At 35.7% G+C, this 137,659-nt stretch overlaps 4 protein-coding genes across 7 annotated transcripts; all 4 read right to left on the bottom strand.

Moving 5' to 3' along the window:
• Positions 1–4,154: 4,154 nt before the first annotated feature.
• LOC138693434 (zinc finger protein ZFP2-like) lies at positions 4,155–29,340 on the bottom strand. Of its 2 annotated transcripts, none has more exons than XM_069817383.1 (6): positions 29,222–29,340; positions 26,973–27,070; positions 19,641–19,766; positions 11,760–11,897; positions 8,210–8,289; positions 4,155–7,395 (listed from the first exon to the last, which is right to left on the bottom strand). In XM_069817383.1, the coding sequence occupies exons 2-6, from the start codon at positions 27,063–27,065 to the stop codon at positions 6,249–6,251; spliced, it is 1,584 nt and encodes a 527-aa protein (XP_069673484.1). In that variant the 5' UTR covers positions 27,066–27,070; positions 29,222–29,340; the 3' UTR covers positions 4,155–6,248. The 2 variants fall into 2 exon arrangements, with proteins under 2 accessions (XP_069673484.1, XP_069673485.1); XM_069817384.1 differs by having other exon boundaries at positions 7,251–7,387.
• A 5,902-nt stretch (positions 29,341–35,242) lies between these two features.
• Positions 35,243–68,624, bottom strand: LOC138693368 (zinc finger protein 665-like). Its single transcript, XM_069817288.1, has 10 exons — positions 68,526–68,624; positions 63,681–63,781; positions 59,833–59,973; positions 57,292–57,374; positions 54,995–55,675; positions 46,942–47,048; positions 45,282–45,382; positions 41,948–42,088; positions 40,772–40,854; positions 35,243–38,013 (listed from the first exon to the last, which is right to left on the bottom strand). Exons 2-10 carry the CDS (start codon positions 63,774–63,776, stop codon positions 36,735–36,737), a joined length of 2,712 nt encoding a protein of 903 aa, XP_069673389.1. The 5' UTR covers positions 63,777–63,781; positions 68,526–68,624; the 3' UTR covers positions 35,243–36,734.
• A 10,227-nt stretch (positions 68,625–78,851) lies between these two features.
• Positions 78,852–107,067, bottom strand: LOC138692663 (zinc finger protein 345-like). 3 transcript variants are annotated; one of them, XM_069815778.1, is made up of 5 exons: positions 106,976–107,067; positions 95,042–95,142; positions 86,504–86,644; positions 83,838–83,920; positions 78,852–82,119 (listed from the first exon to the last, which is right to left on the bottom strand). In XM_069815778.1, the coding sequence occupies exons 2-5, from the start codon at positions 95,135–95,137 to the stop codon at positions 80,700–80,702; spliced, it is 1,740 nt and encodes a 579-aa protein (XP_069671879.1). In that variant the 5' UTR covers positions 95,138–95,142; positions 106,976–107,067; the 3' UTR covers positions 78,852–80,699. The 3 variants fall into 3 exon arrangements, with proteins under 3 accessions (XP_069671879.1, XP_069671877.1, XP_069671878.1); XM_069815776.1 differs by having other exon boundaries at positions 106,641–107,034; XM_069815777.1 differs by having other exon boundaries at positions 106,688–107,034.
• Positions 107,068–112,700: 5,633 nt separating this feature from the next.
• Positions 112,701–136,970, bottom strand: LOC138693385 (zinc finger protein 420-like). The gene is made up of 5 exons (XM_069817307.1): positions 136,808–136,970; positions 134,587–134,721; positions 132,698–132,835; positions 130,404–130,486; positions 112,701–120,868 (listed from the first exon to the last, which is right to left on the bottom strand). The coding sequence occupies exons 1-5, from the start codon at positions 136,919–136,921 to the stop codon at positions 118,885–118,887; spliced, it is 2,454 nt and encodes an 817-aa protein (XP_069673408.1). The 5' UTR covers positions 136,922–136,970; the 3' UTR covers positions 112,701–118,884.
• Positions 136,971–137,659: the final 689 nt, after the last annotated feature.

The following is a 137,659-nucleotide window of genomic DNA, read 5'->3' as shown; positions in this document are numbered from 1 at the left end:
AGTGGTAAACAACAATTATTTATCCAACATAGAGAAATTTCACTATCTGCTTTCCTCATTCAAAGGCGAAGTTAATGTAGTGAAGCGTTATCATTCACCCAAGTTGATCGCAGCTGAATATATTAGTAATTTCAAAGGCATATTGCTTCCGTTAAGTCCAATGTTAATTCAAAAATGAGTTCTATTCAGTCAATACTTACCATAAAACACAATAAAACATGTTATAACAACATTTACACAGATTTAAAAACAAACGTTTTTCGCCAATTTTGATTGGCATCTTCAGGTCGTGTAGGTCGAATGGAACATGTTATAAAAAGTGAACACTTGGTATATAACGTTAAAAACCAAAGTTACAACTGTAATATCACTTAAAAACAGAGAACAGAATATAGCAAAAAGCCTACACGATGTGTGTAGAATCACTGTGTTGAATGAGGCATGTGTGAAACAAGAAAACAGCAAAACTCTTCTGTCATTGCAGATACAGTTTTCAAGATAGATTTGAAGATGCTACGAACAGGTCGGTCGTGTGGCCGTTATGGAGAGCAGGAAAAATCCTGTAAATTCTAAGGATAGAATGAAAGAATATTTAGAAGCATTTAAGTATTATTTAAATCATCTAAAAACAATACTTACAAAAAATGGAAGAACGTCTTGAAATCCATGAGGATGGCGACACGACTGATCTTTACATTAAGTGGTGGCGTATGACGAAAACTGTATACGTTGCACGACTCGTGTATGAGTGACTGTTACTGGCGTGTGATTTTAAACAGTGGGTTATTTGAATTTGGGTGTTGTTCGTTAAGGAGCGGGCTATCATTATTACTAGAAAAGGTGGTAATATATAGTTCCTCTGCAGCATTCATATAATTATGATTGTTAATAGTCTTTAAGACCTGAAAGGCTTCTTCTATGCCAGTAAGTTCGTGATTAAGGGAAATGGGATACGTGGCAAACTTTGATTTATTCCTATTGAATTTGAAGTCAGAGATGTGCTCTTTGTAACGCTTGCGAAAATTCCTTTTTGTTTGGCCAACATATTTACTGGGATAGTTTTTACACTGTAATAGATAGATACCGCTATTGGCAAATTTATTGTAATTTTAGTTGTAACTTTGGTTTTTAACGTCATATACCAAGTGCTCACTTTTTATAACATGTTCCAATCGACCTACACGACCTGAAGATGCCAATCAAAATTGGCCAAAACGTTTGTTTTTAAATCTGTGTAAATGTTATTATAACATGTTTTATTGTGTTTTATGTTAAGTATTGACTGAATAGAACTCATTTTTCAATTAATGAATATATTAGGCAAATTATGGAATCTCCGAGTAAACTCAGCTCAACCCAGAGTGAAATACGTCAGCTAATCAACACGTTCCAAGTCAGTATAGACACTCTGAACGCCCTAAATGCCCAACCAAGTATATTAGACCTACTTCTTAAAGAACTCATGCTCTGTGGCTTAGACAAAAAATTAAGGTTAGAGTTTGAAACAGAACACGCTCACCTCGAAGCTGTAGGATTCAAGAAGCTCATTAGTTTCTTAGAAAGCCGCTGTCAGACACCGCTACTTTGTCCCTCTGCACAACCGCTTGCCCCCAGTGTGAACCATCACTACAAGCCTAGGCCAAGAATTGCATCACAACAACAATCATACATTTCAACTGCAGAGAGATGTCACATTTGTTCAGAACAACACAGACAGTACAAATGCCCAAACCATAATGAAAAATTAAATTTAGTCAAGAACAGTAAGCACTGCGCCAACTGTCTGCGTGCATTACATATGTGGAAGTCGTGCAAATCCAAAACTGCATGTAAAATATGCAAGAAGTATCATCACACGTTACTTCACCAAGAAGAAGTGAAACGGGCAACTACCAACCCTAGACAAGCAGACGACGCTATGACACAAAACCCACACACTGACAATTCACAACAATTGTTGTATCACTACCTTAGACGTGCTCCAAGAACTCGGGTACTTTTGAGTACAGTCTCAGTTAATATCAAAGACTCTAATGGAGGATTTCATCATTTACGCGTTGTGGCTCTCAAAGCAACTTCAGTGTATTTAAACTCCAAACTTTCTTGGGGAGAGCATGTTGATAATGTTACGGGTAAAGCATGGAGTTTATTATGAGAATCTTGAGAAAGGCTAGCCCCAAATCGAGGGAAATAGCATATCTAACGTTAGTGCGACCGTTAATGGAATACGGAACTACATGTTGGGATCCCTATAGACTATATCAGATAAATTCCTTAGAAAGAATCCAGTATAGGGCAGCTAAATTTGTTAAAGGTAAAAGAGAAGATGGAAACGATACGATAAAAGAACTTAAATGGGAAACTTTGGAAAACATACATAGGAAAACTAGAATAACATCATTGTATACAGCACATCTAGGTCAGAAAGCATGGGTAGACATAATGGCTCGGTTAGAAAAGCCAACATATTATGGTAGGAACGATCATGATTTTAAAATCAAATGCAGGAAACAGAAAACGGATGTAGGTAAATTCTCATTTTTAAATAGAACTATAAATGATTGGAATGACCTACCTGCAGCAGTCTTTGAGGGCTGTCCTTCCTTAAGGAGATTCAAGAATAACTTAAAAAGTTGTGTATAAAGTGCAAATTAAAATTAAGGTGACATTTAGCATTTAATTTTTTAAGGTGACATGTATTTATTTAGCCTGACGAGTTACTTCCTCGGTTTGAATTGTAAATTATTTGAAAATAGCGTGCAAGAGGGCCTTAGACTAGAAATGTTTAGTTTAAATGTAGTTCTGTTTATAAGTATGCATAAGGGTGTAATTATTTGACTTATTTGAACTGTTGTATCAGTGAAGCGAGGTGAGTCAGTGAAGTTATGGTTTTACAGTGCAGTGAATAGTTCCGATCAGTGATAATTTATAGCATCAATGAAATGTGTTCTATAGTGTCAGTGAAATGTGTCCTAAAGTGTCAGTGAAATGCTTCATAGTGCCACTACAGTGAGTGAGATGAGAGTAAAGTGAAAGACTATTGAAACTTATGTAGGGCCTATACATAATTATGTAGGTTGTAATGTAAAATTAGGTATTTTATTTATGTTTTATTATTATTGCGTTAAATTATATTGTGTATTTGTATTGTATTGTGTATAAAATTGTATTGTGTATTGTAAATTTATTGTGTATTGCTTATCATTTTATTGTGTATTGTTTATATTGTGTATACCACTGCCATCGGGTGCTTGCCCACTTGTAGTGTAAATACATACATACATACATCTCCGAGCAAGCGGTTCAACAGCTCAAGCTCAAGAAGGAAAGAACGACTGCTGTATCTCTACAAGCATTTGGTGACCTGACTTCTGAAGCTGACTCATCGGCAAATGTACAAGTGCACTCGACAGTCAGTGACTTTAACTTCAATGTGGATTATATAGTACTACCCAGGATAACTGGCACCATTCCTGCATCATACATTAACTATAAGGAGTAGAATATCCCGAACGAAATCATCCTCGCTGACCCAGATTTCCAACTGCCTCAGAGTACTCACTTGCTCATCGGAGCTCAGTTCTTCTTGTATCTATTGAAGGAGGGAAGGAAAACTCGACCAGGATATCCGACTCTGCAGGACATTCGCCTAGGATGGATTTTATGTGGAGAGTATCCGCAATTGAATGAAGAGAAAGACAAGAGACAAGAACCTAAATCATTTTAGTTACATCTGACCACAGCCTAGAACACCAGATGCAGAGATTTTGGACCCTAGAGGAAATAAGTCACATAACTTATTCGCCGGAACATAGGACATTTGAAAAACACTTCAAGGATACTACTGTGCGAGATGAAGATGGAAGAAATATTGTAGAACTGCCCACGAGGAAGGAAAATAATCTTGAAAATTCGAAGGAAATTGCTCTTCAACGCTTTCATTTTCTAGAGAGGAAGCTGCAAGCACGATCACGTCTTCGCATATAATATTTTGAGTTCATGATAGAATACGAGAAACTAGTACATATGTTTGAAGTTGAGTCAAATTCTCCGCTACATACATCATCATTACGGAGCGAATTCCTATGTAATTAAATATTATTTTTGCGTGTTATAAAACACAATTCACAAAGTAAAATATTCCGTACATGAAGTTTCAAGTTTAAAACCCGAATTTTATTTCACATAAAAACACATATTTTCACAAAAAGATTATGTAAATACATATTTTCAGGAAATCTATTACAAACACATAAATCTTGGAGTTTTTTTACTTAAATAATTTTTTACAAGAACTTTTAAACATTTTAAAACTAAAGCAATTATGTCACTGAGAAGTACGTCATCTTTTTAAGAATTCTTGGTTGCTTCGTGTTTCTAAGCGCTATGTGGTGTATCCGTGATCCATTTTCGTAATTGTATCGCCACAAGTTCTGAGAACTGCTAGGCAGCATATCAGTGTTATTATTAGAGAATAAATTAACATGGACAAGGAGGAGAGATCTTGCAACACATAATTAGGAATGTTTATTGTTGCTGAAGATCATTTCAGTCCACGCTTTGTTTGTGAAACACAACATATAAGAGCTCGGGTATGAACATTATTTAATTTAAACAAATCTCTAGCCTCTCGCTAATGTCCATCAAGTGAGGCGATACGTCTTGTTGTGATTCAAAGTTATCGGGCTTCGTCAATCGATATCCTTCAACATATAATGAAAGATGGTTGTTTAAAAAGCGATTTGGCTTTCCTGTTAGCAAATCTAACCTTTTTGTGTGACAACATAAAAAACTCGAAACATCCGGAAACCTGTTGTCTGAAACATGGAGGTGCGTGCCGTGAAAATTAAACTAGACTCGCTACCAGGTTCAAAAGTTCAAGTACTAAGAGACAAATTCCAGAATGTGTATGGGAAAAACAGTGGATATAAAAAAATGTGTAAAGTTGCTCAAGTATTGGAGGGTGTACCTGTAGGTGAAATTGACGTTGTTTGTTTGTGACATTCCATTCTTTAAATATGCACGTCTGACGTCCTGTGATGTGGAAAGGTCGGCGATGACGGTCTTGCCAGGGTGGCTACTGTCAAAACCAGTTCCAGTGTCATCACACGTCCTATCAAGAAGTTGCGTGTGTTACCGAAACCTGACTAGTAGTGAGTGTGAAAACATAGTCAGAACATTTTATTAGAATTTCAACTTGATGTAACTCCTACACTCATTCCAGTAACTAATACTTTGCTTAAGGCCACTGCCTTTAGGTGTGGCGGTATGTTAGGTAAATTTCATCTCTAATTGTTATTTGTGTCAACTTTTCATTATTCATTATGTGTGACTTTTTTCCCTCGAAATTATTCAAATTAACTTTACAGGGAGTTATTCTTGAAAGCTTAATTTGCATAATACACGTCACTGTACGTAACAGAAAACCACAATTTAAAGTCACACAGAGTTAGTGTGCACTCAAATGTTGGTCGCTTGATGGTTGTCAGCCCACTTTGAGGTCTGTGGATATAGAGGGAAAAATTGTATCGGTGTCGGGTAGAGTTCCCGGGTAGCTCAGTGGGAGAGCGTTGGTACGTTTAACCAAAGGTCCCGGGTTCGATACCCGGCCCCGGAACAATTTTTCCCTCGAAATTATTGAATTTGTATGTTTATAATATTGGCAACATTCGTTAATAAACTTACGAGAAGATGGCTGACAACCAACTAAGTTTCATTTCAACCTATTTAGGCTACACGACCGTGAAACAACTTTACCAGAATTGCCTTACAAAGATTCATTAAAAATAAGCTTCAGTACATCAATACTTACGCTATACTTACTAGCTAAACATATCTGACTGTTACATTTAGAAGGTTTCTCGTCTGTGGGCAAGACTTCATAACTTATATAACTATCGACTAAGAGAATCACTCCAAATCAACATCGCTCTTGAAAGTCTCCTCGCCCCTATGCAGGCGTTGATGGCCTGTTAAGGTACCCTTACGAGTGAATCTTTTACCACAAACGCCACATATGAAGGGTTTCTGGCCTGTTTGCAGGCGTTCGTGAACTCTCACGGCACTAGAATCTGAGAAACACTTAAAACCAACATCACATTTAAAAGACTTCTCGCCTGCGTGCCGGCGCAGATGGCTATTTAGATTACTGGACATCGAGAAAATATTACCATAAACTTCACATTTAAAAAGTTTGATGGCTGTGTGCTGGCTGGTATTACAAATTCGAGTAACACTCACCACCAACATCACATTTGAAAAGTTTCTCGGCTGTGCTTACGTTCGTGCCTTTTTAGGTAACGCATCTGAGAGAAGCATTTCCCACAATCATCACATTTGAAAGGTTTCTCGGTTGTGTGGATACGTTCGTGACTTGTTAGGCCACTCGACCGAGAGAAGCTTTTACCACAAACATCACATTTGAAAGGTTTCTCTCCAGAGTGCGTGAGTTTATGGCCATGTAAGGAACCCAAACTAGAGTAAATCTTACCACAAACAAGACACTTGAAAAGATTCTCGCCAGTGTGCACAACTTCATGATTTTTCAGAGAACCGGAATGAGAGTAAGACTTATCACAAACATTACACTTGAAAGGTTTCTCGTCAGTGTGCGTGCGTTTATGAGATTTTAAGTAACACATCAAAGAGAAACACTTACCACAAACATCACATTTGAAAGGTTTCAAGCCATTGTGCTGAAGTATATGGGCACTCAGTGTAGAGTATTGAGCGTAACTCTTACCACAATCATCACATTTGAAAGGTTTCTCGGCAGTGTGAAAGCGTTTGTGAGTTTCTAATTGATTCGCCTGAGTGTAACATTTACCACAAACATCACATGTGAATAGTTTCCCGACTGCGGGCAGACATTCATGAACTTTTAGGTTAGCCGACTCAGGGAAGCACTTCCCACAAACATCACATTTGAAAGGCTTCTTGCGAATGTGCAGTCGTTTATGGTCTTTTAGGCTACACAACTCAGAAAAGCATCTGCCACAAACATCACATTTGAAAGGCTTCTCGCCAGTGTGCGTCCTTTTATGAGGTCTTAAGCTAAACGACGAACCGAAACACTTGCCACAAACATGACATTTGCAAGTTTTTTCGCCATTGTGCTTGCGTTTATGTTTTTTTAAGTAACACATCAAAGGGAAACACTTACCACAAACATCACATTTGAAAGGCTTCAAGCCACTATGGAGAACTGTATGGACTTTCAAGCTACCCAACTGCGAGAAACATTTACCACAAAGATCACATTTGAAAGGTGTCTTTCTTACCACAGGTTCTCCCAAGGTAATAGAATTCTTGACAATGTCACTTACAGTCCCATTCTCTTCAAGTGCAAGACTGTCCAAATCTGTTGATACATTTCTGTCATTCGTAGCTGCAAAACTGAAGCAAATATAGTATCAGCCTATAAAATAGTTGCAACAAAGACACATTCATTTTATTGAATACTAAAATAAAACAAATCTATTTTCATGAGGAGGTACATTATGATTAGAGATAGAAGCTTGTAATTAATTTATGAGTAATGTAGCAAGTATCAAAATGTTTCAACAATTCGGACTTCACCTGTACAATGATTTTTATAAGAATTACAAACTGTTAGTCAACTCTTTGCTACCGTTTACCTTTTATTTTTAATAAACCTCTCTGTCCAAAATCAACTGCCTTTGCCTAACTTTCTTCGAGACGAGCGAGGTATTTTATGTGATTGTTTCGAAATTCGGGATTGCAAATATGCCATATAACGTGGTATTGTTATGATATATAAGACTTTTGTAGTTGGTTAATTTTGTGACTTTAAAATAGGAAATCCTGAAGTGGAACATTACTGATTCCATTTCATAGTAGCGTAAACATGAGAAAATCTGTATTGGTATTATCTCTAACCTGATATTTGTTGTTTTGCGAACACTGAACTAATAACAATGCATTAAAAGTTCTGCAACAATGTAATTTACAATTGTAAAATAATATAGGCTTACTAAATATAACTTTTTCTCTCCACTTAATTATAAGAAAAATCCGATCCAGGTAGATCTGGGTTCGACGTGCAAGGAACCGCATCTGGAGGGCTGGGGTCGACGTGCAGGGAACTGCATTTGGAAGGCTTTGGTTCGACGTACAGTCAACTTGAGTGAGTGAACTTGAAGAACTAGCCAAGGTGAACGAACTGTGAAGGCTCGGGCTTGACACTCACCTTTCGATGAAAATCTCGTCCTCTGCCGTTACTTCCACCCATGACTCCTCATTCGGTTGGTGGAAGTCACTCTGCTCTTCCTAAAAATAGAGGAAACAAAAGAGAAAAATAGCACAATTTACATTAACAAAGGCGCATCAAATTTAGATGCCACAGAATTCCGTTTAAGACATATTAGCCCTACCAGAGTTTGGCTAAAAGAAGAGAAATCATGGGGCAGATTTTTCATGGGATAATTCTTTTCATTATAGAACAGCTTTTTCCACCATTTCTGAACATGGCACAATGAAGGTGGAATCCTGCGGAATATAACATAAAGCTGACGTTTCCAAGTAGGACGGGAATTTTGAGGGTTTTAGGAGGGAATGATTGCTACAAAATACAGATAAATCAGATAAATTGACATATGCATTGTTGTGTTAATCAAAATATTTTCAATTTAAGATTAAATATTTCTTAGTCAACATACCAGGCAATAAATGGTGAAAAGGCAAGATGCAAAAAAAAAAAAAAAAAAATGTAGAGGAGAGAAAGAATATGCATATAATTCACAAATTTAACTAACACGATTTAAGTATCTATCTTTAAAAATTATGATAGAAATGTAAAATTTAATGACAGAGAATTATTCCAATGCAATATTGTGTGATAATTATGCGTGTTTATTTTATAATTTGTTATTTAGGAAATTCGTAAACATACAATATCATCACATGTGTTGGAAAGTATTTAATGAGCGAAACATTTTCTTTCATAAACACAAATAAATCTTCAATTGTAATTACATTAAATTAATTGCTTACTTACTAAAAAATGGCTTTTAAGGAATCCGGAGGATCATTGCCGCCCTCACATAAGCCCACCATCAGTCCATATCCTGTCCAAGATTAATCCAGTCTCTATCATCATATCCCACCTCCCTCAAATCCATTTTAATATTATCCTCCCATGTACGTCTCGGCCTGCCCAAAGGTCTCTTTCCCTCCGGCCACCCAAATAACATTCTATATGCATTTCTGGATTCGCCCGTACGTGCTACTTGCCCTCAACATCTCAAACGTCTGGACTTAATGTTCCTATTCATGTCAGGTGAAGAATAAAATGCGTGCAGTTCTGCGATGTATAACTTTCTCCCTTCTCCTGCAACTTCATCCCTTTTAGGCACAAATATTTTTCTAAGAACCTTATTCTCAAACACCTTTAATTCTGTTCCTCTCTCAAAGTGAGAGTCCAAGATTGATAACCATACACAACAATCGGTAATAAAACTGTTTTATAAATTCAAACTTTCAGATTTTTTCACAGCAGACAAGATGACAAAAGATTCTCAACCGAATAATAACAGGCATTTCCAATATTTATTCTGCGTTTAATTTCCTTGTGAGTATCATTTATATTTGTTACTGTTTCTCCCAGGTATTTGAATTTTTCCACCTCTTCGAAGGATATATCTCCAATTTTTATATTTCCATTTCGTACAATATTCTGGTCACGAGACATAATCATATACTTTGTCTTTTCGGGATTTACGTCGAAACCGATCGCTTTACTTGATTCAAGTAAAATTTCCGTGTTCTCCCTCATCGTTTTTGGAATTTCTCCTAACATTTTCACGTCATCCGCATAGATAAGAAGCTGATGTAACCTGTTCAATTCTAAGCCCTCTCTGATATCCTAAACTTTTCCAATGACATATTCAAGAGCAAAGTTAAAAAGTAAAGGTGACAGTGCATCTCCTTGCTTTAGCCCGCAGTGAATTGGAAAAGCATCAGACAGAAGCTGTCCTATACGGACTCTGCTGTAAATTTCATTGAGACAAGTTTTAATTAATCGAACTAGTTTCTTGGGAATACCAAATTCAATAAGAATATATGAAACTTGTCTCTTAACCAAGTCATACGCATTTTTTAAAACTAGGAATAACTGATGTACTGTACCCTTGTACTCCCATTTTTCCTCCAATATCTGTGAGATACAAAAAAAGCTGATCAATAGTGGATCTATTACGCATAAAACCACACTGATGATCCTCGATAATTTGATCTACATACGGAGTTAATCTTCTCAAAAAATATTGGACAAAATTTTGTACGACATCAACAAATGTGATATTCTTGGAAAGTTACTGTTTTAATTAATTTAAATTCTAATTTTACTGATTTGGCTACCCTAGATGCATGTCAGTCATTCTCTTCTCTGCTGCTCGCACACCAACACTGTGTTTACAGAAGACTGACTTGAGGTGCATTCAGTATTCTGCCACATGCCAGCGGATCTTTAAAAAGTGCCATGGCAAAATTCTGGAAAATGGCTGTTATGGAATAACTAATTAACTACTGTATAATACCAGAAATTAGTCACGAATTTGTGGATTATTTAAGTGGTTTTTTTACGACACTGTCAACTGTAAAGGTTACGTACTGCCTGAGCAAAATAAAGATGATAATGCCAGTGAAATGAATCCAGGGTCCAGAGCCGAAAGTTAACCAGCATTTGTTCCTAATTGTTTCAAGGACAAACCCAGAAAAAACTTCAACCAGGTAACTTTTACATTACCAGGTATATAATGGTCTGATTCAGTCTTCTTTTAATAGTGCTTCTCTGCTCATAATACCAGCAGTTTACAAACACATTCTATTGATAATTAAATGTTGTGTATATGTGGATAACAATGATAATACTGACTAATTTATTGCAGTTTGGCTGCATAATTTCAACCAAGCAATATCTTGTAGTATGAAATTATACTAAAGCTCCAGTACACAAAGATTCCTTTGCTATGACCATAACGATCATTACACCGTAGATAAAAAATTCGTTCGACCATTTCGTGAACTCGGTGACTTGAAAACAGTAAATAAAATAAACAGTAGCTTCATGCATACCCTGCCTGCACACATATATCAGAAGATGTTGCCAAATTCAGAACATAATAAGGAATGCACTCAAAATAAGCTATATAATTTATCTTAAATTTATAAAATATATTTTCTCTACGGGTAAAATAATGTTCTACAAAAGATATATTGCAAATACATAAATACTTAAATTCAGACGCTAAATAACCTGAGATGTTGATACAACGTTGTAAAATAAGCTACTTAAAAAAAACAATAATGGATGAACAACAAATTATGGCAGGTGATAACGTTCGCACATACATCTAAAGCAAACTCAATTATTTGGAAATGGTGAAAGGTACAGTATCGAAAATTTTAGACAAAGACACAGAAAAGACAAAAAGAAGTCCCGTCCTTAAGAATAACATTTTTTCAAACGCACTGTTGAAATGTGTAACTTGGTAACCATTAAGAGTAAGTATAACAAGATATTTCGTTTTCATAATTAAAACATAAAACGAGATAATAGTTCAGAATTAGTTCTCTGTAACATGACACACATTTAATAGTAAATAGTGACAAGTGTTTTTGTCTCTATCATAGAGTGAAAGGCAGTGCAAGTACTCTTGAAAAGAGGCAGTGTCCGTTACAATCTAAATACAAGATAAACACTGGAAGAACACACAGTATATTTCTTCTGCTCTACTCACCTCTGGTTCTCGTTTGACGACAGGGAACGAAATTGGCACTGGATCTTCCTCAAATTTTATCTCTGATATGAGATCAGGGCTCTGGTTCACATATTCCTCCTTTATGCCAGTCACATGATGAGTCAAAAAATTCCGTTCCTGCAGTACAAAGAGAAGTGTCAAATGAGAAATTTATTACAGGGTGTTAGAAAACGAGTTCTAACGTTACAAGCTGCTCAACTGTGTGTCCCCCGTAGGGCCAGGATTCATGAGCAAATACAAATCTTTCATTCAAAAATATTTTTTAGACATGTCATGAAAGTCTGTGATAATACAAAAGGCTAATCCAGACAGTCATTATCTTCCTTCACATGTAGATGGATTTTACCTGGTTGAAGATAATTTATTTGATGGAATTCCTTGCTTGAAGAAATATGCAAATTCAGAGAAAATAGCTATATGGAATGAAGAAAATGGTACTCCTTACTCAAAATGAAGCAAAATTTTAAGCTTTTTTCTCTGAGAAAATGATTCCGTGAACTCCTGAAGGACATTACCTACATGTTTTCCTGGAATTAATGCTTCAATGTCTGCACTGGGATCAAACCCGCAACCTTGGGCATAGAAGGCCAGCGCTATACCAACTCGCCAACCAGGTCGACATCATGATGTGAAATTAACAAAATTCCATCTGTTAGAAATTAGCTGCAAAACTGGAATCCAGAAATTATCTGCCCAAAACAATTCACTTATCTGAGAAATATCAGTTTCTTCAGTAGTAGGTAAGTAGAATGAATATTTTCAGTGTGTATGCCTGAACTGAGTGAGTATTTTTATTCTTAAAAAGTGAAAAAACAATACAAATGAATGACTAACTCAAATGTTAGAGATATTAGTTCTTTTTTTTTTTTTCGTATGTCCCTGGAAATTGTGAAAAGATCTCGTAACCTCAATTTAAATCATACTGGGTCCTAGTACAATTTCAACTCTCGGAACACAATTCGCGGATAACATTTTGCATGGCGTACCTGTTCCTTATAGAATAAGTAACTATTGTAGGGCCACCTTTAGTAGCGGAGAAGTGGGGCTAGGGGAAGCTAACCTCGCGATATGCCGACCTGAGATAAAATTCTGTATCATCTGTTCAAAAACATTATCTCCCCATGGTCTGTGCTGATCTTTTATTAAATCTCTGCCTCTGTGCAACGTCACAGCTTGTTTCTAGAGGGTAGAGAAATAGCAAAATGTTGTAATGTCTTTTTAATATTATGCTAAAAAGCATGAGGCTTCTGTGGAAGATATTACAGGATCGAAGAGTCATTCGAGAACGACCGAACATTATTGATTGGCATTGCAGGAATATCACAAAAGTTAAATGCTTTAGCGCAGAGCAAAGACAAATTAAGATTTTATTAATTTGTCCTACAGAATAATATCTGTAATAATGACAATTAATATTAGAGGGGAAAAATTCGCTCCGGCGCACAGTGGTCTATTTCTCACTTTTACATTTGCTCTAAAACTCAACCTGCTCAAATTGTAAAACACTGACGTAGAAATATAGCCAGATAGTTGCGTAGCACTTCTAAGTACAGGGATATCATTTTATTTTTACTAACATTTTTAATATTAACCTGTCTATACCTTTAGAGAACCGGAAACACCGCTTGCTCCCCCCTCCAAGACTGGAGTTCGATGATACTGGCGTAAAACACAAATCACTCTACTAGGTATAGGATGGAAGAAAAGTAGTTCATCCATTTACGTAAACTAGGAAATATCGCGATTTTGAGTTTGATAATTTTCATTAGGTTTTCCTTTAATCAAAGTACAGTACTGTATTAAGAATAAGTGTTTTTACTCACGAAGTGAGTTATCCATACGAACTTATTCATTATGCAGTGTATATTATACTGTCTACAGCACATTAGCGTAAAATATAGAGAAAGAAGTTAAATTGAAAAATAATCATAATATGAGTATTTAAACACAATTTTGAAAATGGTGGCCGTTCATTTCGATACAGGCTTCAGTTCTTTTGTGCATATTATCGCACTATAGACTATTGCATCTAATTCCAATTCCCAGTTTCGTCGTTCGTACTAGTAACTCATGTTGAAATAATTCTGTACCTACTCTACGAACTGTAAATTCAATCTTCACTTCTGCCCGACCCGAAAATATAAAATTACTCAGACATGCTATCTACTGTCCGTCCAAGTGGTTATGCCGCAGGATTGTACAAAGGGAGGAAATCACGTGACAGTTAATTACTTAACGAGGCCCTTTTATTTAAGTTAAATTAAAGAGCTGTATAATATTACCTAAACTTCCAATTCCTAAGAGAAATTAATGTTTTCAGAAAAGAGCTAAGACAGCCCAGCTATTACAGAGGGGCGAGCAGAAGCAGGTGGGGGAGATCGGGATGCGACATAGGCAAACGGACAGTACCTGTGCGAAAATATGATTCAATATTGAAAGCTCTTTCGTCACTGGAAAACGCGAACATATTTCTGGAACCTACTATACTCAGTAACTCAGTACTGCTTACTATCTGCGGTCTTGGTTCTGTGTGGACTTGGAACTTCCTTAGTAGAAGGGGTGGGAGTGAAGTACATTAAAAAACTCAGGTACAATAAAAATTGAAGTAAAAATAAAATGATGTCCCTGTATTTTTTAATAGAATCAGCAGAGATAAAAGAGCAATAACAACACCGTTAAACGGAACAAAATACACACAGCCGTCAGTCGCTGATTGTCAGCGCTTTCTGTGGGTTTTTCGTTTTCTTATAGCAAGTGCTTACTGTAGTATATTGTGAATATTTGAGTGTCATCATGGCTGCTGGTCCTTCAGGTAAATTATGTACTATTTTTATCAACATCTCTTGATTCTATCACTATAATAGAATTCATTTTTGGATTAAGAGAGAAAATGCGTCCCAGCGAGTTTAGAACTAAATTCAACAGGATGGAAAAAAAAATAACCCCCTTTCTTTCGGGTTAAAAGTTGTTTAATATTCTTCATTACACCCATATCTATGTAATAAGACCCCTCTTAATGTGCGTGGGTCTGGGGAAGTTAACTATTTTTTATGTTTTACGTTGCCAGCCATGAGTCAGATAGTGACGCGAATGGACGTGTTTGAATTCCTTTTCAACGGAAGTCTTCTTTCTCGAGCAAATACTATTGCTGTAAAAAAGCAAATGGTGGACTTCATAACATCGAGAGTTCCTCAAACTAAGGAAGAGAAGATATGCAGTGAAATTTCCCTCTTTTCTAACAAATTGTTACGTCGCACAGTGGTCCAGAATCCATATTTAGGAGGACAAAAGTAGAAAAATGACATGTAAAGAAATGAAATACAACCCTTAAATTATTTTTCCTATATAACTGAGAAACACTGAATTGATAATCTTAATCAGCGGAGGTAGCTACAAAGCGAGATAAGAGACCGGTAACATGCCACATTTCGGCACCCAGCATTCTTACTCAGCAAGTGCCGCGAGTCTGCTGTTTTCTTTGTGCTGTAACTCTGTTGCAAGTGGTCGATTCCATTCATATTTGGTATCAACATGTCAAGTAGTTCTATAGGTATGTAATACTGTTTGTTTTTGTTACATTTAATGTTATTATAGCATGTCACATTAGCATGAATGGACACGGGACAAAATATAAATGTATCCATCGAGTGCAGACTTAACTAAGGTAGAGAAAAAAAAACACCCTTTGTTCCATCCCAAAATGATTTTTTTTTTTCATTTCCTCGAGTATTTAAATCTATTTTAAATGCAGTCTTAAGGTGCGCAGATTTGCGGAATTAATAAATTATGCGCACTCTTCTTTCCAGGTGCAGGATTGCAATTTTTCTCGATTACAGTTATTTAAACTGAATCTGTTTCCTATGTAAATTTAGGGAATTCAAGGTGGTAGCTTGTTAATTAAGTATCAAATAAGCTTCGTGAGTACCCAAAAAGTGCAACAGTACCTAAAATGATACATTTTTCCCATAATATAATTTATCGTTAGAGAGCAAGAGGATAAAGAACATGAGTTTTCTTGTTAATGAAATGAACATTGTCTTAGCAAACTATTTATTAAATTAGGTTCTCATCGTGATAGTAATGAAAATTTAGAGAAAAAGTACCCTTGGAAAAAGTCGTGGCCGCCCAAGAAAGCTTTCCCATTATATTCAAGTATGAGGTCGAAACAAAAAGAATCCAGAGAATTAGAGCTTGTATACAAAACAAGATTACTACCTGTAACTATGGTATAAAGTTTCATGAAAATCTGTTAGACAGAACAAAAGTTACTAATTTTGTCTAAATGCATCCCCCTATAAGTGGCAGTTCCTCTTATACCGACGTAATCAGAGTTTGTACACAAAACAAATGTACTACGTGTAACTACTGTGTAAAATTTAATAAATATATGTTAGATAGGAGAAAAGTTACTAATTTTGTCTAACTGCACCCCCTATAAGGGCTAGTTCCCCTTACACCAACGTAATGACAGCTTGTATACAAAACATATTTTCTACCTGTAACTACTGTGTATAATTTCATAAAAATATGTTAGATAAGGGAAAAGTTACTAATTTTGTCTAATTGCGCCCCCTATAAGGGGTAGTTCCCTTTAGAGCAACGTAATGAGAGCTTGTGTACAAAACATATATGCTATCCGTAACTACTGTGTAAAATTTCATAAAAATATGTTAGATAGGAGAAAAGTTACAAATTTTGTCTAATTTCGCCCCCTATAAGGGGTAGTTTTTCTTATACCAACGTAATCAGAGTTTGTATATAAAACATACATGCTACCTGTAACTACTGTGTAAAATTTCATAAAAATCTGTTAGCTAACTGAAAAGTTATTAGTTTGTCCCGCTAAACATGCATTCTAGACCACTGTGCGGCGAGGGGATCGACTTAACATAAAAAAACGTCAACATACCTATATGCCTAACTTGGAGTCAGACCACAAAGGGAAACATTGAAGGAGGAGAGTTCGATCCGGTGCTGTGGACTGAATTCGGCGTAGCTCAGTGGTCAGAGCGCTTGGTATGTAGAACCAAGGCCACGGCGCCGGAGCGAATTTTTCTCCTCAAATATTAAAGACAAAATCGCATACATGTAAGTTCGCATGTTTACTACATCTGGAGACCGACGAGGAAGATTTGGAATTTCTAATATAGAAGAGTTTGTGATGTCTCATGTCCTTCATAGGAATACGAAGGCTGATACTGTTTAAGAAAGATTGAGAATTAATCTCACCTTTAAGGACCTTACATAAGAATAAGTAATCGAGATCATGACGTCTGGCATACAGGCTTCGACATTTAAAGTGCTCGCATTTTCGATCATAGTTATACTCAGAGTTATTAGGCAGGAATCGGTAAGAATATAATGAAATAAATTTCCTTTGAATATTTTCCAGTTTTGCCGAATCAGAACTAGTAATAGAGTTCCAAACTACAGATGCATATTCGAGTTTCGATCTCACTAATGTATAGTATAGTATTAAAAGAGAGTCAGGTGTTGAAAAAGAATAAGTAATTGACGGAATTAATCCTAACATTCTTATTGCATGATTATAAATATAATAAATGTGGTTGTGAAAATATAATTTATTGTCAACTAATACACCGAAGTTTCTAATACAATCTTTTCTGTTAATTAATACATTTTTTAGATGACAGTTATATATTAGTGTAGAGGTTTTCCTTGAAAATGATATTACATAAGTTTTGGATTCATTAATCATCATCCCGTTATCAACTGACCAATTGGTAATTGAATTAATGTCATACTGTAGAAATTGACAGTCGGCAACACTATTGATTTTTCGAAAAATTTTAAGATCATCAGCCAATAATAGATAGTCAGAACTTATTCTTTTGCAAATGTCGTCAATGAAGATTAAAAATAGAAGAGGTCCTAAAGTTGAGCCCTGAGGCACACCTCAAATAATATTAAATGGATCAGAGAGAGAATTCGAAATTCGTACGCTAGACTGTCTATCGTGTAAATAATTTTCAAACCAGCTTACGTAGCTTACCGATAGTCCTATATTATCTAATTAAGACAAAAGAATAGAATGTGGTACTACATCAAACGCTTTACTGAAATCAAAATATATTGCATCAGTTTGGCCCTGGGATTCAACAACAACAATAATAATAATAATAATAATAATAATAATAATAATAATAATAATAATAATACAATAATATGCATTAATAACAATATCTTTAACGAACATCTAAAACGGAAAATACCCATAATATTTATCACTTTCATCACTGGATTCTCTGCGTATGTGTTCACTAAAACAAAATACCGAAAAGACAAAATGCAGAAGTACAGTAGAAATGAGACTACAACTTTCTGCCATAAAACCGATTTTGGACTTGAAAACAAATACATTCGTCCCACTGAACAGAATTATTGAGATACTAGCTTTCACTTGTCTGTTAACTATTAAATATTAATAAAATATTACAAGGATTCCGCAGTTACACTTTAGATTAAAAGGGGTTTCGCGGTGGAAAAAGTTTTTGAGAAACACTGCCATAGAGGATAGAGTTTACGGATGTGTACACGTGATAACCGTAATCGCGATTAGGTCCATAATCTCGAGTAGAGACTGTAATCTGCCACTGGTATTAGTGTTTAGTTACAGGAATTGATAAGAAGGACTTAATTTGTTTTGTGAGGGGATAGCCTATACATTCGCTTGTCCATGGCTGATCTTGCTCCATAGCTGACGAAAGAAATTCTGAAAAGGTCGAGGTGTTGAACGTAGGGTAGTAGGCACATGCGGTACCCAGGACCTCCCACTCTCTCCCTCTGCCTCTCGCCCCGCAAAGAAACAGCTCAGGAAATGAGGCATGGGCAGTAGTTCTAAAACAATTTCCCGACTCTTTTTTTGCCAGTGACATAATGTTACATATTGTCGCTACACCTACAAAATTGGCTATGTGTATTTAAACAGATTTTGCATTGAGAAAGAAAAATGCATTATCACTTTTAATTCCCTTGATTTTCAAAGCTACTTTCGGTATAATTTCATCATTTCTCATGTAAGGATTCAGAGCTCGGGTTTTCCTTTCCTACGAAAATAATGCTTCCATGTGTGCTGCGAGCATTACAGTGCAGCTGATATTATAGGCTACACAGGGTCTTGTGACGTCAGGAGGCAGAGAGATAACTCGCACAATGTCCCTTACACACACACAGGCATACAGCAAGATCTCCGTCGTAGTGTGTCATTGTCTGCGATTCAGTGCCTGTGTGTTAACAAAAATGCCGTTACAATTTTACAATATCGAGTAGGCAGATATGATTCATGTTTATGGCTTTTGTGACGGGAACGCTAATAATTCTGTGGACGAATATCGAAGAAAATTTCCAGATCACAGAATGTAATCACATGTTGATTTAGTTCGCACATTTCTGTCACTGAGGGATACTGGTTCAGTCCCCTGTGTTGCGAAGGCATATGAGAGTGTGGTTGCCCAAAATGAAGCAGAACGACGCCAACGCACGAGTACCAGGTAGGTAATAACGTGGTTTATTTAATTTTACTTAACTAATTTATTTATAATACACCCAGTACCATTGCTGTAAATAATTTAAATGCTTAAACCTTAATAATATCTACATTTATGTTTAACACTTAGGAGGGCGTAATTCAGTAAATTAAAAAATATATGACCAGAAATCACATCCTAGAGTACTGCATAACCTCCGTGAATCACCCTGTATATATGACATTTTACTGCCAATGTCAAAGACTGAAAGATGCTGCATTACTGTTGTAAAAAAGACAATGTCCGTTACAATAAAAATGCAAGATAAACACTGAAAGAAGAACACACAGTGCATTCTTTGTGCTGCACTCACCTCAGGTTCATGTTTCACTACAAGGAGCGATTTTGGCACCGGATCTTCCTCAGATGTGAGATCTTGGCTCTGGTCCTCATATTCCTCCTTTATACCAGTCACATGCTGATACGAAAAATTTCGTTCCTGCAGTAGAAGGAAGCGTCTTAAATGAGTAATTTATTACGGTGTTAGAAGACAACTTCTAACTTCACTGGTTGTTCTCTATGTGACCGTATGTCACAGCCTGATCACAACCCAAAGCATGTGTTTTACATTATGATGAATAAGGCCAGGAATCATATGCAAATGCATATTTTCATGCAAAAACATTTGTTATACATGTTATTAACGTCTGTGATGATGAATATGAGCTATTCCATCTCAAATCGACCGAAATACAGAGAAAATTGACCTTACAATTCCTAAATACAATAAAATCTTTTTTGTACGTAGAGAACTGTGATACAATGCTTTGTGCAAAGTTGAGACATCAGAACTTCACAGTGTTTAACTTAAAAATATTTAAATTTATCGTATTTTCATAAAATTAGCAACTATAAACTGTGGTAGCTTCGAAACTCTTTCACTCACTGATCAAAATCATGGCTTATCTTGATGCTGAGAAATTGAAGTTTATATTGATATACAAATAGATTTTCTTACTTTTTATGGAAATGGAGAAATTTAGATTTTTCCTCATTAAGACGCCTTTGCCACCGAAAAAATATTTTAAAAATATATAGTTAGATCCCGCATTGAAAGTAGAAATAAACACACATTTTTTTACTGATGGCACGTTGATAAGAAAGTACTGAAAATATCAAATAAAGAAAATAAATAGTACGCGCGTGAACTAACCAGCTGACTGTGAGGCGGGAGCTAGCCGAGGGAAGCAAGGCCAAGAGACAGACACGTGATGTTTCGTCTAGTAGCGGATAGCTGGACTAGCATTATCACAAGTTTTCATAAACACAGGAGTAAAATGACACCCAACGCTCGCTTATCTTCAGCTCTCGGCCACTGCGTGCGGTACTGCGCCGTTCAAGTCTAGGCGTCTCAAAATAATTTATTTAATACCCTCGAAACTTATTGCCGTACCATTAAACAAACAATGCCGAATCCCTCTTAATAATGCAAGGGTTTTCTCAATATTTTTTTACATTTTTACATATGGGCAAAAAGCCTAAAAGTAACTAAAATCAGATTATCTGTCTCTCTGTATACAATAAAAATAAGGATTACTTCTTATCATAACCTACTAAATGTCAGCTTCAAAATGAGCTCTCGTTCAATGTTCTGCAGTAAATGGTTCCAGAGTTCTGTGCGCTGAAAGAGGCTTGTTTATATAAAATAAGTTAAATTAGTCGCTCAATAGTACGAAAACCGTTTGATTTTCGATAGTATATTTTTTTTAATGCACTCTCCTCAGCACCTTGTATTAATAGGGAAGATATTAGAGTATTAAAAAATGCGAGGTTTTTTACTGATCGATTTCATATGGAAAGCTAACTGTGCATAGTTGTTTAATATTTCAGCCATTACTGCGTATAATATACTACTGTAAATTATATTTAGCATATCTTCTACATTGTGTTAGATTAGCAACAATATTTGCGTAGTTTAGTAAAAGAAGTAATAAGACTCTGGATTATTCCCTAATAAGCATATGGAAAATGTGGAAAAACCACGACTGCCCCCTTTTGTTCCACTGAACTACTGCACAAAAGGAAGCATTCCCAAACATGCCTGCCTACCTGACTATATCACTCCTGCCCTCCTTTCTGAGATGCCGCACTAGCAGCATATTGTTTCGTACCGGTAAGTACGCAAACATTATACCACTGAGTTACCACACATTTCGACAACAAGCCTTTGCCAATGTCCTTTTGACATGTATGAGGGGGGAACATTGTGGGACCTGCAAATTATTCAGTGTCATATTCCTATATTTGGAAGTTTCGTGAATTGTATCACTATCTAAATTAGAAACAGACACAACAGGGTTATGTTCGTTTTAAAGGCGTGGGAGGACAATCTGTAAGCGGAATCATAAAGACAGTATAATGCAAAATATTGGTAGACTGTACTACATTGCTGTTATGAAGACTCATCTAAGCTACTCTTATTTTCTTTCCATGAGTGTACATTAACAGTACGAGCAGTGATGTTATCCTTGTCAAAATAATCATTAAATGTTTTGAACATGTTAATTCCTCACACATTATACTTCTCGTATCTAATTGGTTGTCAGTGGGGGAAATGAACCCATCTCGATTTTTTTCCATTTGGAACTTGGTTTCATCTGTAAAGCCACGTTGCATCACATAACGCATATTACTATTAGCAGCAGAGTCTTCTTCAGTTACAAGCCGGACTATGATTTGGTTTGGCAACACTGAGTGGAGGGGGGAGATTCTAAAGTGATATTGATGTAATTGTGTTTGCTCATTGCTTTCGTTGCACGTAACGTGTATTTATTCAATATTACTTTATGCACAAAGGTAAGATCAAGATTCAGAGTAATGATGCAAATTATTACGAATTCGAAAATTGTGTTTTATTGCAATCAATTAGCTATACTTCAGACCACGGCGTAAGTAGGCTACTTACATACAAAGAATGGCTCTTAAAATAATTACAATAAAAAACATGTTTATAATGATAGTACAAAGGTAAATAAATAAATAATATATTCCTTGCACCGAAAAGAATAAAATAAAAAATGCAATAAAGACCTAAGTTCCTACGCTGTATTCTTAAGTCCCATTCAATTAACAAATTTGTGGCTAGCAAATTGACAATGTTTTGGGACTTTATGGTGTTTCACCTCTGACGTGAAAGGTCTAGGATATCATATACATTTTAATATCATGCGATTACCTGTCGTAATTTTCCATAAATATTTCAGATACCGGAATTCTTTTATTACAGGTCATCGCTTAATTTTCGTCAAGTTTGACAAACGACGACGTCAGGACACTGACGTAACGACATGGCCGACGTAAACCAACACGACGAATAAATAAAACTCACTGAGATATCACCTCAAAACTAACCCAATAACATTCTCACATAAGTTGACCTATTGTCACTGAGATATCACCTCAACTAACCCACTAGCCTTCTCACATACGAGGACCTCATGTCACTGAGATATCACCTCAACTAAATCACTAGCCTTCTCACATACGTCGACCACATGTCAGTGAGATATCACCTCAACTAACCCACTAGCCTTCTCACATACGAGGACCTCATGTCACTGAGATATCACCTCAACTAAATCACTAGCCTTCTCAAATACGTCGACCACATGTCACTGAGATATCACCTCAACTAACCCACTAATCTTCTCACATACGTCGACCACATGTCACTGAGATATCACCACAAATAACCCACTAGCCTTCTCACATACGTGGACCTCATGTCACTGAGATATCACCTGAACTAAATCACTAGCCTTCTCACATACGTCGAACTCATGTCACTGAGACATCACATCAAATAACCCACTAACCTTATCAAATAAGTTGACCTCATGACACTGAGATATCACCTCAACTAACCCACTAACCTTCTCAGATACGTCGACCTTATGTCACTGAGATATCACTTCAACTAACCCACTAACCTTCTCACATACGTTGACCTCATGTCACTGAGATATCACCTCAACTAACCCACTAACCTTCTCACATACGTTGACCTCATGACACTGAGATATCACCTCAACTAACCCACTAACCTTCTCACATACGTTGACCTCATGTCACTGAGATATCACCTCAACTAACCCACTAACCTTCTCACATACGTTGACCTCATGACACTGAGATATCACCTAAATTAACCCACTAACCTTCTCACATACGTTGACCTCATGACACTGAGATATCACCTCAACTAACCCACTAACCTTCTCACATACGTCGACCTCATGTCACTGAGATATCACCTCAACTAACCCACTAACCTTCTCACATACGTTGACCTCATGACACTGAGATATCACCTAAATTAACCCACTAACCTTCTCACATACGTTGACCTCATGACACTGAGATATCACCTCAACTAACCCACTAACCTTCTCACATACGTTGACCTCATGTCACTGAGATATCACCTCAACTAACCCACTAACCTTCTCACATACGTTGACCTCATGACACTGAGATATCACCTCAACTAACCCACTAACCTTCTCACATACGTTGACCTCATGTCACTGAGATATCACCTCAACTAACCCACTAACCTTCTCACATACGTTGACCTCATGACACTGAGATATCACCTCAACTAACCCACTAACCTTCTCACATACGTTGACCTCATGTCACTGAGATATCACCTCAACTAACCCACTAACCTTCTCACATACGTTGACCTCATGACACTGAGATATCACCTCAACTAATCCACCAACCGTCTCACATAAGTTGACCTCATGTCACTGAGATATCACCTCAACTAACCCGCTAACCTTCTCACATACGTCGACCTCATGTCACTGAGATATCACCTCAACTAAGCCACTAACCTTCTCACATACGTTGACCTCATGTCACTGAGGTATCACCTCAACTAACCCACTAACCTTCACACATAAGTTGACCTCATGTCACTGAGATATCACCTCAACTAACCCGCTAACCTTCTCACATACGTCGACCTCATGTCACTGAGATATCACCTCAACTAACCCACTAACCTTCTCACATACGTTGACCTCATGTCACTGAGGTATCACCTCAACTAACCCACTAACCTTCTCACATAAGTTGACCTCATGTCACTGAGATATCACCTCAACTAACCCACTAACCTTCTCAAATAAGTTGACCTCATGTCACTGAGATATCACCTCAACTAACCCACTAACCTTCTCAAATAAGTTGACCTCATGTCACTGAGATATCACCTCAACTAACCCACTAATCTTCTCACATACGTCGACCTCATCTCACTGAGATATCACCTAATCTAACCCACTAACCTTCTCACATACGTTGACCTCATGACACTGAGATATCACCTCAACTAACCCACTAACCTTCTCACATACGTTGACCTCATGTCACTGAGATATCACCTCAACTAACCCACTAACCTTCTCACATACGTTGACCTCATGTCACTGAGATATCACTTCAACTAACCCGCTAACCTTCTCACATACGTCGACCTCATGTCACTGAGATATCACCTCAACTAACCCACTAACCTTCTCACATACGTTGACCTCATGTCACTGAGGTATCACCTCAACTAACCCACTAACCTTCTCACATAAGTTGACCTCATGTCACTGAGATATCACCTCAACTAACCCACTAATCTTCTCACATACGTCGACCTCATCTCACTGAGATATCACCTAATCTAACCCACTAACCTTCTCACATACGTTGACCTCATGACACTGAGATATCACCTCAACTAACCCACTAACCTTCTCACATACGTTGACCTCATGTCACTGAGATATCACCTCAACTAACCCACTAACCTTCTCACATACGTTGACCTCATGACACTGAGATATCACCTCAACTAACCCACCAACCTTCTCACATAAGTTGACCTCATGTCACTGAGATATCACTTCAACTAACCCGCTAACCTTCTCACATACGTCGACCTCATGTCACTGAGATATCACCTCAACTAACCCACTAACCTTCTCACATACGTTGACCTCATGTCACTGAGGTATCACCTCAACTAACCCACTAACCTTCTCACATAAGTTGACCTCATGTCACTGAGATATCACCTCAACTAACCCACTAACCTTCTCAAATAAGTTGACCTCATGTCACTGAGATATCACCTCAACTAACCCACTAACCTTCTCAAATAAGTTGACCTCATGTCACTGAGATATCACCTCAACTAACCCACTAATCTTCTCACATACGTCGACCTCATCTCACTGAGATATCACCTAATCTAACCCACTAGCCTTCTCACATACCTCGGCAACATGTCACTGAGATATCACCTCAAATAACCCACTAACCTTCTCACATAAGTTGACCTCATGTCACTTAGATATCACCTCAACTATTCCAGCAACATTCTCACATAAGTTGACCTCATGTCACTTAGATATCACCTCAACTATTCCAGCAACATTCTCACATAAGTTGACCTCATGTCACTTAGATATCACCTCAACTATTCCAGCAACATTCTCACATAAGTTGACCTCATGTCACTTAGATATCACCTCAACTATTCCAGCAACATTCTCACATAAGTTGACCTCATGTCACTTAGATATCACCTCAACTATTCCAGCAACATTCTCACATAAGTTGACCTCATGTCACTTAGATATCACCTCAACTATTCCAGCAACATTCTCACATAAGTTGACCTCATGTCACTTAGATATCACCTCAACTATTCCAGCAACATTCTCACATAAGTTGACCTCATGTCACTTAGATATCACCTCAACTATTCCAGCAACATTCTCACATAAGTTGACCTCATGTCACTTAGGTATCACCTCAAATAACCCACTAACCTTCTCACGTAAGTTGACCTCATGTCACTGAGATATCACCTCAACTAACCCACTAACTTTCTCACATACGTCGACCACACGACATCACCCTATTCTCCAATCTAGCCAACATATATTCTCATAAACACACTACCGATATCCTATAGTCATATAGACCCAACAAACCCTGATAATCAACAGTGATTGTATGGATCTACAAATTCTATGTAGTTCTGATGTATAGCAGGCATTCCGAATCTTCAACAAAACAGCAACATTTATGGGATCATAAATCAGCTGTTTACAATGAACTTGAAAATCAATGGCGTAACTTTATTGATATAGCAGGCGAGACCCAACAATTTGGCTAGAATTCTGATACACACAAATCACAACTACGACTATAAAAATGTAGTTTATACAATATTTAATATTTGAAGAATAGTCAATAACTTTGTCATCATTAACCGTAAAGATTGCCAAAGACTGCAACCATTTTATTTTCATTTATTGGCTTGAAAATCCCTTATAAATTGAACGATTCAGAAATTACCGGAACCATCTCGCGCTAGTTTCAACTTGAAATGTAACTTTCAAGTTGCCTATATTTAAAGCTTTTCCTTTTTTGATTTTTGAAATTTTTTGTTTTGAATTTACTTTCGTAAGTTCGGAGTTTTCTTATTTTTTAATTTACTCCAAATTTTAATGTTTTCCGCTGACTTTTCTTTGTGTTTTCATTTCTGAGGCAAAACTCGGATATTTTTCTCGAAAGGACAGAAGCAATATTTACCAATAAACTGTAATCTGTATTTACTCTCAATATAAGCTACCTGAGATAAAGCATTCCCCTCTGCTGTATCAGCTTTATTATATCTTTCTATTGCCAGAGGGTCGATCTCATGTTCCATCTTGATCTCGTCCATCACGACTGAAAAAGTAAATAATAAGAACTTTAAATAGACATGCAATTTGGATATACTTACTAGTATGTGTAATAATCACACACACGCACGCATACACACACAAACAAACTTAAATGATGATGTTAGTGTTAAGAGTTTCATGGCTATCTTAGTAGTATCGCCATAATCTAGTATATACAGTCACGAAGCTCAATATGTAGGGAATATGCATCCATAGATAGTTGCTAACCACTAGGATCGCTACTATCGCCTCATCACAGACAATGCGAAATAGTACCGGCACAGTCTATTGTTCCTAGTGCCCTCACAACTCAAGCTTCGTGACTGTATATACTAGACTGTGGTAGCAGTATCCGATATGTAGTACGTCACGCATTACGTCATACTGTATCTTAAGAACATAGACATTTCTCTCCACCGCATAACACAAAATACCAAAATCCGCTACCATAGAAACCACGAAAATCATCGCAAAACACACAATTGTAAATAATAACCTCGACACGAAACCCTCTTAAACCCACACATACCCAAAACTTAATGTCTTCATTTTCCTGCAGTAAATCCAAACACCACTCGCTAAAACAACAATGTATCCCACTATTCTACTATCGATCTATTCGCACATACGAATATACACTCTTAATTAGCCCCTAATTTTCGATTAACACATACACCTAAAGGAACATTCGCTAATAAGTAATCACTGTCCTACAAAATAACTTAGCGTTATAAATCAATGTTACCCCAACTGCAGACGTGACGAAAATACCTGACGTCATCTCACTGAAATCGTACTCAAAAGGACTACTTTCATTATACGAATGTACGATATACGAGCCAAATATTGCTCCATTTCTGAACTATGAACAGACCTACATCACAAAGGAAAGATTGATTGAAGCCCGTTTCTGAAGAATAAATCATGCAACTTATGGTTATATACAAGATGTAAAAGGTATAAGTGCCATTATTTTAACTGAGATTATTTATGCCTTAAGGAAGAAAAAATGTCCTTACAATTTTTTTCTAATTGCAATATTTGATCAATTATTAAAATTTACACTAATAGACGTTTTGTAATGTTGGTGGATGGGGAGGAGGGAGTTAATATGTACACAGTAGAGCTCAAGCGGTACATACCGTTACAAAACAAATGCTCTGTTTTAATGCAGGATCGGACCATGATAATACTGTTGTTTACATAAAACGAGCAGCAAACACAAACTATCAATCTCATTAATAGAACATTATGGTAAATTTACATTTTATGTAACAGTATTGCTCCATTTTTTCTTTACGTTAAAAAAATAAACAATAATGGTTTTCGGCACAAAATCACACGAACTGTTTTTCTAATGCAAAATTTTAATCTCTCCCGCTTCCGTAAAGCAGCATCATTTTTAAACAAATTTCTCGTCTGATTTTCGAAATGGGTAAGAGACTCCTAGTTTCTAAAAGTCGTTGAGGAACTTCTACAAAAGTTCGCCGATTAGGTAACCTACTATGAGGAAAACGTTGACGGTACATCCTTCTTGCCTCACTTGAATTACGACTTTCTCCATAAATTAATAACATACGATATTCTAATCTGTAAATGACATTTGAAGTTGTTTACCGAATACCCTGTACTGAACAGCCATCCGCTCGGCAGTAGAGCTATGGACAGGGAGCTTGAACTCAGCTGACTCGTACTTACGTGTGTGCAGAGTACTGCCTGCTGAACACGTTATCACGGGATAAATTTCAGAACACGGATTCCTTCCTTTCCCTCTTACTTCAAAATTCCAATCTTGTTCACACAAAATAAATTACTGGCATTGAAAACTTCCCTTTCGTAAGCATGGTTACACGCATTCGACAAATGCAGACAAATTTTCTCTTTTTAGTAGTTTTAGATATAGGCTAATTGTCAGTGAGGAACCCGTATACTGAAATTTTCCCAATTTGTCTAACGATATAAGTAGTATAACGCAAATAAAATAAAGAAGAAATATTATTTTTTTTCTGGGAAAACTATCTCCCAAGTTTCGACCGTATGTTGCATGGACATTTTTTGATTCTGTAGACCGTCCCCGACGACTGTAAAAAGGACGGCATTTGTACCCCTTACACTCTGAAGAATGCAATGCAATAATATAAACATATACACTTACCTTTGTGGAAGAATATAATGAACTGCTGATAGTCCGTAGCATTAGCCACGTTCAAGCAATTGGGATGATAATGAAACTTTATTTCACAGCATCTTTCAGAATGATATGATCAAGGAAGCCACGATAGCAGTAATCCGTAAAAACAGTGTCGCCAACACCCACTCAGAAAAAAAAAAGTTGCCAGAAAACGCTAATAGGGAGAACCAGCCAATCCGACCATGCAAACAGTAAAATGTAACATAAACTCATCTAACAGAAATAGATATCATCCTTCTCGTCGTTTCATTCCTCCCTTCCGATGTCAATTCCCGTCTCAGCATGCTGTTTTCGCTTATATGTATGTGCCGTTGTTCCAACATTTTATAAAACACTTGATGGGTTTTCATAGGAAAATCAACACTTTCCCACGCTGTTAAGTCCAAACCTAACTTCTAGAATCGCTGAGAAGACATTTATTTTCATCCTTTTTCTAAGTTTGTTCTTCACAATATTAACCTGGCTAAAAACTGGTTCCAATTCCACATTTGAATGTGGCAGCATTGGGACAGAAAAAGCAAATTATATTAAATTTGAAAAGGATTTTCACCAACAGAATTTTTATATTGATTCACTTCTTTCCAAAATTCTACAGTGGTAGACTGATTACCACATTTCCTTAAGTACCGGTATATGTTTTTTCATTGTTTTTCAATTCGCATTTCATAAAGCTATAGCCAAATCAATAAGAGGTACGGTAGCTTTACAAATTTTAGAACTTCGCTGTTACTAAACAGTGACATATTCTCGAAGATTTCTGAATTTTCAGGGAGCCTGTTCCGAATGTGACCTTTCGCCAGTGGCGACTAGTGAATTATTAAATTGGGGTTCACAATGGTACATGAATATTAAAAAAAAAACATTACTGTTTAAATGTTGTTCTTTTCTTACATACCTTTAATTTCCAATAATTTAAGACAAATAATTTCAAAATACTGGAAATAAAACTCGTTTTGAAAAAGTCTGACAGTAAATTTAAATAATAGATATGAAGACTACTACAGGGAAAAATCAAATTATTGCAGTAACAATGACCAAAGCTTGCATGTCTCTGAAAATTTATTTTGTAAGTTGTTTTCTATGAGGAAATGCAAAAGTTCAATTGTGTCACTCATATTCCTATAATCTGACGGTAGCATTGGTAAGGTGAACCCCAGCTACCCGGGTAGCTCAGTCAGCAAAGGCGCCTGTCTTCTGATCCGAAACTGCGCTCGGGCGTGGGTTCGATTCCCGCTTGGGCTAATTAACAGATTGGGATTTTTTTTCGAGGTTTCCCATAAACATAAGGCGAATCTCAGGTAATCTATAGCGAATCCTCGGCCTAATCTCGCCAAATACCAGCTCTTTATCACCAATTCTACAGACGCTAAATAACCCAGTAGTTGATATAGCGTCATTAAATGACCGACAAACAAAAGAAGCATCTAACTTTGCCGAAAAGTTGAGGATGACTTTAAAAATACCCGGATCGCTCGAATCTGAACTTTTATCATGGCCCCGAAGTGCTAGTTCGAATGCAGTGGACAAAATTTTAGAAAGGACATATCGATTTTCCGATATTTGGACCATAAGATCTATTAATCTGTGTGTGATTGTCAAAGAAAGGCAATATATTATAAAATATAGTGGCCGAAGTTCATGCTGTACTGACACATTCAACGTTTTCATTGTTCAATTAAAAAATTAATTTCACATCTTGTTCCGCTAATGTTTTTGAGTAGTACCGTATATAACAAATTACCACATTATTTAGACTATTAGGAAATTTTTCTCTGTAACAGAATTTTCTTAATTGATTTCATTTTAAAAATACGTCCGTTTGTTTGCAAGAAAGGAAAGAAGAAAATTGTTATTAAATTTTAATTGTTTATTTTACAAACGTAGGGATTAATATCAAAATTCTGTTACAGACAGTTTGTAGAACATGCTTTTGCAGATACATTGCAAAAAACCGTTTGAAATTATCTTTAAAAACGGTTTAGATATATCGGTTGTAGTACAATCCTGCATTGGGTATATATTTTTTCAAATTTGGGCCCCCCAATTTTTTTTTTCCAAAATATTTGTATTTGGTTGAATTGCTACAGCTATGAGCTCTCTACATACAAAAAATTAAAATTATACACCAAATAGGAAAAAAGTTTGAAAAGATACCATCCTCTCCCCTTCAGCAGGCTGTACTTGTTTTTTTTTTAAAGATGGGACATCACAGTTAAGCGGCCTAGGTTGGAAGTACAGTGCCATGTTGCCAATATGGACTACCACGCTGCCAGCTGATGGAATTTAGCAATTGTCGTTAAGATGGCTGACGTTAAAACATTCATTGACAATTGACACGAAGGTAAGAAAACAATACAAAAATCGACAGAGAATCAAAGACGAAACGTACCAATGCTAACATTGTGTGCACAATAATTTCGCCAAAAGGTGATCAATTTCTGTATATTACAACTGGTTGAATTGTTTATGCCTTAAATTTAATTAACTTACTTGTTTTGTATTATACATATAGCTCAACTGATGAATGAACGATTGCGTTTGTAAATTTAATAATCTGATTGGCTATGTATTGTATACTTTTAGTAGAGCCATCGATGTAGCTCAGTCGGCAGACTCACTGGGCTGCTGATCCAGAGCTGCGTTCGGGCTTGGGTTGGATCCCCCTTTGGTCTTTGGTTTCTTCCGAGGTTTTCCACAGCCGTGGGACTGAAGCCGGATGGTCTATGGCGAGTCCTTGGCATCAACCCCTTTGATTTGATTACCTGGTTGGGTTTTTCCGAGGTTTCCAGCCAACCAAAAGGCAAATTCCGGGTAATATTTTGGCGAATCCTCGGACCTCACCTCATCTCACTACATCTCGCCAAAACATTGTAAAAAATTGCACAAAATTGTAGAAAATTACTAAATTGTAAAACTATAAAAATTTGTAAAAATCGTAATTGTAATATTGTAAAATTTTGACTTGTTCCACATCTTAAAGCTTCATTGCTCATGTAAGATCTATGGAATAAAATAAATGAATGAATGAATTAATTAGGTGATTACTTATTTTGTCAATTCTGATTTTCAGCCTATAGATTTGTTGTCTATTCCATTTGCATAATTCATTAAAAAAAATTGTTCCTAGATTTTGAGGCCCCCAGAATCTTGAGGCCCTTATCAGAGGCACCATAGGCTCCTCCCCAAATCAGGCTCTGGTTACAGGTTCTATTATAAGTAGGGAGCGGATTTTTATGTGCTAAAAAATTTAAATACAAATTCTACGAGCACGTGAAGTCATAAAAGTCGCGACTATACTTGTTTTTTTTTTAAAGATGGGACATGACAGGAGCGTTGCGATCGGAAAAACAACTGAATATCACTTAGCGTGGTAGGCCTGTTGCTATGTAACAACGGTTGAGTTGCTAATTAATTAATCATTATGTTTGAAAACGCATGAAAATCACTTTATTGTATAAAGTTTAGAGTCATAAGTTGCTAGCAGAGTTTAATATGTCTAACTTGTAAATGTATAAAAGTTGGCTACCATGTACAGTTTATTCAAATCGTAACGATAGGTCTATTTAAATAATTAATAATGAATTCTGCAGGCAAAGCTAACAACATTGACACACAGCCATCACATAACCAACATCTAAAAGAGCCACGCCGGCATTAATTAATTCTGACACCTGACTTGAGCCCTATTATACAGTTTATTACGATTATAGTATTGGATACTGATCCCACATCACCATATTGGAAGAACAGCATCATCGTCAAATTAAATGTATATTACTATCAACATTAAACAACCCAATTTATAATATTAGTATTTATAAGACAATCATATTAATTTGAAATAACAATCAGGATAAAATATGAGACACACACCATGAAACATACGTTTGAATGGTTAAAATATGTTCAGTAATTGGAAACAGAAATATGAACACAATAAATGTATTCAAATACTGTAATTTGCAACTCTTCACATTCACAACATTTCTACCATAGTTTTATATTTTATTATTTTTATTTTTTATTCTTTTACATCAAGTTACTTCATTATTCCATGTGTGAAGACTTGCAAACATATATACTTTGGAACTTACACGTGTAGTTTAAATAATTGACAATAAGGGCTGTCATATAAGAATGTCAAAATGTATCATAACCATGTTGATATTAATAAGGTTAAGTTTGCATGTCACTAAATATGTATTGTATTTGTAGAAATTATGTACATTGATATTGCTGAAATGTACTTCATATCTGATGATGTTGGCCCTGACCAACGAAAACGTTTATACATCTTTGAAACATGTAATGTACAGGTTTAACACCTTAAACATATGTTGTGAAGTCAGTGACAGAAATAAATACTTTTAATATACAATACAGACTTCTCTGAAAACTAAAAAATTAATTGCAAAAAATCATATTCTTGCTTGCCCCGTGAACATATATTTGATTATGTGGATATTCACTACCATTCCCATTGTCTGTGCTGCTTAATTCAAATTTAAGAAATGTTCACATAAAGTTTTCCGGTTTCGCCTAATGATGACAATATCATCAGCAAATGCTAGAATTTGTGCTGATTTATAAAATATTGTATTTCCTATTTGTATTCCAGTCGATCTCACTACCTTCTCTAAGGCTATATTAAGGAGAAGGCAGGCCAGTGGATCCCCTTGCCTCAAAACTTTATTTATTTCAAAGAAATCAGTAGTTATGAATTCCTGAAATACTTTAGTGGCCCAAACAGGTAATATATATATATATATATATATATATATATATATATATATATATATATATATATATATATATATATATATACACATCTAGTATGTGAAAGTGAAAGCGTGGGGAGGGAAATAAAAGAGGAATAGAAGAAGAAATAAATAGAAAGAAAGATAAAGACAGAAATAAGGCAGAGATGAACAGTAATGAGAGGTCAGAACTTGCGACAGTTGAGAATTTAGCAGAGATATTTGATATGTGTAAAAAAAATTGGGGATATGATCAAAAAGTGCAAGTAAAGTCAAACTGGAAAAGATCGAGAAGTATAGGGGAGAGAGAAAGTGTAGAATAAAATATAAGTATTTATAGGAAGTGAGAATAGTGACAATGGATTGGGTGTAAGCAGAATAGTGAGAAAGTGGAAGTGAGCGCAAATAGGAATGAGTGAAAATAGTGAGAAAGGGTTAAGAGATGTGAACAAGTGACAGCATAAAATTAGTACTAACATTTGAACGTTGGAAGAGTAAATGATTAATAAATGCCAAAGAACAAATAGAGCAAATAATCCAATATGATAATTTATAGAGAAAAACTGAATTTGAGATTTTAGTGAATAGTAGTTAGAAGAAAAAGGGGGTGCGAAAGGAGTATACAATATTAGATATATTAGGATTAATGAACAAATAGAGAATAGCAATTGAAATATAGGAGAAATACTGTAGGGAAGATTGACCAAGTAACAAAAAAGGTACATAGTGTAATTGGGAGTATTTGTGTAGACGTGTACTGCAAATAATGTGTTATTGTAATAATATGTTAATGGTGGCAACGGATACACAAATGTGAGGTTCACCATTACATGTAAAGAAGTGCTGTGAAGAAATATATATCATATCATATCATATCATATCATATCATATCATATCACATCATATCATATCATATCATATATATAGTCCACACCTGTGGAGTAACGGTTAGCGCGTCTAGCCGCGAAACCAGGTGGCCCGGGTTCGATTCCGGGGTTTTCCCCCAATTCAATATGAGCAAATGCTGGGCACCTTTCGGTGCTGGACCCCGGACTCAGTTCGCTGGCATTATCACCATCTCATTCAGACGCTAAATAGCCTGAGCTGTTGATAAAGCGTCGTAAAATAACCTACTAAAATATATATATATATATGTATATATATATATATATATATATATATTTCTAATTTTCTGAAATTGGTATTATAAAGCCAACAGAAAAATACCAATATCTTTTCATAATATCTTACACGTATAACTATTTTTCCAAAGAAAGTTGGTAACTCTTACTTTGAAATTATTCTACGCAAAGTTGAAACCTAAGTCTTATCAGTGACAAATATTATGTATAAAATTCTGTGTGCGGTGGATATTTAGAGACTTCCATAAGTCATTTATTATAAAGCACACATGCGAACGAAGGACAGGCGGAGAATACATGTCGGAAAACGAAACATAACAGTAATGATGATAATAAACTGTAAATGTAAATACATATTGTAAGGACACTTATTAATTTATTTATCTTATTTATGGCAAGGAAAAAACCCCTTTGATGTTACTATGTTCTGATACTCGTGCAGAAGCTATTGCCTTGAATACATTTATTACACTCCTGCTAAACAATAAAAGTAACAAAGCACAATGTGTAGATTGCATAAATATAGGCTAGAACTATTTAAATGTGCAACACAAGGTTTCCTAATTCTCATATGGAATCGACAAGCTCCACCCAAAACATGGGCATAATCTATTGTAATTCAAATACATAAGAAAGGAAAACTAAATAACTGTGACACAGAAACATAAGCCCATTAACCATAGTATGTGACTAGTTCAAGGAAATGGGACGAAAAGCTGGATTTTTCATTTGTTTTTCCTTTTTATTGGGTCCAAAACGAGGATGAAATACTGTGTATTAAAAAATCATGGTTCAAGGTGCTATGGTTTTTAATATATTAGTTATTGAATCTTGATATTACATTATTTAGTTTTCGAGAAGAATGCAATTAAAGTTTTCGTTTGTTTTCTTAGGAATTATAAGAAAAATTTAGGAATTTAGGGAGCACTGTGTAAAACTACATCCAAGTTTAGTATGTAAAAAAAAAACCTACAAATAGCACAAAATATCAAAACATAGAAATGCAGTTTTTACACTGTAAATTCGTTATTTTGATTTTCTGTAAAATTTCCTTTTACGATTTTAGATCACTTTTCGCGCAACGGGTCACATATATAACATTTTTGCGAACATAATAGAAACTAGGGTTATTACGGAAATATTTAGGATAAAGTGCTTAACATAGATGAATAAAAATTTGCACTGGAATACGTATAAAAACACACTTCTTTTTAACTCATTCCTACAAGCGAAATATATTGAAGACAACCATTGCAATTGAAAGACATTTCGTCTGTGTGAAGGAACTTACATTTTTACATTTCCATATCCCGCATAATTCTTATCATATACATCCCATTACAATATTTTCTCGCATCAATGCGGGCGGGAGTCAATCTCACCTGACTGGAATTTGAAGAACAGTTTCCACGGACATCGCACTTGAATGCCTTCAGCCTGCGTGACGGCGTACATGTTCACTAAAATCTACACGTTGTAAAATATTTTTTACACAATTCGCATTTGAATGGCTTTCTGCATGTGTAACATAAATACGTAAGCTGCCGAAATTGCAAAACACCTTTAAAAAACATCGCATTACAATAGCCTTTCGCCAATGTGTATGCGTGCATGTCTTTTTAAGTATCTCATTACTGAGAAACATTTTCCACACACCTCACATCTAAATTGCCTTTCGTCACTGTGTATCAGTGCATGTGACTTTAAAACAGTTGCATCTGAAAAATACAATCCACATACTTCGCATTTGTGTGGTTTCTCGCCTGTGTGAATACGTGAATGTCGATTCAATTGTCCCAATTGTGAGAAGCGCTTTCCACAAACCTCGCATTTGAATGGCTTTTCGCCTGTGTGAATGCGTTCATGTGTTTTTAAGTACACCGAATATGAGAAACACTTTCCACAAAAATCGCATTTGAATGGCCTGTCGCCTGTGTGAATGCGAGCATGTGTGTTTAAATATTTTGAACTTGAAAAACATTTTCCACACACATCGCATTTATATGCGCCTTCGTCTGAGTGTATGCGAGAATGTTTATTTAAATTGGTCGAACTTGAGAAACTTTTTCCACAGGCATCACATTTGAATGGTCTTTCGCCTGTGTGATTGCGTGCATGTGTGTTTAAAATTTCCAAACTTGTAAAATAGATCCCACAAACCTCGCATTTGAATGGTTTTTCACGAGTGTGAATGTGCCCATGTCGCTTTAAATGTCCTAATTGTGAGAAAAACTTCCCGCACTCCTCACATTTGTATGGCTTTTCACCTTTGTGTATGTTTATATGTACGTTTAAATTCGTCGAAGTCGAAAAACACTTCCCGCACTTCTCGCATTTAAATGGGCGTTCGCCTGTGTGAATGCGATAATGTGCGCCCAAATTTCCCGCACTCGTGAAACATTTTCCACACACCTCGCATTTGTATGGCCTTTCGCCTGTGTGTATACGTGCATGTATGTTTAAATTCGTCGTTACTGCGAAACTCTTTCCACATACCCCGCATTTCAATGGCCTTTCACCTGTATGAATCATTACATGTCGTTTTAAATTAACCGATTGCGAGAAACACTTTCCACACACCTCACATTTGAACGGCCTTCTGTTAGTGTGTATGTGTGAATGTAAGTTTAAATCATATGATCTTCTGAAACACTTTCCACACACATCGCATTTGAGTGACTTTTTTATTTTGTCCATACGAGAATGGAGTTGCTGTGTTACAAGATCGTCGTTGCTTATATTAGAATTGAAGGAATTAAGGCTTTTGTCGCCGTTTGAACACTGACTCAATTTGTTTTTTCCTCGTTCAAAGCTGGCGTGTTCTCGAGTCACACTCTTCTCAACATTAAGGACAAGTCTGAAATTAAGTAAAAAATTTATCGGTGTTCCCTATAATCATCGTGGTGAGATAAAAATTCGTCAATCATTACATTAGAACACACACAGACATTCGTAATCACAAACCAAAAACTAATACATTTTTCGTTGCTGTCTTGCGTTTTAGACATTTTATTGGGGATATTTCGCGCGGTGATTAAAAAAATTGCATTGGATGGACTATATCAGCTCTGATTTCTTATATAACAATTATTAAATAAAATACATGCCTCAAATTTCGACCCGAGAGTGTATAATAAATTCATTAAAAACATTCACAATTAGCAACTTCCAATAATAAATTATTCAATTATTTCAACTGATTTTAAACAATGATCAGTATTCTATATAGTTCCACTTTTCTTATTTTTCATTTTTCTTTTACATGAAATTAAAAAAAAAAAACAAACATATTTTTCTAAGTTAGGAATCTTTCAGTCTTTCAAAATTCAATAAATTGATTAAAACTAAAGTATTATTTATGTATATAATAATTATTACTCCATTATATTATTGCATAATATTTTACATTTATTTACAATTGTATTTAATATTTTTCGTTTCGTTTTATTGTTTGAACTTTCTAATTAACCGAATCTTCTATGTTTTATCTTATATACTATCACTGTATTTCTTGTATTATTATTTTGATATTCATCACTTTACTTTTGCTTACATATATTTGATTACATAACGTAACGTAACGTAACGTAATATATACTAATAATAAATATGTAGGCAAAATTTTCTGGTAATTTTCGCTTTTCCAAAAATAACTGGTGTTAACATGTATAATTATTCATCCTGAGACCGAAAATCGCTTTTTGACATTTTTGTTTGTATGTCTGTCTGTCTGTCTGGATGTTTGTTACCTTTTCACGCGATAATGGCTGAACGAATTTCGATGAAAATTGAAATATAAAAATAAGTTCTTTATCATTTAGATTTTAAGCTAAATGGCATTCAAAATACTTCATTTAACAGAGCCTGAATTAAATCGAAATATGTCGCTTATTATTGCTTTTTTTGTGAAAAATGTTACATAACAAAAGTTCATTTAAAAATGATTTCCGATAAGTATTATTCTATGCAAAATTTGGTAGGTCTGATAGACTTTTAAAATAACAATACAATACGTTTTCACCGCCACCTCAGATTGTAGTGTTGTTGTTCCTGCAGTAATTCCCATGTGCAAAATATAAAATTTTTGAGTAGGAAGAAAAAACAAATTTATTTATTCCATGGCAATGGTAAATAGGAGATCGTGAATTTTTACATTTTCGAAAGAAAGAAATATAATTACATATCACTGTTTATGCTGTATCACTATTTAAGTTATTTGAAGGTTTCAGAACCATAGTGGGCCAAGCGCCATTTACTGAAGACGTAGAAAACAAGTGTTAAAATTAAGTTATTACCATAATTCAATGGAAACCATATAGGTAGTAATATAAAGTTTACACATTAAAACTAAATGATATGTCAATCTTCATTACACTATAGTTGCGTGTAATAACAAATAAGAAACATGTTAAAGGAATTGTTATTGCACCAAATGAGTGCTCTCTGGACCAAAATGATCGCAATTTAATTATTTAAATACAATTTCAATTAAGTAACATATTAAACGATTTATCCTTTTAAGAAACACGAATGTTCCCTGGATCAAACGTCTTATTTTAATTACGTAATTACTTCATATTTATTTCTAACAGGTGCAGCGGAGCGCATGGGTACAGTTAGTTTCTTAAACGCGAGTCACACGGGGATAGTTTACAGGAGTCAAGTGCTTGAAGCCTCTAAACTTGATGCTATATTTGTGATCACACGAAGACATTAAACTTGAAACCATGCTTGAAAAAAAGCGCGCGCTGAACGTATGCAGGCATTATGAACGCCCTGCAATCTTTGGGCTAAGTTAGAATTTAAATCTGTTAGTAGAATGTCGCAATAGTCGAAATGTGATAGCACCAATGTTTGTATGAGAATTCTTTTTAATTGAAAGGGTACAAAATTTTTCAGGCGATTTAATGAATGAAGGCTGGAGAGGACGGTCTTGCATGTGTGTGTGACTTGGACATTCCACTGTAAGGGCTGTAAAAAGTAATTAATCGCGCCGGCAATCTAAAGTAGCTTTTATGAAATTGAAACTCTTCTCCAAGGCGATTGGAACTTGACAATGTTCTCTGTTTTGATTCAAATCAAGATGAAGTCACTACCTAATAAAAAATGGCTATGTAAGATAAATTTCCTAGCATTTGATGAAAGAGATAAATATCTGAAAAGGGACACAACCGAATAATGCAGTTAAGTATGAGCAGAGAGACGAAAAGCTCCAGCTAGCTGCCACCGCAAAAGTAAAGCAACCTGTAAGTACAGATTAGCAATACTTGTCGCAACTTTCGAACTACGAAAAATAGCCAACTAGCACAAAGCACAGGGATGGCAGCCGCAGTAGAAATGTCGCCAATCAAGTAGTGACGTGATCGTACAGCAAAAGAGATCATGGTTCTCGAAGTATAGCAGAATAATAAAGCAGCAGAAATAGCAAGAGTTGTAGTGTGTTACTTGTAATGACAATGATAATTTAGTGAATCTTACGTCATTTGTGTACCAAGATGTATTGAGACGTTCATAAGAATAACCACACAAAATAATAGACAAAAACAGTATTATACATTGTAAGATTTAGTTCCTACGTCGCCATTAAATGAAGTTCTGAAGGAAAGTACACTCACCTCTCAGTCAGCACTTCATCCTCTTCTGAAGACACTTCTACTTTCTGTTCCTGCTGACCTGTATCCACATCCAATAAATCTTCCTGCAAAAGTGAGTAAATATTGAAGAGAGCTTTAACTGGCCATATGGGTCATTGGTTTCCTATATCAGACACCTCACTATTCAAACATAGTGAATCCAATCTAACTTCTCGATAAGGTTGTAATCACTTTTACACAAAATCCAATTATTCCCATGAACTGTTTGCTTCTATTCTAAGGCATGGAATCGAGTTTCAACCATGAACATATGCATGTTATGCATAATTAGGCTGCAAAATAGACAAACAGAATTTGCAAGAATATTTTAAGTAAACACTCGTATACAGTAAAAAAAGTTATATACTGAAACAATGTATTTCGTTGTTGAAAGTTTTAGTAGCTCAAAATGAAGACTCTCTAACACTTATCCTGTTTTTGACATACGATATTACAAAATAAAAATATTTACCACCACACTCGCATATTAATTTGCTATACAGATAGTTGCTGCGCATTCAGAAGATTCATAACCTCAAATGAAGGAATCTGGAATTTGTCGTCATTGTGCAAGCTTGTAAAACAAATGACAGACAAGAGAGGTTATGGAGGTCGAAATCCATAGGAATCGCTATAATTGACTATTTTATAACTGTAAGTCCAGAACACTACAAAAAATGTTAAAATGGTACATGCACTGTGAAACAAGTTGCGACATTATTACATTATTATTGTCATTATCATTAATATTATTTTATTGTTTTTCTGTAAAAATAAAGTGTTAACAAAGTTAGAGGACCTCCAAATCCTTTGTTTGTTTTGTATAAGCCTTTGCATCTCTTTTAAACCATCACTCAATGTCTGGAATAGTAATTCCTAGAACAGTACCAGTAACAACAAAATAAAAAAATCGTAAACTTGAACTGAATCTATTCCTAGGCACAATCATCTCATTGTATTAGAGGTAATTCTCCGTTCCCTATCACAAATATAATTGATAATTAATATTTTATTTAAAATCTAAAATGAAAACTGTCTAAGTTGTGAATGTTAAGGAAAAGTTAATAAAACAGTTAATATAGATCGACACTGTTAACACGTCTGACGTATTAAAGACACACTATTGGTATTTCTGTATACTGACAGTAAACCACTTACATCAACTTCAAATTTCACCATAGGAGAGCCAATAGGCTCTAGTGAGGTGTCTTCAACCTTTATCTCTGATTTGATATCGTAACTCGGGTCCACGCATTCTGTCTTCATGTCCGTCACTTCCAACTGCGATAAATTCCCTTCCTACAGAGCAAAAACACATCGTGAATAATGTTATATTAGCTATTTTAAAGATGACTTGATGAGTAACAGCCGCCAATCTGATTCTACGTGATAGTCATTGGCTAACGTGAATCATAATGTGTGCGCACGTGAGTAACAGAAGCAGATCTCAAATGAATGTGCTTTTTCTTTCCACATATTTAATTCAATTAAGATCATAACAAGTAGTGGCATGTAATCTATAAACACCGAGCAAGTGAGTGAAGAAAGGTTAATGATGTAGGACAGCAGCCTCAAACATAAGCTAATCTGGCAAAACTCGCTCCTTCCGAAATAATGCTGTTCGTGCCAGTGACGTCAAACACCGCATAATATGAAAAGATCGACTCGGTCACTTACAGTTTTACACATTGCTTTCCGTTAGCGTCCGTAGAGAAATGGTTCTGTCTAAAGTGGCTAGGAAAACTGAAAACTATGCGTAATGAGAAAGTTTGGAAAAAGATTATTATTTTGTTTACAGAAAATGGAACTAATAAGGTTGAGATAAAGGAATTTTTAGACAGTCTTTAAGCACCCAGTACCAGAGGAATGGATACATGATTTAGTCTTTCTTAGTCATATCACTGCATCTTAGTCAAAAGCCTACAAGGTAAAGATAGCTTAATAACTGACATGTATGATAAAATCACATCTTTTATCATGAGACTCACGTCACTGGAAGCCCAGCTGAAACTCGGGAACGTTAAAGGGTTACCTGGCTTTACACAACAGCAACATCTTAGATACAGTGAAATTTTGAAAGACCTTAGAATTTTTTTAGTAGGTTATTTTACGACGCTTTATCAACATCTTAGGTTATTTAGCGTCTGAATGAGATGAAGGTGATAATGCCGGTGAAATGAGTCCAGGGTCCAGCACCGAAAGTTACCCAGCATTTGCTCATATTGGGTTGAGGGAAAACTTCGGAAAAAACCTCGACCAGATAACTTAATCCGACCGGGAATCGAACCCGGACCACCTGGTTTCGCGGCCAGACGCGCTAGCCGTTACTCCACAGGTGTGGACTTTCTTAGAATATCATTTGAGCAGAGATTCAAGGAGCTTCATCTTTATAAAAAGGTTTTTGAATTGTTTACAACTCCATTTTCGGTTAAGTATAATGTGTATAGATTATGTACGGTATATATATATATTTTTTCTTTTTATTTTAGTAGGTTATTTTACGATGCTTTATCAACATCTCAGGTTATTTAGCGTCTGAGTGGGATGAAGGTGATAATTCTGGTGAAATGAGTCCAGTATTTGCTCATATTGGGTTGAGGAAAAACCCCGGAAAAAACATCAACCAGGTAATTTGTGCCAACCGGGAATCGAACCCGGGCCAATTGGTTTCGCGGCTAGACGCGCTAACCGTTACTCCACAGGTGTGGACTATATTTGTGTGTATATATATATATATATATATATATATATATATATCTGTGTGGGTGCTGATTTATACAATTTTGTATAGTTGATTAGCTTTGGTCATTTTTAATATTTTACACTTTTAAATTTAATGTTGACGCCAGTGGCGGCTGGTGGTTTGAAAATATGGTGGTGCACAACGGATATCGGAGAGGAGTTAAACATATTTTACTTTAAAGTTTAAAACCGTGTACACTTGAGGGCTATACATATAAAGATTATTTATATGCAATTAATAAGTAAAATGACTAGATACAAGCATACCTATTTATACAGAAAGTCCAAAAGTGGACGGGGTCGTGGATGGAGCTCTCTATATTACGATTTAACCTCATGAAAAACATTTGAGCACAGAATCGTCATCAGAATGCTACCAAGTACCAAGTCCAACGTTTTCGTTCTTAAAATTCAAATGCAGCTTTCGTAGACTGTCGGGAGATAGCAGCACTTATTGTCAGAACGACAACTTTACAACTTTAAAGCAAAATACAAGCTCCTTTATGTATTGTGCCGTTTGTGTGGATGCAGATTGAGAAAGTAATGTGCGAAATATGCGACTGTTCGTTGCACAAGCTGAATGAATACATTTTTCATGCTTATTACTTCGGACAAATGTCTAGTTGAAACAGATACTTTCCCAGGGAATTTAGTTTCTTCTGCACTGACGTTGGTGCCCAGGCCAGGGAGTGCGACAAACCATTCTCAATGAGAAAGCAGTAGACCACGCCACTAACCCCCTCTCCCCGCATTAGCCGAACATCTCTATAAACTACCTACCATAGGTTTTCAACAGCTTTGCAAACCAAGAGGCTCGAAGGCTCCTGCAGGCGTACAAAACAAGACGCCAGCTGCAGATAGTCATGAATGAAAATTGTAAAAAAATATATATATATATATATTTTTAATAGTAACAAAGCCGGGAGATTAGGAACATTACTGGAGGGTGTACAAACCTGCAACCCCCTTGAGAAACCGCCACTGGTTGACGCTCTTTAACATGAATGTTACAATGTACAAGTAAGTTATTTTATTATTCCCAAATATGAATGAATACACAAGTATGGAACATGTCCATTCAAAAAGCTTAGGGGCCTACTTTCATTTTCCTTACGCAAAGACCACTCACAGTATCACTTAATAACATGTTATGAATCAAAGGTGGTGTGGGTGTGCGTCTTATCACAGAAGCGTTACAATCAGCGCTCTCAAGGTTACATCATTCTACGATCGGGTTCCTTCGGTTTTGCAATGACCAACGATGCTTTTTCCAGTGCAGTTTTAACCTTGAGATCGCTTATGTAGGACATCAGAAAACATCTGGCCTGAATACAAATAGGTCTTGGAAATTATAATTCAAAACAAACTGTTATGGAGTAGAGACCAAAATCTCTCTCACATGATATCAAAGTTCCATACAGAGGTACCAAACAAAACCGAAGTTGAGCTGTGCAATAAGGTTTTGAGACAAGATTGAATTAATAACTATGGTTCTACATTACTCGATCAAGATGCAGGGTGAACAGTGGTAACAAAGACTAGCTGAACTTCGTGTGAAAAATTTTTCCCATGGGGTGATAGAACCAACGCACACTGCAAAATAAGAACAATAATTCATGACGCCATACACCACATAGCAACAGCACGGAACTCTAATTTATTCCACAGAATATAAAGTGTGAAATAGATGCTTTTCTCCACTGTTCAACAAACACTCAAAGAAAATATGTAGGAAGATTTTTCAGTTTACCTCTGATGAAGCCTTATTCTCTTCCATTCTGTTTGTGATATCATTTGGTACTAAGCCCAAAGGATCATCCTCAGGCTCCATCTTGATCAAATCCATCACAACTGAAAGAAGAGGTTATGTAACTGACAATGATTACGGCAATTGAACTGCTGAGAAACACTTAACTGCAACGATCAAATTCTCATCGTACTTTCTCGTACACATTTTCATACAACAACGATCAAATTCCCATCGTACTTCCTCGTACACATTTTCATACAACAAGTGTTTTATAAAATTATTAATATAACTCGTAGATTTCAGCTGTAGACCCACTACGAAACAACAATGTCCGACTTTTTTTTTTGCAAGAATAAAAGGTAATTTATTACATAGGTGTACCTTTTGCGTAAGAAATAACTTCAACGTCGGTTGAGCTGTGCAATACGGTTTCGGGACAGGATTGAATTAATAACTGTCATTAGAGAGGCTGATATTTATCCACTTGTAGCACAGTTTAGGATATAAAGTTGCGAAGCTCAATACTTAATAAATATGCAAACAGATAGTTGCTGACCACCAGGATCGTTACTATACCCTCAGCATAGACACTTTCCGAGCAGACGATAATGTATGTTCGGCTTTCTATTTCAGTGTATAGAGTTCAGTGAAATATTATATTATAACTTTATTGCATATCATTACTACGTTTTATTTAGTGTAATGTCCATAAGTTCTGTTTACTTCTTTTTGCATAATTTGTTGCAGAAATAATTACAAAACTGTGTTATTTTATTGTGAAGAGAATTTTACATGTTAACATAATCTATTCGCATCAACATTTTTTGTTTAGAATGGAAGCTATTTTCAGGTTTAATAAAAACGAATTTGTTGTGATTTTAATTTAGCGCATCTACCTTCCTTAATTGAGGGGTTGGGTGCAAGAAAGGCACTTCTCTCAAATGTAAGTTTCGAGAAAATTTATGTTGAAAATTCAAACCGTAATAATGTTACCTATGCACGCCTTTACATTTTGGCTACTCCTGACCTCTGTGATCACAGTATTGAACTGAAACTTGGTGATCATGTACATAACAGATCAGAGAACACAATAAAGCGTTTTACTGAAAAAGGGCATATCCTCTAAAATGCCCTTCTTGCACCCAGGCCCTCAATTGTAGATAGAAAATTTACCATACCACTCCTATGAAATTAGTGTACGTACAATTGTGTTACTTCGTCTCTTAGGAAGTAGATAGGCCTAAATACAATAATTCAGTACATACTCAATTGCAGTAATAAAATACAGACAAACTGAATGTGCGGCGTATCATACATGATATTAAGCTTAATTATAATGTATAAATGCCAATATTGAAGTAATGGTACCTAGTAAACATAACCTATAGGATGTTTAGGATTAGTGTAAAACTTGCTTATGTCTCCTATAGTGGGCGGAACATAAGTAACATTCACTTAATATTATTATTTGTTCTTTATAAATGCACATCAATAGATGACGACAATGATATGTATATATTTTATCAGAGACTACATCTCACTTGACGATATGTATCAGAGGAAGAACAATTGTTTGTATACATCTCAAGTCTGATTAGTGTAATATGTAGCAAAAGATCGTTGTATGCAGTGGAGGAGGAAGAGAACTGGCCACCCTAACCCATTATCTCCTGGCCTAGTTGTCTCATAAGTAGTGCCTTGTTGGGATCACTTGTGACGTTCAGACCTGTCTTCAGACAGTTGACTAAACAACAAACAACACGATGACTAAGGCGAAGTAGAAATTGCAACCTACCTCATAAACAATATTAGGACTTCCACCAAACTGGTATCAAACCAAAACTTTCATTCACCTACAAAACGGCAACGCACAAGGATCAAACGGGCCATGAAATATGGGCTATAATGCTGGAGTAGCCTAATGGGGTTATGATTCACATAAAAGTTACCAATTGATTATTTGTCACCAGTGGCGGCTCATGGATATTAAATTAAGGGGGGCTGCATACAAAAATAAACCAAACAACTTACTTTATTTAAAGATTAGTTCCATGCGTCTTATCTTGTAAGTTGTGTTTAAATGAGAGAGGCCCATGTTAGTAGATTTACTGGCATTTAAAAGTATCCTGCGGACAAAATTCCGGCACACCGGCGACGCTGATATAACCCTTGCTGTTGCGAGTGTCGTTAAATAAGCCATAATTTAATTTTTATATGCAGATTTGAACCTTAGAAATATCTAACTGGCGATGTTGTAGCTGGTTATATAATATATCTACACGATACATCAATAAATGAAAAAAAAAAAATAACTGGGCCAGAAATTGAATTCAGGATATTCAAGAGTACGCACCACAGCGCATGTCTCATTTATTGTGATGTAAGATGTTTCAGATTCCATTATGGTTTGAAAACATTCTAGCAATGGCTCCTTCTTCTCGTGAACAACATTTACTGTTCTTATTGTAAATCCATCTTGTTGCCCAGCTGATGGAATTGTATTTGAAACACATTAATCTAATACAGACTGTGTGGAGATCGAGAGAAGAAAGCAGGGATACAGGATGTATTAGCAAAAAATATGCGAGCCTTTGTATTTTGTTTAGCGGCTCTTTCCATTATGAGATTCAACTGATGGGTACTTAATTTCACATTTCTCCTGAATTGTTAAGGTACTGAACTGAATAGACTGTAAATATTGTACAGAATTAAACATTGTCGCACTTGTTATACTGATAAACTGCTGCAAATTTTGCAGCACCTGGAAACTCTGGATTCAAGGCAAGGGGTAGCAGGAGAAGGGGTAAAACTAACGCGCAAAGCATCCGAGACGAGACTGGCAGCTCCAGGGAAGGAAGTGGCTTCACCCTATAGTCCTTGTCTCTGGTTTCGCTCTGGCAGCACCAGGGGAGGAAGTGACTTCACTAACGATTGCGTGCATGTCATTGAGAGCGAAATTAAAAAAAAAAAAAAAAATTCGAGCCGCTAAATAGAGACTGTATAATAAATGTTTTTCACAACATAAAACGAGACAAGAGCCACAAATGTCTGGGGGTGCTGCAGCTCCGCAGCCCCTCTTCGAAAGCCGCCCCTGTATGTCACACTTTAGCTACTAAATTGTTCGTTAGTCTACTTGTAACCTTCGGGTCTAGTCAGACTTTTGTGCTCGTACAATTCGCAATAAGGAGAAATGGTTCATTTCGTAAGAGTTAAAATCAGTCGTTCATAAAATTACACAATAACAAAGTTCAACAATATACGACACTAGTATTCCAAGTTAAATTCTCTACTGCAGCTGCAAGAGTTACTGACATTTAGGCACACAAACCGCTACCACTGGTCTCGAAGACTTTAAAATTTCTTTACAATATTATTTTGTAACTTTGCAATTTTACTGGTTTGTTTTACAAGGCTTTACCAACAGTCTAGCGTCTGGGTAAAATGCAGGTAACCATGCCAGCGCAGCGCCGGAAGTTACGCAGAATTTGCTTCAGATGGGTAGAGGGGGGAAAAAACGGAGAAAAATCTCAATCATTAACTTGTTTGAATCAAGACCCACGGGTTTCATGTTCCATACTACCATACTAACCATTACTCCATAGTTTGTCAGCTATTTCCATGCAGTCATTTGGGGTAAGTCTGTACCGGTCAGTGTAACTCTGTACTAGTCCCCAATCTGACTAAAGATTTAATATCATATTCCTTAGTGTAATATCTATGTACTCAGGCCATCTCTATAAACTAGAATCCCTATGCCTTGGTTTATATTAAATGTATTTATTTATTTAATCCACTCAACAATGTAATTACAGAGTAGAGAAAAGTGAAAATAACAGTAGTAATACATAAAATATGGTAATTTAAACTTAAATTTAAACAATTACAATCCAATATTACTCAACAAAAGATATCATGCAAATATTATATGTAAATCTCGGTAAACAAAAACAAAACTATTTAAAGTAGGCCTATAAAGAAAACTTATATTATATTAAAGTAATAGAGCAAGTGAGTATTATTATTATTATTATTATTATTATTATTATTGTTATTATTATTATTATTATTATTATTATTATTATTATTATGTCCCGGTCCCTAAAGAATAATAAATTAAAGTTGCACTTGGTTAAGTATTGCATTCTGTTTACAGCAGCTAGTTTATGAACAAATTTCAACTTTATATTGTAAGTATATAATTTTATCATACTGTTACGATTATTGCAAGTATTAATACTTATTCTCTCCTCTTTAAAATACAATAATAACCACGTGACATACATAGCCCTGTCTTGTAAATTAGGAAATTAATCGGACTGGGCTGTTTTGATCCCGATTTCAGGGATATTTGTACCACTACAAAGTTTGCCTTATAGCACTGACTCTATTACAAACCGTTAAATATGATTGTAAAAAAAAATTGTTAAATACCTTGAGACAATACATAACATTAATATCAAATGTAAGTACTAGATCTACTACAGACACACTTTAAATTTATACTGAAGGATTAATTTTTTCTAATTCCCGCACAGCTGTCTTATTAATGAATTTTTTTTACCTTCTGAATTTAACCACCGTTTCAATTTGTATACACGTCTTGGATTTTCATAATGCGTCGAAATTTTTTACAATGAAATGCTAGATCAGGCTCTGGATGATACAATGATTGGTAAACTTGATCAACGATTATTATTCACGTGTGTAGACTAACTGTAGTAACTTTCGAGGAATATCACTTCTGTTGACATCGTACAAAATTGTGTCCAGTATTCTTTTGAGAAGATTAACTCCATATGTAGATGAAATTATTCGGGATCATCAGTGTGGTTTCAGGTGTAATAGATCAATTATTGATCAGATATTTTGTATTCGACAGATAATCGAGTAAAACTGGCAGTATAATGGTACAGTGCATCAGTTATTCATAGTTTTTGAAAAGGCATATGCCTTGGTTAAGAGAGAAGTTTTGTATGATATTCTTATTGAATTTGGTATTCCCAAGAAAGTAGTTCGATTAATTAAAATGTGTCTCAGTGAAACATACAGCAGAGTCTGTATAGGTCAGTTTCTGTCAGATGCGTTTCCAATTCACTGTGGGCTAAAGCAAGCAGATGCACTATCACCTTAACTTTTTAACTTTGCTCTAGAGTATGACATTAGGAAATTCCAGGATAACAAAGAGGGTTTGGAATTGAACGGGTTACATCAGCTGATTGTCTATGCGGATGACGTGAATATTTTAGGAGAAAATCCGCAAACTATTAGGGAAAATACCAGAATTTTACTTAAAGCAAGCAAAGAAATAGGTTTGGAAGTAAATCCCGAAGAGACAAAGTATATGGTTATGTCTTGTGATGACAATATTGTATGAAATGGAAATATAAAAATTGGAAATTTATCCTTTTAAGTGGTGGAAAAATTCGAATACCTGGGAGCAACAATAACAAATTTGGAGGAAATTAAGCACAGAATATATATGGGAAATGCCTGTTATTCGGTTGAGAAGCTTTTATCATCCAGTCTGTTGTCAAAAAATCTGTGAATTAAAATTTATAAAATAGTTATATTACCGGTTGTTCTTTATGGTTGTGAAACTTGGAACATAGATTAAGGGTGTTTGAGAATAAGGTGTTTCGGAAAATATTTGTGGCTAAGAGGGATGAAGTTACAGGAGAATTGAGAAAGTTACACAACACAGAACTGCACGCATTGTATTCTACACCTGACATAATTAGGAACATTAAATCCAGTCGTTTGAGATGGGCAGGGCATGTAGCACGTATGGGCGAATCCAGAAATACATATAGAGTGTTAGTTGGAAGGCAAGAGGAAAAAGGACCCTTGGGGAGGCCGAGACGTAGTTGGGAATATATTAAAATGGATTTGAGTGAGGTGGGATATGATGATAGAGACTGGATTAATCTTGCTCAGGATAGGGACCAATGGCGGGCTTATGTGAGGGTGGCAATGGGCCTCCTTGTTCCTTAAAAGTCAGTAAGTAAGTAAGTGAATTTCAAATCCTTTATAGCTTTTAGTATAGAGATTTTTTAAATTTCCTCATTTGGATATTGAATAAACAGTGAATATCCAAGAGGTTATGAGAATTATAAATTTAAAATAAAAATCTATTACTGTAGTTATGTCTGCTATGCAAGTGTCTTAGAATCGCAATTGGCAAACTAGCTTAATAATTTACAGTTTCTTAACTTAGAAGACATAATTGACTCATTGATTCTGAGGTATGGAACGCATATAACATGAATTTTCCTCTAAGCACCTCAACAACTTGATACTAATAATCAGGGACGACGTCAGGATTTATAATCTATGGGGCAGAAGTGGGGCGAGACATTAGCTTGGAGAAGTGGCTGTGTTAAAATGATTTTATTAATTGTTATGTGTAGACTGATTTCAAATTTCAAATATTTTGGCCTGAAATTCTGTGTATATACTTTCCAGACCCTCATAAATAAAACTTACTATACAATTTTTATTTTTATTTTACTAAAAAATAATTTAAAATATTTTATGCACTAAAGTGTAAAAACAGAAAAAAATTCAACTCTAGCATAAAGAAAAAATAATATTAAAAGAACTATGAATGTTAGGTATAATCGTGAGAGTAAGTTTTGTTAAGAACACTTAAAAAAAAAAAAAAAAAAGTCATGCTTGCAATACAAAATCTGTAGGAAGAGTAGCATCTTCAGCAATGCAAAATTTACAGAAAATGAAAGTAGAGAAAATTGACTTCAAGGTTTAGGATGATAATAATGAGCCCGATCTCTATCTTTTTTATTTTCTAGGCTTTTTGAAATATATAGGCCTAGCTTATTATATGCAGAACTTACCCTTATATAAACTACCACGCTGTGCACACCTAACCTGCACTAGTCAATAAAGATGGCTGAAAAAACTATGTAAACTAATGAAAACAATATACTAGATAACTATTATTTACAAGTCACTATAGACTGTAGACACTATTATAACATCAAGAGCTCTAAATCAGGAAAGCTACAAGTGGTCCAACTAGAATCATCCGAATTCTTAAAGACAGAGGAACTTCAAAACAACATTAACAAAAACGATGTATATGGAAAACCAGTATAAATTTGAGATGCATTTGTTTTCTCATTCAATTCACTGTTTCAATATGAAAAACTTATCAAATTACCAGGAAATAATTGGCATTCATACAGTCCCCTCTGTAGATTGAAAACTCAAAGTATCATATCCATGGTTGAAGAATTAAAACAGAAAATTGATATCCCGAATTTAAAATAAAACCAAACCCTTTAACTCTATTAAATATAGAATATAATCTAAATTTAACAGAAGAAATACTGAAGTCAGAAGTTAAACACTGAAATACTGAAATAATTGTCTTTAGAGACAATTAATATTAGGTACCCTCCACAAAACTGGCTTCATTTATACACCGACGGATCCTTGATCTCCAGAGAACAAGGTGCCGGTGCAGGTGTTACGTGCTGTCTCTTCTCACTTTATAGATCTCTTGGATATGGAACAACAAGTTTTGATGGTGAAATCATTGCAATAAGTGAAATCTTCTATGCCACATCAATAAATTTAGGAATGCAGTTATATTGTCAGACTCCAAAGCAGCTATTCTATCAATCGTCTCTAAACACACACCTTCATCTCAAACAGCAGATATAACTAAAATGCTCTCTCAATTAATATCACTCAATAAAAGAATTGTATTCCAATGGATACCATCCCATTGTGGAATCCTGGGAAACGAGAATGCGGATGCTTGAGCAAAGAAGGGCAGCACTGCTACTTACAGACCTGTTACTAAATCCACGTATTACTTTGTGAAAAGATTTATTAAATCTACATACTTAGACTTCAACAAACAAAATTTGATAACACAATCACAAGGGAAAAATTGGAACTCTCTGCATCAAAATCCACAGTTAATTCCCGATTTACCACGCAAATCGTCTGTATCTGCATTTAGATTGGCAACAGGCCATGATTGTTTGGCCAAACACCTGCATAGAATTGGAATATATCAGTCCCCTAACTGCCCATTGTGCAACTCAAACCAAGAAATGGATTCGGAACACCTCAAAATCTGTGCTTCCGTGGCTGACCATGATAATACCTTTGAAAAACATTGGAGTGCAAGAGATCAAATGACTTTATTGTCAAACGCCTGGCATTAGAAAACAACAACTTTCAATGAAAATTTCAAACACATACTTTAATGCAGTGCACACAGAGGTGAATCTTCAGAAACGTGGTCGGAATTACACATGTTTATCATTTGTAAAATCTGAACGTAAATATGAAAGAAAGAAAACAATTGAAAAGAAAAAGTTGGAAGATATGTGTTTGGAGTGGATTCCTCCTCACTATGGATCACTTTACACTAATTTAGTGGCTCAGGATAATGAGTGGAATATCACTAAAGGACCAAGTATTTTGCAGCGTACATTATATGCCGTGATAAGAATTAACATGAGAATATAGTATATGCTGGACTTTTTTTAGTATATACTCTTGTTAGTAAAAAATAATATATACTCAAGCTTGATAACAATAAAAGCTAGTATATTCTCATATTTATAACTTCGTTCTCATGTTATTCTGAGTATGGTCTGTAGCAGGCTCAATTCTGAATATTTGTTGATTTGTGTTCGGTTTAAAGTTAAATAAAAACAATGGCAGAATTTATGAAAGATGTAGTGCCTCATGGAAAAATAAAGAAAAAGACGTGAACTTCAGAAGCCTTCAACGCTTCACAAAAGTGAATGTGAAAAACATTAAACACGTATATGCTATTCATGAAAAACATAACCTATAAAAACATGAATGGCTATCAAATTACAAGGTTAGATTTTATTGTTAAATGTAATTAACAATTACAGTTTATTTGTTAAATTTGAATTGCAAAATGCAATTACTTGTAACTTAATATATATATATATAACTCCATATTAAAAAATAGAATTAGAATAACTGGAAATCTAGAAATGGATTGTAATCTCTATCCAACATCCCGTAATGACGATTTCACAGTACTATTTTCTTATTTCCTGTTTATTAACGTCACTTATCTGATTCACTCTCTCTTTCATGATTATTTATTTATTCATTTATTTAATAGATTTTATTATTTAATTAATTGACTTTATAATTTAATTAATGAATTTGTTTATTTATTTATTTACTCATTTATTTATAAAAAAGCAAAACAGAACCACCACAGCATGCGGATAGCATATGAAAGTCTATTAAAAAAAACTGAACATCACAGAGCAATGTGGGCAAAGAGGATAGGTAACATGAGTACATACTAACTTTTAAACGATCAAGAAGGCTGTAGAGATGAGTATATATTCGCGTTAGGGAGAATGTCTTTATTCTTACGAATATGAATATGTTCTAGTGGTTATGAGTATATAATCACATGAAGTGCTCATACTCAAAAGTCTAAACCTTGAGCTTTATTGTTACTACCCATGGTATATGTTGATATATTCACTCATTTCATGTAAAACATGTTAAACGACGAAACTTGGGATACTCCAGTTTACTTTTATTTCACTTCATTTTAGTATTTACCTCAAATATTTCAGTTTACTATGTCAGCGCTTTAAGAAAGTATTGTACTTGCATGATGTTATTCGTATTTAATGTAACTATTAAACATAAATTAGAATTTTGTCTTGAAAACACACTATGCCTCTTTCTCAGAAGTGCGACCTAAGGAATCACTATCTTTATACCTCACATCTGAATGAATTTCACGTACATGCCTTTTCAGATGCCCCAATTGTGAGAAACATTTTCCACATAATTCGCATTTGAATGGTTTTTCGCCTGTGTGAATGCGTACATGTTTGTTCATATCTCCCCATTGGAAAAAACACTTTCCACAGACCTCGCATTTGAAAGGCTTTTCACCAGTATGTGCGCGCGCGTGTACTTTTAAATTTGACGAATCTGAGAAATACTTTCCACACACGTCGCATTTGAATGGTTTTTCGCCTGTGTGAATGCGTACATGTTTATTTAGACTCGCCAATTGTGAGAAACACTTTCCACATATATCGCATTTGAATGCTCTTTCGCCGCTGTGTATGCGAGCGTGTGTCTTTAAATTTGACGGTGATGAGATACACTTTCCACAAACATCGCATCTTGATGACTTTATTTGTTTGTGTATACGAAAATGAAGTTCCATAGATTGTACTGTAACAAACACCTCGTTGCACATACTACATTTGATACAATTACGGCTTGCATCGCTAACGTTTGAGCAGTCAGGTCTGTTGCTATCGTACTGTGTCAAATTGTCTTCTTCACGATCAATGTTGGTGCGTTGTTGTATCACTTTCTTCTCACCATGATTCATAAAGCTGAAAGGAATATCAAAATTAATCGGCCTGCACTATGATCAATGTGGTGAGATCAAAATATATATTATTTTAGTTTGTTATTTAACGACACTATACCAACTACTAGGTTATTTAGCGTCGAAGAGATTGGTGATAGAGAGATGATATATGGCGAGATGAGGCCGAGGATTCGCCATAGATTACCCTGCATTCACATTACGGTTGGGGAAAACCTCGGAAAAAACCAACCAGGTACCCAGCCCAATCGGGAATCGAACCCGCGCCCGAACACAACTTCAGACTAGCAGGGAAGCGCCTTAACCAACTGAGCCACGCCGGTGGCTAGATCAAAATACATTACATATCAGATAATTATCAAGCGAATTTATTTTGTGTTGGTATCGCGATTTTTAGATTTATTTTGGCATTGTTTGGGGCGTTGATTCAGAAAATGACATTCGATAGACCATACCACACTATTTCTTACATATTATTGAATTCACTTACTTTATACACTTACTTACTGGCTTTTAAGGAACCCACAGGTTCATTGCCGCCCTCACAAAAGCCCGCCATTGGTACCTATCCTGAGCAAGATTAATCCAGTCTCTATCAGATCCCACCGCCCTCAAATCCATTTTAATATTATTTTCCCATCTACGTCTCGGTCTCCCTAAAGGTCTTTTACCCTCCGGCCTCCCAACTAACACTCTATATGCATTTCTGGATTCGCCCAAACATGCCACATTCCCTGGCCATCTTAAACATCTGGATTTAATGTTCCTAATTGTGTCAGGTGAACAATACAAAGCGTGCAATTCTGTGTTGTGTAACTTTCTCCATTCTCCTGTAACTTCATCCCTCTGATACCCAAATATTTTTCTAAGCACCTCATTCTCAAAGACCCTTAACCTATGTTCCTCTCTCAAAGCGGAGTCCAAGTTTCACAACCATAAAGAACAACCAGTAATATAACTGTTTTATAAATTCTAACTTTCAGATTTTTTGACAGCAGACTGGATGATAAAAGCTTCTCAACCGAATAATAACAGGCATTTCCGATATTTATTCTGTGTTTAATTTCCTCCCGAGTATCATTCATATTAGTTACTCTTGCTCCAAGATATTTGAACTTCTCCACCTCTTCGAAAGGTAAATTTCCAATTTTTATATTTCCATTGCGTACAATTTGTCGTCACGAGACATAATCGTATACTTTGTCCAAACCTATGTCTTCCAGTAAAATTCCCGTGTTTTCCCTATTCGTTTCTGGATTTTCTACTAACATATTCACGTCATCCACATAGAAAGCAGCTTATGTAACCCGTTCAATTCCAAACCCTCTCTATTATCCTGGAGTTTCCTAATGGCATAATGTAGAGCAAAGTTAAGAAGTAAAGGTGATAGTGCATCTCCTTTCTTTAGCCCACAGTGAATTGGAAACGCATCAGACAGAAACTGACCTATATGAACTCTGCTGTACGTTTCACTGAGACACATTTTAATTAATCAAACTAGTTTCTTGGGAATACCAAATTCAATAAGAACATCATTATGTTATAAAACTTATTTCCTATATCGTCACTAAATTAAGTTCTGAAAGAATGGAAGAAGCAAAACCAGCACAGTACACTCACCTCTCAGTCAACACTTCATCCTCTTCTGAAGATATTTCCACTTTCTGTTCCTCCTGAACTCTGTCCACATCCAACAAATCTTCCTGGAAAAGTGAGTAAATAATGAAGAGAGCTTGAACTGGTCATATGGGTCATTGGTGTCCTATGTTACAGACATCTAACTTTTCCAATGTAGTTAATCAAATCTAACTTTACGGTAATGTTGTAAAGAATTTTGCACAAAACCCAAAATTAGTTCCTCCGAACAACATTCATTTACGTCCTTTATACATCCTTCCTTAAATTCAGGTTATTTGGTTGTATTGTAAAGCATTGGAATCAAGTTTCAACCTTCAACATATGTGCATGTCATGTACAAGTGGCCTACACAATACATAACCACAATGTGCAAGAATATTTGAAGTAAATAAACACTAAAAAGTTTATACAGTATATTGATACATTAATGTATTTCAGACTTTCATTAACTCAAAATGCAGACTCTCAAACACGTTTTCTTCTTTTGACATAAGATGGCAGATAATAAAAGATTTCCGACCACATTTACAAATTAATTTGTAATACAGATTGTTGCTGTGGACTCAGAAGATTCGTAACTCGAAATGAACTGAAGTATGAAACCGGCGGAAGCTTGTAAAGCAATACAAGGGACCGGTTTTCACATTCCAGATTGTACCCACCGTAACCTATTTAATATTACTTCTATTTTATTTACATTGACGAACTAAAAGCAACTTTGTGTTACAATCAGCAAAGGATTATGTGTAATGATCATTTACAATATAAATTACATTGTCATCATAGCAATACATACATATAAATATCTCCAACTGGTAACTGTTTCTTTTTTATTACTGAAATTTAAATGCATGTATGATTTTACAGCTTTAATAGGCAAGAGTTTAGACAGCACATAGACTGGAAGTTGACTTTACATTGTATTTCTGCCTAAACTACATCTACAACATCCTATTACGATCATCAGTCAGAACATTTCCCATTATTGAAAACACTCGGTCTGAAAATGCCTAGAAATTATAATTCAATAAAAAGTGTTATGTGGTATAAAGGATATTTCTCAAATAAAATCCAATCTAAGTTTCTACATAGGTGCCAGACAGAACCACAGTCGGGCAGAGCATCAGGATTTCATTATTGACTGTGATTCTGCATTTTTACCTCATAGTATAATTCCTTTTTTTTTTTCTTTTTCAAGATTAATGTCATAAAACAGAATTTTAGTAGGCAGTAATCAGTATATGAGCTATTCCATCTCAAATCGACCGAAATATAGAGATTATTGACCTTACAATTTCTAAATACAATGAAACTTTTTTTGTACGTAGAGAACTGTGATACAATGCTTTGTGCAAAGTTTGAGGCATCAGAACTTCATAGTGTTTAAATTAAAAATATTTAAATTTATCGTATTTTCATAAAATTAGCAACTTTAAACTGTTGTAGCTCCGAAATCCTTTCACCCAATGATCAAAATCATGGTTTATTTTGGTGCTGAGAAATTAAAGTTTATATTGACATATAAACAGATTTTCTTACTTTTAATGGAAATGGAGAAATTTAGATTTTTCCTCATTAAGTTAGATTCCGCATTGAAAGTACAAATAAACACATATTTTTTACTGATGGTATGTTGATAATAAAGTATTGAAAATATCAAATAAAGAAAATAAATAGTACGCGCGTGAAGTAAACAGCTGACTGTGAGACGGGAGCTAGTCAAGGGAAGCAAGGCCAGGAGACAAACACGTGATGTGTCGTCTAGCAGCACATGGGTGTGCAGGCTTTATCACAGGTTTTCATAAACACAGGAGTAAAATGACGCCCAACGCTCGCTTATCTTCAGCTCTCGGCCAGTGCGTGCGGTAGTGCGCCGTACAAGTCTATGCGTGTGAAAATAATCTATTTAATAGTCTCGGAACTTATTGCCGTACCACTAAGCAAACAATGCCGAATCCCTCTTAATAATGCAAGGTTTTTTCTCAATATTTTTCTACATTTTTACAAATGGCCGAAGAGCCTAAAAGCAAATAAAATGAGATTACTTGTCTCTCTGTGTACAATAAAAATAAGGATTACTTCTTATCATAACCTACCAAATGTCAGCTTCAAAATAAGGTCTCATTCAATGTTCTGCAGTAAATGGTTCCAGAGTTCTGAGCGCTGAAAGAGGCTTTTTTTATAAAATACGCTAAATTTGTCGCTCAATAATACGAAAACCGTTTGACTTTCGATAGAATATTTTTGAAAATGCACTGTCCTGAGCACCTTGTATAAGTATGGAAAAAATTAGAGTATAAAAAAAATGCGAGGATTTTTACTGATCTATTTCATATGGATTAGCCCATATAGTCTTCTTTTCTAAAAAGCCAACAAATTTCTTACACACGACCAGCTACATGAAATTCTACTTGCAATTTTTTATACATGGATTTGAATGGATTTCATGTGGCAATGTTAATTCGCTATACAATATAGTTTGAAATGCTAAAGGTATATGGATATTGTCATTGAACCACTTACATCAACTTCAGTTTTGACCATAGCAAAGCTAATAGGCAGTGGTGTGGTGTCTTCAACCTTTATCTCTGATTTGATATCGTAACTCTGGTCCACGCATTCTGTCTTCATGTCCGTCACTTCCAGATGCGATGAATTCCCTTCCTACAGAACAAAAATACATCGTGAATAATTTTTTAGCTATTTTGAAAATGACCTGATGTGAAATAGCCACAAATCTGATTTCACGTGGCAGTCAATGACTAACGTTCAACACAGGCGACAAATTAGACAAGAATATTGAAGACAAAATAGAAACAAGGACACTGGCAATGTCTAACATTATGGCAGCTATTACTCCCAAAAATAATTTACACAGTGTAATATGTGTAAAAAAACTTATTTATAATCTAGAAAATGCCTGCAAATGTCTTTTCGAATATTAGTCTACATCTTATCAGTCAGGACATTACTGAAGGAGGATTATACAACACATCTATAGACCAACATATAGTAAATATCCAATCTTATTGATGCCCATAATACCGTGCATATTTGTTTTGGTTTTCAGAGAGCTCGTGACAATATTACTGTCTTACTAGTGGACTCAAAAGCTACAATACAAGCTATAGAATCAAACAAATTGCCTCTTACAAATAAAATTAATGAAATCCGAAAACTAATAAAAATACTAGAAAATTTACAGAAGAAAATACACTTCCAATGTATACCATCACATGTTGGTGTAAGTGCGAATGAAATTGCTGATGAATTAGCAAAAAAAAGGCTGAAAGCTGCAGAGACAAAACAAATTTTTGAGTAAACACACGTTAGGCATCAAAATTAAAAGCAAATCAGAAGCAGAAATACTCCATAAAACTGATCAACAAGGAACAAAATGAGCAGATACCAACAAACTTTGGAAAACATATAGCTTGAAAATGAAGACAAGATGCTGTTGCCGCCTTCAGATTTAACACTGGACATGACTGCCTTGCAGCACATCTCTGCAAAATTGGAATCCTTCAATGCCCCTTCTGCAACTTACCAGGTTCATCTATGGGAATAGAACACCTATTCACATGCACTGGACTGAACAAGGAAGCACGACAAAATAAAAACTTCTCTCAACTTTATTCGGAAGCAAGAAGCAAAATGGGTTAAATGATCCTAAATGATCCTAAATTGCGGCCATTAGAGAACAATGACAACAACAACAACAAAAACAATAGCTTTTTCCCCTCAAAATTCACAAAGTTGTTTTGGTTAGAATAATAGTAGGTGCCAAATGTAGCGAATCGTGTAGGACTATTTTAAAAAAACTACAAATAATGCCCATGGTTTGTCAGTATATCTTTTCATTACCTAATAATCTTCCTCGTATGTAATCGTGAAAACTTTGTAACTAATTGAACAGTTCGTAGCATAAATACACGTCAAAAAAATGACTTTCATACTCCATCGGCAAGTCTATCGTGTGTTATATGGCAGTAATAATTTTTATCTATATAAAAAATGAAACTCAAAACATAAGATTATTTAGGGCCAAATTAAAGAAGTACCTAATTTCTCAAGCCTTCTATTCTGTAGGTGAATTTATGGCATTCAATAACACTTCATGAAATGGATACTAAAACTATGTGTTGTACTAGTAGACTATATTGTAAATCTCGTCTGTATATATTTCATCTAGACTGTGACTATAAATTAAGACTTTATAATAGTATTAAGTTTTTTGACTTATTCCATATTCTAGCTGTAAAGCAATGTATGAATACCATGGGAAAAAAAAAATACAATACAATACAATATCAATGGTATAATATCTCCTGTAATATAAATATATACAATACAACAGTATAGTGTAAATATATAGGTATTTCTTGTATAATAAAAGGGATTGTTTAAAAAATTCGAATATACGTCTTATTTATAAATATCTGCATTTACAATGTTATTAACCCTCCTGCTACCAAAGAATGTAATAGGATTAGCCCAACTGATAATTTTTTAATATATCACTTTAATTTTTATCCCTATTTATTTTTTAAATTTCATGTATTTGTCCGTTATATGTCCACTAAAAATTTGAAATATCAATAACAGAAATAATTAAATAATTATATTTCAAGAAGTAATCCGCATTATTGAACTGGGATGATCTTTTTACCCCTCTTGGAAGTCTGTGGATATGGAATTCGATTTTTGGGTTTCTCTGCTTCCAAATTGTTTTATTTTGTGTTATTTGTATCATTATTCATATTGTGGTTTCCATTATCAACATTGGTTCAAATTTTTTTACACCTTTATTTCTGTCTGTTTTGGTGGTTCTAAAAGTAATTTTGTTAGAAGTAGTTATTAGTAAAGCCTTTTCCCGAGATGTCATTGTACTATAGATGGTGTTCCAATATCTGAAAGAAAAAACTGAAATTTATTTTCTTAGATTTATATTTTTATTCATTTATTTTTAGCATTTTTAACGAATTTTTAAGGATTTAAATTTCATTATGAATAAATGTCTTGGACATGTTATGGTTGTACAGTTGCTGTTTGAATATTTAAATATCAACAAATATCTGAAATGTTTTCCAACTTATTTTATGGTACTGTGACTTTCATTGTTTGTAAATATGTCAAAATTATTCATTTGACTTGAAATAGAAGGGATGCAAGTTTAATTTTACAGATATGTTGTCTGATAGTGTGGCTAATAACATATTTTGAAGTTCATTAATTTTGACAACACTTTCAACAAAATGGAACGGGAATTTAATCGCACTGTATTTTTAAAAAGAGAGAATTTACTTTAAATTTTTACATTTTCTGAAGTTCATAATCAATAATATATATTTTATAAATATTCCAAATGCTTACCAAAGATTGGTATATGATTTTGATTGGAGTAACTGTATTACCCCACTTGGTAGCAGTAAGTTGTAAAAAACCTTGCTAGCAGAAGGGTTAAACTGTACCAGTGTTAGTGGCAACATTCCTAGCAATAATTTTTGTATACATTTATTCAGAAGGCAAGTAGAAAATGCATTTTATAACTTGAGCTCTTCCTTTTATATTTCCACATGTATCAATGTTGACATGCAAGAAGAAATACTTTGGGTAATGCTTGCTTAGTTTTTAACTTTGTCCTTATTTCATATTTACATTTAGCCTGCGTGACTATTTTCTGATGCTAGAGCATATTTAATAATTCCAAATTGATTTCAGCTTTCAAACATCCCTCTCGAGAACAACTACGAGCTAACCTATATCATAATATGCACGTCAATAACAGAAGCAGATCTCAAATCAATGTGCTAGTAAGCTTTCCACATCTTTAATTAAATTAAGGTCACAGTTTTCCTCGCCAATAAGTGGTAGCATGTGCTCCATAAATACTGAACAAGCGAGTGAAAGAAGGTTACTGTTGTAGGACATCAGAAAGCACCTCGGCAAGAATATAATTATGTCTTAGAAATTATAATACAGAACAAAATGTTATGAGGTACAGAGCAAAATCTCGACCATACGAAATCCAATATTCACCTAAGTTTCATACAGAGGTACCAAACAGAACCACAGTGGAGCTGTGGACGGGATTAAATTAATAACTGAGACTCTGCATTACTTGATCGTGATATAGGGTGAAGTAGTGGTCACACAGACTAGCTGATATTCCTATGAAAATTTCTTCCCATGAGGAGAATAGAACCAACGCACACTTCATAATGCCAGAACAATTCATGACGCCTTATACCAAACAGCAACAGCAGGGGAATCTAATTTAGTCAACTGGATATAGACTGTGAAATTTTGAAATGAGTGCTTTTCTGACACTGTTGGACAAACAAAAAATGTATAGTAAGCTTTCCAGTTACCTCTGATAAAGGATCATTTTCTTCCATTTCGTATGTGCTATCATGTAGTTGTAAGTCGAGCAGATCAACTGCAGGTTCCAATTTGATCACGTCCATCACAACTGAAATAAAAGGTTATGTAACTGACAGTGACTACAGAAACTGTACTGTTGAGAAACAGTTATTACAAGTTGCTACGATGCATTCACATCGCACACCAACTCACTAGACACTTGTCCAGTGACTCAGACTAGTTCAGATGGCTTCTGGTAAACAATTATCTTATTGTACAGTAGCATAAAATAATTAAATCTCCAGTAATTTCATCCCTCTATAATTATTCTGGGTTTAATGTCTAATTCAGCAAGTTATTCCTTGTTTGTTTTCAACTTCTACAAAATACTGACTAGACTAGACGGCATTTCGGAAGGCGGTTAGTTGCTATATCCGCCGTTGCATTTCTGGCATGTGACGTCACAATTTGTACAGTAGAACCAATCAGAATCAGTCTATAACAAGCACTTCCCGAGTTCGTTTCTTCACGTGCGAGTGTTTCAATACACTGAATAGTTAAAACTAACATTTACCCTGTGTATGTAAGGTAAATAAATGGAAGAAGAGACTGTAAAAAAACCAGTATTACACAAGCAGGCGCGGAAAATAGTGTTTAAGGTGTATAATTATTTTAAAAACGTTAACGAGCAGAACGCTGCCGGCCATCTTGATGCTGGCAGCAATGTTGCCAACATGCAAGAAACGACTGCAGAAGCATGTGGTGTGGGATTGAGAAACGTTTTATTTTATTTTTATTTTATTTTACGACGCTGTATCAACATCTAGGTTATTTAGCGTCTGAATGATATGAAGGTGATAATGCCGGTGAAATGAGTCCGGGGTCCAGCACCGAAAGTTACCCAGCATTTGCTCGTATTGGGTTGAGGGAAAACCCCGGAAAAAACCTCAACCAGGTAACTTGTCCCGACCGGGATTCGAACCCGGGCCACCTGGTTTCGCGGCCAGACGCGCTGACCGTTACTCCACAGATGTGGACTTGAGAAACGTGCAAAGAATATTGTTAGTGAAGGAAACAGGGTTTGTTTGGTGTCATGCTTACAGTAATCAACGGCTAAGGTCATTATTGTCTTTTGATAATTTAAATTCTCTCCTGCGCTATTTGTATTGCACATGCGCGTGAAGTACGATGTGACAATGTTGTACGCTGCCTTGCTCTCTCTATCTGTCTCTCTCAACGCAAACGCTAGCAGACTACCGCCTTCCGAATTGCCGTCGACTCTAGTGTTTATTAACCAGATAGTTTTTACTACTTACATTATATTGTAATTGCAATGTAATTGTATTCGGGAAATTGTAGTCGTATTGTCTTGGTACAGAGGAAAAGAATGCCTAGTGGCCTTATCCCTGCCAGGTTAAGGAGATACAGACTAAAGACTTTAACTTAAATTTCTAAACATGCTGAAACCACTTATCTGCTACAAATGAATACCGAACATTTTTCGTACCAGAACTAGTAATACGAAGGCAATACTGGAGAACTATCATTCCACGATTTTCGAACTTTTTTTTTTTCACAAACAACGATTTTATGATCGACTTACGAAAGGTAATAAAAAGAAACTTTCGGAAACAGATAACTATGACTCTGATACAATATAACCTATGACAACCTAAACTACCCTAATATTAATTAATCCTAACCCAAGAAAAACTAAACCAATATCACGTAATCTAAATTACCCTAACCTAATATTAACTAACTCTAACTAACCCAAGCAAAACTAAGCTAACCTAGTAATATTAGGTTAGTTTAGGTTGGCTTAGTTTTGATTGGGTTAGAGTTAGTTAAGGTTACGGTTAGGGTTAGTTAAGGTTAGGTGCTGAAGGTGACTTATGTTCCGACCAATATAGGAACTTGCTAACATACCTTGAAAATGCCTTGGATTTATAGTATCGATTATTAGAAATTGATGTGATCACTGAGAGCACTTTAAAAGCCCACTCAACCCGTCCTAAATACGTAGCTTACTTATATACGAAAATCGTCGTGCGTGAATGAAGAAAGCCACCGGCGTGTCTCAGTCGGTTAAGGCGCTTGCCTGCCGGTCTGAAATTGCGCTCGGGCGCGGGTTCGATCCCCGCTTGGGCTGATTACCTAGTTGGGTTTTTTGCGAGGTTTTCCCAAACCGTAATATAAATGCAAGGTAATCTATAGCGAATCCTGGGCATCTCGCAATCTCCAATCTCATTGACGGTAAATAACCTGTTAGTTGATACAGCGTCGTTAAATAGGCCTAACCAACTTAAATAAATAAATACACATCTAATCTAACCGTCGACATCGGTAGCGTAGTTCGTATAGCGCTGGCCTTCTATGCTCGAGGTTGCGGGTTCGATCCCGGACAAGCTCGATGGCATTTAAGCGTGTTTAAATGTTACAGGTTCATGTCAGTAATTTACTAGCATGTAAAATGACTCCAGTGGGACAAAATTCCGGCACACCGATGACGCTGATATAACCTCTGCATTTGTGAGCGTCGTTAAATAAACCATAATTATATAAAATTAACCTAATCTCACCTAACCTAACCTAACCTGTCACATTATACTACACACCTGTAGCAAAATTCCTCACGTTTAGTATCATTTCGTTTGCAAGTGTTACCAACCCTGTTACTCTCGTCATGGGCCATCCAGTGGAAGTGGATCGTACTTCATCGTAATGGCAGGAAGAAAATATGGGACTTTAAAATAATTACATTTATTTATTTAACAATAAGAATTGAAACGTGTTGTGGCTATGATAAAAGTGTGTCTATAGCGCCAAATTGGCACTGGTAAAAGTGTGCACTATTCTTTCAGTGGCCGGTCAATACTCTACCTTGACCTTACCTTTACCATATATAAGGGTATTTTTCTATTATCTTTTATTAAACGAACATAAAAATCGTCGTTTGTGGGAACATAAACTTAAAACTCGAATAAGTAATTATGGAGTATAATCACTAACGATTTTCGGCACAGATGCATTATAGGGGCCAATCTCCTTATTGATTGAATGGTATGAATGCTACTATCGATATATATATTGTTGTTATAATCGACATAAAATATATTGCCAACTTCTATATTAAGAGTCGGTTTTATTTTGTTGACTTGTAGCCTACTTTGCTGGGAGACATCGTTAGATATAGGCCACTCTTACACTAAACCTGGAGTAATTTAAGCTTATTAATCAAATATGATTCTACTTACTGTTTTTTTATACGCTCAACTGTATTCAATTTCTATTTTATACATATTTCATTGTTATTTTCCATCCGAAGATCATTAAGAACGATGAATATTACTTAATATCTCCTATCTTTCTTCAAATAGTGTTTATATGCCATGTTAATTTTCATTTGTTTTCATAAGTTAACAATGATGCACGTTGTGAGCAACATATAAGAAATTATTTTCCTACACAATCGACGCTATATTCACTTTGTTTTGAAATGATTAATTGAAGATGGTTTGCTTATTGTTTATTACACGCACATTTGTATGTAATTTCTATTCCATACGTTTTTTTTCTATTCCAAGATCATTACGAATGGTGAATATTATTGATGCTTGTTTCCTGTATTTCTTAAAATAATGTTATGTGGCATGTTAATTTTTACTTATCGTTATTTACGTAAAAATGATGCGCCATAAAATAAAAAATAATAATAATTCGTACTCACTCCACATCCTATAGGCCTATATTCACATTTGGTTTTCAGTGATTTATTAAAGAATGTACCGGTATTTAAAAGACTAATAATTTAGAAACATGTTACATAAATCATCCTTGTGCCAAAAGAGAATGCTCCCTGGACAAAATTTTCGTATTTTGCAGTGGTCGTCAGTACTCGCTGAAATGGGTAATAATATAATATAATTATGTTGTATGTAGGAAGCGGGTATCAGGGCTGCAAGCCCCGATGATGATCCGACGTGTAGCACATGATGTAAAAAGCGGGGTATCGAGGCTGCAAGCCCCGATGATGATCCGACATGTAGCACATGATGTAAAAAGCGGGGTGTCGGGCACTGAAAAGTGCCGTTTCGAAAGCATAGTGAAACGCATTCGACAAACGCAGTGTACGTACTTCCTAATAATCCCTTTTTATTTGTCGTTATTTACGTAAAAATGATACGCCAAAAAATAATAACGTACTCACTCCACTTCCTGTATCCACATTTGTTTTTCAGCGATTTTTTTAAAGAATGTACCGGTATTTAAAAGGCCAATTTAGAAACATGTTACATAAATCATCCTTGTGCCAAAAGAGAATGCTCCCTGGACCAAATTATCGTTGAAATATCTATTGTCAATTGCTTTTATTTGTCAGTAGCCATTGACTGACGGGTATATAAGGACTCGCGCTCTTTGGGGTGGACGTCGCGGTTTGGGATGGCTCACAAGCAACAAGTTACACTAAATAGGCTATGTTTAGGATTAGTATAAAACTGGCCTATGTCTCCTATAGTGGGCGGGACATAAGTAACATTCACCCAAAAATATAATACAAAGTGACTAAAATCACATCAGTAGTAACAAATTGTTTAATTTTTTTATTTAATTTTTTAATTTGGTAGCATTTAATGTTTATCGAATATCGAATGCTAAAAACGCTAATCGAACCATTACTTCCGCTGACCTTTTTTTTGCGTATAATGTGTGATGGGTGGCCCCTGTAATGCATCTTTTCCCGAATTTCGAACTACCCCCACCCTCCACACAAACGATGATTTTATGTTAATTTAACAAAAGTTAATAGAAAAACACCCTTATATATGAAAAAGGTAAAAATAGCAACTTACTTTTCCACAATTGCAATCCTAGAAACAAATCGGAAATAACCACAGAATGTATAAACTTATTGCTTCTGCCTTGACACACGGAAACGAAAGAGATCACTGGTGCAGTGAATGTGGTGACTGAATAGAGTTCACGGCTCAAAAGATGCACTCAAGCGCAAGAGGACAGGTGTATGTGTATATATATATATATATATATATATATATATATATATATATATATATATATATATATATATATATATTATATCGTGTCCTCTTGCTGTCATGTTAGCTAAAAAGAATGCTTTTAACAGAGGCACTAAAAAAATAGAGGGAAGTCTTGGACATTGTACTCGGTTCAAGTTGTCTTTCAACTTTACGCATTCAAACAATGGATGCAATGTTGATATTTAATACTAATTAACTTCGCAGTGAAGATGACGTTTAAAACGGCGCACCACGTAGACAGAAAATCTTCATGCATCATCATGAACGTGTATTTTAAACATGTTTCTTTCAATATTCTTCTCAGATTGTATGAGTAAGCGCATGGAAAATTCAATCTTACGGATGCAGCTTTGCTCCATACGCCCTATTCTTCTAAATTTGGAATGTGAAATACTTGCTTTGTTGTTGTTTAGTCAATTGTCCGAAGACAGGCCCGAACTTAACAAGTGACGTCAAGCAGACCTCAGTCATGAGGCGAGTAGGCAAGGAGATAATGGGGTAGGGTGGCCAGTTCCCTTCCCCCTCCATTGCATAAATCGCCAACTAGCTACATATTACATTAGTCAGACTTCAGATGCACACAAACAATTGTTTTTCCTCTCACGCATATCGCCAAGTGAGATGTACTGCCTGGGGCCTGTTTCTCAAAAATACTAGTTTAGTAGTTGACCAGTTACTAGTTACCAGAGTATATTTCACCAGTTCTAGTAGATTCTGTTTCTCAAACTACTTTACCAGTCTAGTAACTTGTGACAATTTTTCACTAGTCACATGATCTGCTTCACTAGTCAGCTGATTGAGTTCATTTGTTTTTAGCCATTGGTAGTTATTGTTATTTGAGGTTAGAAGGCTAAGTTGTTTGTGTTTTGGTTTTGATTTCTCTTTTCGGTTGAAATTCCATCAGTTGAAAGCAAATTAACTATACTCAATATGATTAATGAATCAAAGGATTATTATTCGGTGCTTTTTCAAGCATGTTAACAAAAAAATTATGAAGTAAACGAATAGACAAAAAGTGTTATAATATGTGGGGCTATGGAACTGATACCTCAGAACAAAGATTATGCATACGTTAGGGACACTTACTGGCCCAACATTAAGAAAGTAATTTTGATAAGTACCAATTCAAGTTCACAGTATCGTAATATGAACATATGATGTAGCTAGTGGGTCTACTGCCGACATGAATGCTACTTATGACTTGATGAACAATTCGCTAATTTTTTTTTTTTTTTCAGTTTCATATTTGATCTATTCATAAATTATTGTCGTTTTATATTTAATTTGTAGGCTAAAGTTGACAATGCCAGAAGAACTGGCAGTGGAGGAGGAAAGCCAGTAAAAATTACTGCAATTGATGAATTGGTATTATATTACTAGGAAAAAATTTCTTCAAGTGTTGCTGGTCTAGGACAGAAAGACTAGACGACATTGGAAAATAATCAACATCCCGATTTGTAGAGCAATTTGTATTTGAAGCTTTGCTGACAATGCAAGACTTCTATTTTTTTGTCTTGTTATGGCAGGTCCCACTATATTTAACAACTTTTCAAGCTTTTCAGTACTTTACCTAAATCGTTATATTTAAACAATGCTCCCGTAAAGAAATAATAATTGTTCTTTCTCGATATAGTTTTAGCTCTTCTCACAACTTCATCATTTCATTTGGAATCACCAAACCAGAAATTAAAAGAAAATTACTACAATATTTTGTTTTATCTGAGAAAGGTTGTCACTGGTAACTGATAATGTAGAAATCATCAGTCTTTAGAGTCTTGTAGGAAGATTCCTGTTGAATACTAGTGTAATCAACTAGAGTAGCATTTTGAGAAACAGAATCACTTATGAACTGGTGAAATCGACCAATATTACTAGTCTGTGAACTGGTAACTACTACTTTACTCTTGTAGTTTCTAGAAACACAGACTTGTACAATAAACTAATATTACTAGTGTACAGACTAGTATTACTAGTCCATGAGTTTTGAGAAACAGGCTCCAGATAATAGTTATACGTATCAGACATAACGTTTCAAGTGACACCAGCATATAGGTAATTAAGTATGGACACTTCGAGTCGGTACCTTTGATGTAGCAAGACTGATTTCAACGACCTCCAAGCCAGCTAGAGCGTGAGATTCTGCTTTCTCCCTAGAGTTGGCGTTGACATCACACCAGCTAGCAGTCGACACAGCAGAAATATAACACACATAATCAACGAGTTAGTCTCTTTCTAACTCGTTGCACATAATACATCTAGGTACATTATGTACTCAAGTAAAGTAAATTGGATCCATAAAATAATAAATCCGACACTGACTGTAACGTCTAGACTCTATAGAGTTTCTTTATAATGAGTTGAGACGTTGACCCCAACAACAATTAAAATATGTAATGATTTGATAGCACTGAATATGGAAAAACAAAACTCTTATGAGAAGTAAAACCATATGCCTATATTATATACAAATATTAAACGAAATCGATACCTAATTTTATAATGTATTATATTATTTTATAACATAAATTATTATATCTGAAATATAAAAAAATTATTATTACAACTAGTCTGCCACTGTATAATAAGGAAAAGCTGTTAACTTGAATTTATTTGAAGCAAAGCGTTACTGGATTATGCAATAAGGTAGGCGATGTTTGGATCCTGTATCTCAACCAACGAGTTAGAAAGAGAAGACTATAGAGTGGCCATTGTCCTGTACAGCGCTCTTTGCGGTGCCACCGCGAAACACGGTAGATCTGAGCTAAGCGCCCACCTTTGTAAAAATTCGTCTGCTTACAATGTTGTATAACGGAGGTAAGAAGTACAAAAAAACGAAGAAAAAACATGCCTGTTGTGTGTGCTGCATGTAACTGCAATGTCAAAAGGAAAAAGACAACTGATATATCATATTTCATGTAAATTTTATGAAGTTAAGTCCATAGTTTTGTTAATTAGCAGCATTTTTTTTCATGCATAAATGTGTAACAACGCCCGGCATAAACAAAATAAATGCTTCACTGGTAATGTACTTAAACTAAATACGGATAAAACCAATACAATTCCGTTTCAGACCCAGTGAAAAACAAATATCAATACAATATTAAAACTGTATTTCTGCTCCTTCTGTCCTTACTGCTTATACAAGAAGATGATGAGCTGTAGCTTATAAGAAGTAGGCCTATTTCGAAGACAAACGATTCATCAAATAAATGGTTCACTAGTAATAAAGTTAAACTAAATACGGATAAAACCGCTACAATTCCGTTTCAAACCCAGTAATAGCAATCAAATATTAAAATTGTATTTCGACACTCGCATCCAAAATAACGCAAAACTCTGGGGTAGGTCGTATTGTTGTTAGTATTTTGACTGGAAGGACATGAAAGAACATAATTGAGCACCCACGTGCAATAATGGGGTAAGTATGAATATATTTCGTAACTACTTACCCCATTATTGTACGTGGGTGCTCAGTTATACACTAATGTCTGTGGTGCCACAGCCCTTGAAAGGCTCAGACAGACCAGCCGGCTGTTGGCCTCACGTTCACATTTCGATAATAATTATACTTTACTGTAACAAAAAAACTGAAAGCGTGTTTTGTCATGTTTCACCCTCGTTACAATCTTGGAGGTAAAGGTTGTTTACTACAGATAGGGCCTACTTTCATTTTATATCTTATGGTATAGTAAATAGTTTTGCAACGTGTAGAGACTGGGAAAACAATTTAATAAAATCATCCGAATCATACTCGTTCATTTTATAGGCAATCTTGCAGGTCGCATTTAAAAGAACCTAGGAATATTAACATTTTCTTCACTATATTTGCTAGGACTTCTTGTCATACTACATGACAATTTTGCTTGGGTTATTCTTTTAAGCATTCCTTCTAGGAATAGCTCAAGTGTTTTAAATTTAGCGTACATAAGTTTAGATTAAGTTCCTAGTACGTATTTGACGAAATACTAGGTTTTTCCACTTCAGTTTAACTGATTTATGCAAACGAAATTAAGACAGCTGACGATTCTAATGTCAGTTATCACCACGCCCACTTTGTTTTGGGCGCATAAGTTCATTACCGACGGTCGTTCAATTTTCTTCAAACATGGCGGCGCAATGACCACTCTATATCTTTCTCTTTCTAACTCGTTGGTCTCAACTCTGTACTCAATGATTATCTTAGCGCATGCTCGATTACACTAACCTCTAGCACTTGAAAATGGAACTAAACGCCGGCACACAGAGAAACAAAACACAGGAAAATTCGCTCAGTGTAGACTGGCCAGTTCCTTTCCCCTTTAAAGGCATACATCACTGACATATTGCAGTAATCAGACTTCATATGTATGTATATGTATATATATGTATATATGTATATATGTATATATATATATATATATATAAACAATTATTGTTTTCCTCTGACACATATCGTTAAGTGATACTTACCACCTGATAGTGGATGTACATATCAGCTAGAGTCTAGCTTAGGTGGATATACAGTATGAATCAAATTATATCCGGAATTAATATTGTAGTGACAGGTAATGGATAAAGTACCTGTATACAATGTGAGTGGTATAAAAAGAATAAGGACAGATGCGAAGAAATATTTGTATGCAATAATGGAATTGAAGAGCTCGAAAAATGGTGTAACATCAAAATAAAGAAATATGTGACCTGGGTGGAAAAAGTATTTTTGTTATAAATGAATGCATCCACTAACTGAATAAATTTCTATCGTCCATTAATCAAATGGTTCCGCTAGTAAGTATAGGCCTCTAATATGCACTTGAAATTATTTTCTATTCTCCTGAAACGTGTATTGTAGATTTGTTGGTTACACCCTTATTCGAGACAGCTTGTTTCGTTGTGATGCAAAACCACGAAATGACGATAAAAGAGCTGTTTTGTAATACAAAGAAAACAGGCATCGAAATGGTTACTGTTTCATGTATGCAATCGTGAATGTAGTTCATATCCCCGACACCAGATTCGCATACGTGCCTCGTCCGTCCATTGAATAGCAGATTAACCCTTCAGTACTCGCGTGGATTACAATAGTAATCCACTGATATTTAATCCTCTATTACGTCACTGCCTGCAGCACTGCGTAGTTGAGCGTCAATGCAATTTCTCGTCACATTCTAAGTGAGGCATTACTGGTGTTTAGACGTATTTGTCGCAACCCTTTGGAAAGTTATACGAAGTTTTATAAAGTGATGCACAATTTTTCCGAGTGGATTACCATTGTAATCCACGCGAGTACTGACGTCAGTTTTTTGTTCAGGTAAGTGAAATAGTTTTTAATATGGTTATAAGTGATGCAATGCAGTAAGTTTATGAAAAAATGTGTGAAATCGTTCCATCCTCTTCGCAGTTTGCTCCAATGGGTACGGAAACTACAAACAACATTTGCAAATGGCTGGATGAAGATATGGATGATGGCATTGGAAATGAAAGTGATGATGAAAGCAACAGGGGAGATCTTTAGAATGAAGTTCACGATTCTAATTCAGAACAAGACAATGATGATGATGATGATGATGATGATGATGATGATGATGATGATCATGGTGGTGGTGATGATGAAAGACTAATGTCTATAAATGATGGAAACTGCTATACGGATAGAAAAAAGACTACAATTTCGCAGGAAGAACCAGTAGCTCAACGAGGGAGAAGACGAGCACAAAATATAGTGATTCATTTATCGAGCCCTAAAAGGGCTGCAAGAATTGCGCGGACCCACACAGAGAGTTTTGACTGCTTTATTGATCAGATAATAATCAATGTAATTGTAAGGGTACTAATATTTGTATTAAAAAAGTGAAGCGTAATTACGGACGTGACAGAGATTGCAAATTAACAAATGACGTAGAAATTGAGGCACTCTTGGGTATTTTGTATTTTGCTGACGCCTTGAAATCGGGAAGACTGAACGTAAGAGAACTATGGGATAAAAATTGCACAGGAATAGAGTCAATTTACCTGACAATGACCTACAATAGATTCTAATTTTTGTTACGATGTCTACTCTTTGATAACATTTATGACAAAAGGAAAGGAAAGAAATTTATGAATTGGCTGCTATACGTGAAGTATTAGAGTTATTTGTTCAGAACTCACAAAAGTGCTGTAGTCCAAGCGAATATGTAACTATAGACGAGCAGTTGGTTGCATTCAGAGGACGATGTCCCATGAAGAGTATATACCTACTAAACCAACAAAATGTTGGATCAAAATTTTTGCTAAGGTGGATGTGAAAACATATTACACTCATAACTTGGAAATTTATGCTGGTATTCAACCAGACTGTCCATTTCACCGAAGTAACAGTGCACATGCAGTGGTGAAGAGGCTGGTTCATCCCATCAAAGGAACAGGAAGAAATGTGACCACCGATAACTGTTTCATGAGCATACCTCTGTGTTTAGATCTTCTAGAAAATGACAAAATTACACTTGTAGGAACATAGACAGAAAACAAAAGAGAAATCCCTCCTCATTTCACAACTACTAAGACAGGCAAGTTAACAGTACATTGTTTGGATTCAATGAACGCTGCACAATTATTTCGTGTGTACCAAAGAAAAAAACCACTGTTAGCAATATCAACCATGCATTATGATAAGGCAATGGATGAGGAAACGGGAGGCAGCTAGAAACATGAAATAATATCATTTTATAATAGAACTAAATGTGCTGTGAATGTCCTGGAACAGTTATGCTCAGCCTATGATGTAAGCAGAAATTCAAAACGCTGGCCTCTATTTTCTTTGACTTACTAAACATGTAATTTGTTTGAACTGTATGGAAGAAATGCGTAGGCCTACTTAGATAATTGAATGAGATGTAGATTAGGCTATCATGTGCGTTAAATCTGAACTGCAAAAACATCTGTAAAATATTATATGTTAAGTGTGAATGATTGTTACATCCCTGAATTTTTTCATTGCTACACCCCTGAGTGAGGTATTTAGTTATCAAATATGACGTAACAAAGGTCAGCAGTAGTGAACTTGCGTTTCCTGTGGGAGAGTTTACATCAAGAGATCGGGTGACCTTCAAACAGCGAATGAGCAACAATTCTAGATAACCTACATAATTATGATGATAGTGAACTAACTCATAACTATGGTGCAACAATAAATTATGACTCATAGACACGTCCAGTGTGGAAACATTATGTAAACATGTCACTTGAATGCAATTTGTGTACTATAATACGTTTCATTATTAATATTTCTATTTAATACGTTCCGTTATGCGCAACATATCCATTCTCATTACTGTAATAACTGAAAACAATATATTTCTTAACATTTAAATCTAATTGCAATGTTTAAACCATGTCTGCAAACAAAAACAAATGTGGATTACCATTGTAATCCAGGTGAGTACTGGCGTTACGAAATTTAACGCGAGTAACGAAGGGTTAAAAGCGAGATTGTCTGAAAAATAAAAACCAGTGTATATGAATACAGTATCCTGTTGAGGCGAACAGAGATAATTATTTCAATTAAAGACGGGAAGCAAATCGTACACTTAGGAATAAAAAGAGAGATTACTTGAAGGAAAAACTAAATGAGGTAGAAACAAATAGTAAGAATAATAACATTAGAGATTTACATAAGGGCTTAAAGGAATTTGAGAATGGATATCAGGCAAGGGCAAACATAATCAAGGATGAGAATGGTCACTTTCTTGCAGACTCTCATTCAATACTGATCAGTTCGAGAAACTATTTTGGGCAACTACTAAATATACATTAGGCCAAATACAAATGAACGAGACGAAATTGAAATACCAATTGCTGAGCCATTTATACCCGAACCCACACTTTCAGAAGTCGAAATTGCGATAAAAATCTGAAAAATTATGTCTCCAGGTATCGATCAAATTCCAGCAGAATTAATACAAGAGGATGGAAGCGCATTATCTAACGAAATTTATAAGCTTGTACTTGCTATTTGGGAAAAGGAAATTGTATCAGAACAATGGTAGGAGTTCATAATCGTACCTATCTTTAAGAAGGGGGACAAGACTAACTATAGTAACTTTCGAGTAATATCACTTCTGTTGACGTCGTACAAAATTTCGTCCAATATTCTTTCGAGAAGATTAACTCCGTATGTAGATGAAATTATTGGGGATCATCAGTGTGGTTTTAGGCGTAATAGATCAACTATTGATCAGATATTTTGTATTCGACAGATAATGGAGAAAAAATGGGAGTATAAGGATGCAGTGCATCAGTTATTCATGGATTTCAAAAAGCATATGACTCGGTTAAGAGAGGAGTTTTCTATGATATTCTTATTGGATTTGGTATTCCCAAGAAACTAGTTCGATTAATTAAAATGTACCTCAGTGAAACGTACAGCAGAGGATGTATAGGTCAGTTTCTGTCAGATGCGTTTTCAATTTACTGCGGGCTAAAGCAAGGAGATGCACTATCACCTTTACTTTTTAACTTCGCTCTAGAGTATGCCATTAGAAAAGTCCAGGATAACAGAGAGGGTTTGGAATTGAACGGGTTACGTCAGCTGCTTCTCTATGCAGATGACGAGAATATGTTAGAAAATCCACAAACGATTAGAAAAATGCGGGAATATTACTTGAAGCAAGTAAAGAGATAGGCTTGGAAGTAAATCCCGAAAAGACAAAGTATATGATTGTCTCTCGTGACGAGAATATTGTACGAAATGGAAATATAAAAATTGGAAATTTGTGCTTTGAAGAGATGGGAAAATTCAAATACCTGGGAGCAACAGTAACAAATATAAATTATACCCGGGAGGAAATTAAACACAGAGTAAATATGGGAAATGCCTGTTATTATTCGGTTGAGAAGGTTTTCTCATGCAGTCTGCTGTCAAATAGTCTGAAAGTTTGAATTTATAAAACAATTATATTACTGGTTGTTCTGTATGGATGTGAAACTTGGACTCTCACTTTGAGAGAGGAACATAGATTAAGGGTCTTTGAGAATAAGGTGCTTAGGAAAATATCTGAGTAGTTTAATATCACAGGCGGACATCTGTCGTCTATATAGTTTTGATTTAGAGGCAATTTTTTTAATTCACAGTGTTCGTTGTAATATTTAACATAATTTATTTTATAAATGTAGTGTTAGAGTTTGCATATGGTTTCACTATAACTAGATAAAGCATGAAAAATTGTATAAAAAACCATAGCTATCTAAATTTCGATTCAGGGCAGATGTCCGTCTTTGATATTAAGCTACTCATTTGGGGACGAGAGGGATGAAGTTACAGGAGAATGGAGAAGTTACACAATATATAACTGCACGCATTGTATTCTTCACCTGACATAATTAGGAACATTAAATCCAGACGTTTAAGATGGGCAGGGCATGTAGCACTTATGGGCGAATCCAGAAATGCATATAGAGTGTTAGTTGGGAGGCCGGAGGGAAAAAGACCTTTGGGAAGGCCGAGACGTATATGGGAAGATAATATTAAAATGGATTTGAGACGGGTAGGATATGATGATGGAGACTGGACTAGTCTTGCTCAGGATAGGGACCAATGGCGGGCTTATGTGAGAGCGGCAATGAACCTGCGGGTTTCTTAAAAGCCAGTAAGTAATAAGCATATCAATATTGGGGAGTAACTCTGCAGCTAATACGGAAAACAGTCAGCATCCTTCTATAGCAGACTCTGAATGCTGCAGACAAACTATCTAGATCATATGCATTTCAACTAAAAGAACTAAGGCAGAAAGGTAGCCGTGTACTTTTGATGTGTTTGACATTGTCTTTACACCACTGACTTAAACAGATGTATGTGGTAGCAAAGAGTTTATTACGTAAAAATTAGGAGTTTGTAATCTGTAGCCCTCTGCTCCTTTCTATATCTTGCACACATTATAAAAGCACTGGCTGGTATGAAGATTTGCTACGGCATCATATTGATTGACATCAAACAGTTCTTCTGGAAATAGTGAGAATAAAGGATAGGATGAATAAACGGCAATGAATATTAGGTAATTTTAAAGAATCGATATATAAGGGCCGTGATGATTTTGTACATAATGGATTAATTGCTAAAATAATAATCAGTTATAAATCAGTCTTATGACTTATCTCAATTAATGTAATCTTACAAAAAGTTTACATTAAATACATTTAATGTTAATGTTTTCGCCTAAAATGGCAACTTCAGGCATGTAATAATTGATATCATGTGAAAATTTAAAAATTGTACGAATGTCCTTGGTAACATAAGATTTGCAGTGTATATGATGAAGTTATATAAACTAATTTACATTAAATTACATATATAATTATCTAACGTCAGTGCCATAATACATAAAATACATATAAAAGATATTAGAGCATATAAAGTGCACTGAAGTGAACACACATTTTGTTCAATTATAGTAAATTACGACGTACACTTTGACTTTTAAAATTAATATGGATGTAAATTGGCATCAATTGAGTTTATAATATTGTATAACTATATTCCTATTTGGCAGCTTGTATTGACGTTAAATATCAAAGTAGATGTGAGTAGTTAAAAAATCCATGCTACATATTAACTACTTTGATTAATATATTAAAGATGTTACGATGTATATACAACTCATCTTCTATGTCACATTGCATTAGAAAGTAAGGTTTATTGATCACAATCATGGAAAATATGATTCAAAATACATGATGAACCAAAATGTAATGCAATGGTGATCAAAGTTTTATGGTGGTGTAGTATTGCTGTGTTAACTGCCTTGTTGTCATATATGGATATGGCTAGTGACGATATATTTCATAATATTCGCTATCATTATTATCATTAACATTGCCTTAATCACTATGATTATTATTATTGTTCTCTGCGATTACGTCTGTGCACTGATGATCTCGTTATTTTTATATATTCCCGAAATTTAAAAAGTAACAATTATTACATATTGCCATATCTTCCCTAGACTCCTGTAACTAAGGTGACATCTTGCACAGAACCTCATGGAACTCCCTTGCCATCTGCCTTCACTATTATAATTCCATCATGTTTCTGCACAGGCTGTAGTGATCTCCATGGTGTTCGTCACTCTGCATTAACTTGGCTTTAAATTCAAAGCGATGGTCGTCGTTCATTTAGAAAACAAACGAATTATAAGAACACAATATGGCTGGAAAAATCATGTATTTGGCAATTTCTCACAAATAAATGATGGAACAGCAGCTAATTGTTTTTCCAATCAACCTGCCTTGTACATAATTAAATAAGCATCACCCATCAAAATTACTCTTCAAAGCAGTTATAGGTGAACCTTTATTTTGGAATTCCCAGTATAGGGAATTAAAAACAAACACTGAAAGTACCTTAGTTATGTAGTGTGGAGTTGTAGAAACTCGATGTGATCACTGGGAGAGCTGTGACCTACCCAACCCGCCCTAAATACTTTCCTTACTTATATAGGAAAATCATCGTACTTGAAGGAAGATGCCGGCCATATTTCGTCGTTGTGACGTAATTTGAGGAGTGGATCAGGCCAGCACGTTTGCATATCTCCTTTTTATGTTAGGTTAGGTTCTTTTCAAAGTGAAATGACGAGTGAAGCGTACAGTTAAAATTACTATAACCTAACCTAAACTTTTTATGTTAGGTTACTTAAATGCGAGATACACTTACCACAAAGACAACATTTAAAAAGTTGCTCGCCAGTATGCCGGCACGACACAGCGCGAATCACCAGAATTGAAAGACTTCTCATCTGTGTGCATGGGTTGATGGCTCTTAGGCAACTCTTAAGCGAGAAACGAATTCCACAAACATCACATTTAAAAGGCTTTCCGATTGTTTACAGGCGTTCATGTCTTTTTAGGGAACATGAATGAAACTTATCAAAAACACCGCATTTAAACTTTTTCTCACCTGTGTTTACAAGTTCATGACTTCTTAAGTTACTCGAAAGCGAGAATCATTTCCCATAATCATTGCATTTGAAAGGATTGTTTCCTGTGTTTGAACCGTTCATGTCTTTTAAGGGAACCTGAATCGGAGAAACATTTACCACAAACACCGCATCTGAAAGGTTTCTCGCCTGTGTGCAGACGTTTATGTTTCTTCAGAGAACTTGAAATCGAAAAACATTTACCACAAACACCGCATTGGAAAGGTTTCTCACCAGTGTGCACAACTTCATGGCTTTTTAGATTACTCGAACACGAGAAAGTCTTCCCACAATCACTGCATTTGAAAAGTTTCCCACCTGTGTGCACGCGTTCATGGCGTTTTAGAGAAACTGAATAAGAGAAACATTCACCACAATCATCGCATTTGAAAGGTTTCTCCCCTGTGTGCACGAGTTCATGGCATTTTAGGTAATTAGAACGAGAGAAACTCTTCCCACAATCATTGCATTTGAAGGGTTTCGCCCTGGAGTGCCGACGTTCGTGTTTTTTCAGGGAAACCGAATCCGATAAACACAAACCACAAACATCGCATCTGAAAGGTTGCTCATCTGTGTGCAGGCGTTGATGCTGACTTAGTTTGATAGAATCGGGGTAGCCCTCACCACAAACCCCGCATTTGAAAGCATTTTCACTTACGTGCACAGGTTCATGTCTTTTTAGAGAGCTAGAATGCGAGAAACACTTCCCACAATCTTTGCATTTGAAAGGCTTCTCGCCTGAGTGCAGGCGTTCATGTCTTCTTAGGCAACTAGAATTGGAGAAAAACTTCCCGCAAATATCACATTTACAAGGTTTCTTGCTGGTGTCCTTCTCGCCGGTGTGTCGTTGTTCATGCTGGCTTAAATTACTTGAATCCGAGAAACACTTCCCACAATCTTTGCATTGGAAAGGTTTCTCGCCTGTATGCAGGCGTACATGTCTCTTTAGGCTAGTCGAAGTCGAAAAACACTTACCACAAATATCACATTTGAAAGGCGTCACGCCTGTATGCATGCGTTCATGTTGATTTCGATTACCTATCAGCGAGTAACCCTTACCACATACACCGCATTTGAAAGGCTTCTCACCTGTGTGAAGGCGTTTATGGATATTTAGGTTACTGGAATGCGAGAAACACTTCCCACAATCATTACATCTGAAAGGTTTCTCGCCTGTGTGCACGGGTTCGTGTCTCCTTAAGGAACACGAATCCGAGAAACATTTATCGCAAACATCGCATTTGTAAGATTTTTTGGTTACGTTTTTACGTAACTGCCCGTTTAGTTCTGACGAAATGGAGAAACATTTTCTAGCGATTTCAAATTCCAATTTCTTGTCATCTTCATGAGTCCGTGCAGGTCTTCCTGAATTATTGGGAGTCTCATAAACAGGCTCGTGCTCTTCATATGCAATACCGATGAATTCCGATGATACAGTTCTGTCGCCAGTAGCTGCAATCCTGACAAAAATATACTATGTGTCAAAACAATAATCGTAACAAATATACATTGAAGTAATTAACATTCAAACCAAAACTGCCACCGGCTACATACCCATTTGCAGTGTGAATAAATACATACAAAAGAAACCTATGTCACCAGAAAGTACATTATCATTAGAGACATATTGGAAATTATTTATAAGTTGTGTTAGAAATATTATAACTGTCTCAACATGATGGTCTTAATGTGTCCATGTGTCAAGTCCAGAAGTCTATTTGCTGGATCTAGACTTGTTAACGAAACAAAAGTATGACTATTCATATATAAATAATTATATACTAATATTACTACTACTACTACTACTATTACTAATAATAATAATAATAATAATAATAATAATAATAATAATAATAATAATAATATTAAAATGTTTCATGGATGATATGTTGTATCATGCCGTTTTATTTAACACAACTATTTTCCTCGTGATCCTTGTGAACAAATCATACATTTATTATTCTCACCATATTGGCAGCAAAAAAAAAAAAAATGTGTCCTCCCATCCTACTTGACACTTTACAAATTACGTACGAACGCTATGTTGAATCTGAGTATTCTGATGATCAGGAAATGGAGTTACATGAACATATTTTGTTCATGGAAAGAAAAAGTAGGCCTAAAATTAAAGCCAGAAATATCTGAAAATCAGATTGTATCTTACGAGTTTCGGACACTGGTTTCGATTTGAATGATGATACGTTTAGGCGTTATTTCAGGTTGAATGGACCTCAGTTTTTTTTTGCCATTCATGATATGATAGAGGATTCTTTGCTATGTTCTGATTAAAATTATGTAAACTGTTGAGACATATAGATACATTATTTCAAATGTTTAATTAATACTATTAAATCTCATCTAAATAAAATATAGCCCTAATTATTTTCAGATAATCTGATATTTGTCTCCAGATTTCTTCTTTAAGTTTCGTGTTTTTATAGTTTTCATCCCGTGTATTATATAAATAGGCCTACGGGTGACATCGTACAAGTTCGATAAGTTTCTGACTGCAATTATCAGCCATCTTTCCTTATTTTCAAATAAAAACAATACAATTCATCGCCACCTGTGATATCTTTTTCTACATTCAATCGTCATAAAGAGTATAAATGTCAAACATCTTTGATAAATGTGTCAAGAAAATTCGCTGGGCTACCGATTCCAGTGAGAAACTCGCGAGAGGTTTTTGCCTCGAACGAGAATCTCTACCAGTGTGTGGACGTCCATTTGAATCCATGTTATCAATCTTTGAATTTTCTTGCAACACATTTCTCGCTAGCGAAAACTCTTCAAGTGTGTTACGGGTCTAAAGCAACCTTTAGGAACAGAAGTACAAGCCAAGAAGACTTGTCACAACTTTCGTAATATTCGAATTACGCAACACGAAAAGCAACCAACTAGCACAATGCACAGGGATTGCAGCTGCAGTAGAAATGTAGCCAATCAAAGTAGTGACTTGATCGTACAGCAAAAGAGATCATGGTTCTCAAAGGACGGCAGAATAATATAGCAGCAGATATAGAAGGTGCGGTAGTGTGTTGCTTGTCATGGTAATGATAATTATAATAGTTTATAGTAGATAAAAACAGCATCATTCATTATAAAATTTATTTGCTACGTCGGTATTAAATGAAGTTATGAAAGAATGGACGACGCAAAACCAGCATAATAAACTCACCTCTCAGTCAAGACCTCATCCTCTTCTGAAGATACTTCCACTTTTTGTTCCTGCTGATCTCTTTCCACATCGAAGAAATCTTCCTGGAAAAGTGTGTGAGACATAGGGTAAGTACCTACACATGTAGTCTCTGTTGATGTTTAAATGTTTAAAATGTTATGTTTTATTTAACGACGCTCGCAACTGCAGAGGTTATATCAGCGTCACCGGATGTGCTGGAATTTTGTCCCGCAGGAGTTCTTTTACATGCCAGTAAATCTACTGACATGAGACTGTCGCATTTAAGCACACTTAAATGCCATCGACCTCCTCGCCCGGGATCGAACCCGCAACCTTGGGCATAGAAGGCCAGCGCTATACCAACTCGCCAACCAGGTCGACTAGTCTCTGTTGAAAACTTTGTGTCTGCAGTCTTTGAGGAACGAGTTGACACAATTTTCTCCCTGTATTTGCCAATTATTACGTTATTTTAAATCTAAAACGAAAACTGTCTATTTTGTGAACGTTACGGAAACAGGGAAAAGCGTTAATAAAATTCGAGACTGTACAGTAACGCAATCATGCAGCGTAAGTGGATTCCTAGTCTCCATATGATGGCGGTAAGGTTAGCACACTTCAGGAGGAATGCTGACAATAACGGAACAAGAAACACGGGCGATAGAAAAAAGGCGAGGGGTGATAAAAAAGAAACCAAGATTCAGAAAATGATAGGGAAGGAAGTAGTGTAAAGAATAAGGGTGCAAGTGTAGGTGGAAATCTAGTATACGAAAGTGAAAGCGCGGAGGGGGGGGGGAATAAAAGAGGAATAGAAGAAGAAATAAATAGAAAGAAAGACAGATAGAGAAATAAGGCAGAGACGAACAGTAAAGAACAGTCAGAACCTGCGACAGCTGAGGATATAGCAGAGATATTTGATATGTTTAAAAAAATGTAGGGATGTGATCAAAAAGTGCAAGTAAAGTGAAACTGGAAAAGATCCAGAAGTATAGGAGAGAGAAAGTGTATAAGCAGAAGTGTAGAATAAAATATAAGTATTTATAGGAAGTGAGAATAGTGACAATGGAGTAGGTGTAAGCAGAATGGTGAGAAAGTGAAAGTGAGCGCAAATAGGAATGACAGAAAATAGTGAGAAAGTGTTAAGAGAAGTGAACCAGTAACAACATAAAATTAGTACTAACATTTGAACGTTGGAAAAGTAAATGAATATAAGAGAAAGATAGGAGAAAAGGTCAAAGAACAAATAGGAAAAATAATTCAATATGATAATTTATAGAGAAAAATTGAAATTGAGATTTTAGTGAATAGTAGTTAGAGGAAAAAGGGGATGTGAAAGGAGTATATAATAATATTAGATATATTAGGATTAAGGGTATATGTACGTGAACGACCAAAAATATTATCAGAAAATGCAGGCTCTAGTTTTTTTCAAATGGGACAAAATTTACAAGGTATCACAACAAGACTTGTTACAACTTAAATATCTGATAAAAGTATAAAAGCAGTTACTAATATTTTCAAGAAATTCACTTTTTACTTTAAATTAAATTTTCCAAAATTTGAAAATTTTGACACATTATGTCATAACTCAACAACCATTAAAGAAAGAATTCTGAAGTTTTGGACACTGATTCAGCATCCACTTATGAAAAAAGAAGACTACAATAATGCCCATTTCTATGAAAACAGAAAAAAATAGGTAAAAAATATGTGAATTTTAATATATTTTATATAGGGCAAAAAAAAAAAAAAAAAGGTATAAAAAGGTAAAGGTATCCCGGTAACATGCAATGAAGTCACTTGGGGGGCATGGAGGTAGAGCCTATGTTTTCCATGACCTCGATACTAGAATGAGGTGGTGTGGTCGGCACCACGCTCGCTCTGACCGCCTCTTACCCCCGGGAAAGACCCGGTACTCAATTTTATAGGAGGCTGAGTGAACCTCGGGGACGTTCTGAAAGTTTGGCAATGAGAAAAAATCCTGTCACCACCTTGTATATAGGACAAATAAAAAATTAATTGTATTAAAACAAACAACTCTACATATCTGAGAGTAGTCTACTTTTCAGAAATAAGTGTTTATTACATGCAGGAAAAATATTAAAGATGCCAGAGAGACAATAACAATGTTATGGTTACCAAAATTTGTAACTGCAGAATTCTTTTGTTTTTTACTACTCTGATAAAACTGGTTAGACAAATGTTGTTAGTAACCTTTTTTAAACTTTTATCAGATATTTAAGTTCTTGTTGTGATACCTTCTAATTTCTGTCCAATTGTGAGTTCATTTACGTATAAAATTTTAGAAATTTAGAGCCTGCATTTTCTGATAATACTTGTGCTCGTTCACGTACATATACCCTTAATGAACAAATAGAGAATAGCAAATGAAATGTAGGAGAAATACTGAAGGGGAGATTGACCAAATAACAAAAAAGGTACATAGTGTAACTGGGAGTATTTGTGTAGACGTGTACTGCAAATAATGTGTTATTGTAATAATATATTAATGGTGGCACCAGATACAGAAATGTGAGGTACACCATTACATGTAAAGAGCTGCTGTGACGAAATATATAATATATCATAAAATTCGAGACTATTCACAGGTCTGACATTACTTACAAATCACTACTGGTATATAAGTATACTGACAGTGAACTACTTACATCAACTTCAGTTTTCACCATAGGAAAGCCAGCGGGAACTGGAGTCGTGCCTTCAACCTTTATCTCTGGTTTGATATCGTAACTCTGGTCCACGCTTTCTTTCTTCATACCCGTCATTTCCAGATGCGATAAATTCCCATCCTACAGAACAAAAAGACATTATGAATATTGTTGTCAACTATTTCAGACATATCTTCATATGTAACAGGCGCGAATCTAGTTCTGCATGTCAGTAATTGGCTAACTTCTTTCAACACGGACATAATTAGAGAAGAAAATTGAAGGCAGTACTGGAACACGATCTTAAAGGACACTGGCAGTGACTAATAATTATTATAATAGGCCACGTATTACTTTTGAAAATAATTTACATAGAGTAATATGTGTAAAAATATTCTATTTTATGTTCTACAAAATACGAGCAAAAGTCTTTTCGCTGGCTATATTATATTTTATTACTCAGGAAAATAATAAAGTAGGATTATACACCACATTAATAGAAACGAAACGATGAAAATATTCAATCCCATCCATGCCCATCACCCAATGTAGAATTGTTTTGGCTTTCAGGAACCTAGCGACAATATTGTGATTTATCTTAAATTTATCCTTCCCCCTGAAAATTCACAAAGTCAATTGGGTTAAGAATATCAATGGAATAATAATATCTCCTGTAATAGAAATACATGCAATACAACAGTATAGTACAAAATAATTAAATCCTCTGTAATAAAGGGGATTCCTTACCAAATTTGGATACAGTTATAAATAGATCTCTTTATTGTGCAAGCTATTAAACCGTACTAATGAGTGTACAAAACTATTAAATCCTCGATAGATAGATCGATGGATGGATCGATAGACCGATAGATAGATAGATAGATAGATAGATAGATAGATAGATAGGTAGGTAGGTAGGTAGGTAGGTAGGTAGGTAGGTAGGTAGGTAGATAGATAGATAGATAGATAGATAGATAGATAGATAGATAGATAGATAGATAGATAGATAGATAGATAGATAGATAGATAGATAGATAGATAGATAGATAGATAGATAGATAGATAGATAGATAGATAGATAGATAGATAGATAGATAGATAGATAGATAGATAGATAGATAGATAGATAGATAGATAGATAGATAGATAGATAGATAGATAGATAGATAGATAGATAGACAAATTAGACAGATAGATTAGATAGAATAGATAGATAGATAGATAGATAGATAGATAGATAGATAGATAGATAGATAGATAGATAGATAGATAGATAGATAGATAGATAGATAGATAGATAGATAGATAGACAGACAGACAGACAGACAGATAGATAGATAGATAGATAGATAGGCAGGCAGGCAGGCAGGCAGGCAGGCAGGCAGGCAGGCAGGCAGGCAGACAGACAGATAGATAGATAGATAATTTTATTAACTGTTGGAAGACAATTATTCATGGCATTGTCAGTGTACATTAATCTAACATTGATACAATAATATTACAGTCATGTTAATCTATGGTAACATGTCACATGCTTATTTAATAGAATACTAGTTACTTAGAATATAATGAATTTAATTACTAAGCAAATAACGTACTACTAATACTACTAATAAAGGGGATTCCTTAACAATCTGAATACAGTTATAAATAGATCTCTTTATTGTGCAAGCTATTAAACCATACCAATAAGTGAGCCAACATTCCTAACAATAATTTCTCAGTTCATGGATTAAGAAAGAAATAGGAAATGCTTTTTCAAAGACCCGTAACACACTTGAAGAGTTTTCGCTAGTGAGAAATGTGTTGCGAGAAAGAGGCGAAGAGCCTTCCTCCACACACTTGGCGAGTTCTCGCTATCACAGATCACACCTCGCTATGATCATCTATGGACTGCCTTCATGCAGAAAACATTTATCTGAATGTAGTAATCAATTGTTTGAGGATATATTTTACGTTATGTATTTACGTATATTGTCGTAATTAAAAATATAACCTGTAAATATATTGTCGTACTTTACAAATTACGTACGAACGCTATGTTGAATCTGAGTGTTAAGATGTTGAGGAAATGGAGTTACATGAACATATTTTGTTAATGAAAAGAAACAGTAGGCCTAAAATTAAAGCCAGAAATATCTGAAAACCACATTGTATCTTACGAAAATAAGGGCAAGATTTGGACACTGGTTTCGATTTGAATGATGATACGTTTAAGCGTTATTTCAGGTTGAATGGACCTCAGTTTTTTGCCATTCATGATATGATAGAGGATTCCTTGCTATGTTCTGATTAAAATTATGTAAACTGTTAAGACATATAAATATATTATTTCAAATGTTTAATTAATACTATTAAATCTCATCAAAATAAAATATAGCCAAATTTACTTACAGATAATCTGATATTTGTCTCCAGATTTCTTCTTTAAGTTTGGTGTTTTTATAGTTTTCATCCCGTGTATCATAAATAGGCCTACGGGTGACATCGTACAAGTTCGATAAGTTTCTGACTGCAATTATCAGCCATCTTTCCTCATTTTCAAATAAAAACAATACAATTCATCGCCACCTGTGATATCTTTTTCTACTTTCAATCGTCATAAAGAGTATAAATGTCGAACATTTTTGACAAATGTGTCAAGAAAATTCGCTGAGCTACAGATTCCAGCGAGAAACTCGCGCGAGGTTTTTGCCTCGAACGAGAATCTCTTCCAGTGTGTGGACGTCCATTTGAATCCATGTTATCAATATTTTAATTTTCTCGCAACACATTTCTCGCTGGCGAAAACTTTGCAAGTGTGTTATGGGCCTAAGAGATGCATATCTGAAATCAATGTGCTTGTAAGCTTTCCACATGTTTAATTAAATGAAGGTCATAGTTTTCCTCGTCAATAAATGATAGCATGTGCTCCATAAATATTGATCAAGTGAATGAAAGAAGGTTACTTTTGTAGGACATAAGAAAGCACCACTGCTGAATATAATTATGTTTCAGAAATTATAATTCAAACAAATTGTTATGGGGTACAGAGCAACATCTCTCTCGTAAGAAATCCAAGATTCATCTAAATTTCACACAGAGGTACAGTGAAGCTGTCGATCGGGTTACATTAATAACTGTGGCTCTGCATTACTTGATCGTGATGCAGGGTGAGTAATGGTCACAGTGACTAGCTGATCTTCCTGTGAAAATATATTCCCAAGAGGAGAGTAGAACCAACCGTTGCTTACGAGATTATACAAGCTGGCGCATAGCATGATCAAGAGTGGGTCTCTGAGCGTCATGACAATTTCTGCCGCTAGGTTCGCCTCACAGTCCTAATAAATGATGAATAGTTCCATTACTAAGCATTGTGTATCGTGAAAATTCTTTGATTAATTTTGCATTACTGATCGAGTAGGAAGATTATAAAAATGCCAAGCATATTACAGTCTTATTTGAGATTTATTAATGACATGTTAAATAACAGTAAGCAGGTTTTCACTGTGATTTAATGGAATTTACAATTACCGAAAATCTGGATTTGTTCAATTGAAAATTTTGCTTCCAAACTACATTGTTCATCTGGTTCTTCATTTTGGGAAGTTTACTGTTTTCAGTTCCGTGTTTTTCCTTCAGATTTCGTTTCATCTAATTTGTTTTAATTGCTGAAAATGAACTACCAGTGTCTTCTACTTTCAGACGTTACTATCATCATCATTAAACTAGCATAGTTCTTAGTTTATCTTTTTATTTATTTTATTGGGTTATTTTACGAAGCTGTATCAACATCTAACTTATTTAGCGTCTGAATGAAATGAAGGTGATAATGCCAGTGAAATGAGTCCGGGGTCCAGCACCGAAAGTTACCCAGCATTTACTCGTATTGGGTTGAGAGAAAACACCGGAAAAAACCTCAACCAGGTAACTTGCCCCGACCGGGATTCGAACCCGGGCCACCTGGTTTCGCGGCCAGAAGCGCTGACCGTTACTCCACAGGTGTGGACTAGTTTATCTTGCATTAAGACAATCAGTAGCATTATTAAATACTTTGGAGGAAGAGTAGGATTATATATTAGTCCTACTTTTCACGTGCAATATTATTCTTCTCTAGTGTTAATATTATATTAGGCCTATATAATTCCATTGCCGCTGTAATTATACTTTAGTTCCTATTTTATTTTACTTATTTATTTTTATTATTACTATTATTTTTTTATTTTAATATTATATCTGAACTGCGACGGAGCACGAGCGCTGCTCATTCAGTCTCAAATTTTGTTAATACTACTGTATCTTCTTTTTATATTGCTTGTATTATTTTATTTATATTTCCCTTGTTTGTTTTGTAATTATATTCTTTATTCTGTATATTTAAATTTAAATAAAAATAAAAAAAAAACTAATTTGTAATGACGAAATATTCTACGACAATGGTTAATTATTAATGCTGAATATTGACACATATACCATTTGCATTATTTAGGATACAACATACGCAGCAATGCGATTTTAATGTTGCGCATGCCGAGTCTAGTTTAAGTACTCTCCTCATCCTCCAAGCCAAATCTGATAATACTACATTAAGAGTAATAAATAAATAATAATTACTACAATTATTCATTGTGATAAGGTACAACTATCACCGTATGGTGCACAGAACATTCTTCTTTAATTTTTAAATTTTATTGTGTTATTTTACGACGCTGTATCAACATCTAGGTTATTTAGCGTCTGACTGATATGAAGGTGATAATGCCGGTGAAATGAAACTGAAGTCCAGCACTTAAAGTTCCCCAGCATTTGCTCGTATTGGGTTGAGGGAAAACCTCGGAAAAAACATCAACCAGGTAACTTGCCCCGACCGGGATTCGAACCCGGGCCACCTGGTTTCGCGGCCAGACACGCTGACCGTTACTGCACAGGTGTGGACTTTTTCTTTATGTTTTCATTAAACTGACATGTCGTAAGTGACGACAGAAAACACTTCAGGGAAGTGAGATGTAGACATTACTAAAAGAGAAATGGGGATCGATGACACCAGATGCATGTGTGCCTATGGGGAACAAAATTCTAAAAAAAAAAAGTCGTCCCTGAAAATCCTGAGATATTTGTTTATGTTTTGGGAAATGGTCAATTTCGAAAACCATTTCTAATCACATATATTGCACACTAACTTCCTAATTAATTTAATTCTAACTTCTAATTTAAAAACTGCTTACACACACTAAAATATCATAGTATTTGCTATTACTATCCTTACTTACTTACAAATGGCTTTTAAGGAACCCGATGGTTCATTGCCGCCCTCACATAAGCCCGCCATCGGTCCCTATCCTGTGCAACATTAATCCAGTCTCTATCATCATACCCCACCTCCCTCAAATACATTTTAATATTATCCTCCCATCTACGTCTCGGCCTCCCTAAAGGTCATTTTCCCTCCGGTCTCCCAACTAACACTCTATATGCATTTCTGGATTCGCCCATACGTGCTACATGCCCTGCCCATCTCAAACGTCTGGATTTTAAGTTCCTAATTATGTCAGGTGAAGAATACAATGCGTGCAGTTCTGTGTTGTGTAACTTTCTCCATTCTCCTGCAACTTCATCCCACTTAGCCCCAAATATTTTCCTAAGAACCTTATTCTCTATTATGTTCCTCTCTCAGAGTGAGAGTCCAAGTTTCACAACCATACAGAAGAACCGGTAATATAACTGTTTTATAAATTCTAACTTTCAGATTTTTGGACAGCAGACTGGATGATAGGAGCTTCTCAACCGAATAATAACAGGCATTTCCAATATTTATTCTGCGTTTAATTTCCTCCCGAGTGTCATTTATATTTGTTACTGTTGCTATTACTATCCACTACAGTTTAATCAGCAGGCCTATTAGATATGTATTTCACCACTGTAAGATGTGCAAGAAAATCGCACAATATTGTACTAATCATGTATTGTGACTGGAGTTTGCATTAGAAAAAATCATAACAATTCAACGCCAATAAATTAAAAAAAAAAAAAGAAAGAAAAAGAAAGGGAAAAGTTGGGCCCAATTACAAATTATTAAATTATGAATTCAGGGAAATGGAAGATAATATCGTATCTTAATTCACTGGAACTTAATAATAATAATAATAATAATAATAATAATAATAATAATAATAATAATAATCATCATCATCATCATCATCTTTCATGCATTAAGAAATTGATTCCTGTAGCAGCTACTGAAATTGGTCCATCCATCTTTTGGCTGGTCTTCCAATATCTCTTCTTCCCCGAGGTTTATATTTCCAAAACTTATATGGTATCCTGTCCTCCTGCATCCTTGAAATGTGAGACATCCATGTATTTCTATATTCTTCTATTTTGTTGTTTAATTCATGTATCTCAAGTTCTTCTCTTATTTCTTCGTTTCTTTTATGTTCTATTTTCCTGTAACCTGCTACGCTTTTCAAACATTTCATCTCATTTATTTGTAATCTAGAGGCATCTCTCTTTTTCATAACCCATTTTTCGCTTCCATAGAGTAAACTGGGCACTGACACCACCTTATAAAATTTTAACAATGTATCTTTTCTAGCTTTTTATTTCAGGGTTCTTCTTATTGTTCCATTTACGTAATTAAATTTTTCTATTTTTTTCTTTTTGATCATAGTCTCCTTTATAAGATAAGGTAACACCCAACAATTTAAATTTATTTACCTGTTCTATGATACTGTTTCCTATTACTATTTTAGATCTTACAGGAGATTTGCCACAAAATGCCATAGTTTTAGCATAACGAATAAAAAGAAGTAGTGGTCGCACTCTGTTAATTCAAACGGCCGATACCACGCGGCGCTAGTGCAGAGTTCGCTCAGTCTGTTCCGTGTGTAAGTACGTAAATATATTTAACGTAAGTTGCACTGTTTACCTTTCGCTCCATATACGTACGTAACTGGCATTGTACTTACAACATTAAGACTATTTGAAAGAAAAACACATTCATATACATCACACTGTAAAACAAATAATAGTTTAATATATAAAACTTAACTTAGGGCTGCTTGTAGGCATGCAATATGTACTCACCAACAGTTACTTGTCCGACACTTTGGAGAATTTACGAGATGATTTGGCGGCTCTCGCAGCTTGGAGTTCTCGTCGCATTTGTTTCGTCCGGAAGAAGAACCGACATTTCATATAGTGAAAAATTAGTTTCGGTATGATATCCATGACATGATCCAAGCAGCATCCTGTTCCCGGTGGCTGAATTACAATTGAGGTAATACTGTCTATGCACTCGTGAAATATGTCGTCCCACATTCCATCGCTCAATTTTTCTTTTATTGTCAGTTCTGTTTGCATAAGCAAATGAAACACGCACGCCCTACAACCCGGAACAAAACACGAAGGCATTGCTTCAAATATAACACGACAAAAACATAATAATCTCGTCCTTTAATAAATAAATTGTGAGAGCTACTCACTTGTCACTCGTGTACGAATAATTGCAGATTAGTGTATTGGCACTTAAAGTATTTAACGCACTTAATTACACTAAAAAAAAACGAAATGAACGAACACACTACTGCTTCTTTTATGGATATTCGCTTCCAACTGAGCAATACCGATCGCAGCGCCACTAATTCTCTTGGTCACCGTCGACAATGCTGAACAGATAGGAGTGGTTTTAGTTTTATGTACAGATATCTCCATATTATAGTTCTTATTTATTTTCCACAACTCATGTACTGCTCTCTGTAGGTTATTTTCATTATTTGCTATTACTACCTGATCGTCAGCGAATAGCATCGTCATTATGAAATTATCTTCATTAAAATTCTGTGTATAGTTCTTTATTTTTATTTTCCATTTTCTTAATATTTCGTCCATATATATACTGAATAGAATCGGCGACATACCGCAGCCTTGTCTCAAACTTAAGTTAACTTCCTCTACTCTTATCTGTGTATCACCAGCTATTTGTATTTTAGAATTAATATATATGTTTCTAATCAATAATAATAATAATAATAATAATAATAATAATAATAATAATAATAATAAATAAATGATAGACTACAGTGCCCAAGTAAAATGTATTGATTTTCTTTCATTACTTCCGAAAAGGCATGCTTAGTTTATAATATGTAATATCTTTTAATATCAAGAATGACAGCCATTCATTTTAATATAATTAAGACGTAGAAGTTTTGAAATTACGTCTGCTGACCATAAAATATTGTACGAAGCATTTAATAAGCAACGGGGAGTGCTTTAAATGTCCTAAAAGTCAATGTCATTTAAGTGTTCTGCTATGAAAAGCGCTCTGAGCAGTGGAATTGGCATTCCTAGGGAACGACTTTAGACCCGTATTTTAAGAGCTATGCGCCAGCTTGTATATAAGCAATGGAACCAATTCATGACGCCATATATCAAACAGCAACAGCAGAGAACTCTTAATTCAGTCTACTGGATATGAAGTGTGAAATGTTGAAATGTTTCCTTTTCTGGCACTGGCAGACAAACAAATAAACAAAATATATTGTAAGACTTTTGAGTTACCTCTGCTAAGGGATCATTTTCTTGCATTTCGCATGTGCTGTCATGTAGTTGCAAGTCGCGCAGATCAACTTCAGGCTCCATTTTGATCACATCCATCACGACTGAAAGAAAAGGTTATGTAACTGACAGTGATTACAGAAACTGTGCTGTTGAGAAAGTTGCTACAAGTTGCTACGATTTAGTTCACATTGCATTCATTACCTCGTACTCAATCTTCTTCCACAATTCCCTGCTAAGATCCCTCAGTTCGCTACCTGCTAGTAAAGGAACATCATTTTATTTTTACCAACATTTCTAATAGTAACCTGGCTATACCTTTGGATTAACGGTAGAGAACTGGAAACGCTGTTTGCTACTCCCTTCCACGACTGGATTTCGATGATACTGCGTAAAATACAAACAAACCACTTTACTAGTTATAGGAGGGAAGAAAAGTAGTTCATCCATTTACGTAAACTGTGAAATATCGCGATTTTGAGTTTGATAATTTTCATTAGATTTTAGTTTAATCAAAATACAGTACTGTATTAACAATAAGTGTGTTTACTCACGAACTGAGCTAACCATGTGGACGTATTCATTACGCAGTGTATATTATACTGTCTACAGCACATTTGCGTACAATATAGAGAATGAAGTTAAACAGAAAAATAATAATAATGACATATGGATATTTAAACACATTTTTGAAAATGTTGCCCGTTCATTTCGATACAGACGTCAGTTCTTTTATGCATATTATTGCATTACAGACTTGTACTTAATTCCAGTTACCAGTTTTGTCCTTCGTATTAGTAACTCATGTTGAAATAATTCTGTACCTACTCTATAAAATAGTACCTTACATACTGTAAATTCAATCTTCACTTCTGCCCGATTCCAAGAGATAAAATTACTCAGACATGTTATCTACTGTGTGTCCAAGTGGTTTCGTCGTAGGGTCGTAGAAAGGAGGCAAATCACGTGACAGTTACTTACTTAATGAGGCCCTTTTAAGTTATTTTAAACAGTTGTATAATATTATGTTGACCACCAATTGCTAACAGAAATTAATGTTTTCAGGAAAGAGCTAAGACTGCCCAGCCACTAGCCTTTACAGAGGGGCGAGCAGAAGCGGGTGAGGGAAACTGGGATGCGACGGAAGCAAACGAACGACAGTACCTGTGAGAAAATATGATACAATATTCAAGGCTCTTTCTTCACTGGTAAACGCGAACGTATTTGTGGAACGTACTATACTCACAAACTCAGTAGTGTTTAATTTGACTGGATACGCGGCCTTGGTTCTGTGTGGAGGACGGTTGGAAGTTAACTAGTAGAGGGGATGGGAGTGAAGTACATTAAAAAACTCAGGTACAATAAAAATAGAAGTAAAAAGAAAATGATGTCCCTGTATCAGGGATTGTTAAAATAATCAATTCAAAGGCACACTAACTTCCTAGACACTTCGCCAGTAACTAAGACTAGTTCATACATGGCTTCTCGTAGAAAATTTGCTTATTCTAGCAGAAAATTCTTCAATCACCAGTAAGTTCATCTCTATATAAATACTGTGGGTTTAATGTCTAATTCAGCAACTATAGTCCCGTCGCCCTTATTTCCGGCAGCCAATCACGTTCCAGGTCGGCTACATTTAAACGTGTGCGTCTTGTCATTCGCTGGTGATGATGTAATTCACTTCCTAAGGCTCGATAAATACTTAATATAATCGCCCGCCATTTTGGCTCTTTCGTCCGCTTTCGTAGAAAACACACGAGGTCGTTATTTGCCGCTCAATTATTTGCTCAATTACAGTGCGTTTGATTTATTATCACAGGAACTACGACATGATAATGTTTAACTGTGTGGCAAATAGTAGCTCTGGTAACTAGAAGGTCTGATAGCTCGGCAACGAAAGAACAAAAATGGCGAAAGACGTAAGCAAATAGGAGGAGTCACGCCGGAAATAACTGCGACACGACTATGATTCGTTGATTGCTTTTAACTTCTACAAAAAATTGTCTAGTGTCTATTAATCAGATAGTTTTTAGTATTTAGATTCTATTGTAATTGTAATTCTATTTGTATTCGTGAAATTGTGGCTGTAATGTCTTGGTAGATAGGAAAAGAAGGCCTTCTAGCCTTATTCCTACCAGGTTAAAGAGGTAAATAATAAAAATTGTATCTTAAATTTCTAAAGAAGTCTGAAACCAGTTATCTGCTACAGGGGAATTTCGGACATTTTTAGCATCGATAGCGACACTACGTAGCTATTATAGTGAACAATCCACTAAGTTTAGCTTCCCTACATACAATGGAAAATTCTTCAGTAACAGTGCATTTTATCTCAGCGACTATGGTTATCATGAAAATAGGAGATTTCAAAGTGTAAATAATTTTTTTGTTCCCTTAATTGTTCGTCTTGCTATTACTATCCACATTACCGGTATCTCTCATTCTCCTGTTATATCTTATACTCTGTTCTATAATATCTATACAGTAATCTTTAGTCCACCAGTATTCGATCCACTAAAAATGTCGTGTTCCTCTTATCAGTCCATTATCATAACCTCTGAGTTGAGAGAACAGATTGGGATACAAATGCTTAAATATCAAATATTAACACAGTCTAGTATATACAGTCACGAAGCTTGAGTTGTTGATGGTACTAGGAACAATAGACTGCGCCGGTACTATTTCGCATTGTCTGTGATGAGGCGATAGTAGCGATTCTAGTGGTTAGCAACTATCTATGGATGCATATTCCCTACGTATTGAGCTTCGTGACTGTATATACTAGACTGTGATATTACTTCATGTCTTCTTAAATAATATAGTAGGTAGTATATCATATCGTCACGTGAATTCAAGAACTAGGTAACTTGATTTTTCCTATTTAGAGGTATTGCCTATTTACTTCTTTATTGCACTAAGGAAAATTTCTAGTTTTCTTTTACCTATTTGTTACATTGAAAAATAGATGTCGCTGGTATCGTTCGATCAGTTACCTAGTTCTTGGATTACATTCTATGCGATTTTTGCTATGATGTAACAGAGGTAACTAAAAAACGAAAATTTCGAGTTACCTAGTTCTTGCATTCAAGGGACGATATAGTTTGCAGTAAATTAACTAGCATTTTGTAACTGTTTCTCATTACCACTTATAGTTACTATTCATAATATCAGCTCAGAATATTACAGAGTAAGAGTCAGCATAATACAGCATATCGTCGTTGATACTGCAATAGATCGTATGTAAAATAAAGAAACGAATTTTGTTTACTAGTAGCTTTGTAATCAAAATGGCCGGATCCAACTTCTCGTAAGAAATCGTATGTATTCGGCCAATACTTAAAGTGAATCTCGCACAGCGGTAATAAGGCCAATATCTGAGGTCTCCAAATTTGTCGTATGTCAAGTGAAATCGAGCGCATCCACCAACAATTTTCATTTTTCAATGCTTCCTGTTCCGTCTTGCAGATTGTGTGATAATTGTGCATTAACTTGTTATTATTGTTCATTGTTTAATAGTTGTTTATGGTACTTGTGAGGTAAATGCATCTTTATTGCACGAGTGGAAAGATTTAAGCACGAGGCGTCATTTTCAGTTTCATTTTCTTATTTCCATTCACATTTCGTTTTTGTTCTGCGATCGCCATATTTATCAATTAATTTCTGAATAACATATTCTGTTTAATATCGATTAAGTAAATAACTATCAGCTGTTTAAAGAATAGTATGGTTCTAGAAATGGATATGAAATAACTTCGTAGCTGATAATCTAAATTTAAAAAGTTAATTTCTGGACACTACTTTACCAGCATATTAAACTGATACATAGGTGCATTCCACTCTAGGAAATTCCTTTATGAATTGGTAAAAAATATATTGCAATTACAACTGAGTAAACAACGTACTTATTCATACTGACACTCGCCATTGCCTGGTGTTAATGTACAAATTACGACGTAGCAGATAGAGAAAAGAGAAGGAGATTGAGTGTACGTATGTATATTTAAGGAATGGTAATAAAGAAGTAGAGGTAGTGACATCTAGTAACTAATATATTAACTTCTTGAGTAATAGTTGAATGGAAAAGTATACGTGTGTACCCGGGTACTAGGAAAATACTAATGAACTGTGAGATAAAGTTCAAACTGTGAGGTAAAGTCTTTATCTCACTAGTGAAATAAAGTAAGGTTGAATAAAAGCCTACTTTACAAACGCAAAAGTATTTAGTAAAGGCATGTTTTTCATTATGGTCATGGATAGAGGTTATTTAGTAAATAAAAGTTAAATTAGGTTTAGTAATAATAAATTTACTAACTGAAGATAAATTTGCAGTGGCTGTCGCTACAGTGGAACCTGTACTTACATTAAAGTTGTATTCTTTGTTGTCACTAATTTTCATTTCTAAGAATATGTATTTTCTAGTTTTAAGATTAACATCCGCCTTTTTCCATTTACTTTTATACCGTTCTGTACAGTTTTTTTTTCATATACAGTAGAGCATCGATTATCCAAATACTGATAAACGGAAACATCGGTTAACCGAAAGCGCTCCAGTTGGCAAATTCAAGTTTGGGCGCGTGCCATGTAGAAGTTCCGCTAGTGTTGTTTGACAGATTTAGCGGCAAAAAAAAAAAAAAAAAAAAAAAAAAAAAAAACGAACATCATCTCAGAAGCAAAAAAAAAAAAAAAAAAAAACTTCTTTTCCTAAACTGTAGGTCTACTTTAATGGCCACTTTAATAATAGTTTGGCATTGAGCACACTGTGTACACATACGGTTATACTATAGGGCAATTCTTGGAATGGTTAATAACTTTTACAACTCTTTCATCGTATGATGACGCAGAATATCTGCATGGAAATATCATATGTACTTCGGTACATTGAAATAATATATGATATGCGTAAATCACGAAGTGATTTAAGACGGCGCTTATTCCGTCGGATCCCGGCCAACTAGTCACTCATAACGAGTGCACCTCAGCACATGTGTGGACTTCGGTCCTATGTTCATAGACATCTATGACGTAGTGCAGAGGGCGGCCACCAGAGGGAACCCAAAAGTTGGAACTCAATCAGAGACAATTCTGTCTGACGCCGGGGTTGTATCCGGTGTGGCTTAGTGGATAAAGCATCAGCACGTAGAGCTGAAAACCCGGGTTCAAATCCCGGCGTCGGAGAGAATTATTCTCCGTTCCATTACTCTTTCATCGTTTTACAACCAAGTTATTAACCATTCCAAGAGATGCCCTAATGGCCATTTTGAATATGTCAAACTAGGGTAGTCAGTTCTTTGTGTTATTTGACACACACACACGCACGCACGCACGCACGCACACACACACACACACACAGAGTTTTTTGTTTAATATCAGTGCTTCTTTGTTTCATACTGCTCCTATGACACTGGTACAATTTGTTTTCGTAAATGATCGGTTATCCGAAATATCAGTTATCCGAACAGGCCCCATTCCCAATTGTTTTGGATAATCGATGCTCTACTATATGTCGTTTTCCTTAGACAATATTACTGTCATGTTATCCAGTATTGCTTGCATTTTTTTCTTACATAGGCCTAATAGATTTGAAAGATGATTAATATAAATTGTTTAAATAACTTACGAAATAAATAGCTTCGTCGACGAGAAGATACAGTCGTATCTTGTAGTTACAGCAAAACCCAGATAAGACGCTGTTCAAGGGACTGGGTGTAAAACGCGTATTAACCGTGACCGTGTATTAGGCGGGTTTACTAATTTTGACTTATATACAGTATCTATTAGCATTTTTCTTTATTGAAATACATGATTCATGAAAGGTGATACAGTATTACTTCATTATGTAATTACTGTACTGTACGTCAAAGACATTTACAATATGTACTATACTTAATTCTTTCGAAAAAAGCCATTTATAGTTGTTTGCTATGTGCGTGTTCTCTAAGTCCTCATGTTTACCACACTTCAGTTTCTGCGATTACATCCTCCCGACGTCGCAGCTGTAGTGATTGAGTCGCGATTTTTTATTATCGTTCTTAATATCGATGATGGGATTCCTACTGAATCAGAGAGTTGTTTTGTACTTTCGCAAGATTTTTAATTTTTCCGACACAGAAAGCGCTTTTCGTTTAACACTCATTGTAATCACATTCACAGACACTTCAATACACTAAAGGGCAACCAACTGACCAGCAAAAATTTCCAGAATTTTATTACGGCCGAGTGAGGAATGTTGTTTGAGAGAGAGGGTTAGCAAGAGGGTGAGGTATTGTAACTGTATGTAGGCTTTAACCACGCAGATAAGGAGTCGAATAAGAGAGCGTATCAAGAGGGTGGGGTATACTAAGGTATTGCCCGTGCCTCACTTCCTGAGCTGTTTCTTTGCGGGGCGAGAGGCAGAGGGGGTATGTGGGAGGTCCTGTGTACAGCATGAGCCTACTACCCTACGTTCAACACATCGGCCTTTTCAGGATTGCTTTCGTCAACTATGGAGTAAGATCAGCCATGGACAAGCGAATGTATAGGATATCCCCTCACAAAACAAATTATGTCCTACTTATCAATTCCTGTAACTAAACACTAATACCAGTGGAGGTAGACTACAGTCTCTACTTGAGATTATCGACCTATTGGCTATTACGGTTGTCAAGTATACACATCCATAAACTCTTTCCTCTATGGCAGTGTTCCTCAAACGTTTTTCCGCCGCGAAACCCCTTTTAATCTAAAGTGTAACTGCGGAATCCTTGTAATATTTTATTAGTATTTAATATTTAACAGACTAGTGAAAGCTAGTATCTCAATCATTCTGTTCAGTAGGATGAATGTATTTGATTTTTAAGCCTGCAATCTGGTTTTATGGCGGAAAGTTGTAGTCTCATTTATGCTATACTTCTGCATTTTGTCTTTTCGGTATTTTGTTTTAGTGGACACACACGCAGAGAATCCAGTGATGAAGTAGGTTATTTTACGACGCTTTATCAACATCTTAGGTTATTTAGCGTCTGAATGAGATGAAGGTGATAATGCCGGTGAAATGAGTCCGGGGTCCAGCACCGAAAGTTACCCAGCATTTGCTCATATCGAGTTGAGGGAAAACCCCGGAAAAAACCTCAACCAGAGAACTTGCCCCGACCGGGAATCGAACCCTGGCCACCTGGTTTCGCAGCCAGACGCGCTGACCGTTACTCCATAGGTGTGGACTCCAGTGATGAAAGTGATAAGTAGATCTATTATGGGTATTTTCCGTTTTAGATGTTGATTAGGCCTAAACATATTGTTATTACGCATATTATTGAAATATTATTATTACGCTTATTATTATTATTATTATTATTATTATTATTATTATTATTATTATTATTAGTATTATTGTTATCATTATCGGTGGTTTCATGTTATTATTGATTCATATGTTCGTAACATTCATATATTTTTATAGTATCCACTAAGTATAAAATAGCCACCGGAGCAGCCCAGTCGGCTAAGGCGCTTGCCTATCGATCCAGAGTTGCGCTCGGGCGCGGGTTCGATTCCCTCTTGAGCTGATTACCTGGTTCGATTTTTTCCCGAGGATTTCCCCAACCGTAAGGCGAATGTCATGTAATCTTTGGCGAATCCCCGACCTCATCTCGCCAAATACCATTTCGCTATCATCAATCCTATCGATGCAAAATAACCTAGTAGTTGATACAATGTCGTTAAATAACCAAGTAAAAAAAGTATAAAATAAAATTTAAAATCAAATCAGGCTCACGGAACCCCGGAACATACTTTGAGAAATGCATCTCTATGGCAATTCAGCAATTGTCCAAACTGAACGAAGAGTGGCCTAGTGTGTACATACATTTTAGAAAATCTCCATTAGAGATAATAGCGATAGTGGTAACCACGATTACAGTATCCAGTATTATAAACAATAAAAACCCCTGCACTGGTATAGGATAATGTTTTCAGAACATGTAATATGCAGCCGTACTGCACACTGCAACTGCCGTGCCGGTCCGAGCAGACCTAAGAGGCGTGGTTATAAGCACTAGGTAGCTCTCGGTTCAGGACGTGAGACACGGGCAGTATGTGCAACATGAAGGTTTAAATGTGCAGGTAAAGGGTCGAATACAAATACTTTTCAGGTGAATGGCACCAGTGAGTTCAATGATCAAGATGTTTCATTGCTGTTGCAGTACACTGTGGAAAATATTCCACAAAATCAGCGTATTATGCGGGACTTGAGCGCAACAAGCGGGGTATTTTATAAAGGCGTTATATATGAAATGTGCAGGACCGGACAAAAAGAGCGTATTACAAGGGATAGCGTAATAAGCGGGAGTGTCTTATCGAAGTTTTACTGTAGTTTCAGAACAAGCTAAAATTCTCCTCACCCTTCAATCAGGTGATACGAATATTTACAGCAGCAGAACTAAAGAAGGTGGAGGAGGATCTGAAGAGAAAACGAGAAGTATAGAACTAGTTGATCATTGCAATTCGATTGTCATCGGTAATGGTAATGGAAAAGAGAAGTTAGAAAAAACAGATAAGAACAAAATGATATTGAAGAAGAAAACATTTATTGCAATTCAGTTGTGAATAATAATGGTACAGGAAAAGAGTTAATAGAAGAAAACAAAAGAGGATAAAGTGGTATAGAAGGAGGAACTACTACTACTACGATGGCATCACAGCCCAAAGTCGAGCCTTAGCCTCCTCAATTTTCTTCCTCCAACTGTCCCTGTCCTGTGCTAATCTCCTCCAGGCAGTTGTTCCGAGATAGTCCTGAGAATCGATCGTTACCGCATCTATCCATCTATTTTTGGGTCTTCCAATTGGTCTTTTACCATGTATTTTCCCTTCTAAGATCTTCTTTGGTATTCTGTTCCCTTCCATCCGATACACATGTCCAGTCCATTCAAGCCTCCTTAATTTGATGAAAGTAACAATATCGAAACTTCTATACAATTTATATAGCTCGTTATTATAACGTATTCTCCACTGCATATTTTCTTGCACCGGTCCAAAAATTCTTCTGAGTAGTTTGCGTTCAAATATACCTAGTTTAGCTTCTGTCTCCTTAGATAATGTCCAAGTTTCGCTTGCATAACAGAGAATACTTCTAATAATTGTTTTGCATATTTTAAGTTTTGTTTCCTTGTGCACACAGATTTCAATATTGCGCTTAATGCAAAATAGGCCTTATTGGCTGCAGTGATTCGACTCTGTACTTCAAGTATAGAAGGAGGAAAGGGTATTCATATTCAGAACTCAGGCAAAGAGTATAATCTGTCTCTATCTAACGATCTTGATGAAGACACTGTTTTTGAAGAGTGGCTTCATAGCTCCAGTTCTGAACATAAATCCTCAGAAGATGAAAACCTAGAGGAAAATGAGAAAGTCAGAAAAGGCAGGGAGGAATTCTTGAAAAAGTCTCGGGGGAAGAATTTGATCCAAATATTGAAGGTAGGAAAAAGAAAAGAAAATCGAAGCAACAAGAGAGACACTGAAAAATACCAATTCGCGACTTCAAAAGAATTCCACTGGAAAATATCAACATATAACAACGAGAAATCCTAGAGCAATGTTGGACAAATTTGGAAGTCATCATAAAGCTGGAAAAGGTCCCAAACAATAATTTCAGTATTCTGAAATAACCGAAAATCAACGACAAGATAAAGCTTTACTTGGATCTTGTGTAGGGGCACATTCACAAAGAGTTCAAAGAATATATCAAAGGAGGGGGGAAAGAATTGTTAACGTAGCACAATTTCAAGCCATACAGAGTTTATATGCACTCGATGTAGGCTAAGTTTCTGACGTCCTGTCAGCACACTCGAGTTATGTGAATAAAATGGAGAAATTGAGATGTTGTCGGGCGAAGTTCTTGGGCAGCACAATCAGTAGAGCGTTGGTGCGCTAAGCGAAAGATCCCGGAATTGATACCCGGCCCCGAAACAATTTTTTCCTTGAACTTATTCGGATATAACTTTCTTAGTAAGTGAGTCTGTAAGGAAATGTAGCGAGTAATGAATGAGCATTGTCTCAGGTGAAAAGGGCGCTCGTTTCGGAAAAAAAATTGTGACCTGTAAACAGAGCATGGAAAAACAGTCTTACTTGGTTAATTCACTGGTTTTCCACTCATGAGATCTAAAGGAAATGCTCACCATTATTCTACGATACACAAATGCAAAAAAAAAAAAAAAAAAAAAAAAAAAAATCTGCAACAAACTTCAATTCAAACATCGAATATCAGCTGTAATATTACTAATTTCTATTCCAATGTTTCCTTGCATATCAAGTAACGTTCGTGGATAATTAATTGATGACGTTATTAATACATCCCCAAAGAAAATATCGTGGTCTTATTTTGCCATTACACGTACTGCAGAAATCAATTTTACAAAATTTACTCTTCAGGCTGGGGAATCGATCATGAGGCAACTAATAACAGTTTAGATTCTTTAACACAATATTTTCCGACAAAATTCCCAAATATTCAAATATTTCCAACAAACAAACAAGAAATAATTGCAATTATTAAAAATGTAAAGTCAAAAAACTCCTCAGGGTATGATGAAATAACAAGCAAAATATTGAAAGCGAGTTCACATAGGCCTATTATAGTTGGGCCATTAAGTTATTTATGTAACTATTCAATGTTCAATGGTATATTTCAACTAAATTCAGCTTGTTTTGCTATTAGATCTATGCAAAAGATAGTAAATATCAATACCTTAAAAACAATATACTTTGCATACTTCCACTCGGTAATGAGTTTTGGAATAATATTCTGGGGAAATTCCACAGATAGTAACAATATACATCTATTACAAAAAAGAGTAATTAGAATAATAGTAGGTGCCAAATCGAAGGAATCGTGGACTATTTTCAAAAACCTACAAATAATGCCCATGGCTTGTCAGTATCTTTTCATTAACAATCTTCCCCGTATGTAATCGTGAAAAGTTTGTAACTAATTCAACAGATCATAGCATAAATAGACGTCAAAAAAATGATTTTCATACTCCATCGGCATGTCTATCGTGCTACCAAAAAGAAGTGCGTTATATGGCAGTAAAAATTTTTAATAGTCTCACTATCGATATAAAAAATGAAACTCAAAACATAAAATTATTTAGGGCCAAATTAAAAGAAGTACTAATTTCTCACGCCTTTTATTCTGTAGGTGAATTCATGTCATTCAATAACGCTTCATGAAATTGATACTAAAACTTTGTGTTGTACTAGTAGACTATATTGAAAATCTCGTCTGTATATACTTCATCTAGACTGTGACTATAAATTAAGACTTCATAATAGTATTAAGTTTATTGACTTGTTCCATATTCTAGCTGTAAGCATGTATGAACACCATGGAATGTTGATATAAATAAAATACAATACAATACAAGCAAGGAGATAAAGCGGTGGGGTGACCAATTCATTAGTCCCCCCCCCCCCCACCCGTTTAATATTAGACTTCCGCAAACTAAAATGCGCCACGAAACGGAGGTAACAGTGAGACAGATATAATGAAAATAGAAAGACGGTTATATTCGAGTCTGAAGTTTATGTTTAGGCCTACTTATAATATATGCTACAGGTAAAATCTGCAACTTACCTCTCCCAGAATTGCAAATCTAAGAATGAAATAATGGAAATATTCACCGAAAGGTTAAACTTTATGGCGTCTACCTGGACGCTCAGCAACGAAGGTGATCAATGCTGCCGTGAATATGCGACAAAACAGATCACACTGCTCCAGAGATGCGCTGTCGTGTTAACCACAAAGCTTTTAATAGAGAGACGATAAAAGTAAAAAAATGGAGTTAAATCTGCCATACTTATAACTCCATACGCCCTACTCTTCATAATTTACAATGCGGAACACTTGCTTTATCAAAGCTAAACCAATAGGTATATGAAAAATTAAAAAGAATATCCAACTATATTTACAAATTCAATTAATGAAATCCTGTGTAACCCACTGAAGTAAAGCGAGCAACTTATCTTCACCAGCTTCCTATATTATTATCCAGTAAGCTTAGGTCTGACTGCAATTTCCTAGCCTCTCGCATCACCACCAGCACTAGAGATGCGCTTGAACGATATTTTCAAGTATCTGTGACAATTAAATATCTGTGACTTTTATCGGTGATTTTGTCACACCGATATTTTATATCGATACGTAAGCACAATATGCATGAATTACACCGATATTTTGTCACACCGATAAAAAGTAGCAGGAAATATTGAAGAGCAGTGAAATGTGAATACGATTTCTCTATGCACGCCACACATCAGTGATTTATATGGGAAAATCCAACAAATAAATAATGTACATGTACCATTAACAAATAAATACTTACCTTACTGAACAGTAACATGTCAAAAGTTAACCTCATGCACCAAGATGTTATATTCTAGATATTGAACTAGTTGGTCATTTTAAAATGTAGTTGGGTATGGAGAAATTGAGGTTGTATGATTATCCTAATCGTTTTCAAAATTGATCCTTTTTGTTGTATATAATATAATCGATAAATTATTTTAAATCGTGCATTAACATTATAATATTGAGTCATAGAATAAAAATTAATGAACCATAAATATTCGGAAAAATATTTGAAAATAATTATAAAACAAAACAGTTGTTCAGACAGGATTTTACACAAGAATAAGTACCGGTAACCAATGGCGTTATTATTTAAATCGTGTAATCACATCACTTATAATAAGATGGAGAAACTACCGCCCGATTGATATTGTATCATGCGTACGCACAAACCTACGACGTAGAGGAGAAAATATCAGTCACAGAGTACTGAATACGGAGCAGATTTCGATAGCGATATTTTGTCACAGATATTTCGCGTCATCAGTCACAGGTTTATCTGTAACAAAAAATACCTGTGACAAAATATCGGTTTGTGAAATATCGGCCATCTCTAACCAGCACGTCATCAGAGGTCTGCCTCCGTGACGGTTCCCTTGAGGGTTCCATCTGATAACTTCTAGCTCTTTGCGTTCTTACTCCTCAGGCTATGTCCAATCCATTTCCTACGCTTTGCTTGAAGAACTGATACTTTCTCCTGCACTTTCCATGGATACTAATTGCTGTTGGTCTGCGTCCAATATATCTGGACAAATCTACGGAGACAGCAATTAATGTAACCAACACTATGCTGATTTCCAGTCAATTTTGTAAATAAGTAATACTGTTGTAGTCTAACTTCATCTGTCTTTACAGTGCAGAGAATAGTTCCGATCAGTGATAATTTATACTGTCAATGAAATGTGTTCTATAGTGTCAATGAAATGCGTCATAGTGCCACTACAGTACAGATGAGAGTAAAGTGAAAGATTATCAGTACCAATATGAAACTTATGTAGGGCCTATACATATGTAGGTGGTATTGTAAAATTAGGTTCACTTATTAATTAGGTTATTTTATGTATTATTATTATTTGTAATTATTGTGTAAAATTGTATTGTGTAGCCCAAATAGAAAACCTGTACAAATGTGCCCTTTTCTTCTCGACATACTAAAACTTACACGTTGACACGACCTCGGGCCTTCTTCTCTTTAATTGGGGTTGTCTGTCCTTTTGAAACGTCTCAACTTGTTAGATGGAAAACAAGACATTTAAATAATAAAGGAACCCTGCCATGAATCGTTATGATCAGGATGGTAATCTGGGTGTCGAGGTAATCAAGTGATAACACACATTCACTGTAAAACACTACTATTTATTATAGCATGCAACATAAATTCGTAACACGTAACCGTTCTATACAGTTTATACACCCCTCAAACGTCACCCAACAATGGGGGCCTTCGTCGTGGATTCCATACTGTTTAAATCCGTTCTACTGCAAAAACTTGATTAAACATAAATCGAAACCAACTCACTGAACTGATGATTTCTAGAGGCAGGCTTTTAGGTATTTCACAACTCCAGTAACGATCCACCAAAAATACAAATACCGACCAGAATTTCACCAGAGTTGACTGAACACAAATCCGTCTGGAAATTGGTAGCAGCTGAAACTAATGAGTACATCCCAAAACTCGCCGCTAAACTCCACCTGAATATCTTCTACAATTCACTTGTAGGTTCCCGCACACCGATTACTATTCTGCCCCAGGCAGGACTATCGAACCCAGTCCCTGCCCGCGCAACAGCTCGCACTCTGCCACGCGTCCGACCTCCTCGAGCCCAACCGTTAGACTGACGCTACTTTTCGAGATGAAACTCGCTTCACAGACCAAATCTAAATCATGCAAATCAAGATTTCAGGTACAACTCCCTGTAAAGTTGATTTGAATAATTTCGAGGGAAAAATTGTTCCGGAGCCGGGTATCGAACCCGGGACCTTTGGTTTAACGTACCAACGCTCTACCACTGAGCTACTCGGGAACTCTAACCGACACCGATCCAATTTTTCCCTCTATATCCACAGACCTCAAAGTGGGCTGACAACCGTCAAGCAACCAACTTCGAGGTCTGTGGATATAGAGGGAAAAATTGGATCGGTGTCGGTTAGAGTTCCCGAGTAGCTCAGTGGTAGAGCGTTGGTACGTTAAACCAAAGGTCCCGGGTTCGATACCCGGCTCCGGAACAATTTTTCCCTCGAAATTATTCAAATTATTCAAATCTAAATCACACCACTGTCTTGACCAATCAACAAGCGTTATTACAAAATGATTAATTCTCCCCGGCTCAAAAAATTTATGCTCCCTCGGTATCAACGTATCATAGGTTATAGGAACAGAAACAGAGCATAAAAAAAGAAAATAGAGAGAAAGGCCATCTACGAGAAGTAAGAAGAACTAGATCAGAAAGAAAAAACTACAAGCCATCTATGAAAAGTTAGAATAATTAAAACTAACAGAGAAAATATGAGGATAGAAAAAAAAAACTAAAAGAAATAGAAAAGAAAAGAAAGATGTGCCGAAATATAAACGGCACACCGTCACATATTATTAGGTCTAGCCTATATCTTGTAAATGGTATTATTTTGTATTGCCTGTTTTTAGAAAAAGACTTCTTTTGTGTTCGAAATCTTCACCCGCTTCGAGGACCTTGAAATTTTTGTTAATGATCTTCATCTCAACACTGATGTTGACAAATTGTATGAAGGTTTTGTGTACTCTTAAAATTTCATTAGATGCTATAAATGAAAATGATTTGGAAAGGGAATTAACGTCTTTCTATCTAAAAACCGTTAGATTAAAGTGTGTAATATTTGGTGCTTTCAAAACCTAATTTATTTAATAATTCGGAAAATGTTAACAATAATGTTATATAAAAATTAATAACATTTATTAATCGACATTCTGAAGAATCAGTGGAAGCAAACGATGGATAATATGTAATAATTCAGCTACATGAACATTCTCTGTCCCAACTATTTGAAACTGATTGTTACAGTTATCATATAAATTAGTTCTTTTTTTTTTTTTTCAGTCAATCACTTATCATGTTAAGACGGCAGAAATGGATTCTGTTATATTAAGATACAATATTAATATACTTCACGAATATTTTCTACTTACTTTCAAGTCATCTTCAGGTGATAATGTACTAACAAACATTTGAACATGGTGAAAAATATTTAAACACATCTATAAAACACAAGTCTAACCGTGCGTACTTTTCTTAAAATTGTTATATGGCGTACATGGTATTAAATTAACATTCAGATCGAAAACCTTCCATTGGATATAATTATAATTTATATTAAAAAGGCAGGCAGTGTGCCTGAGTTGTAAAATTTAATCGTTTAAAATTATTGTAATGTAAAAAACTGAAGGGTAAGGCTTGCTCTTTACAAAGTTCAATATATTACAAGACTGTAGTGAAGTAGATGTGAAAGTAAATCTCGGTCTATTCGCCGTGGTGAGAGGCATAATATATGAAAAATTATCAAAGAGATGTCTTAAAAATTTTGTGGAGAAGTTAAGTGATTAAAGCCTGAAAGGGCTTTTAAAGTTAATACTCACGAAAGATGTACAGTGGAGGTTTTCAGGTGATGTGGCCTTCTCATCTTGGCGTTACATGGTAGACTGAGCTATTGAGTTTTCTATCAATGGAGTACGGAAGGAAGTGACAGGCTGAACTAGTCGATAAACAATTATTCTGTAATACGGTATAGGGGGTTATGTAAATTTGGTATTTGTTCATTAAGCAGCTGTATATTGTGATTATGGTTTATTATGATGAAGTATTCCTCAGAATTGCTAATAAGATGTGGATTATTCACTATTTTCAGTATTTTTAAGGTTTTATGGATATTATTGAGTTCATGGCCGATATCAGTTAGGTAGGTGGCAAATTTGTTACAGGATTGAAATATGTGCGAGGAATAAATTAATCTAATAAATGATTTACAATATAAAAAGAAAACTACTTAGGAAACTAATGTATATTGACTTTTAATTTCTGCCTAATGTCGAAGTGAATGCAGTAAAAAATGATTTGTCACATTGGCATATGTGTGTACAGTGGACGGTTTTCGTGTAGATAAAAGAAAAAATCGCAAATTTGATGCTTGCCTAACATGACAAGACTTGGCAATACAGGATGATTCGAAGAGTTTAAATATATAATGCGCCAAGTGACAAAAACAATTATTTCTTCTTTTGTCTTAAAGTGTGCTATGAAACAACAATTATTTACATTCCGAAGGGCGAAACAAAACTTGACCAGAAAGTAATCCAAAATCATATTCGAAGACGTAGCTAGGGACATCACTGTTTCCAGATATAATGGAATGTGTGCTGTTACCAAACAATGCTTTTATTGAATGTCTCATGAATTTAATAAACATTAGTTTGTTTTGTATCATGATACAGTATTGTTACAATATGAATGATAATGCTTGTAATGCAATTGAAAAAGAGGAAAAAAGGACAAAGTTATATGCATTATGCTCGGATAAAGATTCGTGTGCCAGTGAAAGAATATTAACAAATAATTCATTTCATTCAAATATGAATTAAGAATCGCGAGCGACTAAGGTGCTATATCATAATAGTTTCATTTAATACAGGAAATTCTACATATAACAGAATTGTCTACACAAATATGCCAATATGACAAATCATTGTTAACTGCATTTTCTTCTACATTAGCTTGGGGAAAAATTAAGAGTCAATGTAAATTAGTTTAATAGTTTCATTTAATACAGGAAATTCCACATTTAACAGAATTGTCTACACAAATATGCCAATATGACAAATCATTGTTAACTGCATTTTCTTCTACATTAACTTGGGGAAAAATTAAGAGTCAATGTAAATTAGTTTAATAGTTTCATTTAATACAGGAAATTCTACATTTAACAGAATTGTCTACACAAATATGCCAATATGACAAATCATTGTTAACTGCATTTTCTTCTATATTAACTTGGGGCAAAATTAAGAGTCAATGTAAATTAGTTTAATAGTTTTATTTAATACAGGAAATTATACATTTAACAGAAATGTCTACACAAATATGCCAATATGACAAATCGTTGTTAACTGCATTTTCTTCTACATTAAATTGGGGAGAAATTAAGAGTCAATGTACATTAGTTTAATAGTTTCATTTAATACAGGAAATTCTACATTTAACAGAATTGTCTACACAAATATGCCAATATGACAAATCATTGTTAACTGCATTTCTTCTATATTAACTTGGGGAAAAATTAAGAGTCAATGTAAATTAGTTTAATAGTTTTATTTAATACAGGAAATTATACATTTAACAGAAATGTCTACACAAATATGCCAATATGACAAATCGTTGTTAACTGCATTTTCTTCTACATTAAATTGGGGAGAAATTAAGAGTCAATGTACATTAGTTTAATAGTTTCATTTAATACAGGAAATTCTACATTTAACAGAATTTCTACACAGATATGCTAATATGACAAATCATTGTTAAGTGCATTTTCTTCTACATTAACTTGGAGAGAAATTAAGAGTCAATGTAAATTAGTTTAATAGTTTCATTTAATACAGGAAATTACACATTTAACAGAATTTTCAAACCGTTAATAAACTTCAAGCTGTATATTCAAAATGTATAAAAATTGGGATGTTATTGCTCGCCTGCTTTTACCTCATAGCTTAGCATAGCTTATTGATGAAGATGGCCAAAAATATTTTGCTTCAGATCTCTATTTATTAAGCCGTAACCGAATTTCGCACAAAACGAAACTCGCAAAATTAAGTACAACTGTAAGGCACCATTAGATATAATAAAAGTAAATAGCGCCAGAAAAAATTGGCCATATGTATGTTGCAACTGACAAGCCTAGAGTGGTGATTACTCGAACAACTTTTCAGTGATTTTTAACAATGGACCGTGAGTGGTGTTTTCGGCAAGAAAGTGAATTTGAACAGCTCTGCAGGCTTTAACTGTATCAAGAAAGTTTTCAGCTGGAAAGTGAGGGGCTTGTGAGATATTATAAATTATTTCAACAACGATAAATAGACTTTAGATAAAATCCTCACATGATATTATTTCAAACAAAGGATAATTGACAAAATGATGGTTCAGTAAAGGAAAGTTTACTTGAATTAATTAAAAAGCTTTCACTATTTCAAGGAAAGTTTATTCTTGATTGAAAATGTATAGTTTATTATTAATTTTTGTATGGAAGAGTTGAAGCAAATAACCTATTTCCATATTCTTATCGATTAGTTTTTTCCACTCATACTTAGTACAGTAGAGTTCGCATAGACAGTTATGTTACGCAGTCTTTTAGCACAAAGCAGCATTCCACCTTGTTTTATTTTTCATCTCATTTTTTATGGTCAGGAAGTAGTACAAACAAGAAATAACATGACAAATATATAACATTAAGGTTACTGTAATAAAATATTGATAAGTACGCCGCGTGACTCCAAAAGTGTTTTGTTCTTGTTTAATAAACTGTCCGAAGACAGGTCTGAACATTACAATGGTGAGTTGTAAAGGTCAGCGCGTCTGGAAGCGAAACCAGTTGGCCCGGGTTCGAATACCGGTCGAGGTTTTTTCCGGGGTTTTCCCTCTACCCAATAAGAACAACTGCTGGGTAACTTTCGGTGCTGGACCCCGGACTCATTTCAACGGCATTATAACCTTAATTTCATTCAGACGCTAAATAACCTAGATGTTGATACAGCGTCATGAAATAACCCAATAGAAAAATAAATAAAATAAAACCTTACAAGTGATAGAAAGAAGGCACCATATATGAGGCAACTATGCCAGGAGGTAATGGGGTAGGATGGCCATTTTTCTTTCCCCTCCGCTGCATAAGTCGCCGATTAGTTACATATTCAACTAATCAAACTTCAGATGTAGTAGTAGGGTTTAAGAAGGGCGCGTCAGCTCTATGGCTATTTGCGCCCTTATCTAAAATTCTTAATATAACAAATACATAAATAATATAATAATCTGAGTGCTAAAAGAACTAAACAGCGTTGTCACCATAAAACGAGGCACACAAATGCAGTATACATAAGGTAATTTCTACAGAATCATAAAAGTGAGTAATTCTACCACACTAGGTGGTATTCAAAACGAACAAATAAAACACTAAAACTAAGGCCACCAGAGATAACTTGTGAATCATATTTTAAAACCATAAAATTTTATAAAATATTCGGATGCATAAAGTCCGAAATGTCAACAATGTAAAATCAAATATAAAACAAATGTAACCTCCGGATGTAAAGGGTCCGGAGGATAAGTAAAACGGATCAATAAAAACTAACTCACCTTATCCAAACCTGTATTTGATAAAAATCTCAGAACTGCATTTGTACAATTAAAATCATTTCCAAGAGCGTCACGTAATGTCGGCCGAATTCCATAGTGCCTCCGTGCATGGTCATATTTCCTGCAACGCAATAAAAAGTGTTCCACCGTAAGTGGAACATGGCACATATCGCACTCCGGCTGAGGTTCGCCACGTAGGAGATGGCCGTGTGTCAGATGACAATGGCCAATCCTCAACCGGGTGAGTAAAACCTCCTCGTGTCGCGACGCTCTTGTAGACGAATCCCAAACTCGAACAGTATTCTTTATATTTTGTAATTTGTTTCCCTCTTGTGCAGACCATTCTCCTTCCCATTGCCACCATATTTTATATTTCAAGTAATTTCGAATGTAATGCCACCTCTCGCGCCAATATACCAGAGAGCCATTCAGTGCGCCAGCCTTGGCTGCAGCATCCGCGGCCTCATTTCCTGGAATCCCTACATGGCCAGGAATCCACACTACTCCAATCTCATAATCAGAGCAAAGGAGAGTATGGAACAGCTGCTGAGTTCATAAGACAAGCGGATCATCACAATTAAAAGACTGCAAGGACTGGATGGCACTTAAAGAGTCGGAACAGATAAGGAATCTGCCCCGAGGTTGCCTAATTAAAAACAATAAAACTCGGTAAAAAGCATACAGTTCAGCAGTAAAAACACTAGTATATTGGCTTAGTCTGTATTTAAATATCTCTCCATTTGTAACGAAGGAACAACCAACACAATAATTTATCCGGGATCCGTCAGTAAAAACTAATGAATAATCTGGATATCGGGATAAAATTTCACTAAAACGAAGTCTATAAACAAAAGCTGGTGTAAAATCCTTAAAACAGCGGCTCAGACTTATATCAAACATGGGACGTCGCATAATCCACGGTGGAGTGGTGGTATAGTCCAGTGTGCGGACTGATGGTAGATGTATATCCAGCTCAGAGAGCAGTTCACGAAACCGCACACCTGCTGGACGAGGTCTCCGTGGATTTTCACTGTATCGGCCGTAAAGAGACGAATGATGGAAAGAGTTGTAAGAATTGTGCTCAGGCTGCGAGCGGAGCTTAACAGCATATGAGCACAACAAGATATGACGTCGCCGATACAGTGATGGTTCTCCTGCTTCACAATACAGGCTCGCTATCCGACTGGTTCGGAAGGCCCCTGTAGCGAGTCGTATCCCGTGGTGATGTATAGTATCTAAATGACGTGATTTACATTTATTTGCTGAGCCATAAATCAAACACCCATAATCCAGCTTTGATCGAATAAGAGCTCGGTAAAGGCGTAAAAGCACTGTACGGTCTGCACCCTATCGGACCCCTGACAAAAGGCGTAAAATGTTTTAAGGATTTCTCGCAACGCCTTCTCAAATCACGTATATGCGCCTCCCACGTTAACTTATAATCAAAGATAAGGCCCAAGAATCTCGCAGTGTCTGTATATTACAACTCCATTAAGACGCAGTTCGGGATGTGGATGTAGTCCACGTTGGTTGTAAAAGTGGACACACTGCGTCTTCTGAGTGGAGAATTTAAAGCCATTGCGAACAGCCCATTCTGATAGTACGTTGATGACCAGCTGCAAATGTCGACCGATGGACGGAAGATATCGCGAACTGTAATATAAACTGAAGTCATCAACTTACAACAGAGAAGATACTCTGTTACCCACACAGTGGGCAATTCCATTGACCGCAATGCAGAAAAGAAGAACGCTTAATACAGAACCCTGCGGAACGCCGTTTTCTTGGAGGTGTTCGTTAGAAAGTGTGGTGCCTACTCGAACTCGGAAATACCGCTCTGCCATGAACTTCGCAATAAACGTTGTCAGACTGCCACGAAGTCCCCAATCATGCAGAGTTTGCAGAATGCCATACCGCCATGTGGTATCGTAAGCCTTTTCTAGATCAAAGACCGCCACAAGATGTTCCTTCTTGAGGAAAGCATCTCTAATGGCGGTCTCTAGCCGAACAAGATGGTCTGCGGCGGATCTGTGCTTATGAAAACCACATTGGATGTTAGATAATCGGTTTTCCGATTCGAGTACCCACATCAGGCGTTTGCTTATCATTCTTTCCATAACCTTGCATACGCAGCTGGTGAGAGAAATTGGTCTGTAGCTTCCAGACAAAGAAGGATCCTTTGCCGGTTTCTGGACGGGGATTACAATGGCGGAACGCCAAGCAGATGGGAACACTCCCTCAGTCCAGATTCTGTTATACATTGCCAGAAGAAAGGATTTTCCAGCTGGGGGAAGATGGCGAAGCATACGGTTATGGATGTTATCAGGACCAGGGGAGGTGTCAGGGGATGTGCCTAGTGCCGCCTCCAGCTCCTCGGATGTGAACGGTGTATTGTAGTACTCTGTATTATATGATATAAAATTTAGGTTTCGTTTTTCCGCAGCATCTTTGATTTTCAGAAATTCCGGGTCATAATTATTTGAGCTGCTAATCTGTGCGAACGAGGTAGCGAATATTTCTGCAATTTCTATTGGACTGGTGGTCGTTAATCCATTGCTTATTATTCCCGGAATTACAGAACTTCAGATGCATACAAACAATACTTCCTCCGTCACTTTTCGTCAAGTGAGATATACTGCCTGATACTAGATATACATATTAGTCAGAACATCCACCAGAGGAGTAAAAGTGTTTTAAGAATCACAATCAAATATTACCGGAAACGACAATGTTTATAAATACATATTCGCGTTAAGTCATGAGTACAAGACAGTCTACATAAACACAGGTTCGTTCACTCATTCAGTCTTTTGCGCAAGGGCAGGTCTTTCGCTGCAAACCCAGCATTATCCAATGTTTCCCATTTACTGCCTTCCTCTTTCTCCCCACATCAATATATGTTAACGTAGTTTATCGTCTGATAAATTCTTCTGCCACCAACTCTTCTCCCAATCACGATTCCTTCCAGTATATCCATCATTAGGCAGTTTCTTCTCAGCCAGTGACCCAACCAGCCAGTGACCTCTTCAATTTCAGTATCATTCTTTCTTCACTGCTCTTTCCAACACAGCTTATTTTTTTTTATTTTGCGTGTCCATTTAACACAATCAATTTTTCTCTATACGTATTTTTAACGCTCATATCCGCTCCTCTTCACTTCGTAGTAATGTCCATGTTTATGCTCCAAACAATACCACACTCCATCCAAAGCACTTAATTAGTCTCTTACTTATTTCTCTTTCTACAGGACCACAAAAGATGATCCTTTTTCTACTAAAAGGTTCGTTGATAATTCCTATCCTCCAATTCATTTCCTAGCTACAACTAATGTTACTGCTTGTAGTACACCCCAAGTATTTGAAGACGACAACTTGTTCTATTGCTTCATTTGGAGTACCTCTGTCGATGGTCCTAGTTTTATTTGAATTTATACTTATCCCATACTACTGTTCACAACTGTCATTGAGATCCAGTAGTATACCCTTGTCTCCCCTACTGCTAACACCGCCATATCATCAACAAATCTGATGTACTTTATTCTTCTTCCTCCAGCACTAAATCCTCCCATGTTCTGAAAACATTTCTTCACATTCTTATGAAAGGTTTGTCGCGTGAGTGTAGTCGTAAATGCACATTAAACTTACCTTAGCGCGAGGAACACCACAAACATCACATTTGAAAGGTTTCTGGCCTGTGTGCCGGAGATCATGGTCTGTTAGGTTACCCGAATCTGAGAAACACATACCACAAACTTGACATTTGAAAGGTTTTTCGCCAGAGTGCCGGCGTACATGTTTCTTTAAGTTACCAGACATTGAGAAACCCCTACCACAAACATAATATTTTAAAGGTTTATCATCTTTGTATGCGTAAATGCAGGTTCAAATTGCCGCTACTCGAGATACACCACAAACATCACGCTTGAAAGGTTTCTCGCCTTTATGTAGTCGTAAATGCTGTTTCATTTGACCGGAGCGAGAGAAACATTTACAGCAAACATCACATTTGAAAGGTTTCTCGAATGTGTGTAGTCGTAAATGGACTTTTAAGTCGCAGGAGCAGGAGAAACACTCACCACAAACATCACATTTGAAAGGTTATTCGCCAGTGTGTAGCTGTAAATGCACTTTCAACATATCGGAGCGCCGGAAACACTTGCTACAGACATCGCATTTAAAAGGTTTCTCGCCTGTGTGTAGTCGTACATGCTGTTTCAAGTAACCGGATCTAGAGAAACACTTACCGCAAACATCACATTTGGAAGGTTTTTCGCCTGTATGTAGTTGTAAATGCTGTTTAAAGTAACCGGAGCTGGAGAAACACTTACCGCAAACATCACAATTGAAAGGTTTCTCGCCTGTATGTAGTCGTAAATGCTGTTTCATGTTACCGGAGCGAGAAAAACATTTACCGCAAACATCACATTTGAAAGGTTTCTCGCCTGTGTGTTGTCGCAAATGGACTTTTAAGTCACAGGAGCGGGAGAAACACTTTTCACAAACATCACATTTGAAAGGTTTTTGGTCAGTGTGTAGTTGTAAATGCACTTTCAACATATCGGAGCGCCGGAAACACTTGCCACAGACATCGCATTTAAAAGGGTTCTCGCCTGTGTGCAGTCGTCCATGCTCTTTCAAGTAACCAGAGCTAGAGAAACACTTACCGCAAACATCACATTTGGAAGGTTTCTCGCCTGTATGTAGTCGTAAATGCTGTTTCCAGTAATCGGGGCTAGAGAAACACTTACCGCAAACATCACATTTGGAAGGTTTGTCACCTGTATGTAGTCGTAAATGCTGTTTCCTTTGACGGGAGCGAGAGAAACATTTACCGCAAACATCACATTTAAAAGGTTTCTCGCCTGTGTGTAGTCGTAAATGGACTTTTAATTCACAGGAGCGGGAGAAACAGTTACCACAAACATCACATTTGAAAGGTTTTTGGCCAGTGTGTAATCGCAAATGCACTTTCAACATATCGGAGCGCGGGAAACACTCGCCACATACATCGCAATTAAAAGGTTTCTCGCCTGTGTGTAGTCGTACATGCTGTTTCAGGTAACCGGAGCGAGAGAAACATTTACCGCAAACATCACACTTGGAAGGTTTTTCGCCTGTATGTAGTTGGAAATGTTGTTTCATGTGATTGGAGCGAGAGAAACATTTGCCGCAAAGATCACATTTGAAAGGTTTCTCGCCTGTGTGTACTCGTAAATGGAATTTTAATTCAAAGGAGCTGGAGAAACAGTTACCACAAACATCACATTTGAAAGGTTTTTCGCCAGTGTGTCGGCGTAGATGTCTCTTTAAGTTACCAGCCAATGAGAACCACTTACTGCAAACATCACATTTGAAAGGTTTCTCGCCTGTGTGTACTTGTGAATGCACTTTCAATATATCGGATCGCGAGAAACACTTGCCACAGGCATCGCATTTGAAAGGTTTCTCGCCTGTGTGTTGTCGTAAATGCTGTTTCATGTGACCGAAGCGAGAGAAACATTTACCGCAAACATCACATTTGAAAGGTTTCTCGCCTGTGTGTACTCGTAAATGCTCTTTTAAATAATAGGACTGCGAGAGACTCTTACCACAAATATCACATTTGAAAGTTTTCTTTCCCACGTGAAGACGGTCATGGGCTTTTAGGGTATTCGATTGCGAAAAACACTTACCACACACATGGCATTTGAAAGGTTTCTCGCCTGTTTGCATATGCACAAGCAATTTCAAGTGATCGGACTGCGAGAGACACTTACCACAATCATCACATTTGAAAGGTTTCTCGCCTCCGTGTAGTCGTAAATGGGCTTTCAATATACCGGAGCGCGAAAAGCACTTGCAACAGACATCGCATTTGAAAGGTTTCTTGCCTATGTTCGTGGATAAATGGTCTTTCAGTTTTTCCGCAGATGAGAAACATTTTTTAGACGATTTTAATTCCAATTGCTTCTCACCTTCACGAGTCCGCACACATTTTGCGGTGGAATCTGAATTCTTGGGAATCTCGCACACAGTCTTGTTCTCTTCAAGAGAAAGACTGTCCAATTCTGATGATGCAGTGCTCTCATTCGTAGCTGCAATCCTGAAGTAATTATAATATCAGTCTATGAAATAGTCGCAACAAATATACATTCAATTATTGAATATTAAAAGCAACATCCTATTTCATCAGAAGGTGCATTACGATTAAAGATACAATCTTGTAATTAATTTATGAGTAACACAGGAAGTATCAAAATGTCTCAAGAACTTGGGTTTCACCTGTACAATATATTTAATAAGGATTACACAACATTAGTCAACTGTTGCCAGGTATTTATTAATAAACTTCTCTGTTCAAAGTCCCCTGTCTGTGAGTGAGCTAAATTAAGCTATTATTTCGAAATTAGGGATTGCAAACGCCGAATAAAATTTTAGCTCCTATTATTGTGATATATAAGACCTTTAGAATTTTTCATTACATCAATTTAAAATTAAGAACATTTGCAGTGGGCATTACTGATTCGATTTCATAGCAAGTGACATCATGAGAAAATTTGTATTGGTATTATGTCTAACCTGCTATTTGTAGTTTTGCGAAAGTTAAACTAGTAACAATGTTTTCAAAGCGCTGCAACAATATTATGTACAATTGTACAAAATTATATGTATACTAAATAATTACTTTTCCGCTTAAATGATAAGTATACTCGTACACAACGATATAAAACATTAATTGACTCAAAATAGAGAAATATTTCAAATGTCTGTAGCAAATTTAAGACTTCAATACTAATCTATTCAATGCATTATGTCTGACGAGTAGCTTTCACCTCTACGCGGATGTTATTACAAGTTAATTATCAGAAATAAACGGCTGCGCGTCTGACAGCGAAACAGGGTGGCCCAGGTTCGAATCCCAATTGGGGCAAATTATCTGGTTATCTGAGCAAATGCTGGGTATTTATGAGTGCTGGACTACGGACTAGTTTTACTAGAATTATCACCTTCATCTCAATCAGACGCTAAATAAGTGAGATGTTGATAAAGCGTCGCAAAATAATATAGTAAAATAGGTATGAAATTCTGGACGTGAACAGATGGAAATAGGTATCATACTCACGGGATGCAAGTACACACAGGAGGGAACGCAGATGAGTCTGCAGAGAACAGACAAGAACCAAGGAATGAGAACTTACCAAGATGTAATGTTAGTTCTCTACGGTACAGAGCGAAGGGCAACGACAGATCTATATATAAGATGCAATATGACGAAGAACAGTTTAGGTCAAAACCTAGCCGTCACTGGATGGGAAAAAAAAGTTGACATACCCAAGCGTTCACAATAGCGAAAGGAAAAGAACATTTTTCTGAATTTTTAAATACTTATATAGTCACAATCATGCCATGGTATTAAAGAAAAATTTCATAGCCTTGAGCGGGATTCGGACCTGCGACTTCCTGTTCTCCGGTCAGGCGCTCTACCAACTGAGCTATCGAGTTCGTTTCACGCCAAAGGCTTGAAATTCTCCTCTCATACTGGCGACTATGTTATAGAGTATTGCCCATAGCGTCTGATCTAGTCAGCACTGCTTATGGGTGGAAAGAAACATTCTAAATGTAAACTTCATCTTACGATGTATGATGACGTATATACGTCCGTTGATGTGACATGACTATATAAGAATTTAAAAATATGTCACATCAACGGACGTATATACGTCATCCAACATCGTAAGATGAAGTTTACATTTACAATGTTTCTTTTGCACCCATAAGCAGTGCTGATTAGATCAGACGCTATGGACAGTACTCTATAACAGAGTCGCTAGTATGAGAGGAGAATTTCAAGCCTTTGCACAGTGTGAAATTTCGCCAATCTAGCTGGCCAAAAGTCAATTTTTGACATCGAAATTGAGATCCATGCTGCAGTACATTTTATTCTTAAATGTCTGCAGTATCTTGTTCTGCATTTGGTTTGGCAAGGGACATGATAGGTTACGTTCAGCGCACCATAAGAAGAAGCTGTGTAACTTTTGTCAGAAGCGTGGTATTTTATAAGTGAAACATGGAAAATGTAGAGGAAGGTATGCACTTTCATCCTATATATATTTAAATAATTTGTTTTCTACTAATAAGCCACAGCAATAAGTTAAAAATGGCGAAAAAATAAAGGATTTAAAAAAATATTTTCTTCTTTAAATAGAGTTTTGAAAATTTCCAAAAAGTTCCAAACTCTGGAATTTACATAATTATGAAGATCGATTTGTTTTAAATAGGCATGCAAAATCACAAGGTGCGGAAATGTGCGGAAGTTTGTCATTTTCAGACTCGCGCACTTCAATTGCAAGGAGGAGGCTGTTTGAAGTGTGGCGTAGTAGCTCCAAACAAACAAGGAATACAAAAATGCTGGACTCGCTGCTTCAGGATTTGGACATAGGAGAATGTAATAAAACCACTCTTAATAAAATGAAAAATTTTTTGTCAAAACTTTTGATATAGTTTAATAAAAAGTGGGCTAAGTCTGGAAGACGGATGCACCAATTTTTTAAATTGAATCATCAGTGGTTAGATTGTGACTTAACATTCCCAGCAGAAATATATAGAGACATGAAATCGGACTGTACAGCATTTACGAACAAATCGGGTCCAAGTAAGGGTAGGCCAAAATTATTCTTTGGCGAATGTAGTTACAGAAACAAGAGGCGGAAAGCTAAATCTGTTTCTCGGGGGCAAGGTTCCGGAGCTGTAATGTTAGCAGCTGAACTAGACCTTAAACATTCAGGCAAAAGAGATGCTGCTAACATTGTTAAAGAACTGTTCCTAGCTTCCCTTAAAAGAGCAAAAAATGAAAAATAAAAAAGCCAGGCAGTTGTTAGAATCAAAACCGAAGCAAATTATCCTTCTATGTTAGTGTCAATCTTACATACAATCAATATAAAATTATGTACGACAATGCAAAAGAATTAGGATCACAGATATATCCTTTCTACTACATTTTACGTCAGGCAAAAGAAGCATGCTACCCTCCAGAGGACAGTATTTCGATCACAGAAGTAAATGCAGATTACCAAGCGTGCAAGAGGATGTTCTGAATGCTATTAAGACACCAACGAAAATAAATTGAAACAATATTTAAATCAAACAAGAGAACTGTATATTAGTTTATACCCATGGTATTATATGCCAGTAACTGTTCATAAGATCATGCTACCAATAGGGCAACTATCGGAAGAAGCCCAAGAGGCTCGCAACAAGGACTGTAGAAGATACAGACAGCATCATAGTAGAAAGATGTCAAGAATCCATACTAACAGATTTATACTTTCTATGTTGACTTCAAGTGATCCTGTCATCTCCAGTCTCAAAAAGTTTCGGCAGTCAGCACATGTTGATTTACCATCGGATGCTATAAAGTTGCTTACGGACCCTGACATTCCCTTTAATGCTGGAGATTGTGAGACTGATAATGAGTTTTAAGCATTTGTTGGTCTGAAAACATTCTCTTGCTTAGGTATTACCTGTTTTAATTTAAATGTCAGTCAGTATTTTAATATATCCCTTCTTTATTATGCTAAGATTTTATTATTCATTTTATTTTGAGTTAGTATTATTGCCTTTTTACTGTCTTCATTATCTTTTGAATACTTCTATTTCGTATTATTTTCTGTTTGTGTGATTCAGTCTACTCTATCTCCCTTCATTTACACAAGAGTATTTATTTTCTGTTTACTCAATTATTATGTTTAGTATGCTATTATTAACTTATTATTATTATTATTATTACTACTACTACTATCATTATTAAATGTTACTTTTAAGTGTAATTTCACTGACTTATAAATTACAGGCTAACGTGTTTTTTATTTCCCCACAATAATATTTTATATATTTTATTATGTTCCAAAGTGTGATGTAATGTGAAAATGTTTTTAAGGTTCTAGATGTTAGATACTATATATGTGAGTGAAAATTTAGTAATTTTTGCCATATCTGCTAAGACAGTGATTAAAATATGTACGTGTCAATATTATAATTGTCCGATAATTATCCCTCCAACACTTAACGCGAAATAATTATTTGTGGTAAAGAAGTAATAAAATTATTTTTAAAATATTGAACATTACCTACAGTAATTTTTCTTTTCCAATTGACCAATTTAAGAATATTCTATGTCAACTCCAAAATGTAACATTATTTTTGTGATCCGCAGAGATTCGAACCAACATCCTCGCGAGTTCAGAAATCTCGCGCATCTGAAACCATCGTCAAATGATAGAATAAGGGTAATATCACGTAATTGTAACATAAAACATTACTACTCATGCTTATAGAAGCGACAAATATTTTTGGTCAGCTAGATTGGCGAAATTTCACACTGTGCTTTGGCGTGAAACGAACTCGATAGCTCAGTTGGTAGAGCGCCTGACCGCAGAACAGGAAGTCGCAGGTTCGAATCCCGCTCGAGGTTGTGAAATTTTTCTTTCATACCATGCCATGATTGTGACTATTTAAGTATTTAAAAATTCATTAATATGTCACATCAACGGACGTATATAAGTCATCCAACATCGTAAGATGAAGTTGAAGATTTTTCGTCTCCTTTGGGGGTCATGATGATTTCATTGACATTCTATAATACTTACTTACTTACAAATGGCTTTTAAGGAACCCGAAGGTTCATTGCCGCCCTCACATAAGCCCGCCATCGGTCCCTATCCTGTGCAAGATTAAGCCAGTCTCTATCATCATATCCCACCTCCCTCAAATCCATTTTAATATTATCCTCCCATCTACGTCTCGGCCTCCCTAAAGGTCTTTTTCCCTCCGGTCTCCCAACTAACACTCTATATGCATTTCTGGATTCGCCCATACGTGCTACATGCCCTGCCCATCTCAAACGTCTGGATTTCAAGTTCCTAATTATGTCAGGTGAAGAATACAATGTGTGCAGTTCTGTGTTGTGTAACTTTCTCCATTCTCCTGTAACTTCATCCCGCTTAGCCCCAAATATTTTCCTAAGCACCTTATTCTCAAACACCCTGAACCTATGTTCCTCTCTCAGAGTGACAGTCCAAGTTTCACAACCATACAGAAGAACCGGTAATATAACTGTTTTATAAATTCTAACTTTCAGATTTTTGGACAGCAGACTGGATGATAAGAGCTTCTCAACCGAATAATAACACGCATTTCCCATATTTATTCTGCGTTTAATTTCCTCCCGAGTGTCATTTATATTTGTTACTGTTGCTCCAAGATATTTGAATTTTTCCACCTCTTCGAAGGATAAATCTCCAATATTTATATTTCCATTTCGTACAATATTCCCGTCACGAGACATAATCATATACTTTGTCTTTTCGGGATTTACTTCCAAACCGATCGCTTTACTTGCTTCAAGTAAAATTTCCGTGTTTTCCCTAACCGTTTGTGTATTTTCTCCTAACATATTCACGTCATCCGCATAGACAAGAAGCTGATGTAGCCCGTTCAATTCCAAACCCTGCCTGTTATCCTGAACTTTCCTAATGGCATATTCTATAGCGAAGTTAAAAAGTAAAGGTGATAGTGCATCTCCCTGCTTTAGCCCGCAGTGAATTGGAAAAGGATCAGATAGAAACTGACCTATACGGACTCTGCTGTATGTTTCACTATAATACAAGGAAAAAAATATTTTGTGCTGCTGTCATCACCAGCAACGTGGTATGTCTTGTTCAAAAGGAGACAATTTCAAGCCAAAGATAATACTCGACTGTAAGAAAACCAAAGCAGGGGTGGATAATATAGACAAGATGGCTACAGAGTACAATACTTGTGAGGCGGTCAGTACGTGTAAAATGCAACATAGACGTCAACACGCTGTAAACTCCCGAACGGAAAATGAAACAAAACAACATAGGCGCTTATTCCTGCTTCAATTAGGTGACATGCCAGTTAGTCTCTTCATCACCAAGAGATCTACGATTGTAGCATTGAGAAAGCCAGAGTGTGTTTGCATGGAAGCACTGGGTATACAAACTCCATAGAATGAACGCTGCATTAGCCAATGTATCAGCTGGAAATGGAAGGAAATGTGGACACTGCCACATGCGCCCAAGGATGCTGGGCAGGAAACTGACTTGACTCTTCAAATGATATACGAGATTAAGACACATGGCTTTTATGCGGAGGCTATGAGAATGGCGGGAAATAGCAAAGACTGGAGCACAGCAGGCGTTCAAACCTTACCGTCCTCAGATATGCCTCTGTTACCTGCAATCTTGTATTAGACGTCATAGCAAAAGTGCAAATTTAATGGAGTGCGTCACTCGACCTCATGCTAAAGAGTAAAGAGCATTGAAGGGATCATCACAATATCATCAATTACTTCAATTTTTACTTCTTATTTTAAATACTGAAATACAAATTGTTTCAGATATAATATCTATGTTCGGCAGTAATTATAGCTCTAACCAGTTATTTCATGCACGAAACTTAACAAACTTTGATTGACAGACAATAATTTATTTATGTTCAGTTTTATGGACTGCAACTGCTAACGTAATATTGCCTGAAATAGACAATGTTATATCCAAAAATATTCGTTAAATATGAAGCGTCTGCATCCGGTCCTTCAAGTGAGAAAAATGACTCTTGTGATATAAGAAAACGTGTTTCAACATTGCATTTGCGGCTGCAAAAGGGTATCTGTCGGATACAGGGGGGAGAGCCATTAATCCTTCCCATTGAAAGCTTTAAGGAATCAACCTGGACAAATACCCAATGTCCCATCCCTACCTTCCCGTGGTGCAGCTGTTAGTAAGCGTAATTTTACGTTCTGAGCTAAAGGGAAGGGCTACTCATCAATTAGCACTGGTCAGCTTGATGAGTTAATGACTGATAATTTTCCTCTATCCAATATCTAATTCCCTCTCTACCCCTTCCTATAAAGTCCTCTGACTGAACTCTTACTTTCTTCGACCCCGACGGCATTAGAGTATCCGAGGCCTAGGGGTTCATCTCCCTTTCCTTCCTCTTGTTTCTACTTTTCTGTTCCAAGTGCTGACCTGCTATGGCACTAAATTTGTCCTCCAGTGGCTTAAGGAGTGAAAGCTGGTGATCAACAAGATCTGCCAACTAGATCCAATGGACCCGTCGACCAGGTGTGGCCCTCCAGACATTCTGGGGGTTGTGTGTGAATGAAGTAGCAACCAAAACGTTAAATATGGTGTTCACTTAAATCGGCTACAAGTTGCCATTTTCACTCCAAAACACAATCTCAAGGGAAAAAATGGAACTCTCTGCACCAAAATCCACAGTTAATTCCGGCTTTACCACGCAAATCGTCTGTATCTGCATTTAGATTGGCAACAGGCCATGATTGTTTGGCCAAACACCTGCGTAGAATTGGAGTATATCAGTCCCCTAACTGCCCATTGTGCAACTCAAACCAAGAAATGGATTCGGAACACTTCAAAATCTGTGCTTCTGTGGCTGGCCATGATTATATCTTTGAAAAATATTGGAGTGCAAGAGGTCAAATGAATTTATTGTCAAATGCCTGGCATTAGAAAACAACAACATTGGAATTGTAACAAACAAGCAATCAAATAAAGGCTTAGAAAGTAAATAGTTTTCCTTGTAGTTCAGTTTGTACACTGACGTCCAAAGACATCTGAGCTACGATTTAATGAACATGTAAGCGAATTTTTCACTCTCGGGAAAAGTCAGAAGCAAAGATACGCAAAAGACAAAACAAACTTTGAAACAGTATCCCTCGGTCTCAAAAGGGTTCATCATTATTGGGGCGCTTATAAAGTGTCAGGGAAAATGATAATGTAGTTCGAGCATAAATTATTATCATAATTGACAATAGCTGCGGTTTCAAGCTAAACCTAGTGTAGTTTTGCAATCAGCAGAGGGGGATAATATAAATTGATTTCTATAATGCGGGTATTATTTGTCCTGTACGATTTACAACACCGACTTTTGATTCTTATTATGCAAGACGTATCTCAGGCACTAGTGACATAAAAATCCGTCCCTGAACAATGGGTAGTCATACAGTTATATGCAGTCATTTACACAGACGACTATCCTGTAACTTCAAAATCATAAGTTGCTGTGCTGATTTCGTGACTGCACTGCTCTAAACTCACTATGTGTGAGAAATATTGGAGAGTAAGAGAGGAAATGGGTTTACAGCTAAGAACTCTGCATTAGTTAATAACACCAACATGTCTACCCACTAGAAGAGGAAACAGTGGTGAAACAGAAAGAAATCATAAATTGGTGAAACGTTGTTCAAGTACAGTTATATGTATTATTGTAGTACGGTAGTATATCTGGTTTATGGAAGTGAAAGAATGATGACCTTAACTACAGCACAATAAATAAATACATAAGTAAACAAATAAATAAGTAACTAAATAAATAAATAAATAGGCTAAATTAATAAGTAAATAAAGTAGTAATTAATAAGTAAATAAATAAACAATTAAATAAAGACATAAATAAATAAAAACATGAAGGGAAATAAGAAAATAAGTGAGTAAATACGTAAGTAAATACATCAGTAAATAAGGTAGAAAAGAAAGAAGTAATTAATAAGTAAATAAAGAAATAATTAAATAAATAAATAGATAAATAAATAACCAAATAAGTAAATATTTACGTCGGTAAACAAGTAATATATAAGTAAATAAATAAATAAGTAAATAAAAAAATTAAATAAATAGATAAGTAAATAAGTGAGTAAAGAAGTAATTAATAAGGAAATAAATAAATAGATAAATATATAAATAAAAAATTAATAAGAAAACAAGTAAATAAGTGACTAAATACGTAAATTACATAAGTAAACAAGTTAGAAAATAAGGAAGTAATTCATAAGTAAATAAATAAGTAATTAAATAAATAAATGAATATATAAATAAAGAAGGAAGTAAATAATTAAGTAAGTAGATATGTGAATAAATAAGTAAGTAAATAAATAAGTGAATGAATAAATAAATAAATAAATATAAAAATAACTCAATGAGAGAACGGATATAAATTTATTTATTAATTTTTTGGGTTATTTTACGACGCCGTATCAACATGTAGGTTATTTAGCGTCTGAATGAAATGAAGGCGATAATGCCGGTGAAATGAGTCCGGGGTCCAGCACCGATAGTTACCGAGCATACGGATATAAAAATGAATAATTAAATAAAACAGGCAAATTAATGTTACACAGTTACTTTGCAACTGTGATTAACGCTCTGCAGAAGAATGCTTGGATTGGACTCAAAGTAGTACCGTAGTACATAATTTTCTAGGGAAATATAAAAACTTCAAATACAAACAAACTGTAGATATTAAGTTGGAGGGCTTCAATACTCTGGCCTGGAATATGAGTGTAAAGGTCCACTACTTGCATGTCCATCTATATACTTTCCTCAAAATCTACGCATTTTTAGTGAAGAACATGAAGAAAGGTTTGAACCGTAATTTATGGTAACCAGATACCAAGAGAGGTGCAGTTTGAATGAGATGACTGATTATTGCTGGATGATTCAAACAGACAGCTCTTCTGAAGCTGCTTCTGGACAGTCAAGATAACAGACACTTCAAACACAATGAACTCTACGTGAAGACTCGCACACCACACTCACCTTTCCGTCAAAACCTCGTTGTCCTCTGGTGTTACTTCCACACTTGGATCCTCATTCACTGCGTCCGAGTCACTCTGAATTTCCTAGAAATACAGAGCAAATAAAATAAGGGTAACATAAATTACAGTAGAAAATAGAGGACAATTCTTGGGGCAGGCTTTTCGTCGGGCAATTCTTTTCCTTGTAGATCTGCGGTTTTCAGCCTTTTTCAACATCTGGCACAGAAAAAATGTTATTTAAAATCCTGTAGCGCAGTCATGTAATCTAAAGCTCTTTCCCCCAGCAGGAGAGGAATTTTGACAGTTTAAGAAGGGAACGATTACTATAAAATGCAAATAAATGAGATAAATGTATATGCATTAATATATAAAATAAAATATTTTAAATTTTCTATGACTTACTTTTAGTCAACATACGGAGGAATGTTAATATTCTGAATGGTGGAAAGGCGCAAATGATGTTGAGAACACAAACAAAATACATTTTATTCACAAACTGAACTAACCCAACTTTTTTATTTTTATGTTTTTTTTTTTTTTTTTTTTTTTTTTTTTAAGTTTATGACAGAAATGCAAAATTTAATGAGAGAAAATTATTCCAATGCAATATCAGTGTCAAAGATACCGCTTCATGAATGTTCTCTTAACTTCATATTTAGAAGATACGAAAAGATACAATATTATTACATGTATTGTTAAGATATCTAATCCATGGAACATTTATGTTTATAAAAACAAGAGAAATACGACAGATTTTAAGGTTGGCACTTCACTAATCTGGCTATCCGGGATGCGCATCTGTCATTCTCTTCTCTGTTGCTTGCACACCCACACTTTGTTCACTGAATGTTGACTTGTGCCATATTTGAGATTCTGCCGCATACCAATGGATCACATGAATACGCACAGCCATGCTGGTGGAAAATGACTGTTATAGAGGAACTGTTTGACCACTTACACTAGAAGAAACTTTCTACGAACGATTATTCAATCATTTCAAGTTTAGAACTTGGTGGATTTTGTAAGTGCTTTACAACAATTTAACTACTGCAATGGTTATCCAGCGTCTCAGTGAAGTGAAGGTGATAATGCCAGCGAAATGTGTTTACGGTCCAGTGCCGAAAGTTAATTAGCATTTTCTCTCAATGGGTTAAGAGGTAATACCTGAAAAAACTTCAAACAAGTAACTTGTCCCAACCTGTATCTGGACACCGATGTGCTTGTCTCACGGTCAGACATGTTAATTGCAACTCCACACTTTTGAGCGAAATGGGTACAATTCCCATTTTTCTGACAATCTCTAATATCAAGTTATTGTGTGACTTCGAATTTTTACATTACCAGGTATACAATGATTCGGTTGAGTTCGCTTTCTATAGTACTTCTATCTCAATACATTTTCTTCCAGCTTGCGCCATAATTTCTGCCAGGCAAAATCATGAAGTATACAATTATACTAAAGCTCCAGTGCACAGAGATTCCTTTACTACGACAATATTGATTATTATATCGTAGAGAAAAAATTGGTTAGAAAATTTGTTGAACAATTTTGTGAACTTCATAACTTTCCCGAGAATATCAACTAGGTTGTAGTCTAGTCATAAAAAGTAAAGGAAATTCAAATACAATGTATATTTCTAATAATTTTAAAATTCGCAAAATGAAGTTTCAAATTTTACGTTTCTCTACCTCTACTAAAATTAAATGCAGTTCACTGGCAGATTAAGAGTAAATAAAATATACAACAGTTTCTAGTAGGCCGTATCTGCATGTATATATCACAACATTTTGCAAAATTTAGAACCTATTCTGCAATCCACTCAAAATCAACTATATAATTTATCGTAAACTTACAAAATATCTTGTCTCTATGCGTAAGATAATATTCTACAAAAGATACATTGCAACTACGTAAATACTTAAAAACAAAAGATGGAAAAATGAAATCACGAGATAATGTATGTACATACATCTAATAAAAAATCTGTTACTTGGAAACGGTAAAATGTATTAAGAATTTTAGACAACGACATAGAGTGTACAAAAAGAAGCAGTGTCCTCAAACACCATAGATTACGCAACAAGCAATTACATTTTCATATCTAAAACAAACCGAGATACCACTCCAGGATTAGTTCCCTGCAATATGTCATATCTCGTAACACTAAATAGTGATAAGTGTTTTTCTGTCTCTATCATAAAGTAAAAGGCACTGCAAACACTGTTGTAAAGAGGTAGCGGATCTGACAATCGAAACAAAAGAAGAACACAGTGCATTCCTTGCGCTGCACTCACCTCAGGTTCACGTTTCACAACAGCGAACGAAATTGCCACTGGATCTTTCTCACATTTTACCTCTGATACGAGATCATGGCTCTGTTTCACATACTCCTCCTTTATACCAGTCACATGATGATCCAAGAAATTCCGTTCCTGCAGTACAAAGAGACATCTTAAATGAGCAATTTATTACAGGATATTAGAAGACGACTTCTAACGTTACAAGCTGCTGTCTATATATCTACAAGCAAAAGCTCGACATTATGAGCAATGGGGTCAGAATTCATGAGCGAATGCCAATTTTTCATGCAGAAACACTATTTACACATGTTATGAAGTTCTGTAATAATACGAAAAGCAAATCGTGCATATTACTGCCATTCCTACATAGAAAAAACTATTGTGCATATAATGTAGCATATTTTCAACACTGTTTTGTGTTAAACCCATAAGTTGAGTTGTTTTCTGAAATTATTAACTTTACCTTTCTATAACTATATTTAAGTTGAATGCACTTCATTGGCAGAACAAATATAAGTAAAATATAATACTGTTAATTTTATTAGTAACAACAATGTAATTTATTCGCCACAATAATTCCTTTCTACAATCCACCTTAAACGCTCTCGTCAACAATTGGATCTTCACTCAACACAGTATTCGTTATAGCACTCCACCGACGACAATGACAACTTACTTGGACTATTACGCACAACAATGAACTGTTAATCTTAACTAATATTTACACAGTACTATTTACAAATCAGAACTACCAGTTCTCAGTTCACAGTTCTTCTATCTCAGTCACTCGAGTTCACAGTATCTCGAACCACAGACCTTCAGAGACAGTTCACTGTACTCGAACTCGGGTCCCTCCAACTGCGGTCCACTGCACTCGAACTCAGGTCCCTCCAACTGCGGTCCACTGCACTCGAACTCAGGCCTTCGGATGCTGACGCAGATGCGGACGCACACTCGAGTCGAAATCCGGCACACAAGTCTGGCTTGTTTGCTCTGGCTTACTCACTGACTGAATAACTGAAAACTCTGCTCGAGTTCGCTGGCGCTTCTTCTTTTATAGCAAAATCATAGTTGCGAGAAATTTCTACAGGTGTGTAGAGAATTATCTCGATATCTCTACTTCAACGGACTTCTGGAATAGTCGCGAAGGTCGTTCCACATTCACTGCGTTAAGTAGCAGCTGCGCGCGCAGCCTCCCCTCGCGTGTAGGCCCCTTTCCCCTTTCCCCGTGAAGCCCGCGCGATATGCTCTCTCGCGGGACGCTGGTCGTGAGTTCGAATCTCACGTCGCTGTCACAATACTTTGATGTATGCTGTACCTATGCCTACGTAACATATCAATTTGCAAAATTTAGAGCACCTTCTGGAATTCACCCAAATAAGCTCTGCAATGTACTGTAAACTTACAAAATATGTTTTCTATACTGGCAGCATAATTTTCTACGACAGAAATATGCGAGAGACGTAAATACCTAAAAGAAAAATGAAGACAAGAGATAATATTTCTGCTTACATCTACAGCAAAATCAATCATTATTTTAAAACGGCAAAACGTATCGAGAATTTTAGACAAAGACATAGAGAAAACAAAATCAAATCATGTCAAGTACAACACAGTATCAAGATAATACACTTTGGGAATTTGTATCTATGGCAACAATTACGATTGAGTGTAATGAGCAATTTCGTTTTCAAACTTAAAACTGAAGCGAGATAACAATGCAACAAGGCATAAATAATAATAAATAGAGATGAGATCGTTCTTCCCCTCTCTCAGACTATAATGCGCTACAAGTACAGTTGTAAGGAGGCAGTGTCCATTACAATCAAAACACAAGAAAAACACTGGAATAACACACCGTGCATTCTTTGTGCTGCACTCACCTCAGGTTCACGTTTGACCACAGGGAAGGAAACTGGCACTTGATCTTCAACTTTTATCTCAGAAGTGAGATCTTGGCTCTGGTCCTCATATTCCTCCTTTATACCAGTCACATGCTGATCCGAAAAATTCCGTTCCTGCAGTACCAAGAGACATCTTGAGCAATTTATTATATGGTTTAGGAAAGTTTAGTATATACAGGTGCGAAGCTCAATACTTGATCAGGGCTACCGGCCCAACTGTAATTTCAATGACGAAGTCATCAAAGTATTTTCGTCCCAATCAAGACGTCTGGAATTCGCATATAAATAGATGAGGAGTTTTATCATAGGGATTTTAAAATATATTTTGCGTAATAATAGGGTCAGCGGTAGCCGAGAACCTTAAACCAGTATACGCCACTGTACTTGATAAATATGCATACATAGATAGTTGCTGACCACCAGAAGCGCTACTATTGCCTCAGTATAGACTCTTTCCCGAGCAGACAATAATGTATGTTCGGAATTTCTATTACAGTGTATGGAGCTCAGTAAAATATAATACAACTATATTGAGTATCTTTGCTAAGTTTTATTTAGTGTAATGTGTCCATAAGTTCCGTTTACATGTTATTGCATAATTCGATGCAGAAATAATTACAAAACTGTGTTATTTTAATGTGAACACAATTTTACATGTTAACGTAATATATTCACCTCAACGTTTCAATTTTGGAATGGAAGCTATTTTGAGTTTTAATAAATGTGATTTTAATTTGGCACATCTACCTTAATTAATCGTAGGCAGAAAATTTATCATACTACACCTATGAAATTTATGTACGTACGATCGTGTTACTTCGTCTCTTAGGAAGTAGATAAATACAATAATTCAGTAGGTACTCGATTGTAGTATTAAAGTACAGACAAGTAGAATGTGTGGCGTATCATACATGAAATTATGCTTAATTATAATGTATAATTGCGAATATAGGAATACAGTATAAATAACAACCTACAATTTCCATATGACATAACTTAGGCTTAATATGTAATGGCAGGGCATTGGAGAGTTTGTAAATCTAGTTGCTCTAGGAATAGCGCTGTGAGCTTACCGTATTTCAATATAGTCAAGTGTCCGAAGGTCAATAAGGCAGCACTCATAAAGCAGTGGAACTAGTGCTGAGGTAGTTCCCGCGATTTCGGAAGTGAAAAACGTTGAATATATCAGAGAATTTTTGTGGAGGTGCAGGTGATGGTATATGCAAGGCATATTAAAAGCCAAAAATAACCAAACCTAACCTGTCACAAACCCGTATATGCAAGGAGTATGAGTAGAAAGGAACTACGTCTGCTCTAGTTGAGGCTACTAACACAGTATATTAACCTGACTTCAGATTGGAGTACCGTAAGAAACGAATAAATAGAACTGAAATAGAGACAAATTGCATTTACAAGTTATCACACGTAACTTCATGCTTAATTATAATATATATATGCGAATACAGGAATATTGGTAGAGTAAACATAACCTACAATGGCAACATATAAACATCTCCGTGTGGTAGAACTGAAAATTATTGAATCGAGCATAAATGACTGTACAAGAATTTCGCAATATTTAATCCAAATAAAGTCAGGTATTACACATACGAAGAACGCAATTTTCACACCAAAAATAATATTACACCTTAACTAGCAAGTGAAATATGTCTGAAGTTCTCCTAATCATTGTTTTAAATTTACCTTTAGTCATGCAATTACATTACATTTTAGAGAAATGTATGTTGCACTTTATGCATTGCAACTAATTTATATGGTTGAAAGAAAGAACATATTCTCAAACACCCGTACCCTCCTTTTCCATATTTGAATTATCAATAATTGAAAGCCAAAAATTATTTACAGTCTTATATAAAAAGAATAAAATGAAAATGAATTCGTGACCTTAAGCCTAATATCAAGTACCTACATTGCGGGAATGTGTAGCTTGGCAACCATTAAGAATAAGGTGTACACTGTAACTTCGTTTTTAAATTTGAAATATAAAACCAGATAACAGTTCAACTTTACACTTCGCTACAACATAACAAATAAAACATACATTATCATCAGATTCCTTCTATCCCTATCACACACTGAAAAGCACTCCAAGTAATGTTATAAAGAGATAGTGTCTGTGATAATCAAAATACAACATAAGCACTAGAAAAATACATCGCAATCATTGCGCTCCACTCACCTCTGGTTCATTTTTCAACATTGGGAATGAAATTGGCATCGGATCTTTATCAACTTTCACCTCATGTGTGAGAGCATGTCCCTGGTCCAAATATTCTTCGGAGTAATAAGACATCTTGCGTAAGCTTATGTATAACAATAGTTTAACTCTCGCATGTTTCCAATTATCGTTATGATTTAAGAAAGTTAGGGCTAGTGTTGCCAACACCTCTTTGCAGAAGTACACTAAAAGCTTGAATAATTAACAATAAATATAGCATTAAAGCCACAGGATTTTTAGATGTATATTACATATTTAAAATTGTGCGAATTCGGCTATTTCTATTTCTCTGATCCATCTTTATAGACGACAGAAAAACTTAACACCAATATCCTTTAGATTTCGCACTGCCAAAACCATGTTGGCGACGCTGGTCACGCCTGACAAAAGCCTTAATAAAGTATTTTCAAGGCGGCCGTGTTCAGACAGATGAGCGAGGTTCAGAATGACTGTAATTTCATGCTTTACTTCTCTTTGCAATTACGATTTTTTTTTGGATGATTATTTTTCTTCTAATATTGCTTTTTAATACTAATTAATAGTAAGAGCTGATAATAGCTTATCGGTAAAATCCAAGAATCAGTGACTTTTTTTCACACGTAGGGGTAGTAGGCTTGCAAACTGTCCCGTATTTACCAGGACAGTCCAGGATTTTGACCATTGCGTCCAACGTCCCGACATAATTTGCACATGCATCAAAAGTCCTGATTTCAGGGCATATTAGACGTGACAGCTGATTTTCGTTCCTATCATATTGTTGGATTTAGTCTGGATTGGAAGATTTTTCCTTACAGTCTTATACAGATAGGCTTG

This window comes from Periplaneta americana, chromosome 17 (genome assembly GCF_040183065.1).
Source record: "Periplaneta americana isolate PAMFEO1 chromosome 17, P.americana_PAMFEO1_priV1, whole genome shotgun sequence".
NCBI classification, from domain to species: Eukaryota; Metazoa; Arthropoda; class Insecta; order Blattodea; family Blattidae; genus Periplaneta; species Periplaneta americana.
Note: the sequence above shows the minus strand (reverse complement) of the source record. Positions and strands in the feature narration are given on the sequence as shown.

Bases quoted from the DNA above. Each gene is read 5' to 3' on its own strand.
- LOC138693385 (XM_069817307.1), bottom strand. From the start codon at position 136,921: ATGTCTTATTACTCCGAAGAATATTTGGACCAGGGACATGCTCTCACA. The intron at 134,722-136,807 runs GTGAGTGGAGCG...TTGGTACTGCAG, and splicing joins TGTTGAAAAATGAACCAGAG to GAACGGAATTTTTCGGATCA. The intron at 120,869-130,403 runs GTGAGTGTGGTG...TAATTACTTCAG, and splicing joins AACGAGGTTTTGACGGAAAG to GATTGCAGCTACGAATGAGA.
- LOC138692663 (XM_069815778.1), bottom strand. From the start codon at position 95,137: ATGGATGTGATCAAAATGGAGCCTGAAGTTGATCTGCGCGACTTGCAA. The intron at 83,921-86,503 runs GTAAGTAGTTCA...ACACTTTTCCAG, and splicing joins TGGTGAAAACTGAAGTTGAT to GAAGATTTCTTCGATGTGGA. The intron at 82,120-83,837 runs GTGAGTTTATTA...TATTTTTGTCAG, and splicing joins GATGAGGTCTTGACTGAGAG to GATTGCAGCTACTGGCGACA.
- LOC138693368 (XM_069817288.1), bottom strand. From the start codon at position 63,776: ATGGACGTGATCAAATTGGAACCTGCAGTTGATCTGCTCGACTTACAA. The intron at 47,049-54,994 runs GTGTGTTTTCAA...ACTTCGCCTTAG, and splicing joins ACTTCTGAGAAAGAGGCATA to TCATCGTGTTGTTTGTTGTT. The intron at 40,855-41,947 runs GTAAGTGGTTTA...TCACTTTTGCAG, and splicing joins TGGTGAAATTTGAAGTTGAT to GAAGATTTATTGGATGTGGA.
- LOC138693434 (XM_069817383.1), bottom strand. From the start codon at position 27,065: ATGGACGAGATCAAGATGGAACATGAGATCGACCCTCTGGCAATAGAA. The intron at 11,898-19,640 runs GTGAGTGCAGCA...TTTGTACTGCAG, and splicing joins TAGTGAAACATGAACCTGAG to GAACGGAATTTTTTGACTCA. The intron at 8,290-11,759 runs GTGAGTAGAGCA...CTCTATTTTTAG, and splicing joins TCGTCAAACGAGAACCAGAG to GAAGAGCAGAGTGACTTCCA.